General features: G+C 37.9%; 2 protein-coding genes across 7 annotated transcripts in view; both read left to right on the forward strand.

Moving 5' to 3' along the window:
- LOC114662194 (GTPase KRas) overlaps positions 1-13,896 on the forward strand; it is an 87,965-nt gene extending 74,069 nt beyond the window's left edge. For 3 of the 5 annotated variants that reach the window (XM_028815583.2, XM_028815575.2, XM_028815592.2), the window contains exons 5-6: positions 5,773-5,896; positions 11,418-13,896. In XM_028815583.2, coding sequence (XP_028671416.1) covers positions 5,773-5,892 — 120 coding nt within the window. In that variant the 3' untranslated portion in view covers positions 5,893-5,896; positions 11,418-13,896. Of the gene's footprint in view, positions 1-5,772; positions 5,897-6,795; positions 6,797-11,417 lie in introns of all 5 variants that reach the window. The other 2 variants (XM_028815606.2, XM_028815598.2) reach the window with 2 other exon arrangements.
- A 27,701-nt stretch (positions 13,897-41,597) lies between these two features.
- On the forward strand, positions 41,598-100,787 carry LOC114662230 (uncharacterized). 2 transcript variants are annotated; one of them, XM_028815632.2, is made up of 11 exons: positions 41,598-41,722; positions 42,931-43,125; positions 51,046-51,133; positions 63,851-64,436; positions 65,092-65,243; positions 66,677-66,712; positions 78,734-78,902; positions 83,630-83,736; positions 91,027-91,145; positions 91,925-92,024; positions 100,277-100,787. In XM_028815632.2, the coding sequence occupies exons 2-11, from the start codon at positions 42,956-42,958 to the stop codon at positions 100,328-100,330; spliced, it is 1,581 nt and encodes a 526-aa protein (XP_028671465.1). In that variant the 5' UTR covers positions 41,598-41,722; positions 42,931-42,955; the 3' UTR covers positions 100,331-100,787. The 2 variants fall into 2 exon arrangements, with proteins under 2 accessions (XP_028671465.1, XP_028671457.1); XM_028815624.2 differs by lacking the exon at positions 41,598-41,722 and adding an exon at positions 41,761-41,904.
- The last annotated feature ends 9,739 nt before the right edge of the window (positions 100,788-110,526 follow it).

Here is a 110,526-nt window from a genome sequence, read left to right on the forward strand (position 1 = left end):
TTCCAGCACAGTAATGTTGCCTGACAGAGCCGGTGCTCTCTTGCTGTGGCAAGTTCAGCAATAGTCTCTGCCCTTTATTTCTTTTTTCCACTCTGTTATGGAATGTAAAATAAGAGATATCGGACAGACAGGCTCCTCTTCTGTTTGTGAGGTTTACATCCCCTTTGTTGCCTGATGGAGCCAGCACTTTGTGAAGGGTTAATAGTTGTGGTGTGTTCAGCCACAGTCTTGGACCTTTTTTTTCTCTTTTTTTCTATTCTGTTTAGTACATAAAATACAAGACATCAGACAAACTTCTTTTTGTGAAGCTCGAAACACGTGCATTCCTTATTCCACATTGCTACATTCTATGCACTGTACATCTGGATGAGCATTTATTGGTTGTCAGGTCTCCTACATATACAGCTCGTCCTTCCAACTAACAAGAAAATTCAAACAGGTTTGATTTTATTATAGCCAGTCGCACTCTAGTTGGCCTCAGTCATTAGGTATGTGTCACATTAGGGAGGCTAGCCTGTCCACATAAACTTTGGAACATGGAAAGGGCCCAGAACCATTTCAGTTAAGAAGTGCTTATAGTCCTACTTAACGTTAAAAACTAGGATTTTGCTGAGCTGTACGATGTGTGCATTTGCAATCTAAACTGCAGTAGAAACTATCTTTTTTTTTTTTTTTTTAAAAGCCAGCTTCCAGCAGCAGCTTCCCTGCACTATTGCTGTGCCATGCTGCAAATTCTCATTCAGTTTGAATCAACTGGGTCAACTGTGCTGGATTAAATAAAAAAAATTCATCATACTGAGTCCGCCTAATGATTGTAGAAAAAAAAATATATATATAACTTTATGAAGTTCACCTGTGCTAGGATGTGATTGGTCCTCTCTTTTGATAGCCACTGGTAGTTTGTTTGGTTTTTTTTTTTTTGGATCCATGGGATGACAGTTAAAGAGACACAAGTTGCCTATGCTGGCTTAAATATATGTGTAATGGTGAAAATGCAGCTCTGCCCAAAAGAAAATTAGCAAATGCATTTAACAGATTTGTCTATCGTATTTAGCTAGCATATGTATTTAAACATTATTTTATTTAAGCACACTCTCAAGTAATAATAGCGGCAACTACAAGTGCATTTAGCAGACAATTTATCTGTCCTGTCTAAAGAAACACTGTGGCTCAAACTCAAGCTTCACAACATTAAAATAACTATTATCCAACAGCAAAATAAGAGTAAGTGGTGCAGTGGAACAGTACAAAATAATCAAACAAACCACTTTCTCAGATTTACGGTTCAAATACTCCCACACAGAGCAGAATGCCCAATGTTTTAGGGAACCTTCTTCTTGTAAATGTGGTGCAGTTGTCACCAAAAACTGTATAGAGATTCGAAGCATTCTGTTTGCAAAGTGTGGGATGGACAGGGACAAGTAGTCAATTCAGGGGTGGACAAATTGTAAATGCATGTGGTAGTCTACTGAGCTACCAGCTTTGCAAACCTGGTACCCAAGGTATGCTTTCTGGTACTTCAACTTTATATATGGGATGGAAGGTTTCCTGCAGCTTTTTACAGAAATGTTTATTTATAAAGTTTTGTTGTACATAAGTAAATAGCACACTCATATCACAATATAAACACAGTTGGCATCTTAGAAAAGAATATTTTGGCAGATATATAATTTTTAAAGGATTATATCACATTGATGTGTGGTCTTTTTTCCTGTGCAAACAAAAACAGTTTATTAAAAATGAACTGAAAGAATGTATTAATATTCTCAATTTTTATTTTCCGACCTAATTTAAACTCGCATCCATTTCTCTGTTGAAAACATCATCAGTTTGACTTTCAGGGTTATCCTTAAGCACAATATGTAGTTTACAGTGTCGTACACCTTTAGCTGACAACAAGCAGCGATCTATGTATAGAGCTATTTTAAAAAACGTCATACCTGGACCATTAAGAGGGTCTTTATGTTAGTAAAGATGAGGTTTACGCCTTCTTCACTTCCTGTAGTGTTTGAGCTAATAGTAAGGAGCCTTTTCGCAACCTTGATTATACCTGTTAAGTGTGCAAAGTACATAACAGTTAATGGTAAGCATCTTTTTTTTTTTTTATTTGTCTATGACTGTGTAAGGCAAGATCTGTTTGTAATAGAGTATAGTCTTCCGATTTCCAAAGGTTAGTGTCCGTTTCCTATGGCTGAACACTTGAAAATTTCTGACAGTGACATTGTTTGAACATTCTAGCCATCACATGTGATGAACAAGCTGCTGAATATTTGTGGTCATTTTCTCAGCTGTAGCAAGTCCTGTCAGTTGAAAAGGGTTACCTGCTGTACATCAGTAGTTGTACAGTTTGTGAATTGACTTGGCACTGCATCCGCATTTGTTTGATAAAGCAGGCTGAATAGAAAGCAGTCTGTTACTGTGCTTTCTTTCTTGCCTTTTCTATCCTAAATTTAGTTTTCCCTGAAAACAAGGGACTTCTTTTCGAAGTGGGTTTTGTGTGCTTTCTGTTTAAAGCACATTACATTGTTTGACTTGGTTGTAACTTGGTCCACTCCCTGCAGTCATAGCTACTTTGTGGAATAGCCTACATTTTTAATCCACTTAAAAATTTCTTCCAGTACTTTAACATGTTATAGTCCGTATTTTTTTGTCATAATGCTGATTTCAATTATGATTCCTTTCACTTGTAACTGGTATTGAAGCAGTAGTTGAACGGTTCTCGTTGTCCTCTACTCTTTGTTAAGAATTATTTAAAAAAGAAAAGTAATCATTAATTGTTACTTTATATCAAGGTAAATGATGAGAGGATACTATTAACTCTAGTTCTAATTCCCACTTACTTTATATTAGTAAGTTCTGAAAATTAAATGGTCTTTTACAGGTATCTTGAGTGAAATTTTGTCAACATGAGAGTGGCAGTTTTTAGAATATATCTGATATGCATTCGTTACGTTACTGGCTTTTTGATTGCTGTACATAATCACACAATCATTATTCAGGGCAAAACTACAGAACTCGCAACTTCTCAGGAGTAATAAAAAGAGGCAGTATTTCTTATCAGTTTATTCTTAATGCATTTTAGGCATCTCACTTCTGTGACAGCATTACAACAATTTAGTGACACTTAAAATTATAAGCAATTGTAAATACAATGGAAATGCCAAGGAATACTGAATTATTGAATTTTATTATTAATACTAAATTATAGAGAGGCATAAAAATACTGAAACGATTATGCTTAAACTTAGCTGGTCTCAAAATGTTCCTTGATTCTTTGGCATCATTTGACATGTAGAGATTAAATGTTTTTCTGATGTTGTTGTCTAGCATACAGCACCACTTCAGAAATGTATATACTGAAGACACACATAATATAGATTAAGGTAATTTACATTAGATCAAACAATTCTGGTGTCTTTTAATATACCTGTAGAATATGGCATATGGTTGCTATGAAATGACTGAGGTAAAGATTAACTGTTATTCTAGCAGCTTTTATTACCATATGAGAGATCCACAATGACTGACCCATTGCACCACAGAATTCTCAAGTCATGAGCACAGGGTAATATGTAGAATTTCATACATGATATATTTAAAATGACATTTAAACGAACTGGTTCTCTCTAAGGTAAACACCCTAATAATGTCTGAGGTAAATTCTGCCCAGTGAAAGTTACATGATGTGTAATGGTATATGTGTGTATGGATATACTTTTCAAATAATGTATGACATATCTCATATTCTGAAAAAATCTAAAAGTGAGTAAGGGTTTCAGGCAGATGTAGCCACATAATATTGGTGAAACAATGCAAGAAATGCCAGAGACAGTCTGGCACATATAGCAACTGTGGCAGTCTGTTGTTTGTTGAACATATACTCTAAAGTTTGTTTTTTTTTCTCCTCTGCTGTTGATGTCATTTTGACACCTGTTTTGTGTTTTTTTTCCCCCATGTCCTTGTGCTTTATTTACTAATAAATTTGGTGGAATTGAGAAGAAATAGCTGGCATATCAAAAACAGATTTCAAACTGGCAAAGTTGCTGAATGTGTTGTACAAATCATATTTTACATGTAGAGGCAAATACTATTAAATGGCCATCTATCAGTCACATGTTTGGTTTTAAATTAGGAGGTTATGCTTTATGAATATTTGTTTCTGTGTTTCAGCAGAGCTTGTTTGAAATTGTTATAATCATAATAATTCATCATGTTTCATTTATTATTCTAGATCCAGACCTGGGCATGTGCAGCAACAGTTTGAGTGCAGTGAAAAGCCTTCTCTTTTGTTTAGCATAGTAAATGTTAATATCACTTGCTTGATAATTCAAACTTTCCATTAGGTTGTTTCTTGCAGAATTGAGTGTAACACCCACGTAACTAAGAGATCTCTTCCTTATTATTTGCCTTAGAACTAAGTACTTTTATGACAGGCATGTTGGTCAACTTACAGTACTCCTTTGGAGTACAACGACTAGTGTTAAAAACTAGCTGGGATGTTTCATTATCTAGGCAGCCAAGTCCACAAAGTCTTTTGTGAAGATGGCCTTTATACAAAGCTTTTTTATATTGTTGTTTTTCATTTTAATTCAAGTTAGGAAATATAGCTGCCTTAGTCATATAAAATATCTCTAATAATGTATAGGACATTATAAATCTAATGCATTTGTTGATTGGTTGGAATTTTATCTTGCATGTTCACCCATATCCTACTTAATGATTCTAAAATGTATCAAAGTACAGAATGTATTAGAACCATTACTCAGTTTTTGGCAATAATATTTTTTTTGTGTGTTAAGTTTTAGTAGTGTTAAATGGTGCAGGTCAGTTTCTGTCAGGCTAATGTTTACTATTCGATTTGTGGATGGTTCTCCAATGAGGGACACAGTTGTTCACCCTACTCCCCTTGTGAAAATCCATATACCATCTCCATTACTGATTAAAGTTTTTTCTTTGCTCAGATTGTTGTTTTGTTTTTTTTTTGTTTTTTTTAACACATTTAATTCTTTAATGTGTAAATCTGTTGCCATGTGACTCTTATGCAGTTTGGGCATAATACATAAAGTTCCTCACAAATTTAGGAACTTACAAGACAGAGTTGTAAAAGTCAGATTCTTATACAATTGTATTAATTTTGTTTTGTTCATTAGAATTAATAGTAAAACTTGATTTACTTAATCATTGTCCACAAAACAACAGTTGTGAAACAGAAGGTAGGTATGGTTTGTGGTGATTTTTAATGATGTATAGTTTGGAATTTTAGGGAAAGTAAAAGGGAGACAATGAGCTGTCTTGTTTTACTTTGATATTAGTAGTTAGAAGTCTCCCCCTAATATGCTAAGGCATTTTCATTAAGGCAGGGGCAAGACTGACGAGTATAGCCATTTTGGTGGGTGAACTGATTTCTTCTAAGAGAATTCAGACAATGGAAAAAGGAAGAAGCATTCAGTGTGAATTCAAGTTGCATTATATTATATGTATCTAAAAAAAATTCATAATTTTGAAACTGTCTTGAGTTCATGTTATGCTAATTTGGATAGTGTTTTTCTGCACTGATAGAATTCTTCACAAATAGATTCTTCCAGTCTTTAAAGCACAAGTTGTATTTGCTTTTAATTGAAACCAGAAGTCATACCTACATTCTCGGCGCCTCAGTGACTGCTGTGGAGATGAAGTTAGTAGGTTTATCATAATGCACATGTCTGTGATGCCGTGGCATAGTCACCTTTTTAAACTGTGCAACATTCAGGGAGTTGTGTTTTTGCACTGCAGAGAGTGGAGGATGCCTTTTATACTCTGGTACGGGAGATACGTCAGTACCGGCTGAAAAAGTTCAGCAAGGAAGAAAAGACTCCACGCTGTGTGAAGCTAAAAAAGTGTGTTGTTATGTAAATTGGTAAGTTCTGCTCTACTCGAAAGTGAGTATGTTTCCAGTCGGATTGGTCATCCTCAGCCTCTTCTACCTCAGATTACCAATCAGTCTGGCTTTTTAATGGGACTCTGGGAAGCAATGTTGCTGCGTCTCTGTCCAGAATCACTTACTTTATGGGCTGCAACTAATGAAAAGTTCTTTGGGAATCCCGGGACTTTGTGTGTCTTCTTTCTTCTGAATAATGCTTTGCTGTGAGAAGCTTAATTGTATGGTGGAGGTGACCATTTTATTAGGGCTGCAGATGAGTGCACTGCGTTTTAAAATGGCATGACATTGTGTTTTTACTAAAAAATTCTTACTTTTTAATTGAAGTGGTGTCTTTACAAATTTAGGTAAATCTGTATCATACTAAACCTACACATTTGTAAGGGGAAAGCAAAGTATTGTTCAAAAACACATTTTTGCTGCCTACTTAAGACAGATTTTGTTTGATATGCTGTTATAGCTTCTTAAGTATACTTTTAAGTCTTTTTCACTGTAGATATAAACTGATTCTGCCATTTTTCAGTCTAATCAGCTTTGTATAAATTTTGCTTTATTCTCATTGAAATTTAAGGGGGAATTTATTGTTTATTTCCTGCATTTGTCGGCCTAAAAGTAAGAATGTTTTGAATATGGTGATTTTATACAATCGTGTGCTCGCTGAAGGAGGGAAAGAAAAAAGGTTTAAAAACTTGATATTCAAGTTGGTATATCTTTGAAATCCTAGGCATATGTCAGAATTTTGACAATAACAAGCAACTTTATACACCTACCGTTGAAGTCAGAAGTTTAAATAAATACACTTCTTTTATAATCACTCCACAGGTTTTATACTAACAGACTAAATTTGGCCTATCATTTACAACATGTGCTTTGTGTAGGGTAAAAGTAATTTTTCTAACAATGTTCACAGACCAGATTATTTTCACAATTACAGTGGGTCACATGTTTACATTCACTTTGTTAACTGTACATTTAAACAGATTGGAAAATTCCAGAAAACGGTGTCAAGCCATCTAGGCAATTAGAAAATTAGCTTCTGATAGCGACCCGACCTCGGATAAGCGGAAGACAATGGATGGATGGATGGATAGCAATTTACGTAACTGGAGTCAACATGTGGATGTATGTTAAGGCCTATCATCAAACTCACTACCTTTAATAAGACAAGACTTCAGAAAAAATTGTGGACCTCCACAAATCTGGTTCACCTTTGGAAACAATTTCCAAACAACTGAAGATTCCACTTTCATCTGTACAAACAATAATACGGCAAGTATAAACACTATGGAACCACACAGCCTTCATACCACTCAGGAAAGAGTCACATTCTGTCTCCAAGAGAAGAACATACTTTGGCACAAAAAGTGCAAATCAATCCCAGAACAACAGTAAAGGACTTTGCGATGATGCTAGAGGAAACAGCTAGACAAGCATCTATATCCACAGTAAAACAAGTCCTAAATCGACATAACCTGAAAGGCAGCTCAGCAAGGAAGAAGCCACTGCTTCAAAGCTACCTAAAAAAGCCAGTTTGCAATTGCACATGGGGACAAAGAACTTACCTTCTGGAGAAATGTCCTCTGGTCCGATGAATCCAAGGTTGAACTGTTTAGCCATAATGACCATAATTATGTTTGGAGGAAAAAGGGTGAGGCTTGCAAGCCAAAGATCACAATCCAAACCATCAAGTATAGGGTTGGGAGCATCTTGCTGTGGGGGGTGCTTTACTGCAGGAGGGACTGGTACAGTTCACAAAATAGATGCCATCATGCGGAAGGAAAATTATGTAGATATACTGCAGCAACATCTCAAGACCTCAGCAAGGAAGTTGAAGCTCAGTCTCCAATGGGTCTTCCAGATGTACAGTGACCCCAAGTATACCTCCAAAGCTGTGGCAAAATGGGTTAAGGACAACAAGGCCAAGGTATTGTAGTGGCCATCACAAAGCCCTGACCTCAATCCAATTGAAATTTGTGGGCAGAACTGAAAGTGTATATGAGCATGGAGGCCTACGAGCCTGTCCCAGTTATAATAGTTCTGTCTAGAGGAATGGGCCAAATTCTGGCTACTTACTGTAAGAAGCTTGTGGAAAGCTACCCAAAATGTTAGGCTCAAGTTTAACAACTTAGACAATGGTACCAAATATTAACAGAGTGTATGTGAACTTGTGATCCAGTGGAATTGTGATATAGTCAATAAAAAGTGAAACAATCTGTCTGTGAGCATTGTTGGAAAAAAAAATACCCTTTGCCTTGTACAAAGCAGAAATATGCCAAATTTATAGTTTGTTAGTATAAAATCTGTGAAGCGCTTAGGGTGAATTCTTTAAAACTCACTTTATAAGTGTATGTAAACTTCTGACTTCAGTCATACATGTCTTTTCCACACATGCAGACTGCTCTTGTTGCAGCCTTTCTACACTAAGCCTTACTGCAGTACGAAGAGAGCAAGACAACTGGTCAGCAATATACAATGATATTATTAAAACTGTCAGCTTCTTTCTTATCCTCTGTAGAATGCAAGGAGGTTGAAAGGGATTACTTCACATTGACAGAGCAAAATGATTTTTGTCCGAGTTAATTTTTGTTTTTTCTTTGCTCTAAAACTGTGACCCTTGACATACTTTCAGTTTGTATGAAAATGGATGACTATTTATTCAGCTTTTCTCTTCAGCCATAAGTGGTACATGTATAAGCTCTGAATAATTTGACTTGGATCTGGTTTTCTAAATAGGGAGCATGTAACAATTATTTTGTTTTTTGCCAGAGCTGTAATTTTGTGAGCCAAAATAGTGCTTCATACCTTCTGCACATATAAGAGGAAGCTGCCTAATGTCGTCTTGCAAGGCACTGAGGCTGTTTTTGCTTTGTCTAGTACATATCTGTCTTATTTATTTTTAGTGAACAGATTTTAAATTTCAAAGCACTCTCTGGCATTTGTACATTACTACACTTATTCATAGGATAGAACAAAAGGCAGAATAAAATGCCTTTCTAATTTGCTCTGGGGTAATATTTTTGTAACAGACAATAACTAAACTGCTAGAGAGCAAGACTAGCATTAAATAGTCAAAACATAACAAGGGAATCTGTAATGATTATTTGGGATGTATTTACCAGATTATAATTCTTTTGGGCTTTTGGTTCTTGATGTTTTTTTACACTATGTCCTTTCAAGTTCGAAATACTGGGTGTGACAATTTACATAGTTTTCTTCTAATGTCGACAATTTTTAGAGATTAGTTTTATACCGCACTAGTTTTAGAGTTTCTACTAAGTTCTCACAGACCTAAATTTTCTGTGGTCAGGAACAGGAATATATTTGATCTGCATGTTCAGAATTCTACACAGGAATGGATTATTTCTTGTTCAGCAGGATCAAATTCTAAATTTATAAACATAACTTTTGAAAGCTACTGTAAACTTGCATGTCCAACAAATAAAGAAAACTATTCTAGCATATCTCTGTACAATTCAATGTAATCAGATGGAATCTATCTATTATGCAGTTCATATTTTTTGTCTCTGAGAACTGAATTTTGACAACCGAAAAGAACAAAATTCTAGATATTTGGAATATCATATTCTCTGCTACAAGGTTCGGTGGCAACTGGGCGACAGTCAACTTGGCGAAAGACAATTCGGCGAAGAAACAACTTGGTGAAATACAACTCAGCGACATCCTTTACCAGTTAGGTAATAGTTAAGTTCAAAGAGATTTTTTAATTATATTTAAATGACGACGTGATTTAAAATATTGGAAAAAAATGTATATAATTGACGAACGAACTTTATTCTGCAGATGTAACAAACTATCTTACATTATCTTCTGCAACCAAGATGGCTAATCCTTTATATAAATTGTGTTGATTGTAATCGTATGATAACAATATTTAGAATACAAAAGGTGACCTGCGAGTACGGCTTAAGGAATATCTGTACTCTCAACGTATTGGGACTCTCATAAAGCAGGTGATTCTGCGGATTTTCCGGTGCCCAACGTTGTCATTTAAATATCATTAAAAAATCTCTTTGAACCTAACTGGTAAAGGATGTCGCCGAGTTGTCCTTTCGCCTACTTGTGTTTTCGCCAAGTTGTCTGTTGCCCAGTTGCCCCTGAACGCTGCTGCACATACATTGCTTAGTGAACATAAGGTATTGACTGCACAATCATCCATTCATTCATGTTTATTGATAAGAGCATGCCATTTATAAGCTACAGCTATCCTCTCTTTTACTGAATACAGAGAAACACAACAAGGTGAAGTGACATTTAGTGTGACTGATGTAGGTGTTGAGTATTAATATTGGAAGAAGTGAAATCAGAAAAGTTAAACTCTATTCTGCATTTCTGTTGCCTTCAAAAGTATGCATTGAGCAGATATTGGGCAAGATATTTTCATATCATCTTGTCAAATACAGTATATGACAAAATAGTTGATTTTAATATATGTAAAATATGTTAAAATGCTTTCTATGAACTGGTTTCTATATCTGTGTATTAATATTTTTACATCACATATAAACAATACAGCTTACATTTTTAGATTGCATTTTTACAAATACCCTTCAATCTAATCACCAAACCAGGTTTTACCATTATGGCATCACAGGGAACTGGAGTCTGTCCTGGCAACAACTTATGTCTGCTGGACACAACCCTGCCTTAAATACCAAATTATTGCAGGGCACACACCCAGCTGTCTGTCTTTGGAGCAAAGTTTTTGTCAGTAAACATAGCATTATGTATTTGACATGTGAGTGGAAGCCAGAATACACAAGTATGAAAAGTATCCACAGGCTCCATACAGTAAATACTTGGAAAAACATCAGACTGAGATTCTTGGAAGTGAGGTGGGATTCTTAACCAGTGTGTGCCATACACGGACATTTTTTTCTTGTCCTTTTATTTATTTATTTTTTTAATTAGATTGATATATTTTGTGTTTTGGTTGCAAGAAATCGGCTAACAATGCAGGTGGAACACGTGTCCCCTTCATTTGTACCACTAAAAGTAGACTTAGTGCTGGATTGCTTTAAAATGTAAACAGTTTTTTGAGGGGTCTGACATCAGATTAATAATTTCTTAATACACTAAAATGTTACTTCCAGCTACCCAGCTTGATTGTATTAGAGATGTTTGATGGCGTGCCCCTGAAAAAAATTGGTAATTTGTTAAAAGCAGACCTCCCAAAAATTATACTTTGAAGGCCACAAATCCAACATGTAAGAAATGTACTGCTTGTGTTCTTTATATCAAAGTTAGATAATTAATTCCTCAAGACTCGGCATAGCTCATTCACTCCTACTGACCTTGTGTTAATAAAAATCTAAGTTAATATATGATAGCCCCCTTTCTGCATAAAAACACTATTATGGATTTTGTTTTCTGTCCTACATATACAGCTGATGTCTTCTAAGTAAACTGCTAGAAATGATCTAGTTAAATTTGATCTGTCAGACTATGATCTAAACTCACTGTGTCTCCTTCAATTTTCTAGGGAGTGGATGATGCCTTTTATACATTAGTAAGAGAAATTCGAAAACACAAAGAGAAGATGAGCAAAGATGGGAAGAAGAAAAAGAAAAAATCCAAGCCAAGATGTATACTTATGTGAAGAATTGTTCACTTAAGCAAATGGGAAAGGAAAAAAAAAATACATAACTGAAAGTGATGTTTTTGTTTTGTACATTACACTAAATTATTAGCCTTGGTTTCTAGTAGCACCCACATATTTACCTTAATGAAATTGTAGTGATAGATGGATTGCTTGTTGTTGTTTTGTTTTGTTTCGCTGTTTTTGGTTTAATACATAAGCTTTATTTCTCTTAAAGTGCCAGTATTTTTAAATGTTGGTCTTTTAATCTTTTCATACCTGTTGTAGCGTCCAGACTCATAAGGCAGGAATCTTTCTGGGTCTGCTGATCTCTGTACTCCTGGTAGACTTAAGTTCATAATTTTTCCCAAATATGGCATAGAAGTTGAAACGTTGATTTCTGGGAGCTAATTCTACATGTGGATCATTATACAAATAAATGTCGTATTTACACAGTGTAGATTGCAAGCCTAAGACTGGTAACTCACTTTTCTCTCTTTTTATTGGAGACCTTAACGACACAAAAAAAAATGTTACATTATTGTGTGCATCTGATCAGGACTCTTATAAATATGCATTATCAGGCTGGATGGGTTGACTTTACATAACATGTAAACTCGCCTTTAAGGTGGTTTTATTTTATTTTTTATTTACTCTATTAAAACGTTTCCTACATATTATAGTTGATTTTCTGTGTTGAAAGGTAACAGGCTGGGAAAATTAAAAAGCAGATTAACATAAACACACTAGCTGCAATCCTCTATGCAAAAAACAGGCCTGTGGTTGTATGAAAATGCCTTATTTCATCAATGAAGTAAACAATTGAATTTTAAAATTATATACGTAAAATCAGGGCTTTGGCTTGGTACATTTCTTCCATCGAATGGGGTCTTGTTTCAGACTGTGCTGTCAGTTGTGGTATTGTGAGAGTACGTTATTAATAAATGTGTGGTATGTCTGAGTGGCTGAGAAGTTTATTGTAGCAGAACTACTACAGAAATTTACTTTATAAATGTTATTTTGTTTCTTTACATCAGACACCACAAAAACAGATTTGGCACCAAAATATAGTTTTATTGTTAATATTTTTTCATAAATCTCACAGCATCATGTGTCACTAATGTGTGTAAATATATGCTAGCATGGTTGAAATAATTCTTGTCTTGTTTGGGTTATGTCTGAGGTTTGGCAAATGGATTTTTTTTAAATAGTTGTGTATAAATCTCTGTATAAAGTTATTTTTTTTAACATGCTATATGACTTTGGAAAAGATGCCTTCTTGGCAAATATTGTTCCAGTCTTTAAGTTTCTAGATTCTTGTTTTTATTTATGATCATAATAATAGTTTTAAGAAATGAAATTTTTTTATCATTGTGCATGGCAATATTTCTTATTAAACTGACCTCCCATGTGGAAACATTTCACTTAATTTTTATGTAACTGGTATTAAGTATATAATGGAAAATTAGACTATGAATTCTGTTATTTTGTAAATGCTTAAGATTGTCAGACTTTATAAAAAAAAAAAAAAAAAATTGGTGCTTCCAGATGTCTGGTACAGAGTGTCAGAACAAAATACCAATACCATGTGCAAAATTAAGGGGCATTACGTTTTTGTGGCCTTTATTTCTAAAGGACATGAGGAAAATGCATCTGCAGCTGATTTTGTTGCCTGTCAGCTATGTGTTAAGAATGATTTGACTGTATTACTCTAAAGCGTTCACTCTAATGTTATTTGGAGTACAACATTTAAATAGGTAGCAGAAAATTGTTCTTCAGCACATTTGTTTGTGGAATAGACAGTGAGGAATGCAGTAGGTGTCATAGGGAATGAAACTGAAAGCTCTGTGGTGTGGTTTGCGTATCGGTGTTTGTATAACAGTGTACCTAGTTTTTGGAAATGTTTTACATGTGGAAACTTAACCTGGAACATTGATGGAATACCGGAAGACTGGTTCTTTCATATATATGGTAAAAGCAAAATGTCAGAATTCATAGCACACTGTTCTCCATGACATGAATTTGTTCCCTGTCTTAGAGTGCCAACTTCTATGATTTTTTTTTTTCTTTTTAAATGTATACCTAGAATGTGTTTTAACATAATTTGTATAGTTGTAATACTTACAAGTGCATATTTTGTACATTGTGCTTCTTGTTTTTATGAACCATTGTTGATCTGGTTTTGGTTCTATTCTCTGTGCTAGCCTTGCACATCATTCTTAACAAGTAATATGAAAATAATGACCACTGTTTATAACATAATAATGGAAATGTTTTATAGGAGTACATACTGTGTGGTGATCTCAAATAAGTCGCTATATTTTTGTCTTGAATTTCACCACTCCTATTTAATGTATAATAAAAACATCAGAGGTTATCATGACTCTCAGTGCATTGAGATTTGTTTTTATGGGTCTTTGTCAAGTATTGAAATAAAGATCAGGTACATTCAGTGTAAATGCAACCCCAAAATTCCACAGTCAAACGTGTACTCACTTCTTAATTCCTGATCTTGCATATTATTGTTGCTGGTGGGGTCTCTCTACTTGATATACAGATCTGGAATTTGCTAATGGTGTCAGTAGTTTCTGTGTCTTCCAGTAGAGAACAGCGTTAACATTCTTTCCTTTTCTGGACTTATTTTTAGGGTTAGACAGTTGATAGGGTTCATTCTGGAAGGGCTAGACAAGATCTGAATAAGCCGATGCTGCATTACATGACTTGTAGCTGGTGGGGATGTCAACATTGACAACTGCAGTTGCCAATTTTGTCACTGCAGTTTGTCAGTTTACACAACTAGAAATTGCTCAGCATCTCAAATTACACAACTGTGTCATGACTTCCCAGCACAGTTTCACATTTCTACAGTATCACTAGCTTGCCCCTTTTTCAGACAGTCAGTAATGTACTGCCTTGTCTGAATCAGTGCTGTATGAAGGATGAACGGGTGTGATAAGTTCAGCCACAATCTTGCCCATTTTTTTCCACCTATTTTGTCATGGAATGTGAAAAATAAGGCATCAAACTACACGATTGTAATTAACAGGAGCGTGTGCTGTGGCTGTCTCCAACTCACTAAGATTATGCAAATGAAATCTATGACAGAAAATCATGGAAAAATCATGTAATGTGAAATGACCTTTACTCTTACATACTTTCATACTGTCTGGTACTTAGCCAGTTTAGACCCCTCTGTTAACTAAATATGAAGTACTTGACATGTGAGTGGAATCATGGAAAAAAATCATTCAAAGATATCTTACACATTACAAAGATAGTGGCTGGGCATAGATTTGAAGCCAGATATCCACATCAGTGCTAAATACCATCCACCCCAGAATTTGTCCGTCATATATAAAAGGACGGATTCAGCGGGTTGGAAAATGGATGGATGGATATATAAAAGGAACCAACACTAGACAGTGGACCTGTCTGTTGCAGAGTATAATCGTGTGCACCAACACTCACTTTTATATACTACTTCAGAATTGCAAGTTTACCAAACATGATGTAAGTATATAAAAGATTAGCTCTTTAGTGGTGTCATTGGAGAGCCTTTCCTAGCTGTAGCAAGGGTGACAGGAAATGGTGCAGCCTGTAGTACTCTAATGCTTGTCTGTTGTCACAGATTCTTGGTTATGCTATGACAAAATGGAACTTCCCCAAAGGAGAATTCACTATGCTCATACTGTGTGCAAGGATCTCTTTTCTACAACCTTCCACATTAAATTGCAATATTATTCTTGCCTTTAATCCATCCTTCCATTTCCTAAGCCGCTTATCCAGAGCAAGGACTTGTAGAAGCTGAAATTTCTCCCAGCATGCCTCAGGCACAAAGCAGGAGTAATCCCTGGACAAGGATGCCAGTGGATTCTTGACCTTTTTATATAAAAAAAGGTACAGGTGGAGAAATGGGGTCAGTTCTGTTTGGCAATTTTCCATTGTGACAAATTTTGATGCCTGTTTAAATGCTTAACCCACAATGATACATCATACATCCCACTGCTTTGTTTTGTAAATATGGAAAAGGATTTAAAATCGGAGCATTTTATGGAGACCTTGGTGGAATGTAGTCCATTTCACCTAGTAAATATGATCTTTCATTAACCAAGTGATAAGTACAATAAGGACACTTATTGATTCACATCATACATGGTTATTCAATCCTTATTTCCTCTTAAGAGTTTAACCCAAAACAACTGCTGAGTCCAGTCTCTACCTTCAGCCAGTTTACACTTTCTCTTAGTGTCCTCCAGGGACTTCAGTTTTTCCTCACACATCCTAAAGACACGTTAGGTCCGCTAAATTGCTTGTGTGCATGTTCACCCTGTTATGGGCTACTGCCCCATGTAGGATCAGTTCCAGGTTTGTGTTGGATACTGTTAGAGTAGAAACACTGTACATGACCCTGAACCGGCTGAAAATAAATTAGTTATCCCAAGTGGGAAATTCACTTTGGAACTTCATCTGCAAAATCCATCCATTTTCCAACCCGCTGAATCCGGACACAGGGTCACGGGGTTCTGCTGGAGCCAATCCCAGCCAACACAGGGCACAAGGCAGGAACCAATCCCGGGCAGGGTGCCAACCCACCGCAGTCATCTACAAAATATATAGCATAAATATTGCACAAAGTTACAATAACAACACACCAACATATAAAATCAAAAAAATAGCATACTGTGTCTTTAAAGTTACAAGGCTATGCTTTTCTCTTTGAGGTTTCAGTATTTAGGTATTAAGGATTTTAATTAAAGGAATGATTATATGTATTTAGCCTACATCAGGAGACCTAAAATGCTTTCTGCTGGAGAAAGCTGGAAGTCAGTATGTATAACATTCAGGAGTTGGCTGGAATTTTGAACTAACATCAGCTGCTCCTATACTACCTATATACAGTAGATTAGTTTTCAGTTACTTTCATGTACTCTAATGCAATATGCTCTCTTTACTGTGTGTACTGAAATAGCAGCCTAAACGTACAGAATATAGTGAGGTTCTTGTTTGCATGCCCAATATACCACACGTCACCACTCTCTGGTGCCATGACAAGCAAGAATTTACATAAATACTTAATTCTTTAATAGAAAACACAAACCAGTTCACCTGATTCAGTTAATGCCATAGCATAAAGAACAGATGTTTGAAGTACTCTTGTGTCCGGCAGTGAAAACGGGAATAAATGGGCATACTTGACACTATAACACTGACATCTATAAATGAGGTGAGACACAAAAATAACCGGATTGGTAAAAACAAATATATTTATTGATAAATTTCAGCAATCTAAACATTGTCACCTTCTATATACTCCCCCTTCCAATCTCTACACTGCTCCATACGTATCTTCCATTGATTGAAACAGTGCTGGAAGACTTCTTGCTTGAGGCTCATGAATAGCCTTGCCGTTTTTGTCTTCACCTCATCCATTGAAGAAATATGTGTTCCCTTCAGGTCACTTTTGATTTTTGGGAACAAGTAAAAATTACAGGGAGGTAAATCGAAAATAGGGAGGATGATCGAGTACAGGAATGATGTTATCAGTTAAAAACTGCTTTACGGGAAAAGAGAAAATTCACAAGAAATTTGATGTTGATTCGATGTTTGATTTTTTTCACTCGACATTATCATGGCAACTTGTGTAGCAATTGTTGTGCAAATGCTGACTGGGCAATTTACAGAATATACCTAGCTGGTCGGTGGTTTGAGAAGGCATGTAGAAGGGGATATAGTTCTATGATTCACTTTCGGTCGACCTCCAAATGGTTTTCCAGGAAAGCCCCAAGCCCAGTCCAGTTATTTTTGTGTCTCATCTTGTACTTCTAAACTAGATAGTTATGAGGTAAACTATGCTGCTCTGTGATGAACAAGCAGACTTGGGTTCAAATGCCTTTTTCTTGCTAAAATGCTGAGAATGAGGAAATGATTTTCACACTACTGAACAAACAGCACAATCTCTTTCTTAAAGGTAATCACTCCTGAGTCTGTATCATGTAATCCAAACAGAGGATTTCACAATATAAGTGTGTAAAGTGCTGCTAGTGGTTCGTTTACTATAAAATGTAAATGGGGCTTGCATCCCCTTGGCGGACACCAGGATTAACTAGATGTATGCAGTCTCACTTACTCTGACCTACTGTGTGTGGTCTACTAAAAATAAATAATTCCAGCGTATAATAAAAGGACAGACATTCAGCTGCCATAACATGGTCTGCAAAATATTAGAAAGAACTGCTAAAATAAAACAGTAACTTGTTAAGCCTTAGGATTCACAACATATTTTGCAATAAGATGTATTGTGCTATCAATAAAACCACCCGTAATTGTGTGGTGTCCATAGGCAGCCGATTTAAACATCAGACAAAAGCATATTAATCATTAAAAACATATTAAGGTATCCATCCCACAGTTATTTTCTCATTGATTAGGTTTCATTATACTTGCTTAATACTTCTTTCAATTTTGGAGAAATATGAGAATCTACAGTTTATTCAAATACTGTATTTGGCACCATGCAGGCAAGTAGGTTTTTAGTCTGATATGCGCCATCTGAGCCGTTACCTACCTTGTTAACACTTATGTGCTGAAAATCATACAATTTGGATCAATCTTACTATCAGTAAGAGTAATATTAAGGCAATTAATATTAGTACATGCCATAGGCAATTCATCTAATCTGTATCTCTGTCTTGTGATAGGATTAATATTAGTGATTATTTTTATAGCATATCATAATATTGTTGGAATACCTTCCTAAATTTTATAATTCCTCCTAACTAATCCTGACTTCCCTCAAATGCTACTTAAGTCCTGTTACTAGAGGTTTCACCTACATGTAACTCTTCCTTTTGAGACTTGCCTCAGTCTCCTAATGTAGTCCTTAATAAACTGTTATGTACTGTCTATTACTTGGGGACACTTCATATTTTTGTAGGGTATTACAATGTTAACACAGAGATTAATGTCTGGAATGGACTTGCTTGATTTACATTAAGGGCCTTAATGAGACCATCCCAGCTAAGTGATTTAGCTGTTGCTGTGTATACATTCTTAAAATTGTCGTAGCCTTTGTCCAGAATCCTATTCTTCCTAGAGTCCCATTTAATGTACGGCTTGAACAAGGGAAGTGCTTCTGTACTTAATAGAGATTGGAACCTTTACATATAAAACCAGGAGCTTTTGATGTCCATGAGATGTTTTCAAGTCACGCCCTCCTCTCAACCATATTGAACCATGCACACAGTACTATCACCTTTCATTCGTGTGAATGCTTCTGATAGACACAGTTCTTGCTCTGTCAGCTCTTATAAATTTTAACGTTTTCCTCACTTTAAGTTCCCAATTAAAGAAGACGTATTATGTCCTAATCTTAAAATGAAGAATTTCATCACGAAGGGTTATCAACAGTAAAAATAAGTACACAGGCAATCCTAGCACCGAGAAACGATGAAGTCAAACGAATTAATGCCAAAAATATCGGATCGGTTGCATGGCAAATTTGTTAAATGCGCATCAATATACTATGCTGAAACAGTGGTGATTGTGCGGAAGCTGAAAACATCAACTTACAATATCCCGAAGAATATTTACAACCGTTAACACTATCCGGTCTTCCACCGCACAAATTACAGTAGACAGAAAGATGTATCCAAGAAAGGTAATGTAGTACATCTTCAGGGGATAACATTAGACAACATTCATATTAAAACTTTTACAGTTTCCGGTTAGCATAGCTTTTGCAAAGACAATTTACAAATCTCAGAGCCATACATTTGAAAAAGTTGTTTTATTTAATAGAGAGAAGGAAACAAAATTAAATCACGGGCAGTTATACGTTGCATTGTCACGATGAAAGTCCAAATACAGAATCACAATTCAGTGCAATATTGACAAAAAATGTAATACAAAAAATTGTTTTTACTGAAGTTTTACAGTAAAAGAGTAAGTTTAAAAAGTTTTTGCATGTTAATTTCAAAGCCAAACAAAACAAAATCGTATTACGCAATGAATAACACACTACATGAAACATAATTACTTTAAAATTATTATGTTTTACTATTTTAATATGGTTAGTTACTTGCTGTAATGTAAAATAGTAAATTGTACATCTGCATTCCCATACGTGAGCTGCAAAACCGCAAAGAGGCTAGCGTGTAGCACAGGCACGGGAGTTGGAGAGCAAAGGGAGCAGGGGGCAAAGCCCCCTAGTACATTTAATATTCAACTATTTTTTATATATAATAGTTTTTTTCTTTTTTCCCCTTCTTGTATTATGTGGTGTAGCATTTGTTGTGTTTCACAAAAAGTAGTAACATTTTTTGCTTTTTGTACCTAGTTGGAGAGGTGCTCGTAATTTTGTTGTATTTATTTTACAATGACAATAAAGGCTTTCAATTCAATTCAATATCACAAAGTCACCCCTTTTTATTAAAAAATACAACTGATCAATTGCAAAGATCCCTCATCCTTCCAATCTTAATTTTCCAGAATTGTACATGGACATAAAATAATAACGTGAGGGGAGTAATAGAGGTTGTAATCATGCGTAAAGCATAAACGGGACAAAATTGCCAGGTGTTATTATGTAAATGGACAATTCTAAATGAAAAGTAAAAAGTCCATCTTGCAACTTGAGAGCAAAATAAGTGAGAAATCATATTAGAGCACCAGCAGAAGGAGAATGCACAGTAAGAAGGCCAAAGAAAGGCTGCATGGAGGAACTTGTAGAAACAGGACCAGATCCGTCGTACTAAACATAGGAGGTCAGGACGGCAGAAATGTCAGTAGGCCAACTAAAGCCCATTTATAGCACAGGTGTTGCAAAGGTCAAAATCCAGTGCATCAGCAGGTCAGTAGATTTCTGGATTGTTTGGGGAAGTCACCAACAAGATGTTTCAATAGCCCAACCTAGGTCTGAACAAATCTCATGACAAATTTTTAATAACATGTATGAAAGTGTGCCATAGAAATACAAGTAAGTTGCTAAAAGTGCTTTACAATTATTAGAGCTAAAACAGAATTACAGAAAAAGAAAGTAGAAAGTGAAAACCAAAACAACAATCCTTTTATACAAGGTTTTGCAAGACAGTATAAATGGGAAAGTAAACGTCCAGATTAATAAATAAATGCTATGGTCTGATGGCCATAAAGAAAAGTGTAAACTCCAATTGGTGAGGATGGTGCCCAAGCCACATGCTGGCATAGTTATTCAGGAAGAGTCTGATCTTACAGACATGATGAAAACAATATGACAAAAGTGGAACATTAAAGAGAACCTTCAAGCGTATAACTGAATGATAATCCAGGTTCATTCCAAAGTGACAATGAAGTAATCAGTATTAAGAATGTGAACTTTAGGAGGTACATTTCAGACATCCCTGAATCAAAACAAGTGCTAAGGCGGCCAAAGGTATAGATATAATGGAGTTTAGTTGTAAAGCATCCAAAAACAATATAAAATGGTAAGACTCTTGCCTCAGTGGGTCTACCTATTTGTGTGATCATTTCTGACAACCACATGGGGCCCAATTTTCCCACAAAATGCCACACTTCTCCTTGATACAGCAGCCTCTTTACCTCTCTGCAGTCAAGCTCTTGCCAGTACCTCTACATCCGAACTCCAAGGTAAACTATGGTCTGGCTGGAAGGAGCCTTTAATCCTCTTACTTATTTGCCAGTGCTGTGCTGTTTTCAAGCTTCTAGCAGTCCTAGATGATCCTGCACTTGCAAGTTCTAACCACTAAAGAAAAGGTGGATGATCTTCAATCAGCCTATCAACTCAGATAAGGTAAGTTATTACAGATTAGGAAGACTGAAGTTTTGAGGTAACATAGTGATACTGATCATGGCATCAGAAATTGGCAACTTTTTACATGTTGATTAGCACATGCAAGTTAAGAATTTCACTGCACTATAATAATAATAACCTTATCAATCTAGCAATCCCAAATGCCAGAAGCAGTCCATAAATGGTATAGGAGCACCTTATGCTGCCCTCTGTTTTCCACTGCAATTTACTAATGTCTCTGGGGCCTTACAAGCTGGTTTGCCTGGTCCTCTGCTTTATAAAAGTTGGTCATTAGTTGCCTGATTGGTGAGAAAAAAGGGAAGGAGAGATGATAGGCAAAAGAGAGTTTAACGAAAAGACTTTATCAACCAGGAGATGGCTAACAGGCAAATTAAAATGTGGACCTAACCTGGAATTCGAATTTGCTGTTCTAGAAATAAATGTCACTGGTTTGGACACTCATGAACTCTGAATGGTGCTTTTCAACTTTGCCTTCAGTGTTCCTTTTTCTTTACTGTATGATGTGATTCTCATTTACAACTGTGCTTACTGCAAAAGTGTATATTTAACCTAAGCTTTTGGAAAACCCCCTCAATACATATAGATGAATTCCATTTAGCCAGTGGTGTGTTGTCTAAATATAACTGGTTGAACCAGACCCTATAGGTGTGTTGTAGTAATCTGACATTTTTATATTTTCTTACTTTAGATTGATCTGGGCAGCATTGCGGCACAATGGTTAGTGCTGCTTCCTTATAGCTCTTGCAGTTTTATGTGTCTGGAGTTGTCTGTGGATTTCCGCCCATATCTTAGAGCAGTGGTACTTGCTAGGTCAACCATTAGCTCTAAATTACCCTGATATGGAAGTATGGTCATGTGTGACCTGGCATTCTGTCCAGGGTTGTGCCTTACTTTGAGCCTGTATTTTACTGAAAGTCTCACTTCCTTCCACATCAAAAGTACATGTCTTTTAGGATGACTAGTGACTTTAAATTGGCATGTGCATTGGTGTGTGACCACTGTTGCCTTGATTCTCCTGTTTTCTGTCATGCCTAAATGACTTGTACTGTAGATGCAGTAGTGGCCTGCCTTTGAACTTTTGGACTAAACCAAGGTCCCACCCAGGACTGTTTGAAAACAGATGACAAAATTTAAACAAACAATTGTGATAAAAGCAGCTTTTCCTGGATTGTTCCTTTTCTCGGAAACCCAGACAGAAGTACTAAAAAAAAGCTCCCCTCACTTTAAAGGCCGAGGTGAAACAAGTCATCTATAGTAAGTAAATGAGGAGCTGCATTGAGGTGAACTGAATACAGCAACCATATGGTGCCATTGATAGGAGATTTTTGGCTTCTTTCCCACTCTGGCTGTCATCAACTTAATTCTTCTGAATGTACCTTGAGTTATGGCAACCATCTTTAAAAAGCTTAGGATGAATGTTCTTGAGAGGCACTTAATCTTTACTGAAATCATAAAAAAAGGCCATTACTTCAGTTTGCAGGTAAGTCTGTTTCTTATTGTCAGTGCTGCTTTTTACCTGGGTTAATAACTTCTGGTTTATGGATGTGGTGAGAGAACATGATGGTGATTGGTGTAACAGAGCAAGATGCAGAGGACAGGAAGAGATGGAGAAAGATGATCCGCTGTTGCAACCCCTAACAGGAGCAGCCGAAAGAAGAAGAAGAAGAATAACTTGGTCAGTGCTTCTGTAAGTGTTTTGAACCAGCAACCAGTTTGCCAAAGCTATACATATGATATACCACCTGTGCCCATTGCTCATTTATCATCTTACATTCTGTGTTAGTTACATTTATTTTACAGCATTAATCTACATGAAAAACTAACATGCAAAGCCATCAGTACTGGATTTGTGCTTCAAAATCCTGCATTTTAGCCAGTTATTTATAATACCACTGGGCTTTAAAGATATCGTAACGGTATGCAGACTAGCAACACTGATACAGCAGCAAATGCCTGTGTTACCAGCAACTTGGAACTAAGGAAGTGATTTTGCTAGGAAAGGACCCTCCAGACTAATGTCAATTTTAGTTCAATTTTCTTGAATTTTGTTAGAGATGATAGACTGTGAGAGTCAAGTTCAGCAATGGGGAGACGAGGGATAGATGCTATTAAGACAGTATGCAGAGGCATTGACAGCCAGTCCTGGACCAGGGGTAAAGATTTTTACAAGGAGTTACCTGCTGCCCCAGTATACATTTTGGTTTCCAAGGTGTACATTTCATGAAATGACGTGGCACCGCATCACCATTTGTTAGTTATTGCGGGCTGCTTACAGTCATATGAAAAAGTTTGGGAACCCCTCTTAATTCTTTGGATTTTTGTTTATCATTGGCTGAGCTTTCAAAGTAGCAACTTCCTTTTAATATATGACATGCCTTATGGAAACATTATGGTAGTATTTCAGCAGTGACATTAAGTTTATTGGATTAACAGAAAATATGCAATATGCATCATAACAAAATTAGACAGGTGCATAAATGTGGGCATCCCAACAGAGATATTACATCAATACTTAGTTGAGCCTCCTTTTGCAAATATAACAGCCTCTAGACGCCTCCTATAGCCTTTGATGAGTGATTGGATTCTGGATGGAGGTATTTTTGACCATTCGTCCATACAAAATCTCTCCAGTTAAGTTCAATTTGATGGCTGCTCAGCATGGACAGCCTGCTTCAAATCATCTCATACAATTTTGAAGATATTCAAGTCAGTGGACTGTGCCAGCCATTCCAGAACATTGTACTTCTCCCTCTGCATGAATGCCTTTGTAGATTTCGAACTGTGTTTTGGGTCATTGTCTTGTTGGAATATCCAACCCCTGTGTAACTTCAACTTTGTGACTGATGATTGAACATTATCCTGAAGAATTTGTTGATATTGGGTTGAATTCATCCGACCCTCGACTTTAACAAAGGCCACAGTCCCTGAACTAGCCACACAGCATGATGGCACCTCCACCAAATTTGACAGTAGGTAGCAAGTGTTTTTCTTGGAATGCGGTGTTCTTCTTCTGTCATGCAAAGTGCTTTTTGTTATGACCAAATAACTAAATTTTTGTCTCATCACTCCAAAGTACCTCAAAATGAACCTAGCTTGTCTAAATGAGCATTTGCATACAACAAGCGACTCTGTTTGGGTGTGAGTGCAGAAAGGGCTTCTTTCTCATCACCCTGCCATATAGATGTTCTTTGTACAAATTGCGATGAATTATAGAACGATGTACAGATATACCATCTGTAGCAAGATGTTCTTACGGGTCTTTGGAGGTGATGTGTGGGTTGTCTGTAACCATTCTCACAATCCTACATATATGCCGCTCCTGTATTTTTCTTGGCCTGCCAGACCTGGGTTTAACAGCAACTGTGCCTGTGGCCTTCCATTTCCTGATTACATTCCTTACAGTTGAAACTGACAGGTTAAAACCTCTGAGATAGCTTTTTGTAGCCTTCCCCTAAACCTGATACTGAACAATGTTTGTTTTTAGATCTTTTGAGAGTTGCTTTGAGGATCCCATGTTGTCACTCTTCAGAGGAGAGTCAAAGGGAAGCACAACTTGCAATTGACCACCTTAAATACCATTTCTCATGATTGGACACACCTGCCTATGAAGTTCAAGACTTAATAAGCTAATCCAACCAATTTGGTGTTGCAAGTAATCAGCATTGAGCAGTTACATGCATTCAAATCAGCAAAATTACAAGGGGACCCAAATTTTTGCACAGCCAGTTTTTCACATTTGATTTAATTTCATACAACTAAATACTGCTTCACTAAAAATCTTTGTTCAGAAAACACCCCAGTACTCAGATGATCCTAGGAAATGAAAGACATACCACTGTTATCTTTTTTGTTGAAAGTAAATTATTATGCAGACTGAGAGGGGTTCCCAAACTTTTTCATATGACTTTATATACAAGATTTCTGGATGCTCTCTGCACACAGCATGGTACATCCTCTGATTTGGCTGTGACGCTGTTTTCTCCATGCAATCAATGCTACTGTACTTTATGGAATATTCTCTGTATTTAATCCGCTAAAAGAAGGGTCTTCCAGTATCTGAAAAGTTATTTTCTATTTGTTTGTTATAATGCTGCTGTTTGGCCCAGACTGTTGAGATGATTTTGACACATACAGTATTAGATCTTAATACATTTTTAATTCTTCCTTTTGTGTGGCATATTAGATCTTAATACATTTTTAATTCTTCCTTTTGTGTGGGCTGTGTAGAAGAACTTGAAAGGTTAAAACCATTCAAAGAGATGTCAAAGTAGTGATATTGCTTGAATAATAATGAATAATAAAAATGCACTGCATAGCATTTACTTTGGTCGTGGCCAAAAGAACTTACGCTTACCATGAGCAGCTCATGATGCATGTTCTGGGCCGAGCGGTCATACTGCAGGCGAATGCATCTTGCCTCTGTCGCCTTGGACAGTTTTCGTTTCTGTGCATACTCAAGAGAAGGGATGTAAACATCATGTGTACCCACCAGCACTCTTAATTTGCTGAGAAGTGAAACGTGAACCCTAGACGTGTTCCTTAAAAATATTGAAACTTTATTAAAATAAACAACAATGTTGTATATTGGGGCCAGGCCTTGGCCAGGGGCATCTTACCCTCCCCTCCATCCCCTTCTCATTGGGCCTAAAGCTATGAACGTGTGCACCATATACAAGGGACTTTTAATTTTCTATTGCATCAGTCACTACCACAAGCATATAGAAACTGAGCCAAAAGGAGAGAAACAAAAGTAAAAGTATTTATAATTTCCAAGGAACTTAGGTTGAATGCTCTGGTCTGGTAATCCTGGAGATGTTCCCTGTGGCCGAAACAGCAGGAAAGTTCATTTAGTAGTGCAGAGGTCAGGCAGCAGCCTAATTGTTATAAATATACAAAATTATGTGGATAACGGATTGAACAATTTAAACCCCATTTTGCAGATAACACTTTGAGAACCCAAAATTTAGGAGGTAAACAATTTTACTCATGGTATGAAAAGTAATGGAATTCAAAACCCTTTCATTCATTTCCTAAATACTCTTTTTCGAGAACAGAAGTGGTGCTTATCCCAGCAGCAATGGGTGCAAGGCTGAAATACCCCTACACAGATACATATTTCAATTTCAGTTTGCCATCTACCTGATAGACCATCATTTTAATATGGGAGGAAATCAGAGTCATGCAGGGGTCTTCTCAGACTGTCTTAAGACTGCTGTTGTTAAACCCCTGCTCAAGAAAAATAATATTGACTCCTCTGCTTTTGACAATTTTAGTCCTATTTCTAACCTGCCTTTCATAAGTAAAATCCTAGAAAAGGCAGTCATTATGCAGCTAAATGATCACCTGAATAAACATTCTGTTCTTGACAAGTTTCAGTCGGGTTTTAGAACAAATCGCAGAACAGAAACTGCGCTAGTTAAAGTAGTAAATGACTTGCAGGTAAATGCAGGCAGAGGGTGTTTATCTGTTCTCATCCTCTTAGATCTGAGAGCCACATTTGATACCATTGATCACAATATTCTTAGAAATCACCTTAGCCAATCTCTAGCAATGTCTTAAATTGGTTTGAGTCTACTAACAGGTAGAAAATTCTTTGTTAGTTGTGGAAATTATACTTCAAAGACACATGATATTTCTATATGGTGTTCCACAAGGATCTATTCTGGGTCCGGGTCTGGGTCTATCTGGGCTCTTTTCAATCTACATGCTTCCATTAGGTCAGATTATCTCAAGGCATAACGTGAGCTACCAGAGCTATGCTGATGACACACAACTGTATTTATCAATAGCGCCTGATGACCCCGAATCTCTTGGTTCACTAACCTAATGTCTTACTTGTGTTTCTGAATGAATGAGTAGTAATTTTCACTAAATAAGGAGAAAACAGAAATCTTAGTTATTGGCAAAATAAACTTGATCCATTGGGCTTAAAAGTCAAGACAGAGGTAAAGAATTTAGTGGTAAATATTGACTCTGACCTGAAATTTAAATCACATATTAATCAGATTACCAGGACAGCATTTTTTCACTTAAGAAATATAGCAAAAGTTAGATCCCTTATAACTTTGCAAGGCTTAAAAATTAGTTCACGCTTTTGTTTTTAGTTGACTAGATTACTGTAACGCACTCCTCTCAGGACTACCCAAAAATGACATCAATCAATTGCAACTAGTGCAGAATGCAGCTGCCAGAATCTTAACTAGGAAAAGAAAATCTGAGCACATCTGTCCAGTTTTGATGTCACTACATTGGTTACCCGTACCATGTAGAATTGACTTTAAAATACTGCTTATGGTTTATAAAGCTTTAAATAATCTCACTCCATCCTATATCTTGGAATGCCTCTCACCTTACACTCCAAATCATAACCTTAGATCTTCAAATGAGTGTCTACTTAGAATTCCAGGAGCTAAACTTAAAAGAAGTGGTGAGGCAGCCTTCTGCTGTTATGCACCTATAATCTGGAATAGTTTATTGATAGAAATTCGCCAGGCTATTAGATAGATAGATAGATAGATAGATAGATAGATAGATAGATAGATAGATAGATAGATAGATAGATAGATAGATAGATACTTTATTAATCCCGATGGGAAATTCACATAATATAGTGTGTCCAGGGAAGGAATCCACATAAAATAAAGTGGTAGGAGTGATCAATAAATAAAAATAGAAAAATAAAAGTAGAAAAGTACACATACATATACAGTCATACACGGAGCTGCTGAAAAGGCTGCCACTCACGGCGGCGCCGGATGCAAGAACTATGGTGGAGCATTTTAAAAAACTGCTAAAAAAACATTATTTTAATATGGCTTTCTCATAGCTTCATTTTAGTGTAACCCTGATATTTTGAATGTGCATTTAATTATTGTTTTTATCTTGGCTCCACAATCCATACTAACCCCTACTTTCTTTGCTGTTCTGTTACTGGTTTTCTGTGGTGGCGATCTGTGCCACCACCACCTGATCAAAGCACCATGCAGATTGATGGATTGAAGGTCAGATGTCACATGACCATCATCATCTAATTCTCCTACGTGAAGCCTGAAAACCATGAGACTGATTGAGATCATTTATGTTAGGTAGAATGCCCAGTGGGGGCTGGGTGGTTTCATGGCCTCAGAACCCCTGCAGATTTTGTTTTTTCTTTTTCTCCAGCACACTGGAGGTTTTTTTTTTTTTTTCTGTTCTCTTGGCCATCGGACCATGCTTTATTCTTTTGTACTTAGTATTGCCTAATCTTATTTTTATTTATGTATTTATTTGTAACGTTTCTTTCTTCATCTTGTAAAGCACTTTGAGCTACATCATTTGTATGAAATCGTGCTATATAAATAAATGTTGTTGTTGTGTGTGAACAAGGGGAAGTCTGCAGATTTACCACAACTCAAGCCAGCTGCCTGAATGTGTCTTTTAAAAGGGGTTGAGAGGACAATATATTACGGACAACTTAATTCATTTGAAATTGGAGGATGGCTGAAAAGTGAGGCCCTGTTACCATCGTTGGTAACTTATTAGATGTAGTCAATCTTTAAAGAAGGCTAATAACAGGACTGTAGCACAGCAGCTAAATGGTTAATATTAACTGAAATTTGTGGAATTTTCAGCTGTGGAGATTTTTACCATTGTGTTTTATTATTACCTATTGAATAAATAAAATACTGATCACAAAAAAGTCAAATTGAGGCTCTCACCCAGGTGTCTCCAGGGGCAGCAGGTTTTCGCTCACAGGGAAATTCTCAATGGATGTCTTTGTTTAGATATGTTTATTTAATGTGAACCTTCCCCGACACTCACCCCCTTGCATTTCCCAGATTATTTAGAAATGCATGTGATTAAGTAAGCCGAATTTATAATGTTTTTGAAGCATGTGCTACGGCTTGGTTTCACCTAAGATACTTACTCATTAACTGAAAACTAAACCAGAAGGGCATTCTAATTAAAGAGCCCCATAACCCTGTACTCAACAGTGCAATGTTTTAATGATCAGTCATAATTCAGTTCTCCATCCACCCATTTCTAAACCTATTTTATCCAATTACAGGGTCAGGGAAGATGTTGACATTTTCATATTGCAACCACATTCACCTCTTTAGACTTGAATTAAATTAAAAGGAAAAAGAAAACAAGGACTATATGTACATTTTCAGAGAGCCTTATGTCCAGGGTTGGTATTTCTGCTAAGCAGACCCAGGATTTCTTCACACTGTTATTTATTTCGCATACCTCACAGAGTGGTAGCCCACAAAATACATGTCTTGTTCACATATGCAGAGACAAAATTCAGCCTACAGGAAGAGATCATGTCTGTGTTTTTATTGTACAAGAGCCAGAAAATTACTGTGTGCTTCTCTCTGTATTACTCATTTCTAAAAAGACACCTAATTTGACAGGAGTAATTGATTAAATACACAACATAGTATTAAACAATTTTGTTACTGGCAACTATTTATAAATGACTGGATTTAATAATTAACATGTAAGATGAACATTCCGTTACTACTGAGCCAGATGTTCCCAGAAGTCAAGTGTACCAGTCCTGTGTGTATTTTATTCAAAGCTGTTAAGCTGTGCCAAGCAAACCACTACCTCCAGTAATACACACAGTCATGGCCAGACTTAATATTGCACACAATCAATTGCATTGCTTGAAAATTTTTGAAGTCTAAAATATCTTTGTGACAGAAAGACATTAGAGAAAGACAAACAGTTTATGGTTAAAATACAATTGCATCCTCAGTAAGGGTGCATGCATAAGACAATGCAGCAGGTGACACACAACACTTACCCATTATGATGAGCAAAAGCATCTGTTCAATGCCACCAAGGTGGTCAAGAGCTTTGCCAAAGTAAGTTTTGTACTTCTGCTATGTTTACCTGTGTAAGGATTGCATTAACATTTTTTGTTTTTTACTTTTATATACTAAAGTTCTAATATCTTTATGCCACGGTCTTAAAGTGTCTTTCATAGCTCTATATCTATCTATCTATCTATCTATCTATCTATCTATCTAATTTTACTTCATTTTCTTCCCTTCCAATTGACATTAAATGAAATGACAATATGAAATGAAGTAGATATCTTATATTGTATATCTTGAAGTACAGTGGAACCTCGAGATACGATCACCTCTGTATACGAGAAATCCAAAATACGAGGAAAGTATTAGCGAAAAATTCAGATCTAAATACGAGCATTGGCTCGCGTAACGAGCCACGAGCCAGGCTGTGGGTATAGCTCGCGGCTTAGCGAGGGGGCGTGGTAGCAGTTGAGAGCCGCGATCTGCGGTGTCTGCGTTTCTCACTTAAGTGCACAGGTGGGAAACTGCCCACATCCATGATTGTTCCTGTGGCTGATGGGCTGCAGCTGCCATGTCCTCCCCGCATATATAGAGAAGCGCGAGCCGGTTAAGGGGGAGAAGAAGTAAAAGAAAAGAGAGGAGAGAGAACGGAGGTTGCGGCAGGCAGGAGTAGGAAGTCGGTGCGGGAGAGCGAGCGAGCGAGTGAGTGAGTGCAGGCTCGCGTGTAGCTGAACAGTGAGCTGAACAGGCGAACCAAACAGCTGAAGCAGGACGGTGTAGAGAAGGTCAGCTGCATTAAGAGTGTCTCGCCTGTTGCAGAGCCCGCAGGTGAGACGCTAACAGAGAAGAAGCACCGGGGATTGTCATCTGTTTTTTAAAGACTGCATCCTTTTGACGTTTTAACCTCGTGTTAAAGGATTGTTATTCTTGTGTATTTTAAACCTCCACTTCACAACTGTTTTAAGGATTATTTATTTAAAGATTTATTGAATGCTCTACTGCACTTTGGACACCTGTTTTGATTCTTTTAATAATCAGTTATATTATTTACCAATGTTATTTATTAAAGGTAGACTACATTATATATAATTTATCAGTGTTATTTGTTAGGAAAATTGATTTTTATGTTAATATATTTGGGGTGCGGAACGGATTAACTGGATTTCCATTATTTTCAATGGGGAAGTTTGTTCTAGATACGAGAAATTCGCTATACAAGCTCAGTGCTGGAACGAATTAAACTCGTATCTAGAGGTTCCACTGTATATACCTTCTAGGAAAAAATAAGACTATCCAATATACACAGTAGGATCCCTGAAATGTTCTACAAAATATATTGTCATTTAGATCAACAACTATATATTTGATTCTGTATTGTGCAAATTCTTTTTTTTTTGTTTCCACTCTTTAATTCAGTAGGTTATAAATCAATCATTATTTAGTATCCTTCAACGACTGCAGAATCAAAAGGTATTTTACAAAGCAAATATTATGAACAATTTAGTTATGGTTCCTTTTGTATGGCTAGATTTTGATATTTTCAGTGTTGCAACACCTCTAGTTGTGTGGTGTTATGTCTTTTGGAACAATCTACTCTACAAGTTTGATCTTCAGTATTAGGATTACCCCAGGTTCATACCTGACAGATCAAATGAGATAACTACTCTCTGAAGTTGTTATTCTTGAATCACATTTAACATGGTTGGTACACTAGATGGTAAATAGTTAAACTATTATGGAGATTGAATTGTGTAAATGAAAGAAATTCAGTAAGATTGGCATACAGTAACCAAAGCATCTGCAAAGAACTGTAAGAATGAGATTCTGAAACAGTGATGAGCGCCATTAACACCATGCACTTTTAAAAAAATAAGTATCACTACAGGCACTAAGTGCAACAGCTCTTGACGATGTGCCAGTCTAGCACTGGACTTACCCTTGACACACTCATTTAAATTTAGATAATAGGAAACTACTGTATGTGCCCACCAGTCTAAATGCTAGCTTACCTCACTGTCCTTCAGTTGAGACCATCAAAATTTTTAGGGAGTTGTTGATGAAAAGAATAGAAGATATACAAATCAACGCTAGGTACTCACCAGGATCATAGCCTCCCAAATTAATTACATAATGACATTAACATTCCAGATTCTATTAACCAAAACAAGCAATGAGTGACCAAGTGAGTGTGGCCACCACCACTGAAGCCATGAGAAAATGCAGTCAAGTAGCCAACTTCCATCTTCCCACTTGCCCTGTGGTTATTATATGTTCTTTGAGGACTCTATCATTTTGCACTGTTTTGTAAGTTTTTTAGACAGAGAAATGAACTAAAAATGTCCAATATTGAATTAACAAAAAATTAACTGTTTTCTGCAATGGATGGCATAAAGTAAATTTTTCTTAATTCCTGAATTTAAGGTCTGCCTTTTAGAATTCCACAACTGTTTTAAACAACCTTACCACTATTAAATTAAAAGTCTGTTATATAGGACTAGCCATGTGCGCCCAACTACGTTGCGCGTGTTAAAGTTGTCTGTGAAGGGCTCCCTAATTAAACGCGGCTGCCAGTCGTGAACTGGGCCCTTCGTCGCACAGCATTATGATTTTTTATAAGGGAAACAAAATTACAAAAGAAAACCCTTGGACATTGATTCGATAGGAACGGCCTACTCGGAATCACTGTCCGAAAAGTAATTATGTGGTGGTGTAGGAGCATTTGTGCTTCTCTCCGTTCACAGTCCATCTCGTTTTCACGACGCTGTCGTTTCTTTTCACGATCTCTTCTCAACCTTTCTCCAATCTTGCAGGTTGCTTTGTGGCAATCCAAAGAGTAAGGCAATATACACGGAGCAATGGTTATAAAAGGGGGACACATAGGTATCCAGGCTCTTTAAAGCATAAATAGGGATCACTTCACTGACATGTGAGCAAGCCACGGTACAACTGTGAGACGCGCAGCACTTGCCGGCTACAACGTAAAAATAATAATTTCCGGAACGTGCTGTTATGTTGTCATTCATTTTACCCACTGTGTTTCTTTCATTCATATGTTACGTAGGCATTCATATGTTTTATCTTCGGCAATCTCATTCTCTAACCAGGCCTCAGGAGCTAACCAGCGTAACACTGTCCACCACCCCTTTCGTTATTCCGGCACACTGTTGACATCCGTGAGTAACAACAACGTACTAAACTGGAAGGTGGTCTACGCATGCGTGGAATTCGCGGACAAACAAAGATCAAGATCTAAATGAAGATTATATATAAAGGTTAGTTAATTTAAAGCACAGCAATTTGTTTAGTTTGAATGTCTGTGTTTTGAGGTGTGACTGGAGTACTACAGTCTTCAGTAGTATAAGCCTGGAGGAGATTTTTAATGCAATGCCTATGTTTTAGCTGTCTCTCTACTGCCATCTAGTGTTTCTTCTTCTAATTCATTCGCGGACAAACAAAGATCAAGATCCAAATGAAGATTCCGTATATATAGAGATACTTTGATAAAGTGGTGCCCAATACATGATTACAAAAATTAAAAAACTTATAATAATCATTTTGACTTCATTATCATTTAGATTCTCTACTCACATGCTTGTATTAGTATTTCACTTTGCATTAATGCACCTCTTCCCTTAAGATGCTTTTCAGCAGGTTACAGAAGACTTTAGCCTTTTCCTGTGCACCAGGCAGTTAGAACTGTGAAGAGATGCTGGATTGAAGAGTATAGACAGTTCACTACCATTACAGTGGACAACATAACACAAATTAGACTTATTGTGTGTTATACTACGTAATGGGAAAGCTGATTCCTTTGTGATATCTGTATTTTTTTTATAGATAACTAGCCATCCCCCGCGGCTTTGCCAGCATATTAGTGAAATAGGACAGTGAGGAGGGCCCTGCCTGACTCCCCACTTCTGACGTCACGCTTCCCCCTCCCTTCGGCCACAACCTCTGTCGTAGATTAGCGCAAATAAATTGCTCCTGCAAGCGAACTATGATTCTTAGCGCAACAAGAAAGTTGCAAAATCAATGAAATGTTCAAGTAAATTATAGAAATAAGCCCAATCTATATCAGTTAAGTAGTTCTCTCGTGAAAAGCAGACAGACATACAAACAGGTCTAAAAAACTACAAGAAATTTCGCGCTTGGACCACAAAGTTTTTAAAACCGTTTCTTAGCGAGCACCTATGGGCCATGGGTGACCTACATTCCAAATTTCAAGTCCCAAGTCCTCATGATTCTGGAGATTTCGTGATGAGTGAATCAGTGGCATTTGGCTTTTATTTTTTTTTTATTTTTATTTTATAGATTCCATGAATATGGCCAAAGGCTGAGACCAAGAATAAGACAGTAAACTCTGAATTGGCTTTCTTCTATACTGATCTTATCCTGTTATGTTGTGTGGGAAAATAGTGAGTAGAAGAATGGTTTAGAGATAAAGCTACATACATTGTCATGTAGATTCTTTTTATTCCCATTTTTTAATCTCTCTATGAAATGGAATTAAAGAACAGTACTTAGTGAAGCTACTCCATCCATCCATTTGGTTAATTCATTTATTCCATCACGGAGTCACATGCCTGTTTCAGCAGCATTGGACACACCCAAATCCGGATTAACTGAACTCAAGTCCCAGAAGCAGCTACCCATGATGCCCATGATATATAAACTGCATACATTAACTACTAGTAAAGACTTTCATCAGCTTTTCTTAAAGGTGAATTGAAGCCTAATTGCACAATAAAGACTTGCATATGTTTATTTTAAAGCAGTGAGCTGATTTCACACTTGAAGGCAAATAGCAATAAATTATTGTAAGATTCTGAAGAAGACAGAAACAGCTTTGGAATTCATACACTGACCAACTCAACATGCCCTTCATATAAAGCAGACTTCTTTTTCAATACACTATGATTATGCTTATTTTAATTACATAGCACCATTCCCATTCATCTCTGTTAGAATGTCTAAATTATAAACATTAAATGCATTATGAATGTGCTTTAAACATAACCTATTATTTACTTCTAGTGAGATGTTTAAGGCAAATTGACATTAATTGCTTCATAATTATTTTATTTCAACCTACTATTTTAACAGGGTGGTTTTTAAAAACTACTATTCAAGGACATTATCACCAAATAAGATATTTCTTTATGTTCTTTTTCCTGGAGATAATGCACCTTTTCTGAACATTTAACATGTATACAATATCTGAAATCTCCAGCTGTGTAAGAAAGAAATGTGCTCCTCAAAGGGGGTGCAATAAGCAGTTAGCCTGACAGCAACATAATGCTTCTTTTATTATGACCATTAACTATGTTTATGTCCAAATATTTCTTTACTTTGTTTCCTCCTACATCTCAAAGATGTGAAGGTTAGGTTAACTGATGACCCTAAACTCGCCCTATACGTGTGTGTGTGTGTGGGTGTGCCACCAAGGTGGCAAGGAATTTTATTGCTTTCTACCCGATCCTGCTGAGATAAGCACCAGCTCCTCATTACACTGAGCTACCTAGAGAATGGATGGATGGGTGTCTACTTCATTACTAATATAGAAAAATTAACAGATGGACATTTTATTAGTGAAACATTATTGCATTGGACAATGGCAATGCCTCTCAGCTCCAACAGGCTGAGTTTGAATCCCAGTCCAATCACTATCTGTGTGGATTTGCATGTTCTTCTCATTTCCACATGAGCTTTTCTCTGGTTTTCCTCTCAAAATCCTAAACATGTCTCTGTTTGATTAACTGTTCACTCTATAAATTGGCAAGGATGTGAGTGAATGTAGATGTGACTGTCAGTGAATGTATATAGATGATGCAAAGGTGACTGACTCAATCCCTCACTCATCAACAAAAACACCATTTCCAGTTTAGTTAAAAAGCTGTAATCTGGCAGGACAGTACATCTAGGGCAGAGGGCATTTGCTAAGAAAGGACATCTCGATAAATTAGTACTTGGGGGTAAACTCCCTCCATCACAATATAAAAACTAAATATCCCAAAAATACTGTACTTTGACAGGTTTGTTTGAAATTTGTTTGCATTAAAGAAAAAAAGAAAATTAGCCAACATGTTTCTTATTTGCTCAAAATTTTTCAGTAATAAAGTTTTAGCAAGTGGGTTATTCATAGGCACTGCAACCCTTTTTGCTTCAGCTGTAATCATGTGGAGGAATGGGGCATGTTGTTCATGCAAATGGATGCCATAAGCAGAACAGCTCTACTGTACAAACTATTGTAATTGCACAGAGAAATGAGGCTGCAAGTGAGTAAAAATGGGCAGGTGATAAAGAGACAAGGTAGAAAGCTTCATGAAAAATGAGCTAAGTGCATGAAGTCAAGTTAGACAAAGCACAAAGAAGACATGGTTAGCAAGTGGTTTCCTTGAGTGCATGCAGTACACCTTATTCTGTCTGCTTATTCTTACTCCACACAATGCACAATAAAATACACACAAATTCAAGCTGGATTGGATTGTCGAGCCTTATTATATACATAACCTTCATAGAACAGGGGCTTGGTGGTAAAATACATGCAATATTGTAGAGGGCTGGCATGCCTCATTCGAGGTCAGACCGCAATTTGTCACTACTATCGGGTTTACAAAGCACAAACTGAACTGCCCATACAGCATATCAGCCCACTTTATGCCCTATGTACGTTACAAGCCAGGAACGATGGCATGTCTTGGTCAGTTTAATCGCTTGCACAGCTCATAAAAAGGATCCCCCAGACAGAACACAGAACATATACAGGTGGTGGACACTGTACATAGTTCTCAATATTGTTTTTTTTTTTGCCTGTTCTTATCTTTACAGTGCTTAAAATGTTGAGTTTATTCCATGGGACACATACTGTATATGTGCAGCCTGTAAACATCAATGCTGTATTTAATAAGCTAAAGGAAACCATGATTCAGTGTAAAGTGCTTTTGATCTAAACCGTCCAAAACATTGTATAAGGTTACAGATCAAAGCATTACACTCAAATCAGGCTGAAGCTACCACTCTTACAGGATCTGCTACAGGGTGTAATTACATTTGTATCCAAAATTCCAATTCTTCTTCTTCTTTCGACTGCTCCTATTAGGGGTTGCTACAGTGAATCTTTTTTTACCGTATCTTCCTTTCCTCTGCATCTTGCTCTGTCACACCTATTTGAATTCAAAAGAATACAGTTTCCTCTTAAATTGTGTGTTGGCGATGACCATCAACAAAAGCAAAGTCATTAGAAAAAAACTGATCTACAGCAGGGATATTTTAGTTACGTGCAATCATATGTGGCATGTTCAAGAATGGGCAGCACAGTGGCGCAGTGTTAGTGTTGCTGTCTCCAAGTAAGAAGTCCATGCTCTGGGTCTTCCCTGCATGGAGTTTGCATCTTCTCCCTGTGTCTGTGGGCATTTCCTCGCACAGTTCAAGGACATACAGGTTTGGTGAATTAGCAACACCATGGTGTGTGTTCACCATGCGATGGCGCACTGTCCATAAATTGTTCCTGCCTTGTGCCCAATGCGGGCTGGGTTAGGCTCCAGCTCCTCCGTGACCCTACTCAGGATTAAGTGGGCACAGAAAATGGTATGGTATATTTAAGCGTAAGGAGCTCTAGTGAATTAATAACAAACATATCAAAAAGTACTAAGCAAGTTACATACTGTAATACTTATGATACCTCCATTTAACCGTCGGCACTATAAACGAAGCCCATTGTCTTAGGAAATTTCCTGCTTTAACGAATCTAGTATTCATATAACCTGATATCTGATCAGGGAGGGAACACTGGCACACGCATGCTGTTGCTGTTCTTCTCTATTAACAACACTTTTTGCAAAATTCGCCTTAATCCTACACTTTCTTATGCTTGTTTTATTTTCTTTATTGTATGTATAGTTCGTGGATGCAGCTGGCTCGAATTGTATGGATTTGGTTTAATTTTTACAGATTTTATGGACTTTACTTTGACTGAGAACAACTGAATCTGTGGATCACGGATGAGACCTACGAACATTTCTTTGTACCCGGTGATCTAGGAGCCTGGGATGATCCGTCTCCTTGATTATATTTGCTATGCTGGTCTGCTCCTGATTCATTTTACTGTGCTCTATGACTAAGAACTGATCTGATGTTCATACCCACCTGGCTTGTGGCTCTGGGGTGATCACGCCTATAATACCCAGCATTACTGTTTATGGCTGTATGTTGGAACCTCCAAATCCTGCTAACTCCTCCTTCTATGCTTTCTGCTGCTCTGCTATCACTGCTCATCTACGCTACCACACCCGCCTGTCTCACCGGCTCCGCTGTGCTGTGCTGCTTCTCCACTGCTATCAGATAAGTATTGCTCAGTATCATGCTAAAATACTTTATATTAAACAGTTTTATCCTTGTTTTATCCAAGAGTTATCCTTCTTTGTGATTTCAACATCCATACTGACATCCCCACATCTAAACTGAGAAATGAATTCCTATCCTTACTGGACTGTTTTGACTTGACACAACATGTTGATTTTCCCACCCACTCTGGTGGTCATATACTGGACCTGATCTGTACATCTGGATTATCTGTTGCCAACACTTACAGCACTGATTTGGGACAGTCTGACCATAAAGCAGTTCTTTTCACCGTCTCATTATCTCTCCCTCCTCTTACCTGTAACCGACAAATTTCTTACAGAAACCTTAAAAATATCTGTCCCTCTGTCCTTTTTGGATCCATTTCTGATCGTATACTGTCTGCACCTATTCCATCAACACTAGATGGTCTTGTTGACAACTATAACACAGCCCTTCATTCAGCATTAGATAAAACAGCTCCTTTAAAACATAAGGAGGTTTCCTTTAAGCGTTCAGCTCCTTGGTATAACTCAGAATTGCGATCTATGAAAGCAGCTGACCGACGCCTTGAGAGAATGTCATGTAAGACTGGCCTCACCGTGCACATCCAGGCTTTCTCTGACCACCACACAGCTTACAGAGAAGCACTAACAGCTGCCAAGAACACCCATTACGGCAGAATAATAGAAAGTGGCCACGATAACCCAAGGGTTTTGTTCTCTGTAGTTAATAAACTACTCGAACCCGCATCTGGCCCAACTACCTCTTCTACTGAAGTCTGTGAAAATTTCCTCCACTTTTTCCGTAACAAAATTAAAGATCTAAATAATTCAACTAATATAAATACATCATCTGTTTATATCTTTCCCTATTCTCCCACTCCATCCAGCTCCTTCTCTAAGTTCTCACCAGTCACATCTGCTTTGTAAGATGAAGCCGACTACTTGCGTACTGGACCCCATCCCCAGGACACTACTTAAATCCTGCCTTCATGCCATAATCCCGACTGTTACAACAATAATAAACACATCCCTTGACATTGGCTCTGTGCCGATCACTTTTAAAACCGCTTCTGTAACCCCAATGTTAAAAAAGTCTGGTCTTGATGCTGACAATCTTAACAATTTTCGGTCTTTTTCCCACTTACCTTTTCTGTCAAAAGTTCTTGAGTATGTTGTAGCTTCCCCACTCACCAACTACTTAACTTCTAATAATTTGATGGAACCCTTTCAGTCTGGTTTCAGAGCACAGCACAGCTGTGAAACTGCTCTGCTACGGGTAACCAATGATTTGCTTATGGCAGCAGGCAAACCAGCATATTAATTCTATTACACCTCGGTGCAGCATTTGACACTGTCAGACATGACATTCTACTGTCCAGAATGGAGAACATGCTGGGTATCTCTGGCACTGCCCTCCAGTGGTTCAAGTCCTACCTGACTGACAGGCAAGAGTTTGTTAAGTCTTGGCAACAGCAGATCCAGCTCAGTGCCAGTCACACAAGGAGTTCCTCAGGGCTCTGTCCTCCGGCCTCTTCTCTTGCTTCCCCTTGGCCATATTATTCGTAGCTTTGGACTGGGTTATCATTTTTATGCAGACGATACTCAACTCTATTTCAATGCTAAAAGTGGAACTTCATCAGAGCTTTCTCAGCTCACAACCTGCCTCAGTGGAATTAATACTTGGTTGGAGCTGAACTCTTTAAGATTAAACTGCAACAAAACTGAACTCCTGCAAATTGGGACCACAATGCAACTTAATAAAATGAGTTCCTTCCCAGTCAATCTTGGTGGTGATCTCATCAGACCTGCCTCTACTGCAAAGAATCTTGGTGTCATTTTTGATTCCTCCCTTTCTTATTCCGCTCACATAAATCACATTAAGAAACTTTCTTACTTTCACCTCCGTAGCATATCCCGTGTTCGCTCCTTCCTCTCCTTCTCTAATGCTGAGAAACTTGTCCATGCTTTTATCACATCCCGCATTGATTATTGTAATTCCCTACTGGCAGGTGCCCCTTCTAATCTTATATCACAGCTCCAGCTTATTGAAAACTCGGCTGCAAGAGTCCTTACTCGAACCAGCAGCAGCGAACACATAACACCCATCCTGCCCTGCCTTCACTGGCTCCCCGTGTCGTAAAGAATTGAATATAAAATTCTATTACAGTAATAACCTACAAAGCCTTAAATGACCTTGCGCCAAACTACATCAGTGACCTTCTACATCACTACTGTATGTGCCTGTCCGCCCACTAAAGTCCTCTGATTCTGGCAATCTTGTTGTACCCCACATTAATCTACACTCCATGGGTGACAGGGCCTTCAGCTGTATAGCGCCCAGACTCTGGAATGACCTACCGAAATTAATTAGATCAGCTGACTCCATGAATTCAAGAAACAACTCAAAACCCATCTGTTCAGGAAGGCTTTTAGCTCCACCTGACGTTATTACACCCCTCTCTGAGTTTACCTCTATGTCAAGATGCTCAAGTAACCTCTGTGTGTGTGTGTGTGTGCTAGACCATCAATTATGTTGTCTGCATTTCTCTGAATTCACTATCTTACTCTTCTCTATTTATTTATCTGGTTTAGGACAATGCTATATACTGTATACCCTGCCGTTCTTTCGTAAACTCTGTAAAGCGCCTTGAGCATGGGAAAGGCGCTATACAAATAAAATGTATTATTATTATTAACCTGAAAAATAAGTTTCAGGATGTTTTCACTGAGTAAAACATTCTACGCGAAATGATTTCTTTTAACTTAAAATGTATTATATATTTCCAACTTTTGTTTCACTGTTCATTTTATATTTTTACCTCAACTAGTCATAACAATCATTTGTAGGTTTTATACCATAATTTTCAAGTTTGTCAAAAAATGTTAAAAAGGCTGATACTATATAATCTGCATTTCAGTGTCGATTTATACCCCCGATTTCTAACTTTAACACAAAAGAGTTTTTAAAACGGATGAACAGTTTATCAAACAGCTGGTGCGCTGTCAACTTCCTCACTCTTCCGTTGCCTTTTTTGATCAGTTTTTGTTTGTTATGTTTTAAATGTATCCAAGCGTTACGATTCAAGTAATCACACCGCCCTCTGACGCCCCTCCCGCACTCACCGGAAGTAGCTTTAGGGCGCTTAGAAATGACGTCACACGAGCGCTTGAAATTCTCGCGATTGGTTCAAAATTCGAAAATGTAGATTGTATAAAAAAAAAAAAAGGCTGACCACCCGAAAGAAAGGAACGGTAAGTATATGTTCTCAGAAAACAAAGGCGTTTTATTATAAGTCGAATAGCCGTTAGTATATGTGCCTCCCTGAAGTCGCCTTTGTTGAATCGGTTGATCGGTTTGGCACCGTTCAACTTTGAGCCGATGAGCTACCCGAGGTTTTACTGTGGCCGTAGAGTTATACTCTCTGTTCTGAAATGTAAATAGGCTCCTTTTTATCCATCTTTCACGTGTTCGTGTTCCTCGTTATATGATGTGACTGTGTAGTATACGTAGCAATCATTTAACCGGCAAGAATAGGCCTCTTCTGGCAGGGATTTGCCATTTCACTTTGATCTTAGAAGGTGGGGGTCGTTTTAGTTATTTTTATTTAGTAAAGTTTTGTTCTCATTGGGGACCCTCTAACACGTGTTAAAACGCGTCTGTACCACACGAATCTTATTTTCCACCAACCCGGTGCTCGAGCTTGTGAATCGAATTTAATTTGGGCTGTTTTTTTATTGTAGTTTGTATGTCATATGTTTCAGTGTGCTTTGATGATCGTCGAATATAAAGAATTCACCGGAGTGTAATAGATGAATATCCCAAAAACAGTTAGTGGTTTCAAGAGACCAGTGTTATGCACTATAGGCTTTAACCTTGCAACATTGTTTATGAAGTACATATTTCAAAGGGTCATTATTTTATATAGCGCCCTTCTGCTGTCAGCCCCCAATGGTGTTTTACAAGTGTTTCACAATGGCATTATTTAAATCTTGCATCAGGAAGCGAGCATGCTTCATAAATAAAGTTCACGTCTCTCGCCTGCTCCTCTTAAAGTTTTTACAATTACGAAAACATGACATGATGTGCATCGTTTGTGCTTTGGGGGGTCTTGCCCTAGTTGTCTGCGTGTGTGATTTCTGGCAACTTTTTGTTGAAAAAAAAAATCCTGTCTTTAATTTAGAATATGCTGTAGAAAGTGGTCTTAAGTGTAAATGTCACAACCATTACAGTAGCAAATGACAAAAGTTTACTTTTAAAAGTCGGTAATGTGTATTTGTTTATATACATATACTGTACATTTTCTCCTTTTATGTTGTCTGAAGCTGTTTTAGTATTTAGTCGGGCAATTGCTCCTTTCCCAGGATATGAATGTGGGGAGGATGTGTCAGAAATGGTCATTCTTTTTTGTTTCGCTTTTTGATATTGCATTTTTTTGCATTTTCTTTTTATATTTTTACAGGATTGCAGCAAGTTTAGTGTGCACAATGGCAGACAACGTTTCAGTTGAGGAAAGCAGCTCAAGTACACTGTTTGGAGTATTAATGAATGGAGCTTTTGATTCTAGTAACATGCACGACATTTCTGATATTCTGGACTCTTCAAGCAAGAGCAGTTGTTCAGATTCTGCAGATTTATTTGTTCCTGAAACACCAAGGTATTCTGCCTTTTCTTTTGTTCCTCAGCAGTACCTACCATTCTGTGATCCACCTACCCCATTCTTTGCAGATAAGCTCTTTTTTGTGTGTATAATATCTCTCATATTGAGTTCTACGTTACTACATTTTATTATTTTGTATTGTCATTCAATCCCTCTTTTAATGCCTGCTGTGCAGATATTGCATTTGTTTCACATTACATGACTAACTTTTCAGATTTTCTGGGGAACTTGTGTTAGTGCTGTATTTTTAATTCTGTTTCTTGGCAGCTTAAACCACCTTTCTGTTCAGGTGAATAAATTTAATTGGTTTGAGGTTAAGTTTGGTATTGTTCAAGTAAAGGATGTTTGTTCACACTCATGGCATATTTTACCACATGAAATTGTGTTCTATAGTGAAGCATTTTTTTCATAAATTTAAAAAAGGAGACTGTTCTTGTGCTTTAAAGTCATGGTGCAGGAAGGAATACAAGTGTGAAAACAAAAGCCTTAAAACTTACTGAAAGAGCAAAACGTTTGCTTTAAAAAAATATTCCTTTTGTGAGGCATCCTTGTGATAACAAAACTAAAAATAATTATTTTATTGCAAATTCCTGGAACTTTTTTTTTTCTCTTGAGGTAAGAATACTTTTCGCTTTTTCTACTCACAGAGCTTCCTTCATGGCTAGAGTGAAGACAACCCGATACACCCTCAGCGTGAAGCTGTATTCTGCTTATAATCTTACTTTTGCCAGTGCTGTTCTTTTTTTAACTTTTATGTTCTGCTTTGGCTTTTAATAACATAGAGATGTGCTGTTACATCAAATTTAATATTTTTTACTAAACAGCACTTCCTTTTTGCCCATTACTTTCTTTGTTGTTGTTGTTATTATATACTAGGGGGCTTCGCTTGCCAACCCCTGTGTTTGGTTTTCCAGATACACACTTTTAAGATTTTTTTTTTTCTTTGAATTGTTGCTATTTCATTAGTTTCGCTTTTATTTCAGAACTTCTGTAAAAACAATATTTGTAATCTTGCGAGTCCCAATATGCTGAATCTTTTTAATGAGGTCATGTTCTGTTTGGAATTTCAGCACAGACAAAACGATCTACATCATCAGCAGTTCATATTTTTTTTTTTTACAAAGTAAAAAGTAAGTAGAGTTCTGCATTGGACTCCTTTCTGTAAAGTCGTGCTATTTTCCTCTCACAGTTCCAAAAGTACATGGGGTTACTAAGGTGATACTCTAGCTTTTGTCTAGGTTTTTGTACAAGGGCTAGACAGAACGTTTTTGACTCCTGGGGTAAATGTAGCTTTTTAAATAAGCAGACAGATAAATATATATACATGAACAAAGTTACCAATAAATGCATGTGCGGTAAACTCCGTTTTTGAAATTCTCAAGATTCTTTATTTGTCACATGCATAGTTATACAGGACAACATGCAGTGAAATGCATCTTGATCCGCTTATCAAAAACTGTGCAAATTCCAAGAATATCAGTTAAATTAACAAAAAGTCATAGATTGAAAGATAACAGTATAGTAGAACGTAATAAATAAGTAAAATTATGCGAATAAGGTAGAATTAAGTGTTAAGGCGCGCAATAGTGTAGTAATTATTGTGCAAAACCAAAGTTAGACTGGTGCATAGTTAAATGAGGCAGTTTGTTTGTTTGTTTGCGCTACTGCGATCTTTACTTTCTTTTTTTATATTTTCTAATTTTCCTACTTTCATATCCTTTAATTTTCTCCACATGTGTATAGCGCCTTTTTTTTTTTTTGTTTGTTTGTTTGTTTTTTGAGCCTTTCTAATTTCACTGGTTTCATAGTCTCTAACCTGCTCTGCATGTGTTTAGCGACAACGTTTGTAAATGTCATTTTACTCATTGTCTTTTAATTCTGAGCCGTACAGTACAATACATAGAACAGAATAAATCCTCAATACAATATAAAAATAAAAATTCTAGAAGTACGGAGTAGAATTTCACATTAGATGATATCACATAATATGATTTGGATTTGTTTCAAGTCCTGGAGACCTCATTCATCAAGCTGTCTCCCCCATTTTGCCATTCCACATCTGAAATAGCGCTAATCCGATGAAAGGACCCCTCATTCCCATGTCCCCATTCATCAGGGATGACTTTACCTTAAGCAGGCAATCTGCAATTTAAAGAGATTATTTTCTTGTGAATTGTTACATATGCATTATTTTCACTTTTACTTTAAAAACTTTTGTAAAAACAATACTTGTTTCTTTATTTCCTGCCTTGCGCAAGGTTACAGCTCTTTCTTCCCAGACGTATACAGTAATCCCTCGCTATATCGCGCTTCGACTTTCACGGCTTCACTCTATCGCGGATTTTATATATAAGCATATTTAAATATATATCGCAGATTTTTTGCTGGTTCGTGGATTTCTGCGGACAATGGGTCTTTTAATTTCTGGTACATGCTTCCTCATTTGGTTTGCCCAGTTGATTTCATACAAGGGACGCTATTGGCAGATGGCTGAGAAGATATCCAACCAGAGCGCGTATTACGTATTAAATAAAACTCCTCAAATATATTGTGAGCACGGGGGCTGTTCGCACCCCTAGAGGATACGGCCGCTCCTCAAAAAACTCTGAAAGATTACCTTCACATTGCTGCCATCCTTGCTGGGCTTACATGTGGCTGCTTTGTCAAGCGATATGCTTCCTGCACGGTGCTTCGCATACCTAAAAGATCAAACAGCACGTATTGATTTTTGATTGTTTACCTTTCTCTCTCTCTTGCTCTGACATTCTCTGCTCCTGTTGGAGGGGGTGTGAGCAGGGGGGCTGTTCGCACCCCTAGACGATACGGACGGTCGTCTAAAAATGCTGAAAGATTATCTTCACATTGCTCCCTTCCGGCTTTGTCAAGCGACATGCTTCCCGCACAGTGCTTCGCATACTTCAAAGCTTGAACGGCACGTTTTGATTTTTGATTGTTTGTTTTTCTTTGTCTCTCTCACTCTCTCTGACATTCTCTGCTCCTGACGGAGGGGGTGTGAGCAGAGGGGCTGTTCGCACACTGGCCTAGAGGATACGGACGCACCTCTAAAAAATGCTGAAAGACTACCTTCACATTGCTCTCTTCCTTGCAGCTGGTTTGTCCGGCGGTGCTTCGCATACTTAAAAGCCAAACAGCCCTATTGATTTTTGATTGTTTGCTTTTTTCTCTCTCTCTCTGCTCCCGACGCGCACTCCTTTGAAGAGGAAGATATGTTTGCATTCTTTTAATTGTGAGACGGAACTGTCATCTCTGTCTTGTCATGGAGCACAGTTTAAACTTTTGAAAAAGAGACAAATGTTTGTTTGAAGTGTTTGAATAAAGTTCCTGTCTCTCTACAACCTCCTGTGTTTCTGTGCAAATCTGTGACCCAAGCATGACAATATAAAAATAACCATATAAACATATGGTTTCTACTTCACGGATTTTCACCTTTCGCGGGGGGTTCTGGAACACAACCCCAGCGATCGAGGAGGGATTACTGTAATACTGCTCATGTTGTGAAGGGTGTTGCAGCTGAACGTACGCTAAGGATATGCCTTTGGATCATTTGCTGTCTTTTTGCTAGCTGCCTCTTCTGCCTGTCGCATGTCGTTGTTTTAAGAGCTCTGAGCACATGATGCTTGCCTGCCAAAAGCAATCCAACAACTGCTAGCTTAGAGGTCTGTTGACTTGTTTTAAATGATGGCTCACTGCCTGGTCTCGCGTGACTTTGTAAAAGCATACCTGTCTTTTATTACTGGCCCCGGGTGTGTTTGAATTCTTTCTTGCAGGATGTATAATGCTGCTCATGTTCGGTTGTGGTAGCTGCTGTCGCAGCTTTCTCCACATGTGTATAGCGCCGTTTTTTGTTTTTTTGAGCCTTTCTAATTTCACTGGCTTCATAGTCTCTAACCTGCTCTGCATGTGTTTAGCGTCAACGTTTGTAAACGTCTTTATGAAGTTCTACTTTCTTTTATTCATTGTCTTTTAATTCTGAGCCAGATTGGACGTGCTTTTTTCAATTCCACTTGTTCCGGGCTGATAGTTACTTTCCTTATTTTCTGAATTTGCACCTCGATTATTCTTTTTTGCTCATTTTTCTGTCCAACGCATTTGAGTCTCTTTTCTCCGCACCCGATTGGATGTGCTTTTTTTCCATTCCACTTGTTCTGGGCTGATCATCACGTTCCTTATTTTCTAAATTTGCACCTAGATTATTGTTTTTCTTTTTAGCATTTTTTTCTCTCCATCGCTTTTGGGTCTCTTTTCTTCGCGCTTTTCTTTCTTCTTCGTTTAATCGTCGACGTTTCATTTCTACCCTATTCATTTAATTTCTACCGTATTGACCTTATACACTTTATATGCACTGAGAGCCCTGGAGCTGTGTGTGCTGCATGACTGCCTTTACACTACTGATTTGTTTTTTTTTTGATATTGCTTGTAAGTAGGGTGTGTCTTGCAAGACTCTCGTTCTATGTTCCTGTGAGATGCACCGTGGCAGGCCTCTTTCGTCTCGTGGGTCTTTAAATTATCTTCTGAGAAGATCACGTATCGTAGACTATCAGGACAGGGGACAGGATTTCTTTTTATAATAGAGTGATGGCCCTGACAGCAAGATTCATAGTGAAAAGAGCACATAAAAGTTCATTGTACTTTGTACAAATAGCAGTCAATCTATAAATACATGGGGTGAACATGCAAAACTCATGCAGACAGGTCTGCGCTATCTTCAGAAGCTGGCATAAGAGCAGCTACTTGAGCAGCAGCAACACTGAAGGCTGGGGGGGACAAAGATGTAAACCACAGGTACAGCGCTAGCTGAGCCTGTAAACTATTATCCTGATTATCCTGTTAAGAGGCTCTATTAGCCGTACCTAATGTGACACGTTACTAGTATAGTTTGTGTGTTTGGTAGAAAAATGCAGACTGAAGTTGTGCTTCTGATGTATAGCTGCAAGGGGGTACAGAGTGGCATACAGGCATCCTTTGAGCCTGGGTGAGTGGAGTGAGGTGGGAACAGGTGTCGCTGTATGATGACAGCAGCCATTGAAATAAAGAAATAAGCTTCTGTATATTGAAAGAATAAAAGTAATCACAAGTGTGCCTTTTTCAGTTATTCTTGCCTAGTTGTCTACAGAACATAGACAACAATTCACAAAAGGCATCAACATTTAGTGTCAGTAATCGCACTTGGCGATGACTTTCTGAGGTGAATCCACACCCCTGGCCATGAAAGTTGCTGCGGAAAAATATGAGTGGCAGAGCAAGGTGCACAGTCTCCTTTTAAAATGTCTGAATTTCACAACAGTGAATTGCTTTTTTACCTTCTTAAAACATGGATATACTAAAAATCCAAGAGCACTGTGGGAAAAGGATCTCTCACTCAACATCTCAGAAAAGGAGTGGAAAGTAGCAATGCACAGAATTCACTCGAGCTTCATATTCACAAAGCATAGAATTATTCAACTCAAAATAATTTATCAAACGCATCTCTCTTGTTTAAAATTGTTCAAAATGTTTCCAGGGCAAGATCTAACCTGCAAACATTGCAATCAAATTCCGGCCTCATTGAGCCGCATGTTTTGGGCCTGCACCAAATTAACATCATTTTGGACCAAATCTTTAAATGCCTTTCAGACAGTCTTGATGTCACAATCCCTCCTAATCCACTAATAGCTGTGTTTAGTGTACTCCCAGATGGGCTTAGTGTGGAGAAGTCAAGTCAAGTCAACTTTATTTATAAAGCACTTTACATACAACAGCCGCTGACCAAAGTGCTGAACGTAGGCTAAAATAAATTTTAAACAAAAACAAAATAATAAATAAGTAAATAAAATACAATAAATAAAACGAATTTAAAACATAGTAAGAACAACTGAACAGAGTTAAAACAGAGAAAAATCAACTGCTCACACAGGATCAAACGCCAAACCAAAAAGGTAAGTCTTAAGAGCAGACTTAAAAATGGGCAGTGAGGAGGCCTGTCTAATGTGGATCGGCAGTGAATTCCAGAGCCTTGGAGCCACAACGGAAAAAGCCCTATCCCCCCAGAGCTTTTGCGGAGTCCTAGCCACATCCAGAAACGGCTGACCAGCTGATCTGAGTGAGCGGGAAGGAGAGTGCATATGCAGCAGCTCAACGAGTTAGGGCGGAGCAAGCCCATTTAAGGACTTAAAAACAAATAAAAGAATCTTAAAATGAACTCTAAACTGAACAGGCAGCCAGTGCAGTGAGGATAATATAGGTATAATGTGCTCATTTTTTCGCGTGCCAGTTAAAACGCGTGCAGCAGCATTTTGCACCAGCTGCAGCCGAGACAGGGTAGACTGGGTAACACCAACATACAACGAATTACAATAGTCCAACCGGGTTGTAATGAAGGCGTGGATTACTGTTGTAAATTGATCTTTGGGAAGAATGTTTTTTATCTTCGCCAAACATCTTAACTGAAAAAAAAACAGATTTCACCACCGCACTGATCTGACCATCCAGTCTAAAATCCTCATCTATCCTAAAACCCAAATTTGTAATTACAGGCATACCGTATTGTGCAAGGGGACCCAAATCCACAGGAGCAGAAGTAGAAATAGACCCACTGGTGCTCCCAGGACCAAAAACTATAACCTCTGTCTTATTTTCATTAAAATTTAAGAAGTTCAATGCCATCCAAGCTTTCACCTCTTCTAGGCACATAACCAAAGTATGTATGGAGTAAGCATCCTTGCGTTTGAGTGGTACATAAACCTGAGTATCGTCTACATAACAACGGAAAGCAATATTATGCTTTCTAAGAATAGAGCCAAGAGGCAGGAGATACAAAGAAAATAGCAGAGGACCAAGTATGGAGCCTTGCGGAACCCCACAAGATAGTGAAGCAGAGGAGGAGCTAAATTCATCTAGCCTCACTGAAAAAGTTCTTTGAGTCAAACAAACTGTGATTGCCTTTACTTCACTATTGGCACGTAGACTTATCTTGCTCAACTGGAAGAATCCTAACTCTCTTATTCTAAGTCGGTGAGTAACTGATGTTATATACTATTTGAAATTGGAAAAAATCAAATTTGCACTTAGAGGATCTGTACAAAACTTTTTCAAAACCTGGCAGGATCTAATCAATAACATTTTAGAATAAGCATTTAAATTGAGGAAGCAGGTTCTCTCCCCACTTTTAATCCATCCATCCATCCATCCATTATCCAACCCGCTATATCCTAATTACAGGGTCACGGAGATCTGCTGGAGCCAATCCCAGCAAACACAGGGCGCAAGGCAAGAAACAAACCCCGGGCAGGGCGCCAGCCCACCACAGACTTTTAATCCATTTATCTTTATTCATTTATCTATTTACTAGCTTTAAGTTTTACACTGCTGGCCTAGCTCTCTTTCTCAGGGGAGGGGGTTGATTTGTTTTGAACATTTTTTTTGTTAAACTTGAATTATTTGTATGAAATGCTATTTGATTTTAAAATCAGAAAAAAAATGGATATGCTGTTTTACAATATGTGTACAATCTGAAGACACAAATCAATACTTTCTTAATATTTTTAACTTAAAAACTGGATGTATTCAGTAAGTTTTTCATTCAGCTATGGACCGGTGTATCCATTAGTCCTAGCTGCTGGAACAGACAAGGTATTTTTAAAATGTTTAAAAAAAGCACCACTTCAGAACTCAGTTTTGTGTGGCAAATTAATATATACCATGATTATGAGGAAATAACTTCAACTTGAAAAATGCCAAACTTTTAGCAGATCCCAGTATGAAGAGTTACCTACAGAAATATTGTGACACTGCATTGTCTTTTTTGTGTAGTTATATGGTTGTATGCTCTAAATTGTTTTCAAATGAATTGCTTCTGCTAGTAATTTTCAATTAAAGATTATATTTTCTCATGAAAACTTTTTTTTTTTTTTGACATAGCCCAGTTTTTTCTAAAATGAAGAAGTGTGGACAACAGAAGTATTTAAGGAGTGAAAGCAATGTGAAAAATGAGGATCATTTTACCAATGTAAGTATACTTGATTAGAAACTGCAGCACAGAAATACATGATACTGAAGGCTATAACATGTGGAGAAATGAGTCTTGTGTCCACCTCCATAATACCTTTTACCTCCTTTTTATTTATGCTGTCAGTCTTCCAACGTTTGAGATCCATTCCTCATTTCCAAATGATCCTAATAGGACTAATGATTGAAGAGACCATTGATTTTAGGAATATTTAAATATATATTAATTCAATCCTGTTTATTAAATAAACCATTCTTTGGAGATTCAGTCTCCCCCTTGACTGTAAGCCCCCTAAACTATTCCTCAAGCTTCCACAATTTTGGCATCTATACTATTGCTTAAAGTAGAATAATTGATCTCTGTAAAGGTACTTTAGAACAAAGTATTCAGCCACCATTGGAGAAAGTAGGTTGATTACCTGGTGTATTTTTGTTTTTAAATTTCATCTTGAAATATTTAAAACACAAAAGGAAATTAATACTTCCTCTTATCCGCTATTGATTTTTTTTTTTTTTTATTTAATTATTTGGACTGCTTTATTCATAAATCCAAACTTGTGCTTTGTAAAAAATGTAACTGTAAAATAAAAAGAGAACAACTGTGCTTTTATTGGTTAACCCAAAATATGGTAGATCCACAGCTAAAGAAGTGCAAGTATTTTGTTTTTTTTTTTTTGTTGTTGTTTTTGTTCTTTATTTCGCCTTATACAATTTCTTGTATTAGGAATTTGGTAGTTTTCGCATACCCCTTGGGGTCAGAGCGCAGGGTCAGCCATTATACAGTGCCCCTGGAGCAATTACAGGTTAAGGGCCTTGCTCAAGGGCCCAGCAGAGCAGTGGCCTTTTTGGCAGTGACGGGGATTCGAACCGGCAACCTTCGGGATACCAGCGCAGACAGTAGATATTGAGGAATGCTAATTCATGGAGACATTTTTAAATCATCACTACTACAAAGCTAAATTTTGTTAAGATTACTGTCTGAGTTACTTGTAATTAGAAATGTTTTTATAAAAGGACTGTTTGATATGGAGGGATTGTGGTGAGAGCATTGTTCTATCTGTCTGTGATCAGAATGTTTTAAGCCTGACATCGGCAATTATACATTAGATAAAATTTAAATACATTCTTTCTCTTCTTTTCAAGTCGGGCAGAAGGATACCAAATTTTTTAATAAACTTTGGACTTTCTTGCATGCATGGTAAATTTATCAAGCTTGGGAAAGTAAAATGTTAATTTCTGTGATTAATGTGGCCAGTTTAATGGATTAAAAAATATTGTCGCATCCATTGCAGGCCACGAGGCGATTGCCTCATACTGGTGTTCATTTTCTTCATTTATATGTACGGATATCGATGTGGAGGAGTGGGAGGTAGGGGGTTTGGGTTATGGCAGTCCTGGTGCTAGGGTTGGGTGATGTAGAAATAATCTTATGTTTTTCATATCAGTCGATTATATATCACTATATAAATAAAATCACTATTTTTGTTAAGCTTAAAGGTTCCTTTTTACTCCTAGGTGAGACGTGAAGATATCATAAAGTTAATTTTGATTTAAATATTAATTCCTGTCAGAAGTTGAACATGACAAGTGTACTGTACAACATTATACCACTGTATTTCAAATAAATAAAATAGGTATTGTGGCGAGTGGCTGGGGGTGGTACCTAGCCGGGACCCCCAGGAGGACAGGAGGAGGGCTTACACCTCCTCCAGACCACGAGAGGGCGACCACCCTGGTGGCTTTGGGGACAACGGGACCTGAGCTGGGAAGCTCAACCCTATAGGGGCCCATGGTCACTGCCAGGGGGCGCCTAAATGCCTGAGGAGCCCTGGCCCTCAGCACTTCCGCCACACCCGGAAGTGCTGGGGAGAAGAAGACCAGGGACACAAGGAGTACTTCCAGGTGCACAGCCGGTACTTCCGCCACACTGGGGAGTGCCGGCGGAAGCTAATCGAGAGGTACCTGGAGCACATCCGGGTGTGTATAAAAGGGGCTGCCTCCCTCCATTCGATGGCTTGAGTCAGGAGTGTAGGAGGACAGAGCTCGGAGGAGAGGAGTGGAGGCGGACCTGAAAAGGCATTTGAGGAAGAAGGCCTGGACTTTGGGGTGAAGTGGGTTGTGTGTGTTTCACTTTTGTAACTATTGTGTAAATATACGTATGTGGGTTGAAATCAGTGATGTCTACCTGTCTGTGTCCGGCCTGTTTCCCACAGTATATATAATAAACTAAAATTTTACTTCTGACCAGTCAAAAGCTGCAAGTGTTACAGGAGAACACAAACAAAATGCACAACTAAATTGGTGAATTCCAAATAAGTAAAATAGGTAATACAAAATAAAGTCTCAGTTTTGACCAGTCAAAAGATTTCATATTTTACAAGAGAACACACTAGATTTTGTTGCTCAATTCCAGATACATAAAATCTTAATTCTAAAATCTTAAACCTAAAACTAAAATCTTAAAGCTTTCAAGTTTTACAGCAGAACACAAGGTAAATTATTTGGTCACTTCCAAATAAATAAAGTAGGTATTTAATACAAAATAAAGTCTCAAAAAAAAAAAATTGGCTGGGAAACAAACCTACAAATAGACAAACATTCTGTATGTATCCTCAGTATGAATTGAAGCAGCTTTCAAATGTAATATTCACTCGGTTGAGGTCAGCTTATGCTCCAGGGTAGAAGTCTGCACTGTGGGACTCGTGGGACCCAATGCAATTTCTTATGATGTGGGACTGATTTTCAGTATTGTGGGTGGGAGCTAGTCAGGGAAATTTTAAAATTGAAATAAAACATACATTAATTCTCTCTGTATATATAGTTCATTTGCCTAAGCATTTAGGATGCATGCATGTACAGTCTCGCATACAGCCTTCTCTGGAGACAGCCTTACATCCACAGCGGACAGCATTAAAAAAAGGAGAATACAAGACTGCAAAACGGAAAACATGACTTTTGGCAGTCATTTTCAATTGTTATTGATGGCTATGTCAACCAAGTGCTTGATGTGATAAATATACTAACCTACAGTGGACATAAATCGGGCATCTCAGGTTTAAAGCTCCACGTGTATGCAGTAGCCAAGGGTCCAACTAAACTGACATTCTTGCCAAACCTGTCAAAAGTAGCAACTAATGCTAAAAGGAAAACTTGGGATAAATGAGTGGATTTTGTTTGGAAGAATATACAGCCATACAACACAGTATCTGGTGGTGGCTGTATTCAACCTGAGCAGTGGCTATTTGATACAGCAGGCAAAATTAGAAAGTCTGAAGTTTAATGAGGTACTGCCCTATCTGACGACTGTATTGTGGAACGTTATAGAAAAGACCAAAAACTAAGAAAGGATATTGTGTGTGATATGCTAGAGACTGTTAATAATTATGGATGTGTTGTCACAACTGATATTTGGTCCGAAAACATTGAGGAAAACCTCTTTCATATCTGCTACCATCCATTATATTGATGAGAGCTACAACTTTGTGTCAAGGGTAGTTTTTGTGACCCCGTTTGAAGCAAGCACAATTAAAATGTATGAAAACTTTGGCGTTTTACTGTTTGAAAAAAACTTTTCAGAATTGACTGTTACTGATCGAGGAGCAAACACAATTGCTGCCTTGCACGGCTAAACCGGATTAAACTGTTGTGTTCACATTCTTAACACAATTTTTTGAAATGCTTTTACACCAGCAGTGATGGAGAAAGCACTTGAAGTTGTCAGCTTCTGACTATTGTAAAAAAGTTAGTCAGGTATTTTAAACTTCCTGGACAACAAGGCAAGCTTACTGCAGCAATTTGACAATTAGCTGCATCAACAGAAAGATAAAACTGTGGTCTCTCTTTCTGAAACTGTTCAAAGATGTGACGACCAATTTCGAATCGGATATTACTGAAATAATTTGTCAACAAACTGTTCAGCAGAGTTCACATTCTCTACAAACATTTCTCAGCCCAAAGCTTCTGTTTGTATATCTTTTATCTAAGAGGATTGAAAAGGTGCAGGTACAAGAAAAGATTTGTAAAAATTTGTAATAATTGGTTTTTAATGCAATTACACTAAATTTTAAAAAGTGCAGTGAAGTTCACAGGTCAGCTGTTAGCAATGCCATCATTCATCTCAGATCTTGCGAGCAGACAAGGAGACGCCTGTATGTTCAGTGTTTTGCTTAGTTGCAGTGTGCTTGTATCGATAAGCAAAAGGTACTTTGAGAAACTGCAGAGTGTTTAAGCAACCAGTAATATGCTGACTGGAAAAGGGTATGTGTTAAGCTTAAACTTGTATGTGCGACTTGTAAGTTGACAGCACCTACCATCCATCTCCATTCCACATTTTTGTGGAATGAATAACAGTGTTTAACATATAGATCATACTTTAATTCAATATGAAATAGTAATTGGTTGCCTGTTTGCAAAGCTTTCACAAGGCATGTTGCTTACACTGCTCTTTTTCTGAGAAAGGATAAAAAAAAAGAGGTTCAGAAATTACCACCTCCTTTTACGAGATCATGTTAAATAGGCTTATCAATCATACATGAGTTTTTTTTCCTTAATGGAAGCAATTTGTTTCTGCAAATGTGAGTGGGACAAATGAGGCCATGTGTATGCAGGAATGAATTGTGTACTTTGGGAGCTGGTGGGCATGGGTTTAAAAAAAAATCTATCCCATTCAGACCTTTACTCCAAGACAAAAAAGAAATCCCCTTAGTGCAGCACTTGCTTGGGTCCGAGTCTGTAAAGTCTTGCATTGTGCATGCTGTAAATGATGATGGCACTGTTTCATTTGGTATAAAAGATTAATGGCATTAGCTGTCTTTGTAGGAATATGCTTTTGACACAATTTGCAATGCACACTACTTTGCTTCTTGTCAGACTCTAAATAGCCAAAATATCTCCATACTACCAACTTCCTCTGACCCTTCTTTTAAACAATGTTGTCTTTTGAGCCTTGGGCTTTTTCCATTGGGGTGTCTTCTTTGGTAACACTGATTCCCACCCCCCAACCCCAGAGGTTTCATTAATATTTTCTGTTATTTTCTCTTTTATCTCATTCCCACTCCTGACATACTGGCGTGCACTATGGAGGTAGATTACTGCCAAAAGTCCTTGTGTAAGGAAAATGAATTTTTGTAATCACAACTGACATTTTGAGCACAATTTACAAGCACAGGTTAACTCCAGGTGCACGGCTGCTGCATCCCAAACATTAGCACGCGTGTTGTTGCCAGCTACTATTATGCTTAATACTGTGTGTGTCAACCTAACCCGATGTGGCTGTAACTCTATTCCAGCCACATGTTTGGTTCGTTGCGACTCTATTATCATTATCAATGACTTTTTGTGTTGTCTGTCAAAACATGGGTGGAATGAGTTCTTTCAAATTTCTATCTACTATGTCTTATCTTTCAACTGAGGAAAAGTTATTTCGCGATAATTATCTTTTATCATTTTATCGTGCAATTCTAGAGAAAAGTCAATGATATTTTTTTTTCTTCCCATTTCATGTTTCTGTAAGAAGATCGAATCAATGTCACTATTAAGTGCAAAACAAGTTATCTTTGAGTGGGTCTAAAACCAAAAAAAGTGTGTACTACCTCTTTATTTAACTTTGCCAGTCTGTCAGGTAGCTTGGACTGCCCTAACATAAAGACAAAATTCTATGAAATAGAAGTATGGTTATCCCTACCCATTATTCTAATTTACAGTATCTTATCTAAATTTATGCATAGAATGCAATATAATCACCCAAGTAATGCATGGTGTCAGTTTGTAGGTAAGAGAGCTGCTATGGAGGACTTTTTGCATGTCAGAAGCAATGGTGTACAGCAGTGTTTTCCAGCCTTTTTTCTGTGGTGGCACACTTTTTGTAACCAATAAAATCCCAAGGCACACCAGGATTCTACGAAATACAAAGAAATTAAGTGTCATACATGTGCTAAATTGTCTGAAGAGTCTTGACTACCGGGGATGCCGTCAAAAAAATCGGTTTGGAGATTGGCAGTCGCTGACACAGCACTTAGTGAGCACTTGTATGCCCACTGTCCCTTGGCCCTGCAAGAGTCAGTGGCGAACATGCACCCTGGTTGGTGGACTCCCAACATGTGTACGTGTCTCCTGGCTGCTGCAGTGCACTCTTAAGTGCTGTGTCTGCAAAATGGCGATCTCAGAGCTGCTTTTATGTCGGCTTCTCCAGGTAGTTCTGTCCTCCTCGGAAAGATTTTTTTTTGGATTTTATTAATTTTATTAAAATCACATAACATTCTGTACAAGTCAAGTTTTACAAAAATAGGTTTGAAAACAAAACCCCCATCCCTGAGAAAGAGAGCAATGGCAACAGAGAAAAACTTTAAGCTAGTAAAGATAAGTAAATAAATAATAAGTAAATTAATAGCTGAATAAAAATAAATGGAGTAGAAGAGGGATGCTTATTCTAAAATGTTATTGCTTAGATCCTGCCAGGTTTTGAAAATGTTTTGTACAGATCCTCTGCAATTAGATTTTTTCCAATTTCAAATAGTATATAAAATTAGTTACCCACTGACTTAGTACGGAAGAGTTAGGATTCTTCCAGTTGAGCAAGATAAGTCTACATGCCAATAGTGTAGTAAAGGCAATTACAGTTTGTTCTTCTCCACTTTAAGCCCATCTGGAAGTACCCCAAACACAGCTGTTAATGGGTTAGGAGGGATTGTGACACCAAGGCTGTCTGAAAGGCATTTAAAGATTTTGGTCCAGAATGATATTAACTTGATGCACATCCAAAACATACGGCCCAGTGAGGCTGGAACTTGATTGCACCATTCACAGGTTGGATCTTGTCCTGGAAACCTTTTGGACAATTTTAAGTGAGATAGGTATGCTCGATATATAATTTTGAGTTGAATAATTCTATGTTTTGCGCATATGGCGCTCGAGTGAATTCTGTGCATTGCTACCTTCCACTCTTTTTCTGAGATGTTTAGTGAGAGATCATTTTCCCACTGTACCCTTGGATCTTTGAAAGGGAGGGACTGTAAAACAGTTTTATATATTATGGAAATGCTGTCTCCTCTGCTGTCCTCAAGACTGATCAGTATTTTTTTGGCATAGAGGTAGGTGGGAGGTGAGGAAAATTGGGCAGGGTCTGTTTAACAAAGTTACTAATTTGGAGGTAGTGAAAGAAATGTATTGCTGGAAAGTTTAAATTTGGAGTGTAATTTTTCGTAGGGTGCAAAGATGTTGTCTATGTACAGATCTCTAAGTGATTTATTCCCGCATGTTTTCCAGACATTAAAAACTGCATACGTTTGAGAGGGTCGAAAAAAGGTGGTTCTCATGCAGAGGTGCCACAGATAAAAGCTTCTTTATCTTAAAATACTTCCTATATTGGTTCCATATTCTGAGTGAGTGATACACAATTCGGTTGTTAGTATATTGGCGATAACTTGTATTTATTGGGGTACAAAGCAAGGAATATAAAGAAGTACTGCAGGATTTTATTTCTATTGCGGACCAAGCCTGTGTATGTTCATCTGTTTGTGTCCATGTCCAGGTTTTTATATTTGCTGCTGTAATAAAATTGAAAGTTAGGTAGAGCCATGTCACCTTCTGCCTTAGGTCTTGTGTAGGGTCGCCCTTTGGATACATGAAGTTCTTGGACAGATCTTGACCACCTGACGAGTGTGCTTCTCTCAGGTCAGGACCCAGGAGCATTACACTATTGTTTCCACAGAACACCAGTTGAAAAACACACGTATAGAATATAATAATCAGGGGCCTCATGTATAACGCCATGCGTAGAACTCACACTATAACATGGCGTAAGCACAAAAGCGGGAATGTGCGTACGCACAGAAAAATCCAGATGCAGGAATCTGTACGTACGCAAACTTTCACGTTCTTCCACTACATAAATCCCGATCAGCGTGAAAAGTAACGCACGTGCACACGCCTTCTGTCCCGCCCCAACTCCTCCCAGAATAACGCCTCTTTGAATATGCAAATCGATATAAATAGCCTTCTGAGAAAAGACAATGGGGAAAAGCACGGGGGAAAATATGAGGGTTGTCTGGGTTCCACGCAGAATTTTATCGTTTGTCGAGTGTCAGCCTGTCGAAACCTGTTCTGCTGTGTAGAGGGATTATTCAAGTGGTTGCATGTTTTTGTTCAGATGTTTTGCTCCCTCTCTTCCTTCAGAATGAACAGGAGAAGCAAACGAACTGAGAGTGCACAGCTGGCGCTAGCGGCGATGCTCCCGACTCCGTGCGTGCGTGACTTTCGGGTGATGATTTTTTACGACTTTTCTGGTGGTTTAACAGCTAAAGAGTGCTGCCAAAAACTTTCTCGCATCTTCAAGAAGAATGCTCCAAAGAAGACGATGGTTTTTAAGTGGTTCCAGCGCTTCAGCACAGGCCACTTCAACTTTGACGATGAAGAATGTGAACCAAAACCGCGAAGTTCGACTGGTGGCAGAAATGCTGATCATGTGAAGGAGTTCCTGAAAGAAGATGGTCGTGTGACCATCAGGAAAATTGCCCTGGAACTTGAGATGACCCGGTATGCTGTCGACACCATCATTCGACGAGATCTTGGCTTTACAAAGAAATGTGCCCGATGGGTTCCAAGGCTGCTGACTGTGGAACAAAACCAAGCTCGCGTGGAATGGTGCAAGTTTTTCCTTGACAAGTTCAACAATGGCCAATCGAGGACTTTCAAGATGCTCACCACTGGAGACGAGACCTGGATCTACAATTTGGACCCTGAAACGAAGAGCCAGAGCATGGTTTGGTCGAAAAAAGGGGCGCCGCCACCACTCAAAGCTCGGCGAATCCGCTCGGTGAAACGTACCATGTTTGCCATCTTTTTCAACATCGATGGCATTGTCGCGTCAATTCCGCTGATGGAGAGGAAAACTGTGACCTCTGAGTGGTACACCACTCAGTGCCTGCCTGACGTTTTTTCTGCGATGGCTAGAGGCCGGTCCAAGAACTTGCGAAGGCACTTTTTGCATCATGACAATGCGCCAGCCCACACGGCTAATGCGACGAAGCATTTCATTGAAGAAAGTGGTGTCAACGTTTTGAACCCGCCACCCTGCTCACCTGATCTTGCACCATGTGACTTTTGGCTCTTCCCAAAGGTGAAAGAACCCCTGCGAGGCCACAACTTCGAAACTCGAGAGGAACTGATTGCAGCTGTCAAAGAACAGCTGGACAACCTCCCAAAGACAGCCTTTCGCGAGTGTTTTGCGGCGTGGGTCAGAAGAGCCCAAAAGTGCATTGATGTTGGCGGTGAATACTTGGAAAAAGTTTAAAAAGGATCGAAGTACATGAGAAAAATACAAAAAAAAAATCCTTGGCTACTTATTTCGAGTGATTCCGCGCGGAACCCAGACAACCCTCGTATAAGAATTTCAGCGAATACCAAGTGGAGGCAAAGGAAAAGCATACTATTTGTTGGTTTAAACAGTGGTATAATCAACAAAAGGAAGTTGATCGAGTGACAGAGTGTTGGACAAACTCGAAAGCTCAAGTTCACAAAGTTGCACAGTGCCCGAAATAAAAAAGAAATCACATATCAAAGTCGCCGTGAAAAGGCAAGTCATAGCCCACCGTCTGAGTGTCATATGAAAGCTTATTAGGGTACAGACAAAAAAATAGGCACACAGTGGGGAAAACAGCACGAAATGTCAACTTTAATCTCAAAATTTCCACTTTAATCACGTAGTTTATTTTGCCATTAAAGTAGAACATCATAAACTTCATCTTAAAATCGTTTAATTTACTAGTTTCTCAAATCCCATTGTAACTAAAGTAGGATGTTAAATGCTTTGTTCTGTATTTGATCTTCTTTGTGCTCTGTGTGTGAATCACTACCTGCTTCTTAAACGGGCTTTCTCTTTCTCCAACAGGACACATAATCCATTACATTCGTGATATTACAGCTCTCTGAATAATTAAAATAATGAGATGTATACGCGATATCTTTTTCATGATGATAGGAATGAAAGCATGTTATTAAACATGGGAACACGGTGGCGCAGTGCTTGTTCATATCTCACGCAAGAGGCTTGCTGCGCCATGTGCGACCTTCAATGAAATAATTTATCACAGCAGTACTGTCTCATTCAAACGTACTAACAACCTCCAATTCCTGTCAATACTTTTCTTTCTCCAAATACCCAATCACCACACAATCAGCTATGTAATAGACATGAAGCCATCTGTAAGCTTAGAACATCGATTCTTCAAAACTTTTAAGGAACATTGAAATATCTTCGTAGTACATGTTTAATTATTCTGTCTTTCCAGTGTTGCGTCAGCGCAAGAATACAACGCAATGCAGGAACAATCCCTGAACTAGCTAGCACTGCGGCACCGTGTCCTCACATGTTTAATTATTAACAATACAGATTATTTAAATGAAGTTAAAGTTTTATTTGTATAACATAATCAACATATTTTGCTGCATTTCATCTTAAAAATGAATACCGGCATCATATGTAAATACACACTTTATAAAGTGGCGCAGGTTGTGCAATATTATAACTGTAGTGCAAGTTTACAGTGAGGTAATTGTACTTATAAGTAAACAGTTCTACAAGGAGCACTTGATGGACTAATTGAGTGCATTTAGAGTTCTTGGGATGAAACCTTTTCTAAACCGCGAAGTCCGTACTGGGAAGTCTCTAAAGCGTTTTGCTGTGGCTCAGGCAGCGTCTGCTTCATGCTGTATACCGATATTTCTCTTTCCGATCAGCTGCTGCTGTGATTCCCCACTCAGATACAGTGATATAAATACTCCGAGTGGTGCAGTGAGAGTAATATGGAAAAAGATGATCTGCTGTGGCAACCCTTAACGGGAGCAGCTGAAAGAAGAAGAAGATGCAGTGAGAGTTACAACGCTAAAGCAGTTATGGTATTTGGAATACTATGGCTATTCCCTGGACCATTATATTGCCGCAGGTTAATTACAATCAGATGCATTACAATAATAAACAATATGCAGTTAGTTTCAGTGTATTTATAAAGCCGCGTCAGGAATGTGGAGCTAAGAAAGAAAGGGTGACCACGCAGGAACAGTAGCACTGCTTTGACGTTGGGTGCCGCCAGTCTGCAAAACCGAGCGGAGAAATTGCGTATGCCAAGGTATGAGTTACCGTGGAAATGTGCGTGACTTTACGCCAAGTTTAGGTTTTATACATCGCGATTTGAGCATGGAAACGGGAGTACGCAACATTTCTGTGCATACGCACCGTTTATACATGAGGCCCCAGGTCATTGAGGATGGTATTTATGATGTATTAACGCAAGTTTTAATGTATACCATTTTGAAGATTTATACTTTCAATTATGTCCGTCTTTAGTAGTGCATTCAAAATCTACAGTCATTTCAACTATTTTGGTTTTACTTTGACACATCTTTATTATCTACTATGCTAATCTGAGAATTAACACAAATTTTTTATGGTGTTTTTTTATTTTTTTTTTTTTTTAGGTGTCTATAATACATTGGCCTTATTTTCTTATTGCTGCCTTTACATCTTACCTTTTTAGGAAGATATTAAAATTCAGGTTGTAGTTGCTCAAGTAGTAGTTTTATTAAAAGCTTGGGTTTTTGGTTTATTGTTATAAGTTTAAGCTATGCCATTCAGTTTTTTTTAAATTCCTTTTGTGTCTACATTATTTTTCTGATTCAGTGTATTTACTTCATGATTTAAGTACTTTTTTTTTTATGGTTAAACTAGGGGGCTTTGCACCCTGCTCGCTTCTCTCGCCAACCCCCCCGGCCTTCGGTGCATGCCAGGCACTTCACACGTCTGCCGTTTGTGTATGTGGATTTCACTTTCACCAAACAACAAATCTTTTAATTCTCGCGGATTTACTTACAGTTTAAATCCAAACAATATATTCAATATTCTTCTCACTGTTCCATTATTTCACCGAATAATAATTTCCATTTGTTTGCGCTAATGTGATCTTTGCTATCATTTTTTTGAGACTTTTGAATTTTAGTACTTTCATTATCTCTAACCTGCTCTGCAAGTGCATCGCGCCAACATTTTTGAATTCTTTACGAAGTTCTACTTTGTCATCTACTCTCTTATCTCTTGGCACAAAGTCTCGTCTCGCGGGACATAAAAGTATCTCTCTGAAAAAGTCACGTCTCGCCCTAGGCTGAAAAGTCTTGTCTCATCCCAGGATTTTTTTATTATAATGGAGAGATGTTTTAATGTTAAATGCAATTTAATCATGATTAATTACATATAATGATGCGATCAAATAGTTATTTTTTATTGTTTCCCAACATAATATGCATACCCTAATAGAATTTATGAAAGCTATGCCAAAAATGTCTGTATTTACTGTAATTTTGTCATACTTTTCTGCGTACCATCTGTGGAAATGGTATATTGTAACTATTTCATTTCTGAAGGTCCCTTTGACAGTACTAGGTATTAAAAAGTGTCAGGTGTAATTCTCCTGGTGTGCTGCATTTTTATTTGTATTTTAGTTTTAACTGTACTGATTAGTTTGTGTAATTCGTACTGCATTGTAATTTAGTTTGCTGTTTAAGTAACATTGCATGGTAAATACTTTTGTGTTAAAGAAGACTGCTAGATGCCTTAGTGTTTTAGGTATATCTCAATGACTTTGAAATTCATGAAGAAGCAAAAAGTATTCACAGAGCATAAAAATACTGTTGTTCAGGTGATTATTAAATTTATATTTTTGTATTTCAGGGTTTTTCTCATAGCATTGCCAACAAACAGAAAATGATTAATAGTAAGGACACAAGCACATCAGGTTTTATTCAGGAATCTCCAAAAATTAAACGAAGAAGAATTGATCTGCTTGATAATCCCCGACAGCCACATATTAAGGACAATGAAAAACCTAGCTGTAGCACTTCAGCAAACATCAACTGTCCATTAAATGGACCTTTGTCTTCTTGCTTCTTGATGGATTCGGCAACATCTACATCCAGGGACATGTTGCCTGGTGTTTCATGTTCATGTCATGGTATTCAACAAAAATCTTACAATTTCAAGCTTTTACTGGATGGGGAAAGACTTGTTACACATGCTTTGCTCAAAGATGTGGAAAAACCTATATCTGCAAGTCATCAGTTGGAAGCACGTAAAACTGGAAAATCTGTTTCAAAATCAAAAAGGCAAATGCAAGATGGTAAAACTGAATCCCTGTCCAGCATAACAAACAATGTTGCATTGAGTAAATCTAGCAGAGGATCGCCAACCGCTAATTGTTCTACCGCAGCTGAGATATCTAGCTCCAGTGGAGACTCAAAAAGGCATAATCTAGCCAAAGGTAAAAAAAAAAAAGCTTTGGGAGTACAGGTGTGCCATGAACTCTGTTTCCTATTGGTGTTCATAACTCTAAGTATGAACTTATAGTAAGAATGTATGTTAATGGAAATAATGGCAAATATCCTAATGCTTAATTACTTATTTTACAGAAAAACATTTGTTTTTTTTGCTCTGCTCATTTTATTAATATTGTATATGCCATCTTTGACAAGGGATTGCTCAGGGTGTCATCTCCCTGTCCCAGCAGCTATACTTCCTGAGATAACACAGTTTGGATGTGTACTTGGGGTACTGGGATTTACAAGGCGCATTTTCCACTAATTGGCTAAATGGCCAGCTGCCAATTGTTTTACTGCTGCCAGTTACTTTTAGTAGCGTGCACAAAATGATGACAAAGATCCACCTCTAACCTTTGAGGATAACTGGTTTGATTACCAAATTTGGAAGGAAAAGTCTGTGTCTTCCTCTGATTTAATTTTGTTATGTCATCCTGTGTCGTGACATGCACAGCTTTGAGAATAAGTAATGTGTCGAGGATAGTGATGGGCATTATTAGCTGTCCTTTGTTATGACATTTCTATATTAATACAGTGTGTATTTAACAAATTTTAAAAACCAGTGGAGGCTGTCAATAAATTGAGTTTTTGAAATTGCAGGACAGAATCATAACTTCCGTAGAAGTCATTTGTCACCTAAGAATAATGAAAAAGAGGAGTTGATAATCATAGATGACGATGATGACAGTGATGATTGTGCTGTACGTGCAGCTCAGATAGAAGAAGATAGAGCCTTTGCTCTAAGCCTTCAGGTATATATGTGTTAAGTGTATCTTTAAAATAATTTTTTTTTTCTTTTTTGCTCTTAAAAATATACAGTATTTTTGGATTATTTAGAAATACAACCACCAATCAAGGATATCAATAACACTGATGCTAATTTATTTATTTTTTTATTCTTTTGCAACAAATTTTATTATTATATAGTTGAGTGGTAACATCTCACGTATGCCTACATCAGAGAGAGGCAAGACAGATTTGAATGAATAACAAAGACAGAAGCCCAAGCAGCTGGGAGTTGTGTATACTTTATATTTGCATGTATTAACTTGTACGTATGCGCATATTTGAGTGTATGTTTAGATAGAATGGCCTGTTGTCCAAAGTTGAATCCAACTTTTCCATAAGTGCAACCAGCACAGACTCCTTGGGTTCCTTGCACCTTTCTGTGGAGTAAGTGAGAACAGTGCAGACTATTCGGTCAGTTTCGTAATTAGAAGCCAGGCCCAGCCGATAATGAAACGTGAAATTTAATTATATGGCTTTTTAGTGATTTCATTCTTCCAAGACGCATCTTTATCACTTTTTTGTAGATATTTCATTTTCTGTGATTATCCATATTCTGTGGTCCAGAACAAATTTGTACCTCATGGTCCTTCCCTTTTCTCTCATATTTCAAAATATTGTATTAACATAGATACTTAAAACTTGTATATTCATAATTAAAATGGAAGCACATTAACCTCATTATTAACCGATGGCCAGTGAAGAAAATAGGCAACAATTAAAACTAAAATAGTCAATTAAGGGCTCTGAATCATAACAGATGAGTTTAAAACTAAACACAAAAAACAAATACTGTTTTATTAGTAAATTGTTTCTAATTAGAAATTTGCTTAAAGCAAAAATCTGCAGCCACTGTGAACCTCCAGGATCAGTGTTGAGTACCCCTGCTCTGGAGAATTTTTTGTGATATTTAATTAAACAAAAAAAACAGATCTCTATCATCGTATCTGTGAGTTTGTCTAGAATTTTGTGTTTTGTTTTTTAGGAACTGTATAATTTAAATCATTGATGGAGTTGACTCCTTTGAAAACACAAAAAAAAAATTTAAAATAAATAATGTTGTGGAAGTAGTATGTTCTTACTTTTTTGTGAAATTCAAAATTGCACATTTGCTTTATGCAGCAACCAGGTGATATATTTTTAAACATTGTAACTGCAGTTTCTGTCTTTCTTTGTATAGTTGAATTAACTGATACTTTCAGATCACAGTGTAGTATATTAAGCTGTTTTTCCTTTTGCTCAATATATTTGAAAATTTTTAAACTGCATAATGTTAACAGGATTGGTTACTTACCAACTTTGCTACCCAAACTTTGCAGCTTTCTGTGTATTTTTTTTTACAGTCTGTAATATGCACTTACTGTAAATGTTTTGTGGTTTTTTTTTTTGTTTTTTTTAGGCAATATTTGACAGCGAATCGCAAAGTGAACCGTCAGTAAGTATGAAAGTAAACATTTTAGTCTTACTGTTTTACAAAGGGTTTCTGTCAAAACAAATGTGAAAAATGATAGTAATTCATATTAAAAATACTTTTTAGTAAAATTCTATTGTTGTGGTTCAGGGTCTTTAAAATAGTGTGTGTGTGTGTGTGTGTGTGTGTGTGTGTGTGTGTATAGATATACTGTAGATATAGATATATATATATATATATATATATATATATATATATATATATATATATATCTGTGTGTGTGTGTGTGTGTGTGTGTGTGTGTGTGTATCTATATAACTAAAATTCTTTTCATGTTTGAAACGGAAATGACGTATGACCACGGGTAACGGAAATTATATATGACCACAGAACATAATATAGGAACTTATTTGTGTGAGAGTTATTTTACTGATATTGAAAAGAAGAAAAAAGACTGTTTAAATAAGGAGCTGGGAAGGTGAATGTAAAGAACAAGCCAGTGGTAAAGCAAGTGAGACTCCGTAATAAGGACGGTTGGGTGCACGGAGAAGGAGTGCCGGCTAACCTAGAAAGACCTTCGGAGCACACGGCTTTACTTTGCTTTTATGGTGCGGGCGTCGGCCATGGACGGACGCGAACGCAGAGACACCCGGGTGAGACGGACTTCTTCCTTCAACAAAGGAATCGTCGCCAGGCCGGTGAGATCGCATCTTTTACATTTAAATTCAGTATAAGAGTCAGCGGAACGTATCTGACTTGATCACTTGATTCATTACAGATTTCCCAGGCCTTGTGAATTTATACTTTAAAACAAAGTTAATATAAAAGAGACTGGGGAATATGTGGGGATTGTATGTGTGTGTGTGTGTGTCTAATTTATATTTGTATATAGATGTAATATAGGTTTAAGTACTGTGAATATATTTGTGCTGTTTGTAAATAGGGTAATTTTCCATTTCTTTTCCTTGCTTGCTTTCTTTCTTTGCTGTTTTGCCATTTTCTGGGGAGTATAGAGTGTTTAAGGGGGTGGCATATTAATTAGGTTTTGTGTAGTTATTATAGATTTGACAAGGATTTAAAGGGTGTTTATTGTTTTGTTTGATTTATAATATATTCTTTTGATTGTTTAAAGAATTGTTGGGGTGATTATTTCCTTTGTATAAATTCATAAAAGATAACTCCAGATGAGGATATCACTAAAACCCCGCAACATTCAATGTTGCTTTTGTGAGGAATTCTTTTAAGAAAATGGAGGGTTTACATCTAAAAAGATATACCAACCTCTTCGTGTTAAGTATTAGACTTGGGAATTGTTTGGACCTTCTGCCCGTTAAGCACGGAAAGGGAGCGTCCACATTTCTCACAATAATTTTTCGCTTAAATCACAGGCACATAGTGCAAGGTTGTCAAGCAGGTAGTTTGCCCGAAACCACTGCAGTAGTACTCAATGTATCTGTACTTCTTAAATGTTAATGTTTGACTGTTTAATAATTTATACGCTTCTTATATCTTCTTCAAATTCTTTTATCAAAATGTTTTACTGCTTGATAATTAATATTTATATAATTTCTATTTTTTGTAAATGCTCTTTATTTGTTCAAAAATAACATTGGTAATTAACAAACTTATTTTATAAATACTGTATTTTAGTTTTTTTCCCATGCACTCAGTGAACGAAGCCACTGGGTAATCTGCTAGTGTGTGTGTATAATTATATATATATATATATATACACATACAGTGCATCACTTTTTCCACATCTTATGTTACAGCCTTATTCCAAAATGAATTAAATTAATTTTTTCCTCAGAATTCTACACACAACACCCCATAATGACAACATGAAAAAAGTTTACTTGAGGTTTTTGCAAATTTATTAAAAATATAAAAACTGAGAAATCACATGTACATAAGCATTCACAGCCTTTGCTCGATGCACCTTTGGCAGCAATTACAGCTTCAAATCTTTTTGAATATGATGCCACAAGCTTGGCACACCTATCCTTGGCCAGTTTCGCCCATTCCTCTTTGCAGCACCTCTCAAGCTCCATCAGGTTGAATGGGAAGCGTCGGTGCACAGCCATTTTAAGATCTCTCCAGAGATGTTCAATCGGATTCAAGTCTGGGCTCTGGCTGGGCCACTCAAGGACATTCACAGACTTGTCCTGAAGCCACTCCTTTGATATCTTGGCTGTGTGCTTAGGGTCGTTGTCCTGCTGAAAGATGAACCGTCACCCCAGTCTGTCAAGATCGCTCTGGAGCAGGTTTTCATTCAGGATGTCTCTGTGCATTGCTGCAGTCATCTTTCCCTTTATCCTGACTAGTCTCCCAGTCCCTGCCGCTGAAAAACATCCCCACAGCATGATGCTGCCACCACCATGCTTTACTGTAGGCATGGTATTGGCCTGGTGATGAGCAGTGCCTGGTTTCCTCCAAACGTGACGCCTGGCATTCACACCAAAGAGTTCAATCTTTGTCTCATCAGACCAGAGAATTTTCTCTCTCATGGTTTGAGAGTCCTTCAGGTGCTTTTTGGCAAACTCCAGGCGGGCTGCCATGTGCCTTTTACTAAGGAGTGGCTTCCGTCTGGCCACTCTACCATACAGGCCTGATTGGTGGATTGCTGCAGAGATGGTTGTCCTTTTGGAAGGTTCTCCTATCTCCACAGAGGACCTCTGGAGCTCTGACAGAGTGACCATCAGGTTCTTGGTCACCTCCTTGACTAAGGCCCTTCTTCCCCGATTGCTCAGTTTAGGAAGAGTCCTGGTGGTTTCGAACTTCTTCCACTTACGGATGATGGAGGCCACTGTGCTCATTGGGACCTTCAAAGCAGCAGAAATTTTTCTGTAACCTTCCCCAGATTTGTGCCTCAAGACAATCCTGTCTCTGAGGTCTACAGACAATTCCTTTAACTTCATGCTTGGTTTGTGCTCTGACATGAACTGTCAACTGTGGGACCTTATATAGACAGGTGTGTGCCTTTCCAAATCATGTCCAATCAACTGAATTTACCACAGGTGGACTCCAATTAAGCTGCAGAAACATCTCCAGAATGATCAGGGGAAACCGGATGCACCTGAGCTCAATTTTGAGCTTCATGGCAAAGGCTGTGAATACTTATGTACATGTGCTTTCTCAATTTTTTTTATTTTTAATAAATTTGCAAAAATCTCAAGTAAACATTTTTCACGTTGTCATTATGGGGTGTTGTGTGTAGAATTCTGAGGAAAACACTATATATATATATATATATATATATATATATATATATATATATATATATATATATATATATATATATATATATATATATATATATATATATATATATATATATAATGTGTGTACAGTGGTGTGAAAAACTATTTGCCCCCTTCCTGATTTCTTATTCTTTTGCATGTTTGTCACACAAAATGTTTCTGATCATCAAACACATTTAACCATTAGTCAAATATAACACAAGTAAACACAAAATGCAGTTTTTAAATGATGGTTTTTATTATTTAGGGAGAAAAAAAATCCAAACCTACATGGCCCTGTGTGAAAAAGTAATTGCCACCTTGTTAAAAAATAACCTAACTGTGGTGTATCACACCTGAGTTCAATTTCCGTAGCCACCCCCAGGCCTGATTACTGCCACACCTGTTTCAATCAAGAAATCACTTAAATAGGAGCTGCCTGACACAGAGAAGTAGACCAAAAGCACCTCAAAAGCTAGACATCATGCCAAGATCCAAAGAAATTCAGGAACAAATGAGAACAGAAGTAATTGAGATCTATCAGTCTGGTAAAGGTTATAAAGCCATTTCTAAAGCTTTGGGACTCCAGCGAACCACAGTGAGAGCCATTATCCACAAATGGCAAAAACATGGAACAGTGGTGAACCTTCCCAGGAGTGGCCGGCCGACCAAAATTACCCCAAGAGCGCAGAGACGACTCATCTGAGAGGTCACAAAAGACCCCAGGACAACGTCTAAAGAACTGCAGGCCTCACTTGCCTCAATTAAGGTCAGTGTTCACGACTCCACCATAAGAAAGAGACTGGGCAAAAACGGCCTGCATGGCAGATTTCCAAGACGCAAACCACTGTTAAGCAAAAAGAACATTAGGGCTCGTCTCAATTTTGCTAAGAAACATCTCAATGATTGCCAAGACTTTTGGGAAAATACCTTGTGGACTGATGAGTCAAAAGTTGAACTTTTTGGAAGGCAAATGTCCCGTTACATCTGGCGTAAAAGGAACACAGCATTTCAGAAAAAGAACATCATACCAACAGTAAAATATGGTGGTGGTAGTGTGATGGTCTGGGGTTGTTTTGCTGCTTCAGGACCTGGAAGGCTTGCTGTGATAGATGGAACCATGAATTCTACTGTCTACCAAAAAATCCTGAAGGAGAATGTCCGGCCATCTGTTCGTCAACTCAAGCTGAAGCGATCTTGGGTGCTGCAACAGGACAATGATCCAAAACACACCAGCAAATCCACCTCTGAATGGCTGAAGAAAAACAAAATGAAGACTTTGGAGTGGCCTAGTCAAAGTCCTGATCTGAATCCAATTGAGATGCTATGGCATGACCTTAATAAGGCGGTTCATGCTAGAAAACCCTCAAATAAAGGTGAATTACAACAATTTTGCAAAGATGAGTGGGCCAAAATTCCTCCAGAGTGCTGTAAAAGACTCATTGCAAGTTATCGCAAACGCTTGATTGCAGTTATTGCTGCTAAGGGTGGCCCAACCAGTTATTAGGTTCAGGGGGCAATTACTTTTTCACACAGGGCCATGTAGGTTTGGATTTTTTTTTCTCCCTAAATAATAAAAACCACCATTTACAAACTGCATTTTGTGTTTACTTGTGTTATATTTGACTAATGGTTAAATGTGTTTGATGATCAGAAACATTTTGTGTGATAAACATGCAAAAGAATAAGAAATCAGGAAGGGGGCAAATAGTTTTTCACACCACTGTATATATATGCACTATATATAAAACTTTTTTTTTTTTTTTTTTTTTTTTTTTTTTTACTGTGAGGGAACAGCACTACTGCCACACTACAGTGCATGTTTAATACCTGCTTTAATGCTTTTCATCATGAAAATGATATCAAGTATTTATCTTAGCATTCTAAATTTTCAAAGAGCAGGAATATCATAAAGTGAATGTATTCTGTGCAGCAATCGCTGCCAGCGCCTCCTCTTAGAGCAGAGGAAGTCAGTTTAAGACACGAGTAGCAATTAACAACTGGGTCGGGGAACACTTAACAGAAAGCATTTAATGTGCTACATTAATTTATGACTTTAATCTCAACATAAACGGCAAGAATAAAGTGGAAATGTTGACATAAGCGTCGAGATTAAAGTGGAGATGTCGAGAATAAAGTCAATATGTCGACTTTATTCTCAACATAGTTTTTTTTTTTTTTTCTTCACTGTGTCTGTAGTTTTTTTCTTCACCATGGCCCTAATATGCTTCCGTAGGGCTATACCACAAATAGCATTATAAATACAAGTTGGTTTTATTATTTATGCATATAGCTTAGCTTGAAGCAAGGTCCATATTAATGCAGTTTGCCTTAATGATGGTTCATTTGGTAAAGATGTCATCACCAAGTTGCACTTGTTTTATTTTATTTTTATTTGGTGAATACTGTGTAATGCACCTGGGCTTGAAGTCTTGAAGTAATAGTATTATTACTGGAAGTTGCACTATTTTTTTTGTTATTATTTATTAGTTTAAATATTATGCAGTTTAATGATGGTAAAGTTGTTTAAAAAGTCACTTGAACGTGTCAGTGGACAGAGATTATTAACATTAAGAAAGTGTAGTTGGTTTACAAAAATATTTACTATTTATTCCTTTTCTAAGACCTGTTCAGTGCAATACAACTTTTGACAAGCACCTCTGGATATTTTACTAAGTCTAAATGCCTCTTTGGATGGTCAAAAATATGTTGTCAAAATTATAGTTCTAAGTTGTTTGCAAAATATTTTCAATAAAAAGGCTCCATATTTTGACTGCAACTGTCATGCAATTTGATTCCTTCTCTTCATTAGTGCCACCCCCTTGAAAACTATCACTTTATGGGGCCATGCAAACCTGTATTAATACTTGTGTGCACATTAAAATGTTGTTTTTTTTGTACAATGTACAATTCTCATGACAGTGGAATAGGTTATTCTTAGCCAGTCTACTGCAGTAATTGCAGTGGAAAATGTGGTTAACATCCACTCATGCATGGGAAAAAAAAATACCGTAGAATACCGTGATATAGACTTTTTGTCATACCACCCAGCACTAATATATACAGTGATCCCTCGCTATATCATGCTTCGACTTTCGCGGCTTCACTCTATCGCAATTTTTTTCTCATACACGCTTACGTCACTACGCGTGCGCTTTCTGAGAACTTTTATCTAAGCCCCACGATGGCTCCTAAACGTGCTGCTTTTTCTAAGCCTTCTGACAATGAAACTAAGCGCCGGAGGAAGATGTTCACCATCCAGGAGAAGGTGAAACTCTTGGATATGATCAAAGATGGCAATACCCTACAAAAGCCTCCTCACGCATATGAAAAGACAGCGCCAGCAACTGCCTATCAAGATGTTCTTCAGCCGCGCACCTAGACACCCACTGCATACTCCTAATACTCCTTCAGCGGAAGAAGACAACGACACACCTGCTGAAGATACTGCACCACCTTGTCACGCTTGGGTCACAGATTTGCACAGAGACACAGGAGGTTGTAGAAAAAAAAGAACTTTATTCAAAGCACTGCAAACAAACATTTTGTCTCTTTTCAAAAGTTTAAACGTGCTCCATGACAAGTCAGAGATGACATTTCCGCCAGGATCAGAGAATATCAGAGAGAGAGAGAGAAACAAAACAACCAATTCCAAAGCTGAGAGGCGCTGCACAATACTTTTAAGTAAGCGGAGTACCACGTGAGAGATTTATCGCGCGTTATAACGCAAGTAAGAAGGGTAAGGAACAATGTGAAGGTAGACTGTCAGCTGTTTCAGGGGTTTTCCCAGGGGCGTCTGTGTCCTCTGAGGCTGCGATCAGCGCTCCATTTCAACCTGAAGACTCTCCTACTGAGCTCGTGCCTTCATAGGTTAGTGGTTGTGTGTAAGAACTGTCCGTGTGTGTAATTAAATGTACAGTACAATAATAATAATATGATATTTGTAACGTCTAATATGTCTTATTAGGCAAAATAAGAGAAAATATATTGGGTAATACGAGTGTAATGGTGACTAAAGGGTGTTATTTCATGTCTAGAGGGCTCTAATAATGTTAAAAAACGTATTTAGAAGGTCGTAAACAGGTTTTCTATACCCTTAACTGCGAAAATATTCAATTTATAAATAAAGAATCCTACTTCGCGAAAATTCATTTATCGTGGTAGAGTCTGGAACGGATTAACCGTGATAGACGAGGGTTCACTGTATATATACACACCCCTAAGTGAAAAATGTCCAAATTGTGCCCAAAGTGTCAATATTTTGTGTGGCCACCATTATTTTCCAGCACTGCCTTAACTCTCTCTTGGGCATGGAGTTCACTAGAGTTTCACAGGTTGCCACTGGAATCCTCTTCCACTCCTCCATGATGACATCACAGAGCTGGTGGATGTTAGATAAGTTGCGCTCCTCCACCTTCCATTTGAGGATGCCCCACAGATGCTCAATAGGGTTTAGGTCTGGAGACATGCCTGGCCAGTCCAGCACCTTTACCCTCAGTTTCTTTAGCAATGCAGTTGTCGTCTTGGAGGGGTGTTTAAGGTCGTTATGTTGGAATACTGCCCTGCGGCCCAGTTTCCGAAGGGAGGGGATCAAGCTCTGCTCCAGTATGTCACAGTACATGTTGGCATTCATGGTTCCCTCAATGAACTGTAGCTCCCCAGTGTCAGCAGCACTCATGCAGCCCCAAACCACGACACTTCCACCACCATGCTTGACTGTAGGCAAGACACACTTGTCTTTGTACTCCTCACCTGGTTAACGCCACACATACTTGACACCATCTGAACCAAATAAGTTTATCTTGGTCTCATCAGACCGCAGGATATGGTTCCAGTAATCCATGTCCTTAGTCTGCTTGTCTTCAGAAAACTGTTTGCGGGCTTTCTTATGCATCATCTTTAGAAGAGGCTTCCTTCTGGGATGACAGCCATGCAGACCAATTTGATGCAGTGTGCGGCAATGGTCTGAGCACTGACAGGCTGACAAACTCATGCGTCTATTTTCAAAAGACAACCTCTGGATATGACGCTGAGCACGTGCCCTCAACTTCTTTGGTCGACCATGGTGAGGCCTGTTCTGAGTGGAACCTGTCATGTTAAACCGCTGTATGGTCTTGGCCACCAAGCTACAGCTCAGTTTCAGGGTGTTGGCGATCTTCTTATAGCCTAGGCTATCTTTATGTAGAGCAACAATTCTTTTTTTCAGATCCTCCAAGGGTTCTTTGCCATGAGGTGCCATGTTGAACTTCCAGTGACCAGTATGAGAGAGTGTGAGAGCGATAACACCAAATTTAACACACCTGCTCCCCATTCACATCTGAGACCTTAAACTTACCAATATGCTAATATATTAATAGGCTTCTTTGTGAAAATTTTTGTTTGGGGTTGTTGGGAAATTTAACTTTTTTGCCCTTGTGTTTTTTTTATTTTTAAGATTTCATTCAGCCACATAATTGGATTTTTTTTCTGTGGGTTTGTGTATGTGTAAGAAAATTGTGATCACTCTTATCAGGGAATTTATTGTAATCTACAATGTCTCATCGTATACTGTATATGCTGACATCTTAGTGCCCATTTACACCTAAATGTTTTTCTAGTTTTAAAACTAGATCAGAATGCTCCTAAACCGCTTAAGAAGTTACTTGCCATTAAGTGACACTTGTTTCCATTTAAGTGTTTTAGCAGTGAGCTGTTTTTTAAAAAAAAAAAAAAAAAAAGCAGTGTTTAAGCGTTTTCAGCCAAATGTTTGTTCCATTTAAAGAAATAGTAATGCTCATAAAAAAATGGTAAAATAGAATAAAAGCATTCTGAAAGCATTTTTACAGGAACTCAGTCCATCTTCCTGAATAAAGCAGCTCATTGAAACATACAAAAAAAAATGCCACTTTTGTCCTGCATTAGTCTTCTAGTGACAGCTATTGAGAGACCGATTTAAGGTACATAGCTTGTGTTAAAAAATTTTCAAAAAAAGTTATAGGTATACAATTTAGTTTTAATTAGATTAAAGTTTAGAACAGCTGTTTTAACTAGTAGGCAGAGTGGTACCACAGAGCTCTTCGACACCCCTGCCATATGGTGTTGTTAGGAACGCCAGTCCTGGAGGGCCGCAGTGGCTACAGCTTTTCATTCTAACAATTTTCTTCATTAGTGACAAGTTTTTGCTGCTAATTAATTTCTTTTGCCTTAGTTTTAATTAACTTGACTCCGTCTCGTCGTCGTTCTTTTCCTTAACTAGCAACCAAACAATAATGAGACACAAAACAAGCTGCCACATGACTAGCTCACCTGTGCCCATCACAAAATATCTGAAAATAAAGAAAGGTGAAGGTCTCTAAGGTTGATCTTTCAGGTCACCAAAATATTTTGATGGTATTCTTAGAAAAAACAGAAAATTAACACTTGGAAATGTCTGCTGTGGCAGGATGAGAGCAGCAGCAAGCCATGAAATTAAATAACTGGTTCAATTAACAGCAAGAATTGGCTTCTAATTAAGAGACTGGTTGGAGTGAAATTGGTTGAGTTTGAAATCTCAATTTAGCAGGTCGTCTGTTGCCTCAGTTTTGTTTGGCTGTCATTTAATGAAAAAAAAAAAGAATAAATTCAGAGGACTGAATCCTTAAAAACAGGGCTATTTAAATGAAGGGAAAATAAGTTTATTAGCATTGAAAACTACTTGTTGATTAAGAAAAGGGAATGAAAACCTGCAGTCACTGCGGCCCTCCAGGCCTGGAGTTCGACACCCCTGCCATATAGGATTTGCATGTGCCCACAATTAACAACTTTTCACCTTTATTCATCCCCAGTCTTAGTCCCCAGAAGAACTTTGGCTGCTGTGCTGCCAGATCACACTGTTTCAAAATACACTGCCTGGCCAAAAAAAAAGTTGCCACAAAAAAAAAAGGTCACACACTCTAATATTTCATTGGACCACCTTTAGCTTTGATTATGGCACGCATTTGCTGTGGCACTGTTTCGATAAGCTTCTGCAATGTCACAAGATTTAGTTCCATCCAGTGTTGCATTAATTTTTCACCAAGATCTTGCATTGATGATGATAGAGTCTGACCACTGCGCAAAGCCTTCTCCAGCACATCCCAAAGATTCTCAATGGGGTTAAGGTCTGGACTCTGTGGTGGCCAGTCCATGTGTGAAAATGATGTCTCATGCTCCCTGAACCACTCTTTCACAATTTGAGCCTGATGAATCCTGGCATTGTCATCTTGGAATATGCCCATGCCATCAGGGAAGAAAAAATCCATTGATGGATCCATTGAGTTCCCTTCGCATTGTGCGTGTGGAAATGCTCTTACTTTTACTATTAAACATAGATCTGAGTTCTACTGTTGTTTTTCTTCGATTTGATTTCACCAAACGTTTAAGTGATCGCCGATCACGATCATTCAGGATTTTTTTCCAGCCACATTTCTTCCTCGAAGACGATGGGTCCCCACTATCCTTCCAGTTTTTAATAATGCGTTGGACAGTTCTTAACCCAATTTTAGTAGTTTCTGCAGTCTCCTTAGATGTTTTCTCTGCTTGATGCATGCCAATGATTTGACCTTCTCAAACAGACTTAACATTTTTTCCATGACCACGAGATGTGGCTTTTGACATGGTTGTTTAAGAAATGAAAAGCAACTCATTGCACCAGTCGGGGTTAAATAACTTGTTGCCAGCTGAAAGATAATCACCCATGCAGTAATTATCCAATAGGAGGCTCGTACCCATTTGCTTAGTTAAATCCAGGTGGCGACTTTTTTTTTGGCCAGGCAGTGTATCTTCAGCAAATAACTTGAAACTAAACAGATGTTGTATTATGTTTCTGTTACTTGATTGCACACAGCCCACTTTTTTTTTTTTTTTTTTGCTTGGCTATGCAACTGAGCCCTGAAAATGATCGGCACACCTCCCACTACACGTGCTTCTTGCCTTACACCCAATGTTGCTATTATAATCACTGGCTGCCAGTATTCCTAAATTGGGCAGATTAAATTTACCACTTGGCCCATGCAGCATGTAGCCCATTCTTGCGAAATAATGCAATATTTTTTTTCCATATATCACAATAAGCTTATGTGCTTGTCAACGCCCATGTGTAATCATGGGATTTTTCAGGATGCTGCCGGCTTTATAGAGAGTCCAGAATTTTCCTTTCAGTATTTTCAGTCATGATGTAGCAACACCTGCTGTTCAATACTGTGATTTGCAGGATTACAAGAACTAGTCATAGAAGACATTCTGGAAACGCGACAACACCTCATAGCCTACAAATTGGAAATGGAAACTTTCCCTGCAAAACACTCGAAAAATGCACAAAATAAGCATGAAGAACTTTACAACACTCAAGTGTAAATATTAATAAAAGAAGCATGCAAAAAATATTTTAATCAAAATTATTTAATACCAGAAGTTGCTTTAGTGTGTGTGTGTGTGTGTTTTGTTTTTTTTTATTTTTATTTAAGGTTATTTTATTTATTTATTTATTATTTTGTAACCAATCTTTTTATCTTCTGATAGTACAGTAAATTTGAAAGACCTTACCATGGAGCTGTATTTCATCTTGTGTGTGATCCGTGTTTACTTTCTGTTAGGTGACTATTGCATGAATTACTTCCAAACAATTGTAGGGGCTGGGGGGGGCATTAACATAGCTGAAAGATATTTGTTAGAATGTTATATCAGATAATATAAGAACATTCTGTGAATGTTTATTATTGTATCTAAGTGGTATCTCTTGTTTTTACATACTGTTTCAAATAAATTCTGCTGCATTTTCACTCCCCCCCCCTTTTTCATTTTGCATTAGACGGCACCAGAACCTGTATTAGAGTTCTGCTGCATTCCAGGCTGTTCTGTTAATGCTCCCAGAGAGTTTGGATACTGCTCAAGACCAGGCTGCAGTGAAAGTGGTGTCTTGCGACACAGTACTTCTAGATCCTTTGACCATCATTTGATGATGTTTCAAAGTTCTGCAGGTGAGAAGATTGATGGAGAACTTTAATCTCTTACCTGACTGAAATAACTGATGTAGAAATCTAAATGGTGCAATGTCCTCAAAAGACTTTGAGATGTTTTGCTTCCCCTCACTATTTAGGCTATGTTTCTGTGATAGTCATAATTTTATATTGATATTTGTTTCTTTGATTATGATCTCAAACTGTTCATTTTTAAGAAATGCATCAGAGGATTACATTTTAAAGTTCTACTCTAGCAAGAGAGAGTATGAGTGGTTCAGTATGCATCTACAAAGAGAAAAATGGCATCAGTCTAATCTCTTAAAAAAATAAAAAAATAAAAAAATAAATAAAAAAAATTACAAACACACTTTAACCATTCTGTTAGCTGTTTACGGTAGCATACAAAAAGAAATAAATGAGACAGTTTCACTTGTAGCAATGAATTTTAAAGGTTTAAAGAAATAAGCTAAACTTTTTTTTAAATGTACATAATGTATGTTGTTGTTATTGTTATTATTATTTACGGTTCAGCTTGCAGATACAATTACCCTGTTAATGCAGGGTCTGTAGCTCTTAGTCATTTTGTGCTCTCTTACTCTAAAGCACAGTTTTCAGTGAGGGAAGTAGACAATGCTGAATAAATAGAAAAAAATCTTTTTGAACAGATGGAACTTTATTTGTCCCCAGGGGGGGGAAAGGCTTTTTTTTTACAGAAGCTCTTTAAATACATGAACACATGAAAAGATAAATATGTACACACACAAAGCATGGTCTGAACACACACCAGAATGACTAAAAAGAAAGAAAACTTCTGACTTGGCAGTCACAGTCACAGTGACGGTGAGGAATTATGCAGGCGTATTGCTGTTGCTATAAAGGAACCCTGTAGCATTTCTTGACACACTTCTGCTAAGTAATTCATTGACTGAAAGTACTCTGTTAGTGTGTCAGAGAGAGGATGTGTTGAATTGTTCATAATGACACTCAGGTTTATTTTCATTCCCTCCTTTGCTGCTACCTCCAGGCAGTCCAGAGTGTGTCCCATAACTGAGCCTGTCCTCTTAATTAGCTTGTTGATTTGGTGGGGGTCACCTGAAGTGATGTTAGCACAGCATACCATTCCTGAGAAAACCGCAGTGGCCATCATAGAGTTGTGCATGATGTGAAGGATATCCCTACTCACATTAAATGAACATGGTCTCCTAAGAAAAGTCAGCTCTGCCCTTTCTTATATAGTTCCTCAGTGTTACAAGACCAGTCCAACCTGTCACACCACATCCGCAAAACTAAGTTCTCCACCCGACTCCTATACTCTGCCTCATCCCCCTTAGATACACCCAATAAGTGCAAAACCATATGAGAATGTCTGCAAGTAGCATGGCCTGGTGTTATATTTATAGGCAGTAGTGTACAGAATGAAGAGAAAAGGAGACAGGACTGTTCCTTGTGGTGCTCCAGTGTTGCTCACATCCATATCAGAAATACAGTCCTTGAGTCTCACAAACTGTGGTCTGCCCTACAGACAGTCCATTATCCAGGACACCATAAGTTCATCCAGCTGCATATCTTTGTGCTTATTCCCTGGCTGGATGATCCTGAAGGCCCTGGAGAAATATGTTAAGGAAATACAGTTAAATATGTGAAGGAAATACAGTAAAAATATATATACTTGATCTGGCAGCTAATGATATCCCAGCCTTTCATGCAGTGTCTGTTATTGTTAATATCGGTTACAGTGAAATAATTGGATGGATACTGTTCTCTGAACAAAGGCTCTTTTGGCCTGTGGCTGTTTGTCATTGTTATGTAACACATAGTATGTTGTGGTTTGTCTGTTGTCCTCTGCTTGTCTGTTAGGCACATTGTTTCTTAGGAAAATCAGAATGTACCTTGTGGCATAAAACTAATCAGTGTTAGCTGTCTTCTACTTTGCAGATTTTTGGAACTAAGGTTCTCCCCTTGAAAGAAATATTTACTTTACCCATTTGTTATTGAAATAGATCCAAAAAAAATCAGGGCATGAGAAAAAATTCACATATTTGTACTACACAATGTTAGTTTTAGGGGAAAGCTATGCATTCTTGAATGGGCAACATCCCACATCCAGGGTAGTAGTCAGAATATGCATATTGTATGTCCATTCCGAAGGCACACAAGTTACCCATTACTGTTGAATCGGGACAAAAATTTTGAGTTCAGTATCGATTAACAGCTTTCGGACAACAGTACTGATACTGAAATGGTACCAAAGCAAATAAAGGGAAAAAAGTGTTTATGTATATATAAATATTTTATTTCTTTAAATCTTTCGATGAGATGTTACTATTTGGAAAAGATTTTTTGAAGTCCAGCGAGACGATATTTTTTAAAAGTCACGCCCTCCTAGCAACCATTTTCAAACAAGACCACGATACTCTCACCTCTCAGTCTTGTGAATGCTTTTGTCAGACACACTTCCTGAGCTCTCGGCTCTTATGGATTTTAACATTTTCCTCACTTTAAGTTCCTAATTAAAGAAGACGCATTATGTCCAAATCTTATTGAAGAGTTTCATCATGAAGGGTTATCAACGGAAAGAATGAGTACATGGGCAATCTTAGCACCAAGAAACGATGAAGTCAAACGAATTAACATGAAAATTGTTGATCTGTAGTACATCTCCTGCGAATAACATTAGACACCAAAGGAAATCTTGATATGCCATTTGTATTAAAACGTTAAGTTTCCTGTTAGAATAGCTTTTGCAAAGACAATTAACAAATCTCATTGCCAAACATTTGAAAAATTTGTTTTATTCAATAGAGAGAGAGAAACAAAATGCAATAACGGGCAGTTATATGTCACGTGGATGCAAATGTGACACTTCACATGAAAATTAAAATCTGTTTAAATTGTACGTCCACATCCTTATATGTGAGTGGCAAATCTGCTAGTGTGTGTGTGTGTGTGTGTGTATATAATATACATACACATACTAGGGGGCTTTGGCCCCTACTCGCTTTGCTCGCCCACTCCTCTCTCCGGGGGACTGCTTCACGCTTGCCGCTCGCGTTGTGAAGGGGGAGCTGAACGCACTCTAAGGAGATGCGGATGAATCAGCTGCTGCTGCCGAGCTTCATAATCTGCATGTCACGCTGCGCAATGATCATTTAAAAGCCTGTACAGCAGCTGTCCTTTTGTCTCACTTCCTTGTCTCCCGGAACGTTAGTGTCTCCGAGAAATTGTTTGTAAGTAGGGCGTGACATGCAAATAGTCTTGTGGGAATTCAAAGTGTCTCCCCGAGATGATAACGTCTCGACCCCAAATTTTTTTATATATAATATACACACACACCCACCCACCCTGTTCCTTTGCCTTTTGTAATATCCAGAAATTTGTCACATTCTTGTGCCTCACTAGTTGTTTTCATTTCAACATCCTAGCGACATTCATTCTAGCACCACAGTCTCTTAACCTCACAAGCTTATCTCTGTCAGTTCCTCTTGTCTCCCAATTTCTTATGTATGGCTTATATTTGTCTTTGCTGGCGGTCTTCTCAGAATGATTATTAAATTGTTTGTGAGTAGGGAGGAGGACGGGATACTTGATAGTTTTGTGTCACAGAAACAAAAGCTGTCTGTAATGCATGAACAGCATTGTTTCACATACTGTGCTATTTCAGTAAACCAAAACAGCACACTAAATTGCAGGTGGCATATCATTCGACACTGAATTCACATAAGGATGGACTGAGCAATTTTACTATACAATCGTATGGCAAACCATGATAGACCTGTCAGCGAGCCGACTCATGATTTAAGCAATACTGATCTATTGCGTTGGTTTTTGGTTTTTTGGGTTCATTGGGTGTGGTTTTTCTTTCAAAACTAAATACTGGTACCATGCTGTTTTTAAAAATTGGGGTTTTCTTTTCTTCTTTCAGAACCAGTGTACTGCACAGCCCTATTGCCAAGCACAATTAAGTCGATCTCTGTTCATTCTATACCTAGAACTTCTAGATTGTCCAAAATCTCTCTAGGAAACTTTTAAAGATGTGTCCTTAACTAGATTAATTTTGTTCTTGGTTGAGGAGAGCATCACAGTTACTAGTTATTTGTCTCAACGTAGTTTACATATGTCATATGAAGCCCATAGTACAGTTACTTTATTTGTTGTTGGGTTTTTTTTTTTTTGGTTTTTTTGTTGAGGACCAATATTTCTTGCTTCTTAGAATGTAATGTAGCATGAGGGTTGCTGTTAATTATAAAATACAAATTTCCAGTTTACAGGCTATTTTGCTGTGCCAGGAAAAGCCAATGCCAACTTGGTCTTAAAGGGATAGCTGTCCTAATAGTTTTTCTTTAGGAACCAGCCCAAAAGTTCATCAAGTGATCTATGGCTAATAGTTCCATGTTCATAAAACAATAGCAAGAGCTGATGCAGAACAGTTTCACACAGTTGCTTTCTCTGATACCTACCAATTTAAAGCTTGACAGCAACTTCATATCTAGCATTATTAAAAAAAACAAAAAACACTGCAGATGCAGTTTCTAACCTTTTTATGTAAGGAGGGGAGACCAACTGGCTTTTCTCAAGTTTTTATGCAGGTGTAGTCTTGCAAAGTTTCACCCACTCCAGGTATCATTTGTATCACCTCTGGTTTTTGATGCACTGGAGGAAAGTTGACCTTTTATATCCTTTGAGATCAATCCAGTCTGAGACGGTGCTAAATTTAACCTACATTTTCAACATTTTTTTTTGTGTAGCAAATGTTTCTCTATCTGTAAATAGAAGAAACCAAGGCTCACGGCGAAGATGGCCAATGCATACTCTGCAAGATATACTTGATGACAGCCAAGGCGATCACTATGAGGTAATTTTAAAAATTATCATTTTGATGTTTTGAAAGAAATTTGTCCTTTCACACTGGCTGTTATGTATTGGGGTTTTAACATTTCAAATTGGCTCTGTCATTGATAGAAAAAGTACTATTTTTAAAGTGAGGAAATGCTGGATTTAAGGAATTATTTTGCATAACTTCAGAAGAAGATAATATTAGAATACTAGAGGGCTGTGCCCCGTGCTCGCTTCGTTTGCCAACCCCCGTGCGGGCGCTATGCGCCAGCCACTTCGTGCCTCTGCCACCCCTGTATGGGTAAATGGATGCAAGTACTTTTTAAACTTCTGTCTTTGATATCTCTGTCTTTCAAAACTATTATCGCTGACAATTCGTCACATGTTGGTTTATTATATATGCGAGCGTGATCTTTCTGATTCATATAGAAATCCAAGAAAACTTCTTTGTCCGTGTTTTGCAGATAAATTTTGTGTAAAGTGCGATACTTTTGGACGTATGGATTTGTACCCATTATTGGCTGTAGAATTTCTAATACGTTTGATCGTTTAACCCTTTCAATTCTATGTTGCATCGCTTCTCCATTATCATAAATCTAACCTGACCGAATTGTGGTTTCATCTAAATTAAACTTGTAGTAGCTTTAATTGTTGCGGGACCACAGATTCTCATCGTGTATGGTCCACTATTGTGTAAATATACGTTTTGAGCATTGAATGATGCGAACGTGAACAGATTATTGTAGACTTGGATATTTTGCCTGTAGTTTTTATGGATTTCACTTTCACCAAACAATAAATCTTAATTCTCCCAGATACACCTCTTCATTGGGAAGAAACACTAATTTTCCCTCATGGCAACATGAATTAGACGATCTACAAGTTTCTGACTTAAACTTTAAAGCTGAACAATATCTACATACTTCTGTCATATCACCTATGTCCATATATTCAATCTCTTTTCGCTCTTCCATTATGATTTCCATTTGTTAGTGCTAATGAGATCTTTACTATCAGTTTTTTGAGACTTTCGAATTTTAGTACTTTCATAATTCATTTCCGACCCCGCTTGGATCTGCTAGGTTTTCAATTTCACTTGGTCTGGACTGATTATTACTCTCCTTATTTTCTGAATTTGCACTTAGATTATTATTCTGTTTTTGAATTTTTTTTTCTCTCCTACGCTTTTGGGCCTCTTTTTGACATACAGTAATCCCTCGCTATATCGCGCTTCGCCTTTCGCGGCTTCACTCCATCGCGGATTTTATATGTAAGCATATTTAAATATATATCACAGATTTTTTGCTGCTTCGCGGGTTTCTGAGGACAATGGGTCTTTTAATTTCTGGTACATGCTTCCTCAGTTGGTTTGCCCAGTTGATTTCATACAAGGGACGCTATTGGCAGATGGCTGAGAAGCTACCCAACTTACTTTTCTTTCTCTCTCTCTTGCGCTGACTATCTGTGATCCTGACGTAGGGGGTGTGAGCAGGGGGGCTGTTCGCACACCTAGACTATACGGACGTTTGTCTAAAAATGCTGAAAGATTATCTTCACGTTGCTACCTTCTGTGTGCAGCTTTTAAGTATGCTGCACGGTGCTTCGCATACTTAAAAGCTCAAAGGGCACGTATTGATTTTTTTTATCTGTCTCTCTCTATCTCTCTCTCTCTCTCTCTCTCTCTGTGCTCCTGACGGAGGGGGTGTGAGCTGCCGCCTTCAACAGCTTTATGCCGCGGTGCTTCGCATACTTACAAGCCAAACAGCCCTATTGATTTCTTTGCTCCTTTGAAGAGGAAGATATGTTTGCATTCTTTTAATTGTGAGACTGAACTGTCATCTCTGTCTTGTCATGGAGCACAGTTTAAACTTTTGAAAAAGAGACAAATGTTTGTTTGCAGTGTTTGAATAACGTTCCTGTCTGTCTACAACCTCCTGTGTTTCTGCGCAAATCTGTGACCCAAGCATGACAATATAAAAATAACCATATAAACATATGGTTTCTACTTCGCGGATTTTCTAATTTCGCGGGTGGCTCTGGAACGCAACCCCCGCGATGGAGGAGGGATTACTGTACTGCCCTTTCTTCTTCACTTAGTCATTGACGTGTCATCTAGAACATATAAAATTATTGTCCAGAAAAAGACTATATCGATGGAAACTAATAGATTGTATGTCTAAAAATACTGTCCAGAAAAGCTTCTTTAAAGGATGAAACACAGGACTTTTCATAAACGACTTTAAATGAGGAAAACGTAAAAATTTTATAAGAGCTGAGAGTGCAGGAACTGTGTCTGACAAAAGCATTCACACGAATGAGAGTTGAGTGGACTGTAGGCGTGTTTGAAAATGGTTGAGAGGAGAGCAGAACTTGACAAAATCTCTTGGCAATAGTCTCATCTCGCAGGACTTAAAAAATCTCTTGGCAAAAAAGTGTTGTCTCAAGATTTCCTTTTATAATAGAGAGATAAATCTGTTTCACATAATACAGCTGCATTCAATAAATAATAATAAAGAATTTGAAACAATAAGCCACATAAAAGATCATATTCTTATCTTTACATAACACCAATGGGTATTGCTACACAATTAAGTTTGTATTCATTAAATGAAAAGAGAGAATTGCTTACCTTAATCTGTTAGTAGGAAGGTATGTAAGTTTAAATGAAAACCTCCAAGCAATTACTTGTGCAGGGTACGAGGTCCTTTATTTATATAGCATTCATATTTTTATAACTGGATGCATCATAAAATAAGACTTTAATATATGATGTTTAAGCAGTATATTTCAATAATAAAACCTCATTGGTACCAGAATTAAAGGTAAAATTAGAATTTGCTTGAAATGTATAGAGATTACTTTATAGAATTAAGAGTTAACACATGACACCCTTAAAGAAGAGAGAGTTGAGAATGTGACAAAAGGAGCAATGATCCAAAGTATATCACTTTGTGTCAAAAATGTTGGATATAATATTGTAACTTGAGCATACATAAACTCATTTTAGAACCCACTTGGTGATCTTTATTGATAATGGAACTGTTGAGTAATATAGCAGAAGAGACTTCAGAAGTGTACAGAATCGTCTTGTTTGCATCTGAACTAGAAAATATCTGCAGTCATGTTTGCTGGCAAGTGACCCAAAACACACTGCCAGCATAACTAAGAAATATATTGGGACAAAAAAGCAGAAAGGTCTAGGAACATCTAGCATCAATTGTCTGCCCCTAAAAACCAAAAAGTACTGATCAGATGCATCCAAAGGATAAGTGACAGTCTGATATGCATATACTTTCACCTAAAACAGAGTAAAAACGCAAAAAATGGTGATAATATAAACATTTAAACAATCTGGCATCTGTTCACATACACTACATACTTTAATCTGACTGTTTCAATTTTTTGACATACCCAAAATAGATTAGATTTATTGTCTGTTGTATGTAATCAGCAAAAAGTAGCATAAAATAAATTTCAAAATTCAGATTCATATTTGTACAGTATTTGGATGTGACCTGTGATAACTAGAGATGCTGGGATTGATTGGCCGCCGTTTTAAATTGGCTGATTTTTCACTAAAAAAGACTTCATCAGTAAATTGGCTAATCAAAAACGATCTTTTTCAGCCCCTGTTTTTCTAGGCTTTGTTAATTTAGTTGCGGAGCTCCTTTATGCAAGGTGTTACGGTAATTGAGCCAGCATGTTTCAAGAGACGGAGTCAACAAGAGACAACTGGACCATTAGCCTTCACATTAAAGAAAGTGGAGTATTAAACTAAGAAAAAGGAATTGGTGAAGTCTTTCTGTAAATTTAACAAGCGGCAAGAAAAGCTACTTTAATGAATTCAGACCTTTTTATTTTGTACTTTAAAGTAAAACAGACACTGTTTGAGTTTGGACAGCGAGCTTGTTAAGTGCAGCAGCTTACATTTTTAATTAGAAAAAGAAAAGACAAAGGCAAATTTTGAAATTTCTGCTTAGTAAACAATAGGCTTGTTAACTTAAAAGAAAAATGTGTCTTTTACTTAAAAACTGGTTAAGCATGTTAGTGTTTTGTCTTATGAACATTTGATACATTTGTGGCTTTTTTTTAACACTAGAATCCCTGAAGCCTCTGAAAATATTTGTAATGCCAGACAACCTTAGTTTTACTTGCACCTCCTTACCACTGCATTAATTGCACACTGATGGCGTCTTTGTTTTACAAATGTGTCAATCGGCCTCAGGCAGGCAGGCAGCCTACTATCCCTTCCCCCTCAGAAGCAGCTGACGTTAGACACAAAATACTCCAAGCTGAAGTCTGTTTATCTGGGAGTGAGGTGTCTGGAATTGTATAGAAAAAAATACATTATGTGTGTTCCGTGTCTACAGCAATCTATGTAAATGTAATATAATAATAATAATAAAAATTCTTTGCGTTTTATATAGCACTTTTCTCACTACTCAAAGCGCTCAACAATTGCAGGTTAAGGGCCCAACAGAGCAGAGTCTCTATTGGCATTTACGGGATTCGAACCTGCAACCATTCCGATTGCCAGTGCAGATCCCTAGCCTCATGCAAGGCAAGAAATGTTGAACACACAACTAAAACAGAAAATGTTCATGTGAAGAATAAGTCCAAATATCAAATAAACACTTTCACAAAAGGTATAACAAAATAAGTATGCTTTTATTCAAGAATAAAACCAAAGAAAAGGAAATTGTTCAGTGTACATGTTGCTGTCAATGTGTGAAAACTGAAGCCCAAATATCAATCGATACGCAGCAAACTCACACATACATGCAAACGTCTTTACATCTTTCAGTGAATATTTGCCAAAATTAGCTATTGAGTTTTTTTCTTTATCCTATGTGTATTAACAATAACTGCATGCATCATATAAATAGTTATACTGTGTGCTGAACCATTACATTGGACATGCATCACCATCACCACAAATTTTCCTTGGAAGTAATTGTCCCAGGCATGTCTCATTATGTGAAATAATTATCATGGGGATGAAGGCATTCCACTTTTAAAGCTGTGATTAGTTTCTTTTGCTATTGCAGTCGCTTGTCTGTAAATGTGACACTATAACTACTACAGACTGTCCTCAAATGCATTATTTTGTATATGTTTGATGAAGATGAAGACCAAATTAAAGCAGAACATGCATCTAATGTATTTTGTGAATAGTATTAGTTAAAACCTTAGCACACTTTTACTGTGATTTGAAATCTGAGATTCAAAAGTGTATACAGTAGAAACTCTGATCACGAACGTTTCTGAACATGTATAAATCGGGTTACGATCAAAAAAGTTTGCAAAATTTTGCATCTGTTCACAACCACACGCTCTGGTGGCGAACAAAAACACTGGTGGCCAGTTTCCCTACGCGGGTTCGTACGTGCCAATGATTTCCCATTCTTCGTTTCCCATTTTCTTTTGTTTGCGTATACAGGGCCTAACAAAGCAGCTGATGTTGCAAAAGGAGTTAACAATGTTAACTAAGCAGAGGCCTCAAGTGCTGGAAGAGGTGGAAAAACTGTTGCTAGTGTGGTTGAAAGAGAAGCAACTTGCAGGGGATAGCTTAAGTGAGGCGATAATATGCGAGAAAGCCAGGAAGATTCATTATGATTTTCTGAAAAAAAAATCCTTCGAGTGGCGAAGGTGAGGAATTTAAAGTCAGTAGAGGATGGTTTGAAAAGTTTCGTAAGAAAAGTGGCATTTAATTTTTTTTTTATCCCTGTGCATAACACTAGAATTACCAGAACCTACGAACAAATTTGTAGATCCGTCCCACCTTAAATCGCTTCGCACCTCGCCATCAGCGTCTTTTGTCCTGTAAATGTGTCTAAGCAGCAAGCAGCCTGCTATCACATCGCCCAACGCTGCACAGTTTTCTCAGCTCAAGTCTGTTTACCTGCGAGTCAGTTGCTTGGAGTTGTATAGAGTGAGAAGTCAAACAAAATGACACCTTTTATAAATATTATATCGTTATTTGGAACACATGCATTTCATGTGTGTTCCGTGTCTACAACAATCTATGTACAGTAAACACATCGTTAAAACAGAAAAGTTTTTCATGTTTTAGTAATAATTGACAAAATGTAGACATGAAGTGTATAATGTGTTAAGCCTAAATTCCAAATATCAAATGAACACTTTCACAAAAGGTACAAATATAACAGAACAAGTGCGCTTCTATTCAAGAATATAACTGCAGAAAAATAACCCGCGTTAGGGTGCGACATTGACATGCATTTACTACGACCGCTTCGTTTACATTTAGTTTACTATTACACTGTGCATTCTATGGTCTAATTAACGATTTTTGTGTTTAAAAAATATATTTACGTACAGTTCATATGGTCTGGAACAGATTAATTGTATTTACATACAATCTTATGGGGAAATTACATTCAGGTCGCGACCAAATCTGGTCACGTGCAGAGTTTTGGAACGAATTACGGTCGTGACCAGAGGCACCACTGTATATAAATTTTTGTGCAGGAAATCTTAATAGTTCCTCACTAAAGGGAAGGATATCTTGCGTGTCTTTCTGTCACATGGTGAAAGTTTTTCTTAAGCTTGCAACAAATAAAACACACACACAGTTTGAAATGTCTAAATAAAAGTACATGCATCACTCTGTGTATCTAAACAAATTTAAAACTGGTAGTTCTTGAAAATATATCATAGTTTGATATCTCACTAAACCATGAAAGTCACAAGCTGTTTGCTCCTACCTATGCTGTTTCCAGTGTATTAGTCAGTTACAGCTTTCTGATGTTGGTCACCAACAGTCATTGTTGCATATTTGGAAGTAGTCTTTAATGAAGGTGGTGTACAAGATCAAGTGGTTAACTTAACAATTACATATTTTTGGTTTTCCAGTTGGTGCATAGCTAGGTTAAGTGATGTCCTGAGGGGTCACTCTGAGAGTATGATACAGTAACAGCTTCTTACTGTCTATCTATCCATCCATCCATCCATCCAGAATTTTCAATTATTTACTGAGATGGTACTGTTTCTTCCACATTGTATGTTATATTAACTTAGTATCTCAAAAATAACAGACCATCAGTTTATCCAGTTGTACTACTTTTTCTTTACCTTTTGCTATATACCGTTTTCCTCTAGTTTTATATTCTGTGCTTTTATGATGTGCAGATCTCTTAAATTCATATTAAAATTCACGAGGTACACTTCTAAAGTCCTGCTTATAAACGTAATCTTGTTTTCACCTTCATTGGATATTTGCTTTTAATTACTTTTATATACAATTAAAAGATTTGATTTATTTAACTTTTTGCTCTTATTTTGAAAGGAGCTTCTGTCTTTAGAGGAGAGACTCGGAGAAGTTGTAACAAAGAAAATGAGCTCAGCGCAGATAAACTGTTTACCTACAAAAACCTTTAACTCTGCAAGTGCGGCTGGAAAAACAATGTGAGTACAAAGTGCTCTAAGCATTCTGAAAATTTAATTGTATTGAGAAAGTTTTAAGCATGACATGGCTAAAATGTAAAATACAGCCTCCTTATCCTTCTTTGATGTATGTAATTTTTTGAAGTCTGCCTTTATATAATATAAGGTAATGCTTGTAGATACTTGTTGTAAATGAAGACCAAAATTACTCTTTGGGTTATATAACAAACATTTTTGCTTATGGTCATATTTTAGTAATTCTTGTTGTTTTTTCTACACTTATTCAAGTTTTAATTTGTTACATATACTGCAGTATGTTTGGAGCAGTTACTGCACACACTCTTCCATACGGTGCTTATCCCAAAACCAAGTCATGTTTTAGGACATAGTGTTAGGTTTTCTTCAAAGTAGCAGATTCCATGTTCGTCTGACTATCCCCTGATCTACTCTTGGGTCATTTTCATTCATTAAATTGCCTAGCTGGTCTGTGGCAGAATGTTAAATTTGTGTCTACTGCTGTTAAGTAAAGATTCTACCTAGCAATCCTCATTTAAAACAGTGGGTACAGAAAGTGTATAAAGAATAGCTTTTCTTTTTGAAAATTGGCAACGGACAACTAACACTCTATCCAAGCATTCTAAAGCATTAGCCTGTGTGTGTTTTATTTACAACATTAACATAATTTTAGAGCAATGTGTTGTTTTTTCCCCACATATAACTTTGACAAACCTGTGTTTAAAATGGCAAGACATGTATTGAGCTTCTTTGTCTAACATCTATGTAAAATTATTTTTATTTAGCTGTCAGATCTGCTACTGTGACTACAAGGAGCGAGAAAAGTTAAGGATACTGCCATGTCTGCATGATTATCACACTCGTTGTGTTGATCGCTGGTTAAAGGTAAAGTGGATGTAAATTTTTTTGCAGAACGTTTTTGAGCCTAGTATTAAAACCAATGCAGAAAAAACACAAAAATATATTTGCATCGTTTGCAATTTGAGTGAAGTAAATTAAAACAGAGTTGATAACTGTTAGAAGCTCCACAGAGAGGACAATGATTACCAGTAACTTTTTATAAGCTGAAGTGTATGGGTATGAACCTGCAAATGCATAGAACATCGTAATACACCTGCATCAACATAACTATATCGTTAAACTAAGCTTAAAGAATTAACTGCAGCCAAGATCATGAATACACAATATGACACTTTTGATTGAAAACGAAAATGTAGACAAAACAGCCTCTTTTATCTTGAAAAGAAAGTCATAACTCCTTTCTAAGATAAAAATCATTTCCAATATTATTTAAAGCCACACAGCAATAACTTTATTGGGGAAACTTTTTTTTTTCCTTCTACATTAGGTTGAATATCTTATCCGGTGCACTGCCTGGCGTTTACAAAGCTGATGTGAGGTGATGAATGTGTGTATGTCTGCACTCTCCTTTCATAGTATAGTACTGCATCATCTTTCCATTGTCTTGCCCACACCATATATGCTTACTTAATTCTGTAGTTGTGCATTCCAAAAAAAAAATACTACAGTTATGAAAAATGTTCTTTCCTTCCTTTCATTTGAAGATTTCTCTCTCCTGTGAATTCTCTGTAGACTCTAGGGCCTATTCATTTACAGTATACCCTGTTTTGGCATCTGTTGTCATAGAATACGTCTTACACCACATTAAGGGGGACTAAATGGCATGATTGCTTAGTGTAGTGCAGCTGGTGATAAAGAGGTGAAAGCAATTTAAAATGAACCAAAAGCCAAGGTATAGCAATATGTTGCAATGTATTATGAGCAACTGCATTTCTACCTTTTGAAGCTAGTCATGCAGTAGTGACTTTTTTCTTTTTGTGCATGGATAGCCAGCAGCCAGTTGTCTGCCTTATAGCTCTTGTTTGAAATGCTAACTGTTCTAAACTGAGAAAATGGGCATATTTTCAACCCTAGAGCACATTTCCTCATATTTGTATACCTTATTGTGATAAAAGGGGAATGCTCGTAGCAAACGTTCCTCTTTGTAGCCCAGTCCACACCTTTGTACACAAGTGGATATGCAGCACCTCTTTAAATGGTTAGCTGTATTCTGTTTAGTTCCCTACAGGTGGCCTGCCAAATGTACAGATACATTAAAATTTAGAAATTGAATTTATTCAGTCTGCTGAATAAGTTGAAACAGCTTCTGGATGTTTAACTCGAACAAAACAATGACATGATTGTAATACATTGTGTTGTCAGTAAGTAATGCTTATCCTCAAATAATTAAATCAATTTTTCAATTATCAATTGATTTTAGCAACATTTGCAATATGGACTGGATTATTAAACTCCTAACATTCACTATTATGTTAAAATAGTTGATGACGCCAAAGGTTTGTGATATGCTAAAAAGCATTACAATTCAGTGTCCTAGCATTATACAGATATATCTCAACAAAAGTGACGTTGCTAGCCAGTGGCCACAGATGGGCAAGGAGACTTTGTTTGCTGTTAAGGTCACTGTTGCAAGAACATGAACTTAAACATGGCACAGTGATGATGATGTTTCCATCACTATAAATGAATGTAAATTGTGAAAATTACCGTGTTGCCCAATTACAGTGTATTCAGTCTTTTGTAAAGACAGAGACGGACAAAATATTAGAGACTACCATCACTCAATGAGAAACCGCAGAATCCTAGCGACACTGAAGCTTGCAAATTCAACCATACTGTATTATTATTATTAGATTATGCCAATTGAGCCATCTCTTGGTGAAACATTGGTGCACATGTATCGTCTGCAATAATTCTTGCAATCACAGTGGAAGCTGTAATTTCCACTAATCTTATTAAAAAAAGGAAGCTGTAATTTCCACTAATCTTATTAAAAAAAAAAAAAAAAAAAAAAAAAGGTTAATAACTAAAAAGAATCTTATAAAAACCAAATCAGATGTCATACTTGTCAGATGTGTGCCCCAAGACTGCTGAGACCTGGAAACCAGTGAAGAAATCCTTGCAACACTAAATATCTGAAGCTATTTAAGAGGATGGCTTCTAGCCCCAGTCCTGGGGGTCCCCTGTGGTTGTAGGCTGTTGATTGTAAATCTGTTTGGACCAAGTTATTTAAATAACACATGAAAACATTTTCTGTTTTAGTCATGTGTTCAGCATTTCTTGCCCCGCATTTCCTCAGTCATTCTATATTTACACTGATTGTTGTAGACACAGAACACACATGAAATGTATGTATTTCAAATCACAGTGTTTCATTATCTGTGTTTATCTGGTGATGCGTTTGTAAGGAATTACACATTAACACAGACTGGAAATGTTTCAGCAGGGTGATGATTAGTTCATCTCACTGAATGTGAGGTGGGGGGTGTTGCAGGCTGTGTTCTGCTGAACCACACATTTGAAAAACAAAAGCTGGCTTTTAGCGTAATGATAATGAGTTACGAGCTTCTTGGTGTATGTCAGGAAAGTTTAAGGAGGTCAGGGACAATGAAAGAAATTGTAAGCTTCAGGAATTCTAGTATTAACAAATAAATTCAACCCCCTCCCAAGAGAAAGAGAAGAAGGCCAACAGCCAGAGTAAAACTTTTAAGAGTAGTAAAGAGGAAAAGAATCCTTTTCCCCCAATATAAATGCTAATTCTAAAACATGATTGATTAGATCCTTGCATTCTAGCTCCAGCCTCACTGGGCCACATGTTTTGGACATGCACCAAGCCAAAACCATCATTCTGGACCAAAATCTTTCAATCCCTATTGGACAGGATTCATGTCACAATCGCTCCTATTCCATTAACAGCTGTGTTTGGTGTACTTCCAGATGGGCTTAAAGTGGAGAAGGACAAACAAACTGTAATTGCCTTTACTTCACTATTAGCACGTAGACTTATCTTACTCAACTGGAAGAATCCTAGCCCACCTCTTTTAAGTCAGTGGGGAAACTGAGGTTTATATACTATTTGAAATTGGAAAGTGTGTTGTACTCTTTGATTGGCTCCCACAAGGTAAGCAACTCAGTGTGGCAGTGGAATCAATATATCCCCCATCATTGCCCCAAAAAGAATGTGATGAGGATCATATACATAAACGATGTATTTGTGTACCTTGGTAAAATGCAGGGCTATTGACAATGGGGACGACCTGTGGCCAAATATAAAATTATAAGAATTGCAGAGAAGCAATGTTGGCATACTAAACCCAACATATGCAATATCATCATCAGTTGGCAATGATAAGGGAACAACTGTTGATCGACTTGAGAGTTTTACATATCACCTAACCTTAATTCTCATCATCAGCACTGTGATTTTCTTTCTTCCTTTCGAGATGTTCTGTGTATTTCAGCAGTTATTTCTTAGTGACCATGCCAGTGTATCTGACACTGAAGAAGCTGTGTGTCATTTAACTCCCATCCCCCCCACCCCCATTTACTCTGCTTTTAATTATCATTGTTCAGATACAAGTAAGAGAACAAATTCACTGAAAACTTAGGAAAATTATTATGATGGCATAAATATGATCATTATGAATGTAAACCACACACTACTGCTCTTTTCTGAATAACAGAAAGAACAAAGACCAGATAATTAAACATTAAATCACGTCATTTATGTCAATTTCTAACTCACTTGATCCGGACCAGGGTCGCCAGCGGTGCTGGAGCCTATTACAACTATTATAGGGTACAGGGTGAAATACACACCAGGGCCAAATTAGTATTGCCACCTATCCTGCATTTCTCTGCACGGTGGGAGGGAACCAGAGCACCCGAAAGGAAACCTATGCAGACACAGGGAGAACATGCAATCCCCATGTAGGGAGGACCCTGGACACACACAACCAGGTCTCCTTACTCTGAGGCAGTAGTGCCAACAGTGCACCACCAGTGGTGCCAACAGGACCCTGGACACACACAACCAGGTCTCTTTACTCTGAGGCAGTAGTGCTAACAGTGCACCACGGTACTGCCCACAATGAGGTCATTTAAAGGTAAAATGACTCTCTTGTGGTGAAACTGGTTGGAATAAGATCTTGTTGCCACAGAAGGTCCCCTACAAGTAGGATTAGAAACCACTGCTTTATGGTATATTGGGGACTATGGAGAGTTCTGACAAATGACTCCAGTGATGTACGGAAAGGAATACCACAGTCCTGTAGTAACTAAACGTGTAATGAATTATAAAGTCCAAAGAGACAGACACATGGACATGTTGCATAAAGTAAAACCTGAAGGCAGAATGCCAACCCAGGGTACAAACAAACTTTAAGGAGGAGCACACTTCAATGAAACCTTGTAGCAAAATTCAAAAAATGAAGTGCTCTACTTCTAGACTAATTTGCCACTATGGAAAATGCATTTTCATACTGCAAATGCTTATATGCCTGATGATTTAGTTTAAAGTGTGTGGTTCGTTGTGGGCAGTCCTGGAGATCATAGTGCCTGCAGATTTTATTTCAGTTTGTATATATTTTCCAATTTCAGCTGTGTTAAGCATAGTAAAAGAACAGGCAATCTAGATTGATTTCTGATATATTAGCTGACACCATTCTGTTACCTAAAACGTAGAGAGAGGCACAGTAGATGCGAACGCTGATTTTGAAACTGTGCAAAGGAAACGTGCCCTGCCACACAGAACACGGACATATTTTAGAGAGAGCCAAATGTTAACAAATATTAATACAGAGATTTATCACTGGTAGAGATCAGGTAGAGACTAGGTAGAGACTCAGTAACTGGTTGCCAGGTTTGGTAATGGGTTTGACAGACACCAGCACTTATCAGACCTGGTACCTGGTGTCTATCAAACCTGTCAACTAGTCTTCTGAAATGGGATGGATTCATTATAGACCTTCATCTAGTCACAAAAACCCTAATTCATACGAGTCCCCTGTATTAGTAAGTTATTCCTCAGTGGTCGCTGTCACTGTTTCTATGTAGACTTTGAATCCTTGATAATAGAGTCCTTGAAACTGCCCTCCAGTGTCAAGGATTCAGTTAGCTTGTGTCATAGCAACTGTTATGCCCTTCAAAATGACTGTTGCCTTTCTAAATAATCATCACCCACTATAGTCTAGGCATGGCACAATCTCCCAGTCAACCAACAATGGTATGATGTGGGCATATTTAGGTATAACTGCTGTGAGGTTCCCCTATAAAGGTACAGGGTTAGCCACACATTTCAAATGTTTATCCTACAAAAACGCTACAAGATAAAATAAATTTCATTGCGACACAAGAAAGGGTATACAAAATAGATTTTTTTTTCCCCCCACTGTGTTTTAAAAATGTCTTCAAGGTGGTGGCCATTATTAATGATAGACTCTTCAAAATGATTTCTGAACGCTTGCATGACTTGTTCGGCCATTTCAAGAGGAATAGTGGCGAATAGCGTCCTTGAGGGCTTCAAGGTTTTGAGGTCGGTGTGTGGTATACCTTTGACTTGAGAGAGCCCCACAAGAAGAAATTGCACGGAGCGAGATCAGACGAACGTGAAGGCCACCCATCGCCACGCAGGGAGATCAGCTTCCCTGGAAACATTACCTCCCGCAAAACTTGCATGGATCTCCATGCTGTATGAGCTGTTGCTGCATCCTGTTGAAACCAGACATCAACCACATCCATTTTTCAGCTGGGGCCACATAAAGTTCTCTAGCATTTTTTTTTTTTAATTTAATTGATTTTATTGTAATCATTCCATACAAATAGATCCATTTTTACAAAAAATAGGATTGTAAACAAATCAACCACCACCCCTGAGAAAGAGAGCATGGCCAACGGAGTAAAACTTGAAGCTAGTAAAAATAAATAAATTGATAAGTTTAATAGGCAGATAAAGATAAATGGAGAAGAAAAAGATATGGGAAGAATATCTGCTTCCTAAGTGCTTTAAGAGCTTATTCTAAAATATTACAGTGATCCCTCGCTATATCGCGCTTTGCCTTTCGCGGCTTCACTCCATCGCGGATTTTATATGTAAGCATATTTAAATATATATCGCAGATTTTTTGCTGGTTCGCGGATTTCTGCGGACAATGGGTCTTTTAATTTCTGGTACATGCTTCCTCAGTTGGTTTGCCCAGTTGATTTCATACAAGGGACGCTATTGGCAGATGGCTGAGAAGCTAGATGGCTTACTTTTCTCTCTCTCTTGCGCTGACTATCTGTGATCCTGACGTAGGGGGATTGAGCAGGGGGCTGTTCGCACACCTAGACAATACGGACGCTCGTCTAAAAATGCTGAAAGATTATCTTCACGTTGCTATCTTTTGTGCAGCTGCTTCCTGAAACGACATGTTGCACAGTGCTTCGCATACTTAAAAGCTCGAAGGGCACGTATTGATTTTTGACTGAAAAACAAACAATCTCTCTCTCTCTCTCTCTCCTGACGGAGGGAGTGTGAGCTGCCGCCTTCAACAGCTTTGTGCCGCGGTGCTTCGCATACTTAAAAGCCAAACAGCCCTATTGATTTGTTTGCTAGAGATTGTTTTCTCTATCTATGTGACATTCTGTGCTCCTGACACGCACTCCTTTGAAGAGGAAGATATGTTTGCATTCTTTTAATTGTGAGACAGAACTGTCATCTCTGTCTTGTCATGGAGCACAGTTTAAACTTTTGAAAAAGAGACAAATGTTTGTTTGCAGTGTTTGAATAACGTTCCTGTCTCTCTACAACCTCCTGTGTTTCTGCGCAAATCTGTGACCCAAGCATGACAATATAAAAATAACCATATAAACATATGGTTTCTACTTCGCGGATTTTCTTATTTCGCGGGTGGCTCTGGAACGCAACCCCCGCGATGGAGGAGGGATTACTGTAATTAGATCCTGACAGGTTTTGAAAAGGGTCTGCACAGATCCTCTTAAGTGAGAATTAGATTTTTTTCCAATTTCAAGTAATATAAAACATCAGTTACCCACTGACTTAAAAGAGGAGAGTTAGGATTCTTCCAGTTTATCAAAATAAGTCTGCGTACCAATAGTGTAGTGAATGCAATCACAGTTTGTTTGTCCTTCTCCACTTTAAGCCCATCTGGGAGTATAACAAACACAGCTGTTAGTGGATTAGGAGGGATTGTGACATGAAGCCTGTCCGATAGGCATTGAAAGATTTTGGTCCATTATGATGGTTTTGGCTTGGTGCATGCAGTTCTCTAGCATTTCAGTGTAATGTTCTGAAGTGACCGTGACCATTGCTCCCCTCTCCTCAAAAAAGTAAAGGCATACAATGCCAAATTCTGCAACAGCGCACCAAACTGTAACACACTCACTGTGCAGGGGTCTCTGATGTTCGCGAAGGTTGGTTTCGGCCCACCTTGTCACTGCACATGATGATGTCATCTTGATGAACGGTTTGCAGAATGATGGCACACAACTCTACGGCTGTCCCAGTCTCTCTGTAAATTTCTGCAACACCATCATTTTCTATGGATGGAAATTAAGGTCCTCATGCAAAATCCTCCTCAAAGACATGTTGGAAATGCCTAAGGCAGAAGCATGTTTGCTCGCTGGTCATCTAGGCGACTGCAAAATTGATGCCCTTACAGCTTGGATGTTTTCAGGTGTTTGTACAGTCTGTCTAAATTTAGCCACCCACTGAAGAATTAATTTCTGATTTGGGACGTCACCGTTAAGTGAGTTCAGAAGGCATGTTGCATAGAGATGATGGATTTGTTGTTTTTAAAGAACACTTCAATGGCAAAAGCATGGTGCGCACCGGACCAAGGCTTATTGACGACTGAAAACTACAAGGGACTCCATCCCGGCCCACTCGGCTGCCTCTACCTCATGCAATGACCTTGAGAAATGTGGTACTTCATTTTGCCTCACCTTGTGTTTCTTCCAGCTTGAAGAAAATTTAATCACAGTCCCTACCCTCCTATTCTACTCTATTTTTCATAGCAAATTATAAGAGAAGTAGACTGCAGGACTATACCACACAAGATCTCTCTACAGAAACATTCCAGACTGACATTTTATTTGTACAGCCAACAGCATCATTGTATTGAGGTTTTTAGTTTCTGATGCAGTGTTCAAATGTTTAAAATTTACGTTATTTTTCATTGTACTAACATTTAAAGTAAACTGCTGGTAGCTTCAGTGCTTAGTTAAAACAATGCCATTGCCTATTTTAATTTTTTTTTTCTTTTTTTTAATAATAGAAAAATTCCACATGTCCTATCTGCAGAGCAGATGCTGCATCAAACATATTGTGAAAGACCACATGATGATACACCAACCTCTCTGGGTTCATGGCTTTATTTTGTTCGTATTTGTTGGATACTCAGGGAATTAATATCAGAATGTTGTATGTTGTCATTGTTTTTAATATATATTTGTTGGAAATGCTTTTCTTTTTAATATTTAATGTTTCAAATAAAACTCTGTTCTCATTTTAGCCAGTCCAAATAAACACAAACTGCTGAACTGATGTAACAATTCAGGTTGTACTTCCACCAAGAGGGCCAGATGATGTGTAACATTAGTATTTTATATAATAAAACTTATCATTTTTGATAAACATTGTACATATATACGTTGCCTATTTTCATTTTTCCTTTTCATTTTTTGAAAGATGCCTTCTTCATTTGATTTCAAGATGTCTATTCCATTTACAGACAGATTTCTAATCAATGATCTTGGGATTCAAAAATAAAAGTTTTACATACTCTTGTTGGCCTTTTATTCTTTGAATTTTGCTCATGTGGAAAAATTGTAAATAAGACAATATTCACAGATTTGTGAAATACCCTTGTCATTAAATTCGGAGGAATTATTTTTTCATAATTGTGGATTAAGCCCACACTTTTAAATGAGTTTTTTGTTCTGCAGTGAGCACGGTTTAAATAAAACAGACAGTGAGGCCAATGAAAGTGGCAAGAGTTACTTCCATAATGAACAAGAGAAAAAAAACAGCATGCTTTATATATCCACAGCCATGACCTGGACTACAAACAATGGTGGGTGTCATTTAAATAATGAGCCATGGGAAGATCTGTGAATGATAAGACAACTGTTGATGGAAAAAGTGGCAGAAACAATACTTTCAGAAGTTACTACTGCATATGAGAAAAGGAATAACTGCCAAAATGGAACAGAGTGCAGTAAAAGACTGCTGCTAGAGAGGGGTGTTCTGTGAACCTGGTACAGAGAGAGAGCCTTGCCCTCAGTGAATTTCCTCTCACTATTATCTTCTGGATGCCCATGTCTGTAGATTTTGTCTGAAATGCTAAATACAGTAAACACTCGCTTCAGTGAATCTGCCACATAGTTTCATTTTGGAATGTGTTTGGTTTTTGTTTTTTTTTTTGCCCTGTGTATATGCTGCTAACGACATGGTGAAGATGAACTTTGTTGCCCTAAATGGATAATTTAGTTTGCCATATGTGTTAAAATAACAAAATAACAAAAATTAGGATAGAAGTTAAAAGAAATGCTCAGGTGAAGGTAGTACTCTGGTGGAAAAACTCATTTTGCTAAAGGTACTGTTCAAATTCAATTAATTTTTGTGTAGCACTCCCCACTGAAAACAGGCTTGGAGTGCTTATAGAAATTTATACCTACTGTATATTACAGTAGCAGTCAAGGTTTTACATACTTGTACATAAACACTTGATTAAAAAGCCCTTTTAATATAGCAATTGAAATATTGCAATTTGATCTTTCAAATGTCTGGTTAAGTTTTTTTTTGTTTTTTTTCCCCCCTCTTTCTGCACTGTAGGATTCTATCACTTGTCAAACCTGCTAAAACATGGCAAGCAGAATGTTATACATCTGGTGAAGGTATCTTGGGTTTTATGTGAACGTAGCTGTTTCACTAATGTTTGATCCAACCTCAGTCACTCTGTTGAAGATCCCCAGTCTTTGTGTTTAGCTTACGTGTTGATCTTCTATGTTTCCAAAACCAGAGGTCAGACCAAATGGCAGAACACTGCACACTGAATCTTTGGAGAATAAACAAGTTGACATTGAAGTCACTCGGTTTACGTAAGGATGCCTTCTGTGCAAAAATGTCTTGACACTATCTCACAACCAGGAATGAAGGCCAATGATCAACTTGGATTTTTTGATAGATTATTAGAACTTTATTTGTCCCAGGAGCAATTTTTTTGCTTTTTACAGAAACTCTTTAAATAAATACATTAAGAGATAAATATACATACATGCACCAGAATGACTAAAAATGAAAAAGAAAAAATTTCTGACTTGGCAGACACAGCCATAGAGAGATGTCTCTTATTCAACATGTTCTATAATTATTTGAGTAAGTTCTTTCTGGACAATTTTGGTATATATGCTAAATTCTGCCTCTTTTTCCCTAACCTGATACTTGTACTGACGTAATCTTCAGAAAGATCCTGTCTCTCAACAGAGTGCTGCCAGTTTGTCTATATTAATATGGCTTGTTTTCATACCATTTTTGTTCACCTGGCCTTTTCTCAAAATAATGCATCACTAGCATCATAATTTTTAGTCTGAAACTGCTATTGTAAAAGCTTTTGTGAAAGTTTGGCTGCAATACACCTAAATAGCATTGCCATTAATCTTGCCGTCCTATTTGGATTTTACATTAACTTTGTCATGTATCACTTTTTGTTGTTGCAGATTTTGGATTAAAAAACTATTAAACTAACATTTTTTATTCAGTGATATCCAAAGCTCAACCGATCCAAATGGAAATGATCACCTATGATGAGCCTGCTTCTGGGAACAGGGCCTCTGAAATGGTAAGTGAACTGGTCAGATGAACTGTACGCTGCTATGCTAACAACAAGCCATGGATTACAAGTGACATCAAGGGCCTTTTGAACCAGAAGAAAAGGGCTTTTAAAGGCGGTGATCAGCATGAGCTCAAGCACGTGCAGAAGGAACTCCGAGTCCAGCTCTGGGCGGTGAAGGAGCAGTACAGGAGAAAGCTGGAGCAGAAGTTGCAGAATAACAGCATGAAGGAAGTGTGAGATGGGATGAAGATCATCACTGGCTGCAGCTCGAAGCGGGGTACCACCATCGAGAGAGACGTGAAGAGAGCAAACCAAATGAACAACTTCTTTAACAGGTTTGACCACCCTAACCCACTCTCACTCTCACCTCGGAGTACTGCACCCTCCACACATCCTTCTGCTGATACCAGAATAGGAGAGACCTCCCCACCCATAATTACAACAGCGCAAGTGAGCAGAGAGCTGAGGAGACTTCGTGCCAGCAAAGCAGCAGGTCCAGATGGAGTATCGCCACGACTGCTGAAGGTCTGTGCAGCGGAGCTGGGGGGTCCTCTACAGCGCATCTTCAACCTGAGCCTGGAACAGGGGAGAGTCGCGAGGCTTTGGAAAACCATCTTGCATCACCCCAGTCCCAAAGGTATCATGTCCTAGTGAGCTGAATGACTTCCGGCCTGTTGCTCTGACATCACATGTGATGAAGACCATGGAGAGGCTGCTGCTTCACCACCTGAGGCCACAGGTTCAACACGCCCTCGACCCTCTGCAGTTTGCATATCAGGAGAAGGTGGGAGCGGAGGATGCCATCATCTATATGCTACACCGATCCCTCTCCCACTTGGACAGAGGCAGTGGTGCTGTAAGAATTATGTTTCTAGACTTCTCTAGCGCCTTCAACACAATCCAACCTCTGCTCCTTAGGGACAAGCTGACAGAGATGGGATTAGATTCATACCTAGTGGCATGGATCGTGGACTATCTTAAAGACAGACCTCAGTATGTGCGTCTTGGGAACTGCACGTCTGACATTGTGGTCAGCAACACAGGAGCGCCACAAGGGACTGTACTTTCTCCGATCCTGTTCAGCCTATATACATCGGACTTCCAACACAACTCGGAGTCCTGCCACATGCAAAAGTTCGCTGATGGCACTGCTATCATGGGCTGCATCAGGAGTGGGCAGGAGGAGGAGTATAGGGACCTAATCAATGACTTTGTTAAATGGTGCGACTCAAACCACCTACACCTGAACACCAGCAAAACCAAGGAGCTGGTGGTGGATTTTAGGAGGCCCAGACCCCTCATGGACCCCGTGATCATCAGAGGTGACTGTGCAGATGGTGCAGACCTATAAATACCTGGGAGAGCAGCTGGATGATAAATTAGACTGGATTGCCAATACTGATGCCCTGTGTAAGAAAGGACAGAGCCGGTTATACTTCCTTAGAAGGCTGGCGTCCTTCAACATCTGCAATAAGATGCTGCAGATGTTCTATCAGACAGTTGTGGTGAGCGCCCTCTTCTACGTGGTGGTGTGCTGGGGAGGCAGCATAAAGAAGGAGGACGCCTCACGCCTGGACAAACTGGTGAGGAAGGCAGGCTCTATTGTAGGTACGGAGCTGGACAGTCTGACATATGTGGCAGAGTGACGGGCGCTCAGCAGGCTCCTATCAATTATGGAAAATCCACTGCATCCACTAAACAGTATCATCTCCAGACAGAAGAGCAGCTTCAGCGACAGACTGCTGTCACTGTCCTGCTCCACTGACAGACTGAGAAGATCGTTCCTCCCCCAAACTATGCGACTCTTCAATTCCACCCGGGGGGGGGGGTTGGGGTTGGGGGTAAACGTTAACAATATATAAAGTTATTGTCTGTTTTTACCTGCATTATTATCAATCTTTAATTTCGTATTGTTTTTTGTATCAGTAAGGTGCTGCTGGAGCAGGGGTCTGCAACCTTCACTATGAAAAGAGCCATTTTGCCCCCTCTTTCTCCAAAGAAAAATAGTCTGGAGCCGCAAAACATAACACAGCTTATAAACTTTTAAAAGTTTTAATCTTTTTTTAGATTTTACATGTTACAACCATGGAATACAACAAACAGAAGTGCAGTGTGCATGTGTAGGGCTACTTTGAAATAAATTAAAGTGAACTATGCAGGCCTATTTGGGTCCTTCCTATACCTGTGTAAAATTAAAATAAAAACTAGCCCACTTTAATATAAATAAAACATTTAGCTGTAGCTTAGCAGCTTTAAAAAAGTAAACATAAAATTCCATTTCAGTGTGCTGAATCAACTGAAGCACCTGAACATACAAAAAAACCTACATCAGCTCCGGGTCCGAAATGAATGTGTTTTGTTTTTCTGAAAAATAATAGCTTATTAAATGCTATTGTTGTCACCTGTTTAAAGTGACTTCTGTTTCTGAAGTTCGCTGCTGATCATCTCTATGTCGGGGCTGTACGATGTGACTTTGACCTTCACACAGGACTGCAGGCTCTCATGTGTGAGGCGGGAGCGATATTTGGACTTTATGAAGTTCATGCTTGAGAAAACTTGCTCACTTAAGTATGTTGAGCCAAAGATGGACAGGACTCCAAATGCATATTTTTTCATGTTCATATACGTTTCGGGAATGGCACTCCATGTGTCGAAAACAAATTTGTCGGGTTTGGGGAGGTTTTAAATATCACTCCATTTGTGCTCTTTAGCGAGAGTAGCCTTCTGACGGGTGACTTCTTCAAGATCCGCTGTCAGGCATTTGAACTTGGACACCCATAAATCTTTATCTGCTATGTCGTCCAGTTCAATTTCTAGATCGGGCTTACTTACTCCTGTGAATGCGGATGTGTTCAGCAGGGATGGGTCGACGTCCAGGGAAGGAGAGAGTGTTGTTTTCCTTTCTGAACTCACTGAATCTTTCTCTAAATGCAGCTTGCATTTTCTGAACAATTTCCCGTTTGTTTTTAAAGTCGGAGAATAGATGCTCTGATATTTTTATGAACGATTCTTTCATGTATTCTCCGTCTGTGAACGGCTTACCCCTCCTTACGATCTCTTGAGCTGCCACAAAACTAGCAGCTGTAGTTGATTGTGGAGAAGTGATCCACTTTTTGAAAGTATGTTTGCTCTGTTCAGCTTTCCATTGCAGTTCCGAAATTGCTCTCTTTCGCTTATCTTTTCGCTTATTTTCAGTGAATGCTGAGAGCTTGTTTTGAAAATGTCTTTCAACGTTACATTTTTTGTTGTTCGATAATTTATCGCCACATATTAAGCACACCGGTAAGCCAGCGTCGTTGGCGGTGAAGGCAAATGCTTCTGTCCACGCAGAATTAAACTCTCTAAATTAGATGTTAAAATGTATAACAGTAGTAGTAGTAGTAAATAAACATATATATATATATATACTGCGGTGGGTTGGCACCCTGCTCAGGATTGTTTCCTGCCTTGTGCCCTGTGTTGGCTGGGATTGGCTTCAGCAGACCCCCGTGACCCTGTGTTCGGATTCAGCGGGTTGGAAAATGGATGGATGGATATATATATATATATATATATATATATATATATATATATATATATATATATATAAATACAAGTTAAATTAAGGAATTGCCATCATTCATTTTCATGGTTTTTATTTTTTTGTCAAGGCCGAAGGGAGCCACTGCAAGGAGGCTGAAGAGCTGCATGTGGCTCCAGAGCCGCGGGTTGCCGACCCCTGTGCTGGAGTATGTGAATTTCCCCTTGGGATTAATAATGTATGTATGTATGTATCTTATCTATCTATCTTACTGATGCAGTGGACCTGGGATAGTACAGAGCTAGCTAAGGATCAAGACCAGACTACGTAGTACAGTACTAAGAGGAGACAGTCCTCAGCTCTTAAATGTTGTTGTAGTGAACAGCAAAATGAAATCAATACCAAGTTTAATTAATCCACAACTAAGTCTTGTTTGGGTCTTGTGTTTCTTCTTGGTTTGTTCAGCTAGCATTCTGATTGCCCATTAACGGCGGCATGCTGTCTTGCCCTCCCTCAGTCAAGACCTGCAACCTACATTCCTTTCAATTTAAAGGGAGAGAGCACAGGGAAAATGTATGTGTTCATGTAAACTTAAAAACAATTGCAATTGTCAAGCTACGTCAGATCGAAATGAATGTCACTGTTGTTGTTGTAAATGCTATTCGTGTTGAGTGCCTGAAAAGGCCATAACATCTATCGAAAGTAATGATGCTGAAAGGTAAACATTAGTAGAATTGTATATGAAGCATAATTGTCTCTCTGCAGCTCAAGGGTGGATCCATCACCGTAAACTGTGTGGGCGCCCTGGCGTATATGAGAAAAAAGTACTGAATTCTTCTTTCTTAAGTTAATTATGTAAATTCTATTGATTAATTCTATCATACTACTAGGAGAGCCTGTAGCAATCATTAAGATCACATTTATTTATATTTTGCATATTATTGAATTGAGCGTCGGGTAATATTATTTGACTGTAGCTGCAACACAATTTCAGGATGTTTATCACCCTTACCAAAACACTTCAGACGGGAAAATCAGAATCACTTCAGTTTTCATCTGCTGTCACCAACTGACCTGTAGGTTATGTCCTACATAAAAGTAGCTGTGTTGCAAGAACTACTGGTGCTGGTCATAAAATTAGAATATCATGACAAAGTTGATTTATTTCAGTAATTCCATTCAAAAAGTGAAACTTGTATATTAGAATCATTCATTACACACAGACTGATGTATTTCAAATGTTTATTTCTTTTAATGTTGATAATTATAACTGACAACTAATGAAAGTCCCAAATTCAGTATCTCGGAAAATTAGAATATCAATTAAGACCAATGCAAAAAAAGGATTTTTAGAAATGTTGGCCAACTGAAAGGTATGAATATGAAAAGTATGAGCATGTACAGCACTCAATATTTAGTTGCGGCTCCTTTGGCCTGGATTACTGCAGCAATGCGGCATGGCATGGAGTCGATCAGTCTGTGGCACTGCTCAGGTGTTATGAGAGCCCATGTTGCTCTGATAGTGGCCTTCAGCTCTTCTGAATTGTTGGGTCTGGCGTATTGCATCTTCCTCTTCACAATACCCCATAGATTTTCTATGGGGTTAAGGTCAGGCAAGTTTGCTGGCCAATCAAGAACAGGGATACCATGGTCCTTAAACCAGGTACTGATAGCTTTGGCACTGTGTGCAGGTGCCAGGTCCTGTTGGAAAATGAAATCTGCATCTCCATAAAGTTCGTCAGCAGCAGGAAGCATGAAGTGCTCTAAAACTTCCTGGTAGATGGCTGTGTTGACCTTGGACCTCAGAAAACACAATGGACCAACACCAGCAGATGACATTGCACCCCAAACCGTCACTGACTGTTGAAACTTTACACTGGACCTCACGCAACGTGGATTCTGTGCCTCTCCTCTCTTCCTCCAGACTCTGGGACCTTGATTTCCAAAGGAAATGCAAAATTTACTTTCATCAGAGAACATAACTTTGGACCACTCAGCAGCAGTCCAGTCCTTTTTGTCTTTAGCCCAGGCGAGACGCTTCTGACACTGTCTCTTGTTCAAGAGTGGCTTGACACAAGGAATGCGACAGCTGAAACCCATGTCTTGCATACGTCTGTGCGTGGTGGTTCTTGAAGCACCGACTCCAGCTGCAGTCCACTCTTTGTGAATCTCCCCCACATTTTTGAATGGGTTTTGTTTCACAATCCTCTCCAGGGTGCGGTTATCCCTATTGCTTGTACACTTTTTTCTACCACATCTTGTCCTTCCCTTCGCCTCTCTATTAATGTGCTTGGACACAGAGCTCTGTGAACAGCCAGCCTCTTTAGCAATGACCTTTTGAGTCTTGCCCTCCTTGTGCAAGGTGTCAATGGTCATCTTTTGGACAACTGTCAAGTCAGCAGTCTTTCCCATGATTGTGTAGCCTACAGAACTAGACAGAGAGACCATTTAAAGGCTATTGCAGGTGTTTTGAGTTAATTAGCTGATTAGAGTGTGGCACCAGGTGTCTTCAATATTGAACCTTTTCACAATATTCTAATTTTCCGAGATACTGAATTTGGGACTTTCATTAGTTGTCAGTTATAATCATCAACCTTAAAAGAAATAAACATTTGAAATACATCAGTCTGTGTGTAATGAATGAATCTAATATACAAGTTTCACTTTTTGAATGGAATTACTGAAATAAATCAACTTTGTCATGATATTCTAATTTTATGACCAGCACCTGTATATGCTGTCATATTCCATGAACTCACAACTCATATGTGATGCCAAGATGAGGCATTGCATCTGAGTGGCCTTGGTCACCCTGTGATTAATTTAAGGCAAAATAAACTTAGCAGACCTCAATTTAACATATGTTCTGTGCTATTCATTTTATCAGCAATCGTCATTATATGGATCCAGTAGTAGCGGCTACCAGCTCAGACGTGGTCACCATATGCTTTTCCCAGATCCCTAGTACACATAGGAGAGGCCACGCATAACGTCAGGCATGATCTTGTGCGCTCAACTGGCCAGTGAACATCTGCAGCATCGTATATGTCATCATATGTATGAAGTTGATTTAGTATGCTGGCGAGTTCACACTCGTTTTACAAGGTGATTATGATTTAAAAATGGTTTGTGGCATAGAAATATACATACACCAGGTTTACTAAATCTGAATACTGTATATATAAATTTAATAAATTATGCCCCTCATCTTTTACTTAAGATTAATGGTCAAATTTACTTTTTCCATATTGTTCTATCTACTGTATAATAAAACAATCAAGATCTGTCTGTCAAGTCCCTCAGAGCAGTCTTAGTGGTCAGTTTGGCTTTGGTGGTGCAACAAATGAGAGAGTGCAAGTTTGAGAAGCACAAGGAGGAGAAAAGGTGCACACTAAGACAATCCTCTACAGAGACAGGAAGTATAAAACTGGCCAGGAGTCTGAGAAGAAGGCTTTACAGGAACACTTGTCAGAAAGGGAGTGCTGGTGAAGAGAGGTTCAAAGGAAAAGTGTGCTGGTAAGAGATAACAAATATTTTTAAATTATTCTTTTAACTGTCTTTGACAGTTACCGGGGTTAGTTTCAAAGAGTACGCAGAGTAAATATTTCATGCATTGCTGGTCTTCTTCTGTGGCATTCAGTTAAATATATTTCCTTCAGTATCACACTATATTTCAGTCCAAATAGAACTATTAAATATCATTTCAATATTTTTAATGGCATACAAGTGTATTTTCATGTTCATAACAGCCTATCTGACAAGTGTGGTATTCATTTTGTAACCTTACCCATCATACTAATTCAGTTAAATTTGTTCACGAGGAGGTCCAAGTTAATATTCAACGTTATTCTCCCTCTCCAACTCCAAGAAGCCCCCTGCAGCTGCACATAGTCTTAGTCTTGGTCTCGTGCCAGCAGGCAGTTCTGGGGCAGACCAGCAGTAGCTCATCGCCAACTCAGAGCACACCAAAACTAACCCTTAGCATTGCTTAAGTCATCTGATTTGAATGTAAATAAAAGTTAAGATGGGGTGGCAGTGGACTCTTGAGAGGCTAAAGAAATCTCTTCACCTTTAAACTTCAAAGCTTAAGTTCTAGAAAACAACGTTTCTGAGCACTGCTCTCTTGTTATGTCTGAGAAAGCTCAGCAGGAGCTACTCTTGAGACTGTCAA

Source organism: Erpetoichthys calabaricus, chromosome 1, assembly GCF_900747795.2.
Source record: "Erpetoichthys calabaricus chromosome 1, fErpCal1.3, whole genome shotgun sequence".
NCBI classification, from domain to species: Eukaryota; Metazoa; Chordata; class Cladistia; order Polypteriformes; family Polypteridae; genus Erpetoichthys; species Erpetoichthys calabaricus.

What these genes read in the sequence shown, in the direction of transcription:
- LOC114662230 (XM_028815624.2), top strand. An exon ending in TTTGTTCCTGAAACACCAAG is followed by an intron (nt 43,126 to 51,045) that starts GTATTCTGCCTT and finishes TTTTTGACATAG; the next exon opens with CCCAGTTTTTTCTAAAATGA. An exon ending in AATCGCAAAGTGAACCGTCA is followed by an intron (nt 66,713 to 78,733) that starts GTAAGTATGAAA and finishes ATTTTGCATTAG; the next exon opens with ACGGCACCAGAACCTGTATT.